Below are 144,179 nucleotides of genomic sequence, written 5' to 3'. Positions count from 1 at the left end.
CTTAGTCCTCATAAACACCCAAGGAAGGAAGTAATATTATTATTATCCCATTCTTCACATGGGGAAAAATCAAAGCCCAGACACACTGAGAAACTCATCTGATGTCAACATAGCCCATCTATGCTGACCCAGGATCTGAACAAAGGCAGACTTGTGCCAGCCCAGGACTAGCGCTTTCTGAGCTTGTACTGTACGCATTTACATGCATCATCTTATTGGGTACCCAAAACTCTATGGCTTGGGTATTATTATTATTATTCCCATTTTTCCTGTTGAGGAAACTGAGATTCAGAGATGCTAAGAAATTGGTTACACTGACATAGCTAGAGAGGGCGAAGCTGGTTTCAAAAAAATTTAACGTCAGAGCCACTCTCTTAAACACAAAGTAAATTCCCGAGGAATATTTACCTGTTGTCTTGTCTCTATGGCCCACCACAGAGAAATGATTATGATTCTAAGAAATTTTCTTGCTACATTTAATAAATTTATTTATTTTATTTTTTATTTATTGGCTGCATTGGGTCTTTGTTGCTGTGTGCAGGCTTCTCATTGCCATGGCTTCTCTTGCTGTGGAGCACAGGCTTGCCAGCTGCAGTAGTTGCAGCACGTGGGCTCAGTAGCTATGGTGCACGGGCTTAGTTGCTCTGCGGCATGTGGGATCCTCCCAGACCAGGGCTCAAACCCATGTCCCCTGCAATAGCAGGTGGATTCTTAACCACTGCACCACCAGGGAAGCCCCTGCATTTAACTTTAAAACACTGCACTCAACTGTTACCCATAACTCTTTCACAACATATTTGATGATCCTAGTATTGCTACAAATCATTTTTATTAGAAAAATAAGACAAGATGGGATCAGATAATTTCGAATGATCCAGCTGAATGATGAAACAGCATCATAGAACAAATTACCAACTCACCGTTTGTTTCACAAAGTTGAATGTTTGCTCAAATGTCAGCTTCTCGGTGAGTGCTGTCCTAACAATGTCTACTAGGGTACTCCTTCACCTCTCCCACATCCTCCGCGTTACTCTCACACCTCTTTCATCCTGCTCACTTCTTTTCATTTTCGGGCTTTATCACCTTCTAACTTACTACGCTTTACCTATTTATTATTAGGAGTTGTTTTCTGCACTACCTCCCTTGCTGGAATTTAAGTTTCACAGGGGCAGGGATGTTTCATCGTTTGGTTCACTGCTGTGTCCCCCAGCACTGAGCAGGCCTGCCACCGAGTAGATGCTCAGTAAATACGTTAAAAACGTTTTTCTTCAAGGACTTATTTGTTTTATGTGAAGTTAAGATGCTCAGCCCAAAACAAAGTTTGGAGGAAACAGAGGTAAAAATTATTTATCTTCCTTCTGATTAAAAAAAAATTGCTCATATATTCAAAGCATTCAAAATTCAAAACTTACACAAAGTTGGACAGTGAAAAATCAACTCCCCACCCTGTTTTCCCTACTATCTCATGGTTCCCCTCCCTAGAGACAACAAAGTTTATCAGTTTCCTTTGTGAATTGCTGGAGAAAGTTCATGAATATGCAAGCATGGATATATACAAATAGATAGATAAATACAATAGATAGATATTAGATCAACTGATCAACACATCTATATCTTTTTTACACAATATTACACGAATATTGGACCATATTCATATGTACACACTGCAGTACAATGAATTTATAAAAATTTTATTTTTTTAAATAATTCAACATTTACAAAAATTCAACCATATAGAATGATCAAGAAGGAATTGAATGTTTTCAATAATGTGTTATTCAGTAAGTTGACTGTGTGAACATTTAGGATGCACACGGGGACATGTCAAGAATCTTGTGTTTCCTTCTTCCTCACAACCATGAGGAAATGAAGCAACACATCACATTGCCATTCCAGCCATCCAGGCAGATGTGTCACAAAGGCACACAGGGCTGGGATGAATTCGCCCACAGGATTCTTAGATGGGTGTGACACGCGAGGGTCACACGTGAGGGAGGGATGCCGAGCATTTCTAAGACTGCAGATACTTCCAGACTGGTTTTGAATGCATGTTCATATACAATGTTGTATTAGTCAGAGCTCTCCAGCGAAAGAGAACCAACAGGATGTGTACGTGTACATGCCGAAACAGATTTAAGGAACTTATAAGGAATTGGCTCATGTGATTATGGAGACTGGCAAATCCAAAATCAGCCGTGTGCGTCAGCAGCCTCACGACCCGGAAGAGCGGACTGTGCAGATGAAGGCTAAAGTTTTTGCAAAAAGGAAAAAGTTCTGAAAATGGATGACAACAGCATCAATGTATACCACCGAACGGTACACCTAAAACATGGTTAAGGTGGTAAATGTTATCCGTATTTTACTGCAATTAAAAAATAAACAAATTAAATTAAATTGTTTAAAAAACAAGCTTTTATTACCTCACTTTTTGTGGGGGCCAGAAGTTTAGGAGCCGCTTACTTGGGTGATTCTGGCTCAGGGTCTCACAAGGTTGCCGTCAGGTGTTGGCGGGGGCTGCAGTCATCGAAGGCCACAGTTGTCTGAAGACTTAACTGGGGCTGGAGGATCTGCTTCCAAGATGGCTGCTCACGTGGCTGTTGGCTGGAGGCCTCAGTTCCACACGGGTTGTTGGCAGGAAGCCTTAATTTCTCACCACAGGAACCTCTCCATAGGGCTGCTTGAGCATCCTCATAACATGGCAGCTGGTGTCCCCCAGAACAAGCCACACCACGTGCACGAGAAGCACATGTCATTTATAACCTAGCCACAGATGACACACCCTCGCATCATGCAGCAACCTCCTTGTTATAAATGAGTCGTTGAGACCAGCTCATATTCAGGGAGATTAGCTTCCACCTTTTGAAGGGACTAGTGTTAAATAATTTGTAGATGTTTTAAAACCACTCTAGCATTCAAACTGATGTAGGAACAAATGATAATAAAAACTACTTAATTTCTCTAAGTGTTTGTTTGCTCAAATGACATTAAGACTCTGTTGGCTCAAATGTCGGTGACCAAAGGATGGAGTATGTGACTGGTCTGATCTGGGTTTCCTTGAACTTCATGGTATGTGTTCCTCCACAGAAAAGGAAGGATTCTGTTTCCAGGAGGAAGGGGAATGGGATGCTGGGTAGCCAAATGTGGCCAGATGTCCACAGCACACATCATTCTGGCACAGAAAGTATCAACATGAGCATACTCCAACAACAGTGTTGCCCTTCGACCTGAGTTAATATTAATTTAATTAGTATTAACAGTTGGAGGAGTCAGCATGTTTTTTCTTCTTAATATTCAATTTTTAAAAATTGTGGTCTGGGACTTCCCTGGATGTCCAGCGGTTAAGACTCTGAGCTTCCAATGCAGAGGACATTGGGCTCGCTCCCTGGTCAGGGAACTAAGATTCTGCATGCCTCGTGGCACAGCCAAAAAAAAAAAAAAAATTGTGGTAAAATACACAGAACATAAACTTTACCATTTTAACCATTTTTAAATGTCCAACTCAGTGGAATTAGGTACATTCACATTGTTGTGCAACCATCACCATCACTCATCCATAGAACTCTTTTCATCTCCCCAAAGTGAAATTCTATACCCTTTGAACATGAACTCCCTATCCCACCTCCCCGCCCCCCGCCCCAGTCCCTGGTAACCATCATTCTACGTTGTGTCCCTATGAATTTGTCTACTTTAAATACATTATATGATGGAATCGTAAGTATTTGCCCTTTTGTGTCTGGCTTATTTTACTTAGCACGATCCCTTCACAGTCCATCTATGTTGTAGCGTGTGTCAGAATTTCCTTCCTTTTTAAGACTGAATAATGTCCCATTGCATGTATAGACCACATTTTGTTTATCCATTTAACCATCGATGAATACTTGCCTCTGCCTTTTGGCTATTGGAAATAATGCCGTTATGAACACGGGTGTGGAGTCTCAGCATTTTATCAGTAGTTCACTCGGAGCAACTGAAGACTTTATTCTAGAATTTAGATCCTGGGCTCTAAGACTTGCAGGTGTATTGGGGGAAAGTGTGTTGAATGTGCAGGCAGAAGATGCAGGTTGAAGACTCCAACCTGCCACACATCAGCTGTATGCTCTTGGGTGAGTCACCTTACCTCTCTAAACCTCATTGGGTTTCCTGGAGACACAAAGGAAATAATAAAAATGGAATGGCTGTGCGGCCACTATGGAAAACTGTATGGAGATTCCTCAAAAAATTAAAAATAGAACTACCACTCGATCTAGCAATTTTATCCAAAGAAAATGCTAATTAGAAATGATAAATGCACCACTATGTTAATTGCAGCATTTTTTACAATAGCCAAGACACGGAAGCAACCTAAGTGCCTGCTGATAGATTAAGATGTTTTATATATACATACATATGTACATATATAATGAAATATTAGTCACAAAAAAGGAATGAAATCTTACTATTTGTGATCAACCTAAAGGATATTATGCGAAGTGAAATGTCAGATAGAAAAAGACAAATACTGTATGATTTTACTTATATGTGGCATCTAAAGAAACAAAACAAATGAGCAAATAACAAAACAGAAACAGAGTCATAGATGTAGAGAACAAACAGGTAGTTGCCAGAGAGGAGTGGGTTGGGGGGAGAAGAAAAATAGGTGAGGGAGATTAAGAGGCACAAACTTCCAGTTGCAAAATAAATGAGCCACGGGTATGAAATGTACAGTGTGGGGAATTAGCCAATAATAATGGGATATCTTTGAGTGGTGACACAACGTAACCAGACTTACCTTGGTGATCATTTTGAAATGTATAGAAATATTGAATCACTACGTTGTGTAACAGGGACTAACATAGTCCTGTAGATCAATTACACTTCAAAAACAAACACAGAAAAATAGATCAGGGGACCTCCCTGGTTGTCCAGTGGTTAGCGCGCTGCCCCTCCCATGCAGGGGCCACAGGTTTGATCCCTGGTCAGGGGAACTAAGATCCCAGATGCTGTGCGGTGCGGCCAAAAAAAAAAGAGAAGATCAGATTTGTCAGATTTGTAGTTACCAGAGGCGGGGGTGGAGGTGGAGGTGAGAGAAAGGGGAATTGACGAAGGCAAACAAAAAGTACAAGCTTTCAGACTTCCAGTTATAAGATAAATAAGGACTAGGGATGTACTGTACAACATGATAAATATAATTAACACTGCTGAGCATTATATATGAAAGTTGTTAAGAGGTTAGTAAATCCTGAGTTCTCATTACAAGGAAAAAGATTTTTTTTCTATTTCTTTGGTTTTGTATCTGTATGAGATGATGGATGTTTACTAAATGTATTGTGGTGATCATTTCATGCTGTATGTAAGTCAAATTATGCTCTCAAATGATGCTCTACACCTTAAATTTATATAGTGCTGTATGTCAGTTATATCTCAATAAACCTGGAAGTAGGGAAAAAAAGACAGAGGCAGGCACTAGATGCTTACTCACATGCCTGAAGCTCTCGCTGCTACCAGCTCCCCTGGGAGAACTTGAGATAGGCTTGCAGTTTTTGTAATGTGTGCCAATGCAGCCTTTTATACACAGCAACGCTGACTTAGGCAGCCTGAAATAAATGTATCTACGAAGATTAATTCAATTTTTAGGAACAACGAGTTTGTGCATTACTATAAATAGAGAAGTAAGTTGGTGCATGAGAAAACTGAGGAGCTATTTCACAGTTCGTCATAATAAGTATGACATCCCATTTAAAATACATAAACACCACCTGGAATATGAATAAAAATTGTCAATAACCATTGGAATAAAATTAAAGATTTTAAAAAATTAGCTTCACTTAGATGAAATGTTGGTTTGTGTTACTTTGATGCATTTTATTCACAGAAAGTTAGCTTTAAAAACAGAGGAAGGGGGACTTCCCTGGTGGCACAGTGGTTAAGGCTTCATGCTCCCAACGCAGGGGGCCTGGGTTTGATCCCTGGTCGGGGAACTGGATCCCACATGCATGCCACAACTAAGAGTTCTCATGCCACAACTAAGGAGCCCACCTGCCGCAACTAAGACCCATCACAACCTAATTAATTAATTAACTTTTTTAAATGAAGGAATTCCCAGGTGGTCCAATGGTTAGGACTCAGCGCTTCCACTGCAGGGGGCCCAGGTTTGATCCCTGGTCAGGAAACTAAGATCCTGCATGGCATGGCCAAAAAAAAAAACAAGAAGGGGGGAAAATGGTGAATGAATATAGTATTAACAAAGACACACCTATGATATTTATTTTTCCTTTATTGTGCATTCAATATTCCCTCCCCACTCTGACTTTTTCAGTCCCTCACCTTCTCCTCTGACTTTCTATGGTAGCCAGTCCCCAAGATGGCCCCCAGCCACCCTCCCCTTTAGGCATTCACGATTTTGTATCATTCCCTTGCACATTACATAAGGGTTGGTTTGTGGGACTGATGGAATATGGCCAAAGCGATAATGTGCAACCCTAAAGCTCTGTCACAGGAGGCACTGCAACTTCTGTCTTGGTTTCACAGATCGCTTGCTCTGGGGGAAATCCAGGCGGCATGCTGTGAGGATACTCAAGCAGCTCTGCGGAGAGGCCCGCATGGAGAGGCACTGAGGCCTCCTCCCACCCGTAGTCACACCAACTTTCTAGCCACATGAGCGAGCGCCTTGGAAGCAGATCTAGCTCATGTCAAACCTTCAGATGATGGAACCCTTGGCTCACTTCTAACGGCAAACTTCAGAGAGACCCTGAACCAGAACTGCCCTGCCAACTCACAGAAAGTGTGAGCAAATAAATGCTTATTGCTATTTAAAAAAATGGATTGGCTGGAAAGACAGATAAAGATGGAAGTAGAAATAACTGTGTAGTTGCTTCACTCTTTTTCCCAGCTCCTGGCATGAGGGAGGCCTGAAACATCGTAAGTGCTTTATAAATATCTGCCAAATACATGAAGCCTAGAACCCCTTGGTATATTTGACTCATTGCTTAAATCTCTTTCTTTGTGAAAGCATCACTAAATTGTGATGACTACTAGGTCCCATTTTCCTCCTTTTATTACTCTGTATGTAACAATTCCTTGGGACAATATTTCTCAGCACACAATATTGTTTTTACATAGATTCTAGTCACAAGAGCATCTTTCCACAGGACACCTGGGTCCAGAGGCTCAGAGCAGAAAGTCCATTTTAATGAAATAAAAATCCAATATGTTCCCAAACTGCTTGGTCTTTGATCATCCTTAATCCTCAGGATTCTTTCAGGCTGATCTAATGTCTTTCCCCAGAAGTTGACTGATTTTCAGTATCACTGACACTAATTCCTCTTTTGCCTGATATAGGAAAAGGACTCAATTCTCATTTTAAAGCTGTGCCCTGTTATAAATGCAGGTTCTCTCTGGAAGGATCCATAAAAACCTAACAGTAATTCCCTCTAGGCAGGGAGATTTGGGCTTTGTAGGGAGAGAGACATTTTTTAGTGTAAATGATTTTGTATTTTGAGGGGGAATTTTTTTATGTTGTGTATGAGTTACTAAAAATAAAAACACTATTCTTGAAGCAAAAATAAGCGCTAACCGTGGGTTCAGTCAACTCTGAGTCACTGGGAGGTGGGGGAGTGGGAAGGATTAACGTGCAGAGGAAACAGTTCTTTAATCAGGGGACAAAGCCAGCCCAGAGAAAATGATAAACCAGATGAAGCTGCTTTGGAGGCAATAGTGTGTAGGATCTGTCAACCACGTAGGAGTCAGATAAAATTGGGAGCAAATTCTGGTTTTACCACCTTTTAGCAATCTATTTAATGCCTTCAAATCTCAGTTTCCTCATCTGCAAAATGGGGATAATAACCCCCATCTGTTACTGCTTATGTTGCAGGCCCTACAATGGACGGTAGTTAGAGTTTTTCTCCAGGGACCTTTGGAAAACACAGCACCACAGGAAAGGCAGAAAATATCCATTTGTTGGGACTTCCCCGGTGGTCCAGTGGTTAAGAGTCCACCTTCCAATGCAGGGGATGCAGATTTGATCCCTGGTCAGGAAACTAAGATTCCATCTGCCACAGGGCAACTAAGCGCACCGCAAAGAAAGATGCTGCATGCCACAACTAAGACCCCATGTGGCCGAATAAATAATAAAAGAAAGAAAATGTCCATTTATTGAGTGTCAGCCGTGTGCCAATTATCATGCTGTGTGTACTTTAATCTTCATAGCTATCATACCATGTAGATGTTATACTAGTTCTCATCTTATAGAGAGGGTGGCGGCTCCAAGAAGGTCAATAAATTGCTGAAAATCACACAACTATGAATGCCAAAAGCAGGATTTGAATCCAGGTCTGACAACAAAGCTGGGTTCTCTGCTCTACTCAGCTGGGATCACAGTTCCAGCACAGACACTGCAGGAACTTTGTGAGGCAGGGAGCAATCCTGATTGGAACGTATCAGGAAGAGCAGCCTGTCAGGGACATCGCCCAGTGACCTGCCTTGGGTGGTTTCGGAGTCGACCCTTCCTCCCACAGTGAAACCAGCCTTCCTTTTATCTTTATCTTGCCCAGCACATGTAGGGAATTGTTTTAGGTGAAGAGACCACAGAGAGTCCTACAAATAGGTGACCCAGTGTTAGAATCACCTTTAAAATGGAACATGGAATTTGTGTGTGACTCAAGAGAAATGTTCTAATACTAGAGAACTTAGATTTAGGGAACTTGCTTTAAAATCTAAATTCCGGGGCAAATTTAAGCAATCAGAAAACTAGAATAACTACAACGTTTGTCGGTGTATAATTGATGATTGATGTTATGTGATAGGTTTTCACATTAATTCTCTTAGGCACTGAGCCAGGTGCTGGGGACACAAAGGTGAATTAGACACAGACCTGCTCTTGACAAGTTCACCAGCAGCAGCCATGTCAAAGGGTAGCTTGAGGGACTTACTTTCTCCGTGCCTGCCAGCCTCCCAGCCACCCCCTTCTCTGATGTGGGCAGTTTTCTCAGGTTTATATGAAGCTGGGCATGGCTTCAAATTCTTTTCCTACTCCATCTCTGCCCCTCGAAGCCCCTGCTCTGAGGGGTCCCTGCAGTGCAGCCTGAGTGCAGCAATAGAAGGACGGATTATGGAAGCATTTGGCCCAGTGAGCCCAGCCCTGAAAGATGGGTGGAGGGAGGCAGCTCTGTAATCTTGGGGTCCACAGGCGACCTGGCTTCCCAGTGCAGGTGAACTTTGCTCTCGGGCGAGCAGCCAGAGGCTCGGATTAACAAAGGGCCTCCTTGTATGGCCAGCTAAGGAATTTAGCTCCTCTCTACCAAGGATGCTGTAAGCTTGAGAGACGGCAGGAAGCTCGTTTTGTTTTATTCTCCTCTGTAGTCCTGGCTCCTGTCACAGTGACGGGGCCCTGTAGCAGGCATCAAATGTGTGCCGGCTGGAGGCAGGTTGGGGAGCCCCACGAGGCAGAGGTGTCACACAGACGGTGTCACACAAGACGTCCCGGGTTGCCATGCAGAGGCAGGATGCGAGGAGAAGAAGGCTGAAGGTGGAGAAGAGACGAGCCCAGGGTCATAACTGGGGTGGGGCGGACGGCTACAGCACCAGCAGCGGGGCTGGGAGCAGCCGATGGATTCGGAAGGGACTTGTTGGACAGAACGAGCAGAACTCCTGGGCTGGGGGAACCTCTGATCATGGGTGATGGGAACAGGAGCAGGAGGGAGGCGGGCAGTCCAGGTAAGGCACATGGGGTCAGCTAGAACAGGGTGCTCCTCAACCCTTCTGCATAAAGAGAAATGCACTGTCTTGACTGCCAACTCTTTAGAGACTAAACTAACCAGATCACTGTGGAGCCCTCATTTTGTTGGTACTTTAAGACTTGGTTCACAGGGACTTCTCTGGTGGAGCTGTGGTAAAGAATCCACCTGTCAATGCACAGGACGTGGGTTCGAGCCCTGACCTAGGAAGATACAACATACTGCAGAGCAACTAAGTCCATGCACCACAACTATTGAGCCGGCGCTCTAGAGAACATGAGCCACAACTATTGAGCCCATGTGCCACAACTACGGAAGCCCATGTGCATAGAGCCTGTGTTCCACAGCAAGAGAAGCCACCGCACTGAGAAGCCCATGCACCACAATGAAGAGTAGGTCCTGCTCGCCATGACCAGAGAAAGCCCGTGTGCAGCAATGAAGACCCAACACAGCCAATAAATAAATTAATTAATTAAAAAAAAAAGACTTGGTTCATAGGGACTTCCCTGGTGGCACAGTGGTAAAGAATCCACCTGTCAATGTAGGGGACATGGGTTCGATCCCTGGTCTGGGACGATCCCACATGCTGCAGAGCAACTAAGCTTGTGTGCCACAACTACTGAGCCTCTGCTCTAGCGCCCACGAGCCACAACTACTGAGCCTGCATGCCACAACTACTGAAGACCATGCACCTAGAGCCTGTACTGTGCTACAAGAGAGGCCACTGTACTGAGAAGTCCGTTCACTGCAACGAAAAGTAGCCCCCACTCGCCACAACTAGAGAAAAGCCTGTGCACAGCAATGAAAACCCAAGAGAGCAGAAAAAAAAAGACTTGTTCATAGACTCCACTTATGGGGCAGCCATAGATGATGGATTGATGGTTTCATTTAGATAGAATGTTCTGACTTTGATTTGACAGCAGCTTTTACTTTTATCATTCCAATACTGGGAAGGAGCTTTTTTTTTTTTTTTTTTTTTTTTTTTGGTGTGGACCATTTTTAAAGTCCTTATTGAATTTGTTACAATATTGCTTCTGTTTTATGTTCTCCTTTGAGGATCTTAGCTCCCTGACCAGGGATCAAACCTGCACACTCTGTATTGGAAGGCGAAGTCTTAACCACTAGACTGCCAGGGAAGTCCCAGGAAGGTGTATTTTGAGTTAAGTTCTGAAGAGAAGCAAGAAAGGGAGCTGGGGGATCTAGAAGGGAAGTGTGGTTCTGGCAGGAGGAACAGCCAGTGCACAGACTCCAGATGGGAGTGTACTTGGTGGATTTCAAGGAAGAAAGGAAATTAGAAGGGAGAGAGCAAGGAGGAGACAGGCAGGAAAGGAGGAGAAAGGCAGGAAAGGAGGACAGAGAGGTACATGCCTCATACAGGACCTTTTAGGCCACTCATTTCACTGTGAGGAGATTGCGAGCCATGGTAGTTTCTAAGCAGAGTTGTGACATGCTTTTAACAGGATGCTTCTAGTTGATCTGTTGCAAAAGCAGGAAGGGGGAGGGGGCAGGCAGAAGCAGGGAAACCATTAGGAGGCGGCAGCGATAATCCAGGTGAGAGGTGATGACGGCAGTAGTAGAGATGGTGAGAAGTTATCTTTTTTTTGGGGGGGGGGGGATTTTTTTTTTTAACTTTCTTATTATGGAAAATTTCAAACACAAATTAGAGTGTGGAGTGAATCCCTAAGGACCCATCAGGCAACCTTAATGATCCACACCTGGCCTGTTATTTTATCTCCATCTCTACCCAATAAACTGGATTATTTTAAAGAAGATCTTGGGTATATAATTTCAGTTGTAAATATTTAGGATATACCTCTAAGAGGTAAGAACTTTAAAAAAAAAAATTACTGCAACAAAAGAATCACAATTAAAACACTAGCAACCTATAAATATCCAGTTCGTATCTTACATATATAAATGTTTTCACAATGTATTTGTTCAAATCCAAAGTCCACACTTTGCATTGTACTAAAATATACATAATGTGAGAAATTTGCCATTTTGAGCATTTTTAAGTCTACGGTTCAGTGGCGTTTAGAACATCACATTGTTGGGCAACCGTCACCATCCACCTCCAGACCTTTTTCAGTTTCCCAAACTGAAACTCTGGACTCATTGAACAAGAACTCACCATTTTCTCCTCCTCCCCGGGGCCCCTGGCAACCACACTTCTACTTTCTGTCTCTATGAATTTGACTACTCTGGATACCTCATGTGTTCTAAGTCTCTTTGAATTGATAAGCTCCCACTTCTTCTCCTTCCCTTGTCATTCTTTGTTGATGGAATTGGCACGTTCTGGATTGCTGATTACCTCCCTATGGTATTAACTTGTTCCTTTGTCCTCTGTTTCCTTGTAAACTGGTAGTTTTGCTGTTGCTTATTTTATTTTATTTTAAAATTTGAAAAAATTTTTATTATTTTTTTAGGCTGCATTGGGTCTTCATTGCTGCGAGTGGGCTTTCTCTAGTTGCAGTGAGCAGGGGCTGTTCTTCGTTGGGGTGTGCGGGCTTCTCATTGCAGTGGCTTCTCTTGTTGCAGAGCATGGGCTCTAGGTGCATGGGCTTCAGTAGTTGCATCACGTGGGCTCAGTAGTTGCAGTATGCAGGCTCTAGAGCATGCAGGCTTCCGTAGTTGTGGCCTGGGGACTCTAGAGTGCAGGCTCAGTAGTTGTGGTGCACTGGCTTAGTTGCGGCATGTGGGATCTTTCCAGAATAGGGATTGAACCTGTGTCCCCTGCATTGGCAGGCTGATTTTTAACCACTGCACCACCAAGGAAGTCCCTTTTTTTGTTTATTTTAAAATATAATTTGAAGGTAGAGTAAACAGGATTTGCTGGCAAGTTGAATGTGGGGTACCAGAGAGAGGACTCAAGGATGACTCAGGTTTTTGGCTTTAACAACTGGAAGAATGAAGTTACCATTTTCTAAGATGGGGAACCAAGGGAGGTACAGGTTTGGGGAGACAATAATCTGTTGGACATTTTAGGTTTGAGATGTTTATTAGACAATCAAGTGGAGATGTTGGATAGCCAGTTGATATCCGAGCCTGGAGTTTATGGAAGTGGTCTGGGGTGGGAGTTAGAAATCTGGCCATCATGAGCAGATAGATGGCATTTAAAGATTTGAGACTGGTTGAGATCAACAAAGGAGCAAATGCAGATTTAGATAGATAGATGGATAGATGATAGAGCGTTTAAGGACTGAGTCTTGGGTTACTTCAATATTAAGGGCCAGAGAGATTGGGAGGAACTAGCAAAGGAGACTGAGAAGGGGCAGCCAGCAAGATAGGAGGAAATATAGGAACATGCTATACCTTGGAAGCCAACTGTTCCGAGGAGGAGAAAATTAAAAATGCTGTGGACAGGTCAAGTAAGATGAGGACTCAGAATTGACTATTATTGGGTGAAATCGCAGAGTTGTCCTTTCTTTTGATGCTCTTGAAAGAAATCATGTCTAATTAAGTTAAAACTCAACACATTTCCCAGGGAAGAGTCTTTTTCATGTAGAGGGCTGAGTGGGTTGCAGTATCACAATGATTAGAGAGGTTAGTGGTTAAGAGCAGAGGCCTGGGAGCCAGGAGAACTAGATTGGCATCAGGACTCTCATCTGTAAAATAGGAATAATAATAGTCCCTACCACGTGAGGCTCTTGTGCAAAAGACACAAGATGATGTGCAGAAAGGACTAAGCAGGATGCCGGGTTCATCTTAAGCGCCCAAGAAATTGCTGATATATGATAGGATGACTCAAGCACATGACTCTCAGCTACTTTTGCTAGGTATTTTTTTTTTTTATGGAAAAGCCATCATTTTAGTTAAACGTGTGGTGTAAATACAGAAAAAGAAAAGACAACCACAATTGGAATTTTGCTGAGAAAATAGTACTTTTAGCATAAGTTGAACAAGCATGTTTAAAAAAACAAATCTCTGAAACAATCACTCCAACTGAACAAAGGAAACAGACCTGGCTCACAGAGGGAGGAAGTTTTTCTTTGCCTTTAAAAGGTCCTGGCTTAGTTATATTAGTTATTGTTATGAAAGACTACAAACACCTGTAGGAGGAGGTTGTTATTAAGATTCACTTTGGCTTGGGGCAGTGTCTGTTTTTAAAAGGCTTTGGTTCAGCTTTTATTTGTCTTGTGTATTTAAGCAAATAAACACCCAGTGTTTTCCAAGAGCAGTTTGACTGGGTTGCTCCCAAGAAAAGCAGGAAATAAGCTTGCCCACAAACCCAGATAAAAACAAAGAGCCTGCACCATTGCCACACATCTGGTGACCACACAAGTTCCCTGAATCTCAGCTGGGATGGAAGCGCCTCAGGAGCAGGAAACTTGTGTTAGTTGCGCTGTAATCCTAGAACCGAGCCGGATATGGGTTGGATGCTTCACGTATGTTAATTAATTGGAAGAAGGGAAAACAAAGCACTGCACTGATTGGGAACAGTGACCCCACCCCCCCAACCACACACACACACACACACACACACACACACACACACACACACACACACACACACACACACACGATGCGGCCCAATGTGGTTTTGTTGTTAAAAAAATCACTCTCGGGGAGTGTGGAACTTTCATTCATTACTACTGGGAGAACAAATGGGGACCGTGCTTCTGGAAAAGCAATTCCGCGGTGTGTAAGGAGAGCCCTTAAAGCTGTAAACAGAAAGCTATTCATTGTAACTTTATTCATAACATTTTAAAATAAGCAACAAACAAAATGTCTAACAGAGAATCAGGGAGGCACAGTACAGTAGCTCTATTGGAAGAACTATTATATTGCTAGTTACTAAAGATAAAGTTTCCTCCTTTCTTCCTTTTCTTCAATATTGAATTTCTGCAACGTCCCAGGCACTGTTCTAGGCTTTTGGGATACAGCAAAGCACAAAAGAAAAAAAAAAAATGCAAAAGTGCCTTCTGCTGGGGTATCCATTTTAGGAGGAGGGAAGAGGGAGAATATAGGGCAAGTTAAAAGGCTGTCAACGCTATATAAACAAAAGAATAAGGTAAGGGGTGGGGATCGAGGTGAGGGTGGCATGAGCAGTCTTCCGTTTAAAATAGTCAGTGTAAGTTTCATCTATTAGCAAAGCCTGTGGTGTGGGTGCAAGCCAGGCAGTTATCTGGCAGACTATGTGATAGTATAGAAAGATGCTAGTATTAAGTGAAAAGCTGGCTGCAAAACTATGCATTGAGAGAAAAAAATCAAAACCCCAAAACAAAAAACCTGGAAAGAAGTAATAAACGCAGCAAAAGCAGTTTGAAGGGTAAGATTTTGGATGGTGCTTCCTTCTCCTTCTCCCCCTCCTCCCTCCCCTCTTCCTCTCCCTGTCCCTCTCCTTCTTCTTTCCACTTTGCACTTTCCTATTTATCTTTGGCGAGCGTATTTTAATGTTAAAAAGAAATCCACCTCTTGAAAGTGAAGAGGCGCGGGCCTTGCGGTCTCGCGCCGCGGCGGCCGGCAGGGGGCGCGCGATCCCCGCACACTCGGCGTCGCTCAGCCGCCAGTTCCCACAAAGCCCCGCGCGCCATGGGCTGCGCCAAGAGCAAGGAGGCGGGAGCGGCCGAGCGGAAGGCCAAGGGCAAGAGCGGCCCCGGCGGCCGCAGGGCAGGTACGGCCGAGGGCGGGGGCGCGGCCCCAGGGCCCTGCAGGCGGCTGGCGCCGACCCACCGTGGTTGGGGCCCCGCACCCCGGTGCCCACGGCCTGCCCTTTGGCCGTCGTCGAGGGCCCGACGGGCGCCAAACTGGAGAATCCAGAAACGGGCGAGGCCTGCCCCGTCCGGGGCCCCGGGGCTGCCTTCACCCAAAGACACGGAGGTGGCGGCTGGCCTAGTAGCTTTCAAGGGGGTCGGAGGCCGGTGCCGGGCAGCCCGGACCTGCGACGACGGTTCAGAGTCGACCCCACGGAGAATGACCGGCCCCTTCTTTTGCCCTCGGGCTATTGAAGGTGCGCCCTTGTTACAAGCACTGAGTTTCCAAAGAGCAGAGGGGAAAGGACCACGCCACTCACTACCCCTCTCGAGAATCCAGGACCCTCGGCTGAAGGTGACAAAGGAGCTAAGCGCCAAAGGGACTTTTAGGCCTGTTTAACTGGAGATTCTGACTGCGTAGGTCTTGGGTGTGGCCCAGGCCCCGCACACCCTCTGGCCATCCATCCAGAATCTTATCAGACACATCTTCCCCCTTTCCCCCACCCCTTTGAATCTTAGGCACATTTCTGACATCACCATCCCGCTTTATCCTTTTCTTAATCACTCTTTGAGATGCGAAAGGTGCTTATATTTTCTCCGCTTTGCGGATGATGGTCATAATGGCTAACAGTTACTAAGCACTGTTTCAAGCGCTTGGATAATCTTGTTTTATTTTACCAACAAATACTCTGAGATGAGTGTATCATACACATCACCCCCGCCCTTTTACAGATGGAAAAAACCGAGGCACAAAGAGGTTACAAAACTTGCCCGAAGTTCCACAACGAATAAGTGGTAGAAGTGGGCTATAGACTGAGGCAATTTGATTCCAAAGCCCAGATCATAACCACTATACTGCATCCCTTGCCTCTGATTTTTGCCAAGTGTGAAATGTGAGACCCAGAAAAGTAACTGGCCCAATTTTTTAAAAAATTTATTGATGTATATAGTTGGTTTACGATGTTGTGTTAATTGTAACCTGCCCAGTTGATGGAGTTGTTAAATGCTGTCCGATCTGTTTCTTTTAGAGGCTTACAGTTTAATTAGGGCAGCATATGGTGAAAGGCTAAGAGGAATGGTATAATAAAAAGAGCCAAGTGGGGAAGGCAGCTCCCTTGGAAGAGCTAGGATTTGGCAGGGGTGTTTGAAAGGGAAAGAGCATTCTTGCTCTGGGAGCGGCTGATGAGACCATCCTGGAGGTCATGAGGATACATAGCCTGCTGGAGCTGAGGGACTTGAGTTGGGGGAAGGTCGAGTGAGGGCAGTTGCTGCTCAAGGTCACGCAGTTAATTTGTAGCCATTCCTTGAGTTTCTTCTCATCTACACAGTGAAGGAGTTTGAGCCTGTGTGTCCCAAATTTGCCTTTCCTGTACCAGCTTCAGGATTTTTCCTGTATTCATGAACTACTATCTATTCACCACTTTTCTTTAACTACATCCATCTTTTGCAGTACTTTTTAATTGAAGTATACTATACCTACAGAAAATTGCAATTATCGTAATATAGCTTACTAAGTTTTTGCAAACTTAATGTCCCTATCCAGCCAGCCCCCAGCTACAGACACAACATTTTTGCTACCAAAGAACCCCCGCCCCCATACCTCTGACTCCGACTCCAAGGGCAACCACTGTTTTTTTTTTTTTAACTGGCTGCACTGTGAGGCTTGTGGAATCTTTGTTCCTCCACCAGGGATTGAACCCAGGCCCTTGGTATTGAAAGTGCGGAGTCCAACCACCGGACCACCAGGGAATTTCCTTTGCTGATTTCTAATAGCATAAAAGTTTCACCTTTACATTTACTTTTCAAAATAAATGTAGCATTTTTTAAGTATTAGTCTGTGAAAGCACTGCTTTGTCCTAGATATTTTTCTATACACATATATGCATGCTATTGAAATTTCTGTTCTTTCATATATCACCTATAAACATTCTAGAAGCTATCTTTCTTGAGTATCACCAGTGATCTGCACACCAAATTTAGTGAAATGTTAGATCACATGTTCTCAAAGTTCCCTCCCACTGTAAAATTACGTGGCTACCTTTCAAGAAACTGATTTCTTAAATGAGCAGTCAGAATCTAATGTGAGGTTTCTCACAATCTGGCCCAAGTTGTAATGATGAAGAATGTCTTGATTGAATAACTCTTCAACCAAGCATCTATTTCTTATCAGGCACTAGAACACCAGAGTGAGTAAGGCATGATCTCAGCCCTTGAACCTACAGTCTAGTGCAGAGGAATAACATAGAAAATGCTGTGTCATCATGTGTAATCATAAAGCTGGATGGGTACAAGATACTTAAGAAAAGTGATGGACAGAGGTCACTTGTGGGTGCTTAAATTTTAATCTGTATTTCTGCAATGACACATATTCCATTCTATTTTAATTAACATTTATTTTTCCTGCTGGACTTTTGACGATTGGAAATCTGTCTGGTTCACTATTGCATCTCCCACAGTCCTTGGCACCGTGCCTTAAAGATAGTTGGGAGTCAGTAAATGTATCCATATGGTCCATATGGCAAAGGGCAATTTTTTTTTTTTAAGTGAGGAATTTTCCATAAGCTGATGTTACTAATGCTGACCCTGACCAGCTTCTTCAGTGAGGCATGGAGGCAGGGTTTCTTAAAGTGTGGTCCTAAGACCACCTGCAAGAGAATTAATTATGTAAGAATTAATTACATAACAGTGTTTCTCAAAGTGTGGTCCTAAAGACCACCTACAGGAGAATTAATACACATAAGGGATGTGGAAATTAAAAGCTCCATTTCCTGGCCTCCAGCCTAGACCTATTAAGTCAGTCTCAGGGTATTGGGCCAGGAATCCTCACTTTTGGTGGCTTGCTTGATTTGGTTTGAACCAAGGTCTGAGAACACAGCAGTGAAGTGTTTGGGCCAGAGTCAAGCCATCTTTTCCTGGAGGAGGCTCCTGTCCTCAGCAGTGGGGCTGAGGTGTGGGTGGAGGCAGCCTCTGCAGATCATTGAGGCTGACAGAGTGAGTCAGATGCAGTAAGAGGAAATTGAAAGCTGCGAACCAAAGATCATCGTGGCTGATATGCTAGGAATCTGCAATTAGAAGTTAATGTTGGCTGATTTACTAGATAATTCAAGAGAAAACTTGCTTTTAGCCCACATTGGCCAGATAATTTAAATAAAATCTTTGTACATTATTTGGATCTTCACACTTGAATGTTCACTTTGTATTAATATATGCTGAGTATTTAAAGCTTTTAAATTATTTAGTCTTTTTTTAAAAGTGCATTTTGGATTTATAGTTGGATTAAGTTCTTGAAAGAAGGCATTTTTCTGTGTGCCCCCCAACCCTTAACCTTCATAGAACATCACTGAGTAGTTCATGAATGTTCCTTATATCTTGGTTTATAGTTCTATAGCTCATAAAAATTAGACTACATGTGTACAACTGTCACTATCACAAATCACTATTTGATGTTAAAAACAAACTCTCTGTAACCTATTCAGTTAAGTGATAGTGCAGTAGTTTTCAGCTTTCAACTTTTAAGTGTGTTGAAACTTTTATATAAGTGTGCTACCAACTGTTTTTTTTTTTTTAATTTTATTTATTTACCAACTGTTTTTATTGGAGTGTAATTGCTTTACAATGTTGTGTTAGTTTCTGCTGTACAATAAAATGATTCAGCTATATGTGTGTGTTATATACACACACACACACACATATATGTATCCCCTCCCTCTTGGACCTCCCTTCCACCACCATCCCCCCATCCCACCCATCTAGGTCATCACAGAGCACTGAGCTGAGCTCCCTGTGCTATACAGCAGGTTCCCACTAGCTATCTATTTTACACATGGTAGTGTAGTTTCCCAGTTCATTCCACCCTCTCCCCACCCCATGTCCACACATCAGTCCTCTACATCTGTATCTCTCTTCCTGCCCTGCAAATAGTTTCATCTGTACCATTTTTCTAGATTCCACATATATGCATTAATATATGATATTTGTTTTTCTCTTTATGATTTACTTTACTGTATGACAGACTCTAGGCATCCACATCTCTACAAATGACCTAATTTCATTCCTTTTCATGGCTGAGTAATATTCCATTATATATATGTACCACATCTTCTTTATCCATTCATCTGTCAGTGAACATTTAGGTTGTTTCCATGTCCTGGCTATTGTAAATAGTGCTGTGATGAACATCGGGGTACACGTGACTTTTTGAATTATGGTTTTCTCACAGTATATGCCCAGTAGTGGGACTGCTGGGTCATATGGTGGTTCTATTTTTAGCTTTTCAAGGAACCTCCATACTGTTCTCCATAGTGGCTGTATCAATTTACATTCCCACCAACAGTGCAAAAGGGTTCCCTTTCGTCCACACCCTCTCCAGCATTTATTGTTTGTAGATTTTTTGATGATGGCCATTCTGACTGGTGTGAGGTGATGCCTCATTGTAGTTTTGATTTACATTTCTGTAATAATTAGTGATGTTGAGCATCTTTTCATGTGTCTCTTGGCCATCTGTATGTCTTTTTTGGAGAAATGTCTATTTAGGTGTTCTGCCCATTTTTTGACTGGGTTGTTTGTTTTTTTGATATTGAGCTGCATGAGCTGTTTGTATATTTTGGAGATTAATCCTTTGTCCATTGCTTCATTTGCAAATATTTTCTCCCATTCTGAGGGTTGTCTTTTCATCTTGTTTATGGTTTCCTTTGCTATGCAAAAGCTTTTAATTAGGTCCCATTTGGTTATTTTTGTTTTTATTTTTATTACTCTGTAAAAGTTATTTTTTTGCTACAGTTGAGTGTGTGTGTGCCCATGTATGTAAGGGGTATATACACACATACAGACACACATACTTCAGATGTCAGTGTGCGTTAGATGAAAAACTGAACTGAGCAGATGGTGGGAAGTGGTATAGATGGAGAAATAACTTATTATGAGAAGAATTAAGAAGCCATAGTTGAGAGGTTTAAAACCCAAATATCTATAGGGGCAGCAAGTAATACAAATGAGTGAAGCAAGCAGGTTGTACAATAGGGAGTGGTGGGGACTGCAGCGAACTGAGGGGAGAATGCTCTAAAAGGGGCAGCCTCCACTCAGCTCCCCTTCCACTGGGTGTGAAGATGAGCCTAGTATTGCCAGACCTTGTGATTTCTCAGAAGAAACTAGAAATCCATATTTATTAATTATTTTTGTGACTTCCAGTTTGTAAATGTCAGCAATAATTCAATTAAATAAAACAAAACACTGAGGGCCAAACAAGACATCATTGTATGATTGCAGGTAATTATGGCCCATGAATGTGTAAAGTAATGTCAAGCTGGCACACGTTAAAAAAAAAAAAAAAAGTGCCCTGTGAATGTATGGGAGGAGTGACCAGGGCAAAAAATAGTTTTTCTTACATAGAACACAATGCAGAGAAATGACTGAGTGAACAATGTAATGACTGTTATCAAAGTATGATTTTTCAAAAAGTTAAAAACATGATTCTTATACACAAATAAAATGAACCTGTTAAAAAATTTATTAAACTCATCAATTAATGAAGGAATCAGTAGAGTAGCAGAGCTGATTTAAAGGAGAATTCAAGGAATAGCGACTTACATAATCAAAGAATTGCTGAATGGATTTTGCCAGTACTTACAAAACTGATTACCATCCTACAAGTCAATAAACTGGTCAATAAAACTGTAACCTTTGGTATTATTGGATAGAAATGTACAAGTTAACATGAGACTTCAGTGTCTGGACTCTAATAATATAGTAAGTAGTACAAGTACATTCTCTTAGACTATTAAATGAGTCTCTAGTGGGTTTTTTAAACAATGACTCAGTGTGACATCGAAAGGACATTGTCATCCCTTCATTTATTTCCAAGCTTTGGATACTTTTTCTTAAGATCGTGGATATTGCACTGTAGTTATGGCTACCTTAAAATTATTGCTCCCTTATTTAGTGGTATTTTAAGCTGCTTATTCTCAAGTTGTGCTGCCCTAGTTCGATTTTTGAAGTGTGTGCAGTACCCTGCAGAGGGTTTAAAGCCACTGTGAGCAAATTGAAATACCCCCACCCCCCGCCAATATCCAGTTAATAATTGTTTCATTGAGTGCTTTTTCACAAACATTTATTTTGAAGTGGGTACAGTGCTCTCGGTCATCACACTTAGGTTTACGGAAGTAATCTTACCTAATTGAGCAAGAGCTAGATTTGTTTTTTCTTTGATGTATGCAATGAGGTCAAGGAAAAGAGAGAGTAGAAGGAACTGAAACTCAGTAAGCAGCTCCCCACCCCCAAGTCAAGCTTACCAGAAATATAATACTGGGATAAACAATCCTTGGGTTGGGAGAGCAGAAAGCATGGTTCCTTTCCTTGTATCCACCTGCAGCAAGCAGGGCTCCATGGTATCTTCCTGGGTGTGATTTGAACCTCTAGACTGGTAATTCTCAGGACTTGGGCAGGCTGATCTGACTGGACAAGAGGGGCTTTACATTCAAAGCAGAATGTAAAGGAAGCTAAACTAGGATTTGGCCTTCAGTTAAGTATAGGAACTATGCAGAAAAGCTCTTGAGTATCACTAAGTCAGTCGAGGGTAGGGACTGGCGAGGAGGGAAGCATGAGCAGGTGTGTGTCTGGCAGCTTGTTTTAGGGAATAGCAGTTGGAGCAGGCTTGCTGAGGAGTGTTAATTGTATTTATTAAAACAACAACAAAACAAAGCCTGATCAGCTTCTCTGGCTCTGGGTGTGAGCAGAGTAGTGTGGGAGGGGGAGATGGTAGATTTTAAAGGGATTTATGTATAAGATCTTTTTGCATAGGCACTGATTTATAATCATTCACACTGGATGAGATCAATGCTGCAGCTCCTGGTGAATCTTCCTTTAAGAGCAAAGAAGTTTTGACATGTTTAGGCTTCTTTTAAAGGTCTCCTCTCTTGCATTTGGCACAGTTTTGTTTTGTTTTTTTCTGTTCCCTGACCTTGCCAGCCTCCCTCACTTATCTTATTCTTGAATATTTGGTCTCTTCTGCCTGGAATACCCTTCCTTCTTCTATTTGGTGGGCAGACTCTCCTTACCCATCAAGACCAAGTCCAAATGACAGTTTTGTGATTCCCCGTATAGAGTTAGTGTGGCCCTTCACATTTCTGTTTTAGGACATGTGGTGTATCATGTGATAGATTCTGCTAGACTGTGTTCCCAGGTCAAGGCTGTCTTGTTCAGAGTTGAACTTCCTGTTTGGGATAGTGCATGGCACATAGTAGGTGCTCAGGAAATGTTTCAATAAAGTGAGTCAAGTTTTTCTCTCCTGTCTGATTTTCTCTGCCACTTTTGATCAATCCAGGAACCACTTTTCCCCCTTGGAAACTGCTTTTATCTAGCTCTCGTGCCTCTGACTCTTTGGAATGTTACAAATGAGACAGTTCAGTCAGGTAAAATTGCCCTTGTCATGAGGGAGAAGGAATGGTTTTCCAACATTCCATATGGGATGTTGTCATTCCCAGTAATATAGTTTTTTGAAAGAGGGGATGACTCCTAAGGTAGTCTTGTAAATGAGGTTATATCTACTCACTCATCACCTACTAACCATCTTCTAGATGTTAGGCTCTATTGTAGGGGCTGGGGATATGAGTGAATGTGCACTTCTGGAGTGGTTTTCTGCAGTGAAATGTAATTTCGGAGATTTTCTTTGAAAAGTGGTGATGTATATGAACGCTCATTATGAGCTGGGCACTGTGTTGAGTGCTTTACATATACTGACTCATTCAGTCACTGCAGCAACCAAAGGAGGAAAACAGAGTGCAGAGAGGTAAAGAGCATACAACTAGTAAGTAGTGGAGCCCGGATCCTCCCCCAGGAGGCTGATGCTCTACTGCCTCACTTAATAGACGGATTAGCCATTTTTAACCTAATGAGAACCTGCATCCCTCCATTGCCTCATAAGATTTGAAAGTAAAACATTGTGTTCCCATAAAAACAAGCAGTTGAATTAAAATAAAACTTCTTGGAGGCTTGCCAGTACCTGGAAATGAAGGGGAAAAGGAGCATATTTACGACACTTTAACTTTATATTTAAGGAAAAGTAGACCAAAAATGAGTCACAGAAGTCCTGAATTCAGTTTAAAATATCAGCTTAGGTGGTGAATGCTGAATGCTGTGGGCTCACTGGCCCTGCCTACAAAGCAGAGCAGAACTCCTTTATCACTTCATGCCTACAGGATCAGTTGGGTCCCTGGAACCTAAACTTGAATCAGAAGAGCCAGATATACAACAACTTAGCTTCTGGAGAACAATCAAGATGGCAGAGTAGGAGGATGTGTGCTCACTCCCTTTTGCAAGAGCACCAGAATTACAACTAACTGCTGAACAATCATCAACAGAAAGACACTGGAGCTCACCAAAAAAAAACACCCCACATCCAGAGACAAAGGAGAAGCTGCAATGAGATGGTAGGAGGGGCACAATCGTGTTAAAATCACATCCCATAAGTGCTGGATGGGTGACTCACAAGCTGGAGAACAGTTATACTGCAGAAGTCCACCCACTAAAGTGAGGGTTCTGAGCCCCACATCAGGCTTCCTAACCTGAGGGTCCAACAATGGCAGGAGGAATCCCCAGAGAATCAGACTTTGAAAGCCAGCAGGATTTGATTGCAGGACCTCCACAGGACTGGGGGAAATGGAGAGTCCACTCTTGGAGGGCACACAAAAAAGTGTGCTCACCAGGACCCAGGGGGAAGGAGCAGTGACCCCATAGGACACTGAACCAGACCTACCTGCTGGTGTTGGAGAGTTGCCTGCAGAGGTGGGGGTCAGCTGTGGCTCACCGAGGAGACAGGGGCACTGGTGGCAGGGGTTCTGGGAAGTGGGCATTGGCGTGAGCCCTCCCAGAGTCCACCATTAGCCCCACCAAATAGCCTGTAAGCTCCAGTGCTGGGTAGCCTCAGGCCAAACAACCAACAAGGTGTGAACGCAGCCCCACCCATTGGCAGGCAAGCAGATTAAAGTTTGTTTGTTTTACAGACTGTGCCCAAATAACCATCTATCTATTTATTTGTTTGTTTGTTTGTTTATATTTTTTATTGGAATATAATTGCGTTACACTCTTGTACCAGTTTTTGAGGTACACCAAGTTCAATCATCTGAAAGCAGATTAAAGTTTTACTGAGCTCTGCCTACCCAGCCCAACCCACCATCAGTCCCTCCCATCAGGAAGCACCCATGAGCCTCCTAGATAGCTTCCTCCACAAGAGGGCAGACAGCAGAATCAAGCAGTATCAGCAGTATTTCATCTTGTGGAACTGAAAACCACAGTCACAGAAAGAGAAAATGAAAAGGCAAAAGACTTTGTACCAGATGAAGGGACAAGATAAAATGCCAGAAAAACAACTAAATGAAGAGGAGACAGGCACCCTTCCAGGAAAAGAATTCAGAATAATGATGGTGAAAATGATCCAGGACTTTGAAAAAAGACTGGATGCAAGGATCAAAAAGTTGCAAGAGGGCTTCCTAGGTGGTGCAGTGGTTGAGAATCTGCCTGCCAATGCAGGGGACATGGGTTTGATCCCTGCTCCAGGAAGATCCCACATGCTGCGGGAAAACTAAGCCCATGCGCCACAACTATTGAGCCTGCGCTTTAGAGCCTGTGAGCCACAACTATTGAGCCTATGTGCTGCGACTACTGAAGCCCACGCACCTAGAGCCCATGCTCCACAACAAGAGAAGCCACAGCAGTGAGGAGCCTGCTCACCACAACAAAGAGTAGCTCTCACTCACCGCAACTGAAAAAAAAAGCCCGTGCACAGCAACAAAGACCCAACACAGCCAATTAAATAAATAAATAAATAAATAAAATTTATTAAAAAAAAAAAGTTGCAAGGAAAGTTTACCAAAGACTGAGAAGAATTAAAGAACAGGCAAACAGAGATATGCAACACAATAACTGAAATGAAAAATACACTAGAAGGAACCAATAGCAGATTAACCAAGGCAGAAGGGCAAATAAGTGAGCTGGAAGACAAAATGGTGATAATCACTGATGCGGAAAAAAATAAAGAAAAAAGAATGAAAAGAACTGAAGACAGCCTAAGAGACCTCTGGGACAACGTTAAACGCACCAACACTCATATCATAGGGGTCCCAGAAGGAGAAGTGAGAGAAAGGACCCGAGAAAATATTGGAAGAGATTATAGTTGAAAACTTCCTTCACATGGGAAAGGAAATAGCTACCCAAGTCCAGGAAGCGCAGAGAGTCCCAGGCGGGATAAACCCAAGGAGAAACATGCCAAGACATATAGTAGTCAAATTGACAAAAATTAAAGACAGAGAAAAGTTATTAAAAGCAACAAGGGAAAAACGACAAATAACATACAAGGGAACTCCCATAAGGTTAACAGCTGATTTCTCAGCAGAAATTCTGCAAGCCAGAAGGGAGTGGCACAATATATTCAAAGTGATGAAAGGGAAGAACCTACAACCAAGAATACTCTGCCCAGCAAGGATCTCATTCAGATTCAACAGAGAAATCAAAAGCTTTACAGACAAACAACAGCTAAGAGAATTCAGCACCACCAAACCAGCCCTACAACAAATGCTAAAGGAACTTCTCTAAGCGGGAAACATAAGAGAAGAAAAAGACCTACAAAAACAAAACAATTAAGAAAATGGTAATAGGAACATACATATCAATAATTACTTTGAATGTAAATGGACTAAATGCACCAACCAAAAGGCACAGACTGGCTGAATGGATACAAAAACAAGACCCATATATATGCTGTCTACAAGAGACTCACTTCAGACCTAGGGACACATACAGGCTGAAAATGAGGGGATGGAAAAAGATATTTCATGCAAATGGAAATCAAAAGAAAGCTGGAGTAGTGATAGTCATATCAGATAAAATAGACTTTAAAATAAAAAATGTTACAAGAGACAAGAAAGGACATTACATAAAGATCAAGGGATCCATCCAAGAAGAAGAGATAACAATTATAAATATATATGCACCCAATATAGGAGCACCTCAATACGTAAGGCAAATGCTAACAACTATGAAAGAGGAAATCAACAGTAACACAATCATAGTGGTGGACTTTAACACCCCACTTACACCAATGGACAGATTATCCACACAGAAAATTAATAAGGAAACACAAGCTTTAAATGACACAATAAGTCAGCTTGATTTAATAGATATCTATAGGACACTACATACAAAAACAGCAGATTACATGTTCTTCTAAAGTGCACATGGAAGATTCTCCAGGATAGGTCACATTTGGGGTCATAAATCAAGCCTTGGTAAATTCAAGAAAATTGAAATCGTATCAAGCATCTTTTCTGACCACAATGCTATGAGATTAGAAATCAATTACAGGAAAAAAACTGTAAGAAACAAACACATGGAGGCTAAACAATACACTACTAAATAACCAAGAGATCACTGAAGAAATCAAAGAGGAAATCAAAAAATACCTACAGACAAATGGCAATGAAAACATGATCCAAAACCTGTGGGATGCAGCAAAGGCAGTTCTAAGAGGGAAGTTTATACCAATACAATCCTACCTCAAGAAACAAGAAAAATCCCAAATAAACAATCTAACCTTACACCTAAAGAAACTAGAGAAAGAAGAGCAAACAAAACCCAAAGTTAGTAGATGGAGAGAAATCATAAAGATCGGGGCAGAAATAAATGAAACAGAAACAAAGAAAACAATAGCAAAAATCAATAAAACTAAAAGCTGAAGAAAAAAAAAAACTAAAAGCTGGTTCTTTGAGAAGATAAATAAAATCAATAAACCTCTAGCAATACTCATCAAAAAAAGAGGGAGAGGACTGAAATCAATAAAATTAGAAATGAAACAGGAGAAGTTACAATGGACACTGCAGAAATAAACAGCACCTTAAGAGACTACTACAAGCAACTATATGCCAATAAAATGGACAACCTGGATGAAATGGACAGATTCTTAGAAAGGTATAACCTCCCAAGACTGAATCAGGAAGATATAGAAAATATGAACAGACCAATCACAAATAATGAAATTGAAACTGTGATTAAAAATCTCCCAACAAACAAAAGTCCAGGTCCAGATGGATTCACAGGTGAATTTTATCAGACATTTAGAGGAGCTAACACCCCTCCTTCTCAAGCTCTTCCAAGAAGTTGCAGAGGAAGGAACACTCCCAAACTCATTCTATGAGGCCACCATCACCCTGATACGAAAACCAGACAAAGATACCACAAGAAAAGAAAATTGCAGACCAATATCACTGATGAATTTCGATGCAAAAATCCTCAGCAAACTACTAGCCAACAGAATCCAACAACACATTAAAAGGCTCATACACCATGATCAGGTGGGGTTTATCCCTGGAATGCAAGGATTCTTCAATATACGCAAATCAATCAATGTGATACACCATATTAGCAAATTGAAGGATAAAAACCACATGATCATCTCAATAGATGCAGAAAAAGCTTTTGACAAAATTCAACACCCATTTATGATAACAACTCTCCAGAAGGTGGGCATAGAGGGAACCTACCTCAACATAGTAAAGGCCATATATGACAAACCCACAGCAAACGTCATTCTCAATGGTGAAAAACTGGGAGCATTCCCTCTAAGATCAGGAACAAAACAAGGATGTTCACTCTTGCCACTACTATTCAACATAGTTTTGGAAGTCCTTGCCACAGCAATCAGAGAAGAAAAAGAAATCAAAGGAATCCAAATTGGAAAAGAAGAAGTAAAACTGTTACTGTTTGCAGATGACAGGATACTATACATAGAAAATCCTAAAGATGCCACCATAAAACTACTCGAGCTAATCAATGAATTTGGTAAAGTTGCAGGATACAAAATTAACACACAGAAATCTCTTGCATTTCTATACACCAACAATGAAAGATCAGAAAGAGAAATTGAGGAACAATCCCATTCACCACTGAACCAAAAAGAATAAAATACCTAGGAATAAACCTAACCAAGGAGGTAAAAGACCTGTACTCAGAAAACTATAAGAAACTAATGAAAGAAATCAAAGACGACACAAACAGATGGAGGGACATACCATGTTCTTGGATTGGAAGAATCAACATTGTGAAAGTGACTATATTACCGAAAGCAATTTACAGATTCAATGCAATCCCGATCAAATTACCAATGGCATTGTTCACAGAACTAGAACAAGAAATTTTATGATTTGTATGGAAACACAAAAGACCTGAATAGCCAAAGCAATCTTGAGAAGGAAAGACAGAGTTGGTGGAATCAGGCTTCCTGACTTCAGGCTATACTGCAAGGCTGCAGTGATCAAGACAGTGTGGTACTGGCACAAAAACCCAAATATAGATCAATGGAACAGGATAGAAAGCCCAGAGATAAACTATGGTCAACGAATCTATGACAAAGGAGGCAAGGATATACAATGGAGAAAAGGCAGCCTCTTCAATAAGTGGTGCTGGGAAAACTGGACAGCTACATGTAAAAGAATGAAATTAGAACACTTCCTAACACCATACACAAAAGTAAACTCAAAATGGATAAAAGACCTAAATGTAAGGCCAGACACTATAAAACTCCTGGAGGAAAACATAGGAAGAACACTCTTCGATGTAAATCACAGCAAGATTTTTTTTGATCCACCCCCTAGAGTAATGGAAATAAAAACAAAAATAAATAAGTGGGACTTAATGAAACTTCAGAGCTTCTGCACAGCAAAGGAAACTATAAAGAAGATGAAAAGACAACCCTCAGAATGGAAGAAAATATTTGCAAATGAATCAACAGACAAAGGATTAATCTCCAAAATATATAAACAGTTCATCCAGCTCAATATCAAAAAAACAAAAACCCAATCAAAAAATGGGCAGAAGACCTAAATAGACATTTCTCCAGAGAAGACATAGGGATGGCCAAGAGGCACATGAAAAGCTGCTCAACATCACTAATTATTAGAGAAATGCAAATCAAAGCTACAATGGGGTATCACCTCACACCGGTTAGAATGGGCATCATCAGAAAATCGACAAACAGTAAATGCTGGAGAGGGTGTGGAGAAAAGGGAACGCTCTTGCACTGCTGGTGGGAATGTAAATTGATACAGCCACTATGGAGAACAGTATGGAGGTTCCTTGCAAAACTAAAAATAGAACTACCATATGACCCAGCAATCCCACTCTTGGGCATATACCCAGAAAACACCATAATTCAAAAAGACACATGCACTCCAGTGTTCACTGCAGCACTATTTACAATAGCCAGGATGTGGAAGCAACCTAAATGTCCATCAACAGATGAATGGATAAAAAAGATGTTGTACATATATACAGTGGAATATTACTCAGCTGTAAAAAGCAATGAAACTGGGACATTTGTAGAGACACGGATGGACCTAGAGACTCATACAGAGTGAAGTGTCAGAAAGAGAAAAACAAATATTGTATATTAACATACATGTGGACTATAGAAAAATGGTACAAATCAACCAGTTTGCAAGGCAGAAATAGAGACACAGATATAGAGAAGAAACATATGGACACCAAGTGGGGAAAACGGGGAGGGTTGGGGGGGAATGAACTGGGAGATTGGGATACCAAATAGTACTCTCTAAATACATGCAGTTTATTGTATGTTAACTGTATCTCAATACAAGTTCATAAAAAAAATAACAAACTTAGCTTTTAAGGTTGATCCCAATATAGGACCATCATTACAGAGAGCTCCTGTTATATTTGAGGGCCACTTATTTAGACTGTGGCTCCACAGGTCACCTGAGGGGGAGTGGAAGGAGAATCAGGGTCAAGAGAACAGAGTTCTAGCTCCTGTTTTACCATCAACTAGCTGTGTGATTTGAGACAAGTTCCATGGTATTTGTGGCCCTTGGTTTCCTGATTTGCAAAATAAAGTGAATAGATAAACCTTAAATCCTTTCCAGCTCTAAAATTCTGTGGATCTCTCTCCCAGAAAAATTGAAATGCAGGGAATTCCCTGGCAGTCCAGTGGTTAGAACTCTGCTCTTTCACTGCTGAGGGTCCGGATTCAATCCCTGGTCAACAAGCTTAAGATCCCACAAGCCTCGCAGCTCAGCTGAAAAGGGAAAAAAATAGAAAAAAAAAAAAGTAAATGCATAGGACACGTAATAATTCCATATAAAAATACCTAGCATTTTATAGGCTCCCACTATATACAGGGTTATTTCATATGTATTATCTAACACATATCTGTTTTCCTGTCTTGGCTCCTGGAACACATGCCTGAATAACTACTAAGATTTTAATTCATTCACTTCAGTTTATGTGGGCAAGTCAGCAGCTCCTGAGACAGGAAAGAACTTGCTTTAAAGTAATAAATATATTAAAATCCAAAATAATGTCTTAATTGCATTTAAAAAAGATTTGAATAGAGGGATTTGCATAAATTCAAGTACATTTCTGGAACCAGTTTTCCGAAAGGAATGATCCTAAAATTCATGTCCCTCTTCTATGTATAAGGTCTCCATTGCAGTCTTGTTTTCTCTCTCTCTCCCTTCTTCCCTTCCTCTATTCCTCCCTTCCTCTCTTCCTCCCTTTCTCTCTCTCTTTCTTTCTTTCAACAACTGCTCAAAAAGTGAGTATATCTTTTGGGATATCTTTTAAAATTTTGTTTTAAAAATTAATCTACAAGTAAAATTGACATTTTGTTTGTCAGTTTTATAAGTTTTAACACACGTATACATAGTCAGGATATATTACTGTTCTTTCCCCTCCAAAAAAACTCCTTCAGCTGTCCCTTTGTGGTCACAACCTAGCCCCGCCCCCAACTTCTGGCAACCACTGATCTGTTCTCCATCAATACAGTTTTGTCTTTTCAGGAATGTCATATACATGGAATCACACAACATGTAACCTTTCACATGTATAATGCCTTTGAGAATGATCCAGTGTGTTGTATTCTATTTTGCTGCATTTATTACATTGTATGAATGTACCATAATATAAGCTTTCGCTTATTGAAAGACATTTGGATTGTTTTCATTTTTTGGTGATTAAAAATAGAGGTGCTATAAACATTTGTGGCCAGGTTTTTAAAAAATTGAGATATAGGGTTTCCCTGGTGGCACAGTGGTTAAGAATCTGCCTGCCAATGCAGGAGACATGGCAGGTTCAATCCCTGGTTTGGGAAGATCCCACATGCTACAAAGCAGCTAAGCCCGTGTGCCACAAGTACTGAGCCTGTGCTCTAGAGCCCGCGAGCCACAACTACTGAAGCCTGCCTGCCTAGAGCCCATGCTCTACAACAAGAGAAGCCACCGCAATGAGAAGCCTGCACACTGCAACGAGGAGTAGCCTCTGCTCGCCACAACTTGAGAAAGCCCACATGCAGCAATGAAGACCCAATGCAGCTAATAAATTTGTTTTTAAAAATTGAGGTATAACTAACATACTATAAAACTCACCATTTAAAAGTGTACAGTTGTGTACAACCAACAATACTATACCACTTTAGAATCTTTTCACTACCCTAAATAGAACCCCCATCCCCATTAGCAGTAAATACCCTCTCCACCCCTGTACCCTCTCCACCTGTCTCTGCCAGGAGATTCTGGCAACCACTAATCTACTTTTCATCTGTATAGATTTGCCTATTCTAGGCATTTCATAAAAATGAAATCATATATTATATAGTCTTTTGTGACTAGCTTCTCTCACTAAGCACGGTTTCAAGCTTAATCCACATTATAGCATATTATCAGTACTTCATTTCTTTTTATTGCTTAATAATATGCCATTGTGTCTGAAATTCTGAGGTCCAATCAGAAAGGAAATATAGTCTGTTGCCTCTGTTTGAAGTGATCCTATGGAAAGATGTTAGAATCATTTTTTCTAAGGATCATATTATATTTATATTTATGCTTATATATGTGAATAAATTATAAAAATATAATTTTATGACTGAGTAAACAAAATGAAGAAAACAAGAACAAAAAATATGCCACTGTATGTATATATCACATTTTATTTATTCATCAGGTGATGGACATTTGGGTTGTTTCTACTTTCTGTTTCTACTTTTTGGCTGTTATCTATACTACTGCTATGAACATAAGTGTACAAGTTTGTGTGGCCACATTTTCTTTTCTCTTGGGTATATACTTAGAATTAGAACTGCTGGATCATATAATTACATGTTTAACTTTTTGAGGAACTGCCAAACTATTTTTTAAAGATCCATGCCATTTTACATTTCCACCAGCAATGTATAAGAGTTCTAATTTCTCCACATCTTTGTCAACACTTGTTACTGTCTATCTTTTTAATTTTAGCCAACCTAATTGGCATGAAGTGGTATCTCATTGTGGTTTTGATTTGCATTTCCCTAATGACAGGTGATGTTGAGCATCTTTTTCCTATGATTATTGACTACTTGTATATCTTCTTTGGGAAAATGTCTGTTCAAAATCTTTTTCCCACTTAATAATTGAGCTATTTGTCTTTTTATTGTTGAGTTGTAAGACTTTTTTATGTATTCTGCATACACATCTCAATCAGATATATGATTTGTAAATATTTTCTCCCATTCTGTAGGTTGTTTTTTTGTTTTTGTTTTTGTTTTTGTCTTTTTAGATAAATTTATTTATTTATTTATTGGCTGTGTTGGGTCTTCGTTGCTGCACACGGGCTTTCTCTAGTTGCGGTGAGCGGGGGCTACTCTTCTTTATAGTGCACTGACTCCTCATTGCTGTGGCTTCTTTTGTTGTGGAGCAAGGCTCTAGGCACGTGGGCTTCAATAGTTGTGGCACATGGGCTCAATAGTTGTGGCTCACGGGCTCTAGAGTGCAGGCTCAATAGTTGTGGTACACGGGCTTAGTTGCTCTGCATCATGTGGGATTTTCCTGGAGCAGGGATCAAACCTGTGTCCCCTGCATTGGCAGGCAGATTCTTAACCACTGCACCACCTAGGAAGCCCCTGTAGGTTGTTTTTTAACTTTACTTGATGGTACACTTTGAAGCATAAAACTTAAATTTTGATGAAGTCCACTTAATCTGTTGTTTTCTTTTGTTGCTTGTGCTTTTGGTGTCATAGCCAAGAAACCATCCAAGGTCATAAAGATTTACTCCTATGTTTTCTTCTAAGAATTGTATAGTTTTTATTATTCCATTTAGTTCCATGACCTATTTCGAGTTAATCTTTGTGTATGGTTTGAGGAAGGGGTCCAACTTCATTCTTTTGCATGTGGATATACAGTTGTCAGCCATTTGTTGAAAAGACTATTTTCCACCATTGAATTGTCTTGAAACCCTTGTCAAAAATCAACATACTGGGGGTTTATTTCTGGAGTCTGAATTCTATTGCATTGATCTATTCATATGCTGGTACAGCATTGTCTTGATTACTGTTGATTTGTGGTGAGTTTTGAAATTAGGAAGTGTGAGTCCTCCTACTTTGTTCCTCTGTTTCAAGGTTTTGGCAATTCTGGGTCCTTTGCATTTCCATGTGAAGTTTAGGGTCAGCTTGTCAATTTCTGCAAAAAAGACAGGTAAGATTTTGATAGGGATTGTATTGAATCTGTAGATTAATTTGGGGAATACTGCTATCTTAACAATATGAAGTCTTTCAGTCAATGAGCTTGAGATATCTTTCCATTTATTTGGTTCTTTCTTTCAATGGTATTTTCTAGTTTTCAGTGCATAGGCCTTGTACTGCTTTTGTTAAAGCTTTTCCTAAGTTTTTTTTTTTTTGATGCTATTGTTAATGGAAATGCTTGCCTAATTTCACTTTCACATTGCTCATTGCTAGCGTACAGAAATATAATTGATTTTTGTATTAATCTTGTATCTTATAACTTGCTGAACTTGCTCGTTCATTCTGAGATGTGTGTTTGTGTGTGTGTGTAATCCTGCGGCTTTTTCTACACACAATATTGTGTTATCTGTGAACACAGATAGTCTCACTACTTCCTTTCAAACTTGGATAACTTTAATTTTACTTACTGCCTAATTGTCCTGGTTAAAACCTCCAGTTCAGTGTTGAATAGAAGTGGCAAGAGCAGATGTCTTTAACTTGCTCCTGATCTTAGGGGGAAAGCATTCAGCCTTTCACCATTAAGTATGATGTTAGCTGTGGGTTTTTCTTAGATGGACTTTGTCAGGTTAGGAGAGTTCCTTTCTCTTCCTAGTTTGTTGAGTGTTTTTATCATAAAAGGGTGTTAGATTTTGTCAAACTTTATTCTGCATTTTTTGAGATGATCATGTAGTTTTTGTCCCTTATTCTGTTAACACGGGATATTGCATCAGTTGATTTTTCATATATTAAATCAACCTGTGCAACATTTATCCTGGGATAAATTCCATTTCATTGTGGTATATAATCCTTTGTGTATGTTGCTGGATTTGGTTTGCTAATATTTTGTGGAGGATTTTTTGATGTTTGTGTTTCTATTTATAGGAGATATTGGTCTGTGGTTTTCTTTTTTCTTTTTTGGCCGCACCACAGGGCTTGTGGGATCTTACTTCCCCCGCCAGGGATTGAACCTGGGCCCTCAGCAGTGAAATTGTGGAGTCATAACCACTGGACCACTGGGGAATTCCCTGGTCTGTGGTTTTCTTTTCATGTGATGTCCTTGTCTGGTTTTGGTATCAGGGCAATAATGGTCTCATAAAATGAGTTGGGAGCTGTTCCCTCTTCTGTTTTTTGAAGAGTTTGTGAAGAACTGGTATTAATTCTGCTGTAGATGTTTGGTAGGATTCACTAGTGAAGGCACCTGAGCCTTGGCTTTTCTTTGTGGGAAGTTTTTGACTACTAATTCAATCTCTTTATTTGTTATAGGTCTATTCAGATTTTCATTTCTTCAAAAGTCAGTTTGGGTAGTCACATCTTTCTAGGAATTTTTTAGTTTCATGCCGGGTATCTAATTTGTTGGCGTACAATTAATCATGTGGTTTTTCTTTTTAGACTGTTAATATGGCAGATTACATTGTTTTTTTTTTTTTATGTTGAACTAACCTTACATTCCAAGGATAAGCCCCACTAGCTCATGGTATATTATTGTTATTTTTATATAGTGCTGGATTCAACTTGCCATTATTTTGTTGAGGAATTTTTTGTCTTTGTTTATGAGGGAAATTGGTCTACAGTTTTCTGGTACTGGTTTTGTCTAGTTTGGATATAAGGGTAATACTGGTCTCAAAATGAGTTGGAAAATGGTTCCTCCTCTTATATTTTCTGGACAAGATTTGTAGATTGGTTTCTTTATTAACTTTTTTTTCTCCTGGTATTCTATACATGTGAAAATGTTGCTGAATCAGAGGGAATTCTAAATACCCCTGCTTTCTATAGTTTTCTCTTAAGCCCTTGAAAGAAAAACTGTTCAAGCACAATACAACCTTATTTCTTATTTCTAAACCTTTTAGGAGAAAACTGGAAAAATTGAGATAGTTTCTTTAAAAGTCCAGTGTTGGTCATATTGGCTAAACATTTTACTGTACTATGATTTTTCCTTTTTTTGGCTATTTTTAACACTCGGGTAACAGAATGTGAGAAATGCAAAATATTTTCTATATATATATGTATATATATTTGAAGCATGTTTAGTGAAGTCATGAGAATTAATGGTCTAGTGTAGGTGAGAGAACTTCTTTTAGTTAACTTTTAAGTGGTATTTAGTGGGGGGGGTGTGGTTGTGTGTGTGTGTGAGGGATCAGTTTAGTCATTTCACAGATTCCTTTTATATTTTAATGACTGTAATTCAGATTTTATAGTGGGTATGTTGTAACACCTACACTTTCTTCCGTGTATATGCTTTATGTCCAGAAAAGACATATTTGCAGAAATTTTGTACATATCTAGACTCTTATCTCATAGATGAAGAAACTGAAGTCTAGAGGGCATTGTTAAGTCAAGAATATATGCATTGTAGATGAGAAAAATCTGATTTCTTAAATCATTTTAAAACTATAGTATGCCGAGACCAGCTCGGCGACTCAAGGTGAGTGACGGGTGCCGCAAGCTTGAAGAAGACAGACACAGACTGAAGAGAAAAGTGGGACCGGGGGGCTCAAGACCTCTCGGATCAAGAGCCCCGCTGACTCATCCCAGGCTGCTTTTATTGAGTTCATGGGCTAACATTCTCAGGTTACACTCATGAACAATCAAAGGCCTCACATGACTGAGGCAATTATCTTTGTTTACTTCCTGGGTCTGAGTTGAGCAGGTGTGGATCTGAGCTGGGGGTGGAGAGCAAAACAGCCCTGGGGGCAGGAGACCTCTCTCAGATATTGGGGGTCTGTGCCCCACCCGTGTTGGCCCCTCTGCGACTGTGCCTGTCTTAGGTTGTTCCTCCTCTGAGGAATCTTACCCGTCTCTGGCTAACCAGTCATCCTCCAGGGCCAAACACGGTGATATAAGGAAGGCTCTATGCACCACCCCTGTTGGCCCCTCTGCGGCTGTGCCTGTCTTAGGTTGTTCCTCCTCTGAGGAATCTTACCCGTCTTTGGCTAACCAGCCATCCCTCAGGACCAAACAGGGTGATATTAGTCTCCATGCCCCGCATCCTCAGCTCCTCCACTGCTCAAGCAGGACATTCTGAATCCCATCGCTCGGCCCACATACTTCAACATTTTCAAGGTTTCAGAAAGGTTCCCGAATGTCTTCCCACAATAGTATACTAAGGAAAACTTTAAAATTTGATTCTTTCCTGTAATATTTTAAATGTTTATATTTCTGATTTTTAAAAAGTTCTGTAGTATTGCCTTTAAAATGATTTTCTTATTAACAGCACCAATATGAAATTTAACAGTAGAAGAAGGTTGGATATTTTTTTTTTCTACCATTTGATTCTTAAATAACCCTTCCAAGTTCCCTGTGGTAAATCCTAACCCTGACAGGATGATCTTTGGGCTGAGTGATCCTGTAAACCAAGACCAACCTTACTCCTACCCCTACAAAGAGTGTGCGGCAGTAACAACACACTTGATCTTCTGGCATAGTTTTTCCCATCATAAACCGGTCCTTTGGGAAACAGATATTTCCTTTCAAAATGTATGTTCTCTGGTTCGTATAGCCATTGAATCCTGGACAGGGTATATAATCATATTAGAATACAATTGTGGAGTGAGGCAAGTGGGAAATTCCTTCTAGGCTAGGACCCCCACCACAACCCAGGTTTAATTTTAACCTTCTAATGACTCCTTTGAAGGAGACACAAGAAGAGCTATAACCAGGATGTTGTAGCCTTTTTGTAGCAGCTTGCTTCTAACATAATTAGTACTTCATAGGGCAAAATTCTTTGTATGAACTGAAAACCCATTTCAAGGCTAAATACCATCCCAGTGTTTTATTTCAAATTGGTAAATAAATAGTGCTAAAAACTGAGATTCATTTACTATTTTCAGCGTCAGAGAGTCATCAGCATGTCCCAGTAAGGAGTGTCTAGTCTTGTGTTTCCACAAATACTTGTGTTTTATTTTTCTAGCATGTCTCATACCCTGCAGACTTTAAAAAACACCTATAATTATCTTGTCTTCTTCACTTTATAGATCATATCTGCTTCCCCATCCAAGCTTCCCCACTCTTAGGTTTTGTTTTGTGTTTTTATGGAATAACTTCTTGTATGATGGAGCCTTGTTACACCCAAGTGTAATAATATTCCGTGTTTCTTATGGTTTGAATAAAATACTATTAAAATTATTAATTTATTTTTTAAAAATCTGAGAGTGGTGGTTTGTTTGCAAAACTCTTTGCACTTGAACTGAATAAAAAGTTTTGTTAAGATCTGTGGGATCTGCAGAAATCCTTGGATGGAGTACTATAAAATTTTTATCATCACATTTGAAGTGATTATGGTACTAATTAATGGCAAAAATTCAAGTTCTAACAAGTGGCAGCTCCAGTCTGTGTTTCACCTTGCCCCTTTGCTTTCTTTGCCAGGCTCCTCTTTTGCCTTCCCCCTCCTCTCCCTGCTTTGAAGTTCTCAGGTTACTTCTCTCATCCTTTGATTGGTGTAAACCCCTTGACTTTGATCTGGTGCTTTCAAAAGTCTAATCAGTAAGCTCTCACCATGATCTGCTGGTTTTTTGTTAGTTGCCATGACCAGGAAATAGAAACACAGGGCTTTGCAGCTTCATGCAGTGTGTAGGGATCCAGGAAGGAGCCAGTGGTGATGCATCCCTTCCTTACAGCCAAGCTGCTTCTGCTTCTCCTCCTTCTCCTTATTCTTCTCCTCCTTCTCCTTATTCTTCTCCTCCTTCTCCTTCATTTTAAGTGTCCTGGAATTAGAACTCATAAAAGGATGACAACATTTTTTTTTTAAAGAGGCCTAGAGGACTGCCCTGTGCCAATTAGTTTTAGGGGCTTTGAAAGAAAACCCAACTTGTGTTCACTTCACTTTAGGTTTAAGAGAAGAACTTGTTGTTTTTCTGCAATCCTAGATAAAAATTTGGGGTCCTAATGAAACCCCACTTTTCACATATTCTTTCTTTCAAACTTTGCAAAATGTCAGGGTTGGTTGTTTGAAAAGTTTGGTCTCAGGTTTTTACTCTTAAACATTATTAAGGACCCCAACAGTGAAAAAGACAAATGTGTCTTACAAAAATAGCTGTAGCTCCAAAGAGGTAAAGGAACGTCTAAAGGTGTGCCTACCACATTTTGAGGGTCACTGTTTTTAGAGATGTTTATGTTGCATCAGAGAAATCATTGGGATTCTGCCTGAACAAAGGCAATCAGGAAGTGAGTCCCAGGGGCTGCTCTGAGCTTCTTAATGCCCCTAGGGTTGGCCGACTTACAATTCCTGAGTTTTTCAAACACAAACCAGCCTCAGTGCAGGGACGTGAGGGAAGGTGATGGGATGAACATGAATGAACCAGACTTTCCCCACAAACCCGAGCAGGAATGTACTATCATGGGCTCCATAGAAAAGTTTTTAAAAAGCTACTAACCCAGCAATCTAGCAATTCAGCCAGGTCAGTAGGAAAGTTGAAAGAATAATGTAACAGATACCCATGATAACTTCAGAAGATTCGCATTTCACTTCATATGTTTTCTTTTCCTGCCTCACACCCTCTTTTGTCTCTCCTTCCCAATCTCTCGCTTCCTCTACTCCCTCTACACTGTTGGGGCCTCAAGATCTATTTAAGGATCATGTGTAGCAATTTGTGGCCAGTTATTAGGTCTTACAAAAAAAAATTGTTTTTAAATTTGAGAAATACAGGAAAGGAAAAGCCATTTGTAACCCTATCGTGCCAGTACAACTCCTGTGACCATTTTGCAGATTCCTTTTCAGGATTCCTACATACAGAGTTTCACGTAATTGCAAAACTACAGTACACAGGATTCGGTATTCTGTTTCTTTTCAATTATCATTATGTCAAACCGTTTCCATATGGTTTTCAATCCTGAATAGTATGCAGCCATTAAAATTATTGAAGAACAAGAGAGCTGCTATAATTTAGCTATTCTCCTAGTGTGGGACATCTGCTATTTCTAATTTTTTACTAAACTGTACAGTATACAGTTTATACTGTGATTAAACTGTTGGGAATAATTAGATAAAAAGAGGGGATTGAGGACTGGGAATAGAGAGAGGTGAAGTAGGCTAGAGAGTAGGGATAGAACCTGTTTGTAAGGGAGAAGGCAGCTGAAACAAGGTATAACTTTGTGCCTGTCTCTGGAAAGGTGATACACAGTTCAGGAGGTAGGGAGTGGAGAGTGTCAGGCAGGTCAGTGACCTATTTTGTTCCATTGGATTTCACAGGAAGTTAACATGATTACTCCTAAAGTTATAGGACTTGTATCGAAAAGGGATTTGCAAGCTTTTCATTAACTAGGTGATGCTAGTTATATTAATAAAAACTGCTGAAAGCTTTTATGAGAAGACTAGGAGGTGGGGATCATTTTTGTGAATATAATGTTTTCATTAGTTTAGATTTTTTTTTAAGGTAAATTCCTGCAAGTGAGAATGCTGGATCAAAAGATATGGCCATTTTGGTGGGTTTTGATCCACACTGTTGAACTATTTTCCAGAAGGATAGTAATAGTTTATTTACATAGCGCCTTATATCCATGGACTCGCCTCAATGTCCATTTACCACCAATGGGAATTTCCATTTTTAATATGTAAGAAATGACACTTCATTGCTTTAATCTGCATTGCTGACTATGAAATTCAAGAAAGTGAATAGACCTTTTTGTTCTAGGTTTGCTCTTTCCTTTCTAATGAATTAAAGAATTCCTGTTCTTTATTCATTTTATCATTTGTGGTACTGCTGTTTTCACACCAATTTGCTTGAGGTTTGTTATTGTTGTTGTTTTGTTCTTTTTTTAAATGTAAATATTTTCCCTAAGCTACTCTTTTGCTTTAAAAACCATATTATTGGGACTTCTCTGGTGGTACTGTGGTTAAGACTCCACACTTCTAATGCAGGGGGTGCAGGTTCAGTCCCTGGGTGGGGAACTAAGATCCCACATCCCACATGGCATGTCCAAAAAAAAAAAAAAGAAGAACAAGCCTATTATTATTACCATTATTATTATTTTGCAGTATAATCTGTTGCTCTTTTCCTTTGCATTTACTTCTAAGCTTAGGAAGTTATTGCCTCAGAGATCTGGTAAAAGTTCCATTTAACATGCTTTGTTATACAGTAAGAGAGAAGGGAAAAAACTTTTTTCCAAATTATCAAGCCATCATTACTATACTGTTTTAAAAAAATACATTCTCTCTTTATTGCTTTGTGATATCTTTTATCATAAAGTAGTCTATATTTGTCTACTTCTGGACTACCCAATCTCTTTTGCTGAGGTACATAATTCTTGTAAATGTTTAAGTATGGAGCATATTTTATATTATTACTTTTCAGAGTTTTTGTAAGTGGATAGTAGGTTCTTAATGGATCTAAACATTAGGGATTGATCTTAGGCAGAAGAGTTGGGGCAAGATAGAAGAAACTTACAATTTTACCTGAGTTTTTCTGACCAACTGGTCCTGTGTAGTTCTTGCAACCTTTACTTAATATATTTCTTTTGATGCTGCTTCAAATTTTATTTCAAAATTGAGGGGGGAAATCTGAAAACAAATGATAAAATTATTAACTAAATTTTATTTGTCTTTTTTGTTAGAGGTGGAATTTAAGGGAAAATTCTGATGATTTTGATTAGTTAGGCAGTGTCTTATTTATTTATTTATTTATTATCTATCTAGCCATCTGTTTGTTTATTTTATTTTTATTTTTGGTGAATAGTCTCTCCCCAGTAGATTGCAGCTCTTTTTTTTTTTTCTTTTTTTTTTAATATTAACATAGGCACTTTATTTTGTTCACTTCTATCTCCCCAGGACCTAGAATACTTGCCTGTCCAGCACATAGTAGGGTGCTTAATAAGATTATGTTGTGATGGTTGTCGATTCTAAAACTTGAATAAATAAGATCTATACCAATATGTTTATGTAAATATTTTCCACCACAGAACAACGACGTTATTGGACTGACATAAAGGGAAATGGAACTTTCTCTGTGGTACCATCTTCCACCACGTGGCCCTGATCCCAGAGCTCCAGTAACGTCTTATCACATTTGTCTCAAAGTGTGGTGGTACCCCTCCACCAACGGTATACTGGAGCTGCTGTGTACCAGCTCACAGACACTGATTGTACACATCTCTTCCCAGCTCCATGCTCAGTGACTTCACGTTGGCAGCTTGAAATTGGCCATAGTAGAAGTATTTACATCCCCAAATTGGAAAACAAGACATATCAGGGCTTCTTTCCAAGTGCAGCTCTTTTTGATTACGGAAGATATTCCTTTCCTTGTAATGCTTGGTACTGTGCTTAGTACTCTGTTCTGTGTATTGGCAAATATCTGAGCTTAATGGGGGGGTGGAGCCCTTAGCATAGATGTTTTGTAAGGAATTGTCACCTTCTTTTAGAGTCAGTCATCCATGAAATCAAAGGAGTCAGTAAGGCATAATGGAATCAGGAAGCTTGTGTGGTAGCCCTGACTCCAATGCTGATTAATTACCTGTCTGGACTTCAGTTTCCTCATCAGTAGAATGAATCGGTTATCCTAGTGACCCCAAATGTCTTTCCCATGCTCATACCCTATGATTCTTTCTATGAGATGTTACCACTAAGAATCCCTTATTTCCGCATTGCCTTCTAAAATAAGCAAAATGAAAACCAGAGCTTAATTAAAAAAATTTGAAGTATCATTAGTTGGGCTGTAGTCATGTGTCATGCTGCCTTAGTTCAGTATTTCTTAATTAGGAGTGTACATAACCAGTGAACATTTAAAATATATACAAAAATATGTATATTTATGTGTGTGCACATACATACATACGTACACATACATACATATACATGCTTGGGCCCCATGCCTTGCGATTCTGATTCAGTAGGTCAGGAGTGAGACCTAAGGAACCCAGGTGATTCTGATGCAAAGAAGGGTTGAGAAACCTATCTTAGACTACAGGCTTATGGAGGGCAGATACTAAAGGTATAGTCTGGTCTGGAATATTCTGCCACAAAGTGCCGTTGCTCTTTTGGGATCCTATACTTAATTGGCTGGATTTTAGTTTTTCTTTAATAAGCATCCATTCTTCATATTTCAGAGATAAGAGCATTTCTAGATCCTTTTCCACCTTTCTATCTGTATTTCAGGTGTTAGTAATATTTGAATGTTTAGTACATTAAAAAACAGCCTCTTTGTTGTTGACCCTGTCTTGACAGTATATAATATGGGTTATTTTTTAAAATTTGCAATTAACTAGCATTTAAAAAACTTTTTATGAAAATAATACATATTCATGTTTTAAAACACACAGTGTAAAAGAGTATATGATGAAAAGTGAAAGTCCAGCTTAGTAGAGATAACTATTGTTAACTTTTCTTGGGATTAGCTGATTTTGTTAACATTTTGTTTAAATATCAGTCTAGGTGTGGTGACAGTATAGCAAACTGGTTAAAAGCATGGGCTCTATCTACCCTTACATTTATAGTCAATGGATTTTTGACAGAGGTGCCAAGATATTTCAATAGGGAAAGAATAATCTTTTCAACAAATGGTACTGGGAAACTGGATATCTACATGCAAAAAATGAAGTTGGACCCCTTCCTCACACCGTACACAAAAATTAACTCAAAATAGATCATAGTACTAAATGTAAGAGCTAAAACTATAAAACTCTTAGGGGAAAATTATAGGAGCAAAACCTTTGTGACTTTGGCTTAGACAATGATTTCTTAGATGTTACATCAAAAGTACAAGAAAAAAATGGATAATTGGACTTTATCAAAATTTAAAACATCTATGCTTCAGAGGTTACCATCAACTAAAGTTAAAAAAAAAACTACAGAATGGGAGAAAATATTCACAAATCATATATCTGATCAGTTAACAGATTTGTGAATATTTTACAAACAACACTAAAAAGACAAATAGCCCAATTATAAAATGGAAAAAGAATTTGAACAGACATTTCTCCAAAGAAGATATATATATATACACAAATAGTCAATAAGCACATGAAAATTTGCTCAACTTTATTAGCCACCAGAGAATTGCAAATCAAAACCACAATGATACACTACTTCACACCCACTAGGATGGCTAGAATCCATAAGACAGATAATAAGTGTTGGCCTGGATGTGGAGAAATCGGGACCCTTGTATATTGCTTGTGGTAATGTAAAATGGTGTTGCTGCTTTGGGAAACAGTTTGGTGATTCCTCAAAAGATTTAACATTACCCAACAATTCTACTCCCAGATATTTACTCAAAAGAATTTAACACAGACAAGAATTCAAACAAAAACCTGTACACAGATGTTCATACACCTGTACAGAGCTCTGTTCACAATAGCCGAAAAGTAGAAACAGCCAAATGTCCATCAACTCATGAATAGATAAGATAAAATGTTGTAAATCCATATAATGGAATATTATTTGGCAACAAAAAGAAATAAAGCACTGTTACAAGCTACAGAATAGATGAACCTTGAAAATATCATGCTAAGTGAAAGAAGTCAGTCACAGAGACTATATTGTGTGACTACGTAAAATAGATTAGTGGTTGCTTAGAGGTGGTGAAGGAGGAGGGCTTGCTGGGGGGAGATGGGGGTGATTTCAAATGGGTACAGTGTTTCTTTTTGGGGTGCTAAAAATGTTCTAAAATTGGTTGTGATGATGGCTACACAACTCTGAATATACTAAAAACCATTGAATTGTACACTTTCAATTGCTTAATGCTATGGTATATGAATTATATGTCAGTAAAGCTTTTTTTTTTTTAAGTATGGGTTCTAGAGAATTATAACCTAGATCTGAATTTTAGCTCCATCACTTACTGTAAGCTATGCAACCTTGAGGAAGTTGCTTAACCTCTGTGAGTCTGTTTCCTTATTTGCAAAATAGGAATGATGGTAGCAGCGCCTACCTAATGGTATCCTTGTAAGGATTAAGCGAGATGATGCATCTAGATGTTCACTCCCTGTCTAGTAAACATGCATATGAACTATGAAGATAATGAAGAGATTGGAGAATAATTAGGTCTCAGACAAGCAGAAATGAGAAAAAATAACTTGCAGAGCAAATAATAAGGGTAGGCTTGAGCTTGATTTGCCTTTGGGTCCTGAAGAAGACAGCTAGTTTGAGACATTTACAAGCTGGAGGCAGCGATCTCTCGGTGGGTTTGTCTGGCGATGCTGTGCAGGATGATGGTGCTGTCATGTGGGGATCACATACCATCAGCCGCATCATGTTTGTTATGGTGGCAGACTGGGCCCCAGCAAACTCCTGGAGAGGAGACAGAGATTCTGAAGAATATTTTTTTTTTTTTAATTTGCTGCATTTGTGTCCTAAAGATCCTGTGTCTCATCCAGGAATTAGCTGAAGGGAAAAAGGAGTAAGGCTTGGTTTGAGTTGTGTACACCCATGTCTCCGAGCAGGGCTGTGTGAGAAGCGGACACAATGTCTGATTTGGGGCCTCTCCGCGTGTAAACCACGGGTGGGAGTAGGAGTCCGGTGAACGTGACCCTCAGTGCCCAGAGCCTCCTACTAATTCTCCTCCTTCCAGGGACGGTTCAGACTCTTGCTCTCATTTGTCAGGCTCCCCTGAGACCTAAACTGGAGTATGCAGAATGAGTTGGGAATATCGAATGAGTTGCCCAAAGTCTCCAGTCAGATGACAGAACCAAATGCGTAGTCTGTGTTAGAGTCCTTCCTCAGATTCCTTATTTTGGCTGTGGGGGCTAAAATTGTAAGGCTTTTAGAGCAAACCTAATATTAGAAAATGCATCATCTTGTTTTTCTTTCTGATAATTACCATCCTTGCTTCTGTTACTTGCAGCTAAGGATCATCTCTTCAGTCAAACTTTGCCGAAAAGCTCAACCATCGGGATGAGCGGTGCCTCAGGGTCCACCAGCACGGCCCTCGCAGACCCCAGAGCCCAGCTGCGGGCGTATATCGACAGCCACCCTGTGGTCATCTTCAGCAAGTCCACGTGCAAACGCTGTACTGAGGTGAGGCTTTAACCTCAGGGGGTGGTGACAAATTTTTGAATAATAGAAATCGGACAGACTTTTGAGCTCAGGTATAAACAACTGGATTTCACCTTAGGAAGGGGGTTGTGTGTAGATGTAACTTGCTTCAGAGTGCTTGGAGAGTGTTGATTTGAGAACAAAATATTGCTTGACTCGTCTTTTTCTGAGCTTTTGCAAAATACTAGATGTCCTCAGGTAGTCAAATTCAGGGAAAATTAGGTGGGGGAGTTACCAGACCAGGTGATTGGCTGCCCTTTTAGGCCCGTCTATAGGGAATATTTCCTAAGGAGCTGTTACTTAAGGTGCTCCTAATTTGAGTAAATATCTCTTTATGCTCTGGTTTATTATGGGCAAAGAATGAACTGTGCTTCCTACTTGGTTCATGATCTTAGATTATTAAAGAGAAAAGGTCAGTGATCACAGCCAAGGGGAAGATTAGTTTAATCCACCTCGATTTAACCACAGGTTGAAGTTGAGGATTTAAAGACAAACTTGGTCAGGTGCTTAATAGGAAGGTTGAGGGCCTTTAAATGTCACTGAAGTTTAGCTTTAAATTATACTCAGAGTAGCTCTAGGACTAGACACAATGGACTCTTCAGTAAACATTACTGGCCATCTGTCCAGGTCATTTACGAAGTTCAATTTTCCCTCAGTTTGTCTGTCTCTTGATTTATTTTCCAGTTCTCAGAGAGGTTGAATTCAGAGGCCTTTTTATTCTGGAAGCCTTATGTAGAGACAAGCTTTTTTGCCTCTGTGTGTGTGTGTTCTCTTTTTCCAAATAAGAACAAAGGGAAGGCGGGCAAGCAGTGGAAACACTTAAAGTAGGCAGAACCTTTCGTCTTTGTTTTTCACCCGAACATAGACTGATGCATTGCCACCTGAGGCTTTATCCCTGTTAATGTCACCGTGAGGCCTTTTGTGTGGGGTATCATATTGGGAGTAGGGCTGCCAAGAGGCAGAAGGCACAGGTCCTATCACTGGGGGTTTATTCAAACTGAGAAGGCAGCACATAGGTTTAGAAAGAAAAATAATCTAAGATAACCCATGCTGAATTCTAAATGGCTACTGTAGGCAGTAAATGGTAGAGAATTTAAAAGAGGGCTAGGTATTAGAAATCTATTGTATGATTCCTGCCCTCTGGGGCTCGATTATCTAGCTCTGGTGATCTCTTGAGATTCCTCTCCCTTGTTTAATCTTTAAAATGAAGGGCTGAGACTAGTTGTTGATTGAGATACCTTTTAGTTCTGAAATTATGTGGTTGTCTAATCTTCTCTGTTACCAGATAAGGTTAAGAGCCTGAACTCTGAAGTCAGAGTTTGAATCTTGGCTCCCTGTCCTATTAGCCATGTGACCTTGGTTAAGTTATTTACCTCTTGTGCCTCAGTTTCCTCATCTGTAAAATATGGATAATAACAGTACCTATCTCAGAAGTTTGTTGTGAGGATTAAATTAGTAAATATTTGTAAAAGCCATAGAACATGCCTGGCACATAATAAATGCTATTTAAGTATTGGTTAAATAAGAAAACTACTTGCTCTTCCTGTTTTCCTATCAAGACTTAAGACCTGGGATGGTGATCTTCCTTCCCTCAATTCTGAGGCTTGGTTAAATGGCAATCAACAAATATCTGTCTCTATTGTAAGCACAATTGATCCTACTTAAAAGCGGTTTCTTATTCTAGTCTAGCTTCTTTCATAGCTCCATGCTCACGGTGGTAGAGCACAAGCAACATCTGGACTGAAAAGAGCTCAGTTCTCTTTCTGTAAATCTCAGTTTCCTCAACAGCAGAATGAGGATGGTCACCTTATCTACTATATCGATTAAATGCACAGCTTTATTATGAGACCTAGATGATTTCAAGTCTATGTGAAAGCACTTGGGAACCTACGGTGTACACTTTTATTAATACCAACCACCACCGAGTGCCTGCCACGTGCCAGGCACTGTTTGGTCACTCTATTTTAAAGCACTAGTAAAGAATTAGAAAATTCCAGTTTTAGCTCTGCCCTAGTTCTGCAATGAAGGGTGGGGCTAGTGGGGTCAGGATTGCTGCTAGTGATAGGCAGTCAGATTGCATGTTGCCCGCAATCACAGAGCTCTTTGACCTGTAATTACTCTCATTCCTACCATCTTATCCCTGAAATCTTCTAACTTCCTCGTTTCTCAGCTTTACACCCTGTGTCTGAAAAGGTAAAGCCTTGCCATTTGTTTATTTACTCATTTAGGCATTTTTTTTTACTTGATTAACTGCACTCTGGGAATGATAAACTTTTCCTGCACAAGTCCTGGCAGGAATTTGCACACATTACAATGTATAATTATTCTGGCAACTTTATTTAATGTCATTGTCTGAATAATTTCTGAGTATACTAGGCCTTCTGGACAAATATCCTCTGGTTTTACCTTGACAAATAACAGTTCCTTAGCTTTTCAGAATATATGATGTAAAAGCTGTTTTCAGATTCGTGCCAATTAATATGGAAATTAATTTTCCATGTCTTAGGCCATGAAGGATGGTTAGGTGCTTCTCCTAATAAAAGCAGTGATTTTCTTCTGAGGGGGTTACAACTTATATCCTTAGCTGTTAACGTTCATTTTTTTTTAAGACAACAGATAAGACTTGTATTGTTTGTTTTATGTAATGCTAGACAGAATTCAAGGAGATAAATCAGCTGGTTAACTCTTTTTTTTTTGTAAGAATTTTAGTTTACCATCCCATGTCCCATGTGTTGTTTTTTTTTTTTTTTAGCTTTTTATTTTATATTGGAGTATAGCTAATTAATAATGTTGTGATACTTTCAGGTGCACAGCAAAGCAACTCAGCCATACATATACATGTATCCATTCTCCCCCAGACTCCCCTCCCAGCCAGGCTGCCACATAACATCGAGCAGAGCTCCCTGTGCTATACAGTAGGTCCTCGTTGGTTATTCATTTAAAATACAGCAATGTGTTCACATTCTTTTTTTTTTTTTAATTACCTCGGAATAGGATTTCCCCAGGTTATTTCCTTCAGTTTTTATTTTTATCATCTTCTTTAACAGTTGTGATGTGAGTGAGTCAGAGTGGAGACACTTCGTTTTTATGTTTGTACTTGGCCTGATTAATTCATATTCCTCTCTAGGATGAGTAATGTAATTTGCATTAATTCAAAATGGGAAATGCCCACAAGGATATTAACTTCTACATAAAGTTAGTTTCCTGCATAACATATCCTACTGTGATCCTATTACGAAGTGTGGGTTTTAAAGGGCAAAGATATACTTCCCCCACCGCCTTTTCAGAAAATGTGATTTTTGTTTCAGTGGGAAGTCAGAAGCTGCAGCTGGAATTAGCAAGTGATGTCTCATTACAGCTTATCCACGGCTTGATATCCAGATCCACTGCCATTTCTCCATAGCATGTCTATTTTACACACAGAGTTTACCATCCTCTACTTTTATCAGTAAGAATACGCTAGACATGGGCACTTCTGATATTCAGTATAGATCTTTAATCTTATACTGAGGAATAATGCTTAAGCTTAATCAGAGTTAAAATAACCTACAAAATAGTTTCTTGAAGTGGGGTCATGTGTACTCTGGACTTTAAAGAGAGTATTTTGTATAATTTCACATATCATATTTTTATAATTTTTAAATCTGATAACTTTTAGGATTTTCTCTCTAAATCTAGAAAACTTGTTGTTTTGTTTGTTTATTTTGTTTTTGGGGAGGGTTGGTAGCAAACTGCAAATGGTTTAGTTCTAAAACTAAGCAGATAAGGAAGTCTTAAGAGTCCATGCTTTTATGTTATGAACTTTTTATTTTTAGTCTTAGAAAATGAGCATTGAAATATTAATTGACTTTTGTCCAGGCAGTCTTCCAGCTACAGCTTTCCTTGCACTTTCCTTCAAGTTCCTATTTACACACCCCATCATTCTTAAAAGCGATTCTTATCTTTTTAAATGTATGTTGCCAAGGGAGCTGGATTCAGACTAGGGCACAGGTGCTATCCAGAGTGTAGGTGTAAGAGAAAGGACACCGAGGTTGTGTGAATGAACTTGTTCTCTCATTTTTATCAGAATGTTTTATTTGGTCCTATAGAAATGATAGGTGTCTTTCAGTGTGCTTCTGTGTAATAAGATAGAAAGCCTACTGTTCTAGTAGTTACATTAGAATGGGACGGGAATGTGTTCTCTGGATTGATGATTTCTGTGAACTCCAGGCCAGAGTGCTAGCCTTTTTCATTTTATTGTATAAGATGGAGGAATGTGGTTCTGCACTTGCCTAAAATATTAATGACAGGCTGTTTGTAACTAGTATGTAAATGTCATTTTAAACTGTCTTTTATCAGTAATTTAAAAGGTATTAAGCAGTATAAATTTGGCAAACACAACTCTTATCCTTCAAGTAAAATTTTGGTTTTTGCATTATAATTTATATAATCTTGCTCATATGACTTTTGTAACTGATTTGGTTAAAAGTTGCTTGGCCAAAAAATAAATAATACTTTGACTATAGTAGGATGTGTTTGTTTCTCAGGGTTGCCACATAAGGTTTTGGAAACATTAAGTATTCCACTGCCTTTTTAAACATGGTTAGTATTAAATCCATTTTATACTGGGGTAGACTGAGTCACTAAACATGTAAAACATATTTTATGAAACCATATAGGTGAATCATTGAAAACAGAATAGAATCAACAGATTTCAAATACCCTCTTAAATATCTTACTGTCAACAGGGAAAATCTTATGGGTTACATAAAAATGAACTAGAAACTATTCAAAGGAGAAGGCTGATTAGGAGGAAAGTAATGATGGTGGGTAAGAGAATCTACTGTTGGGTATAACCTTTTTTTTTTTACATTCTCCCCCTTGTTTTTCAACTTTTTCCAGGTAAAGAAGTTATTTAAATCTATATCTGTTCCTTACTTTTTGCTCGAACTTGATCAAGCAGGTAAGAGTCTGTTTAACGTGTAAGTTATAATCTGCTGACTGTACATTTTATATAATTTGTTCTGTCTGGCTTTTATTTTTCTTCCTTGAGGTTCTTATTGTTTAGTGAGCTCTAACCAGTTGATTCCTCTTTTTGGCTGTTTAGACGGGGATTTCCCCTAGGACTAATCGTATTTACCTTTAGTCTTTAGTTTATAGCCTTGATATTACTCTGTTTCCTATTGTTGAAATCATTATTTTTATTAACCTTGAGTCTAGTTACAGGTATGGTATTTGCTAGTTTTATGGTAAGTTTATTACTTTTGCAAATTTGCCTGCTTTCTGGAAAGTCATACCAAATAATATTTTAATTAAATATAGCTTGAGATGTATTCAGAAATGGTGGCAAGAACATACAAAAACCAGTAAGGATACAGATCCATGAAAGGAGCCACTGGGAAATAGCCATATGTGGTTAGAAACCCCGGGGCAAGAGAGGTAGGTAAAGTGGAGCGCCTCTTCCTAGGACCTGGTTTATAATGTTGTTTCTTCCTGGTCAGAAAATCCCAAAAGACTCAGCAGTCAAACATTATTAAGAATCTGATCAAGTGCCCAGCATCATCATTTCTATGCTAGAAAGTGGGTCCCTCCAGATCAGGAAGTATAGGTAATCTGCATGCCTAGTAGCTTGGGGAAGCAGAGTCCTAGGCATTTATAGTCTCAGCCCAGTCTCCAAAGGAATAAAACAATAGAGAAGAGACTCACCTAGAGAGAGACATGGTAATTAGGACAGAAAGCTCATTTCTAGGCTCAGGAGAAAGGAGGTAGTGATGGGGCAGGAAACTATATTTGATGCTCCTAAAGACAGATTCCCTAACACAGACCAGATAATAGCTGCCACTTATTGAGTGCCTGTTATTTCACAAGGACTCTGCTGGGTTTATATGCAAAGTTGCTAATCCTTGCAAGAAGATATTATCTGTATTTTACAGATGAGGAAACTGAGGGCCAGAGAGGTCAAAAAACTTCCCTCAAGTCATATAAGTAGTATATCTGTAATTTGGACACAGGCCTAATTCCAAAGTCTATGTTCTTTCCATAATACCATGTGGTTTGTCTCTCCTAGCATAACCTTTCTATTACTCCATCAAGGAAGACTCTTGCCCCTAAACACTTCCATAGTATATGAAAGGAAATCCCAATAATTAAAATTTCATCTGAGCCAAAAAGTAGCCTTTTAAAATTAAAAGTTTTCCTGGAAAAGTTAAGTCACTTGCAACTTGGTGTGAATTAGGGGAAAAAAAAGGTAATTTAACATGATAAAGCAAATGAACATGTCCGTTAAGAATGGGAAAAGTAAGGGAGGTAACATTGGAAGAGGATGGGCAGGATGGATGTACCAAGTGCTTGAGGGGCATGAGTCAGAAGGCAAGGAGAATGGAAGGGTTGCCAACAAGTGGATAGGAGATCAATTAAGGCAAGCATCAACCTCTCTGAAATTTTTATTCTGACAATACTAATCAGATAGGAAGCTCTCTCCCTGTAGGCCATAGAGCTATACATCACTGCTGGGAGCTCCTGCTCACCCCTTGCTAAAGTCCTGCTGAAAAAGTATATGAACTTGGTGCACCCCCCAAAAATAATAAATAAATAAATAAAATAAAATAAAATAAAAAGTATATGAATTGGGATAGGTTGAAGCTGTCTGTGGTTGAAGAGTGGGAGCCTCTTACTAGATGAGGGAGTGGGTGGTCCTCTGTGTTCTCACTTGTTGCTTCGTCACACATAAGTGGCTGTCTTCCTTTTCACACTCACAGTCTGGGCAGCTTGCAGGGACAGATCAGGATTTATAAAGTAAGCCAGCTGTTCTCAAAATGTGGTCTGCAGACTTCTGGGGGTGCCTATGACCTTTGGGGACCCTCAAGGTCAAAACTTTTCTCATAATGATGTTGAGATGTTATTTACCATTTTCACTGATGGTGCAAAGCCATGGTGGGTAAAACTGCGGATGGCTTAGCATGAATCAAACTAAGGGTACCAAACTGTACTAGTTTATAGTATATTCTTCACCACTACACACACACAGTAAAAGAAAATGTCTATTTCACCTGACTATTCTCGATGAAGTCATAAACATTATTAACTTTATTGAATCTCAATCCTTTGAGTAATCTTTTTTGTTTGTTTGTTTTAATAAATTTATTTATTTATTTGGCTGTGTTGGGTCTTTTTCTGCCTGTGCGTGGGCTTTCTTTAGTTGCAGTGAGTGGGGGCTACTCTGTTGTGGTGCGCGGGCTTCTCGTTGCCGTGGCTTCTCTTGTTGTGGAGCACGGGCTCTAGGCGCGTGGGCTTCAGCAGTTGCAGCACATGGGCTCAATAGTTGTGGCTCACAGGCTCTAAAGCTCAGGCTCAATAGTTGTGGTGCATGAGCTTAGTTGCTCCACAGCATGTGGGATCTTCCTGGAGCAGGGCTCGAACCTGTGTCCCCTGCATTGGCAGGCGGATTCTCAACCACTGGGCCACTTAGGAAGTCCCTGTTTTAATTTCTAAATACAGTAAATATTGATAGCTGTAACCCATATAAATAAAAATTCTTTGGGGTCCTCAACAATTATTTAAGAATGTAAAGGGGTACTAACACCAAAAGTTTGACACTGTGTGTTCTAAGGCAAGGAGGAAGTGTGAGTGTTAATACAAGCACTTCGGATTCTGTGAGACTTACTTGTCCCCAGCATAGGAGGAACATGGTCCAACATGTGAGGGGCCTCAGAAGGAGCCACATGGGAGAGATATATGATCTTGTCCATGTCATCATCATCTTCTTTTCTTAAAAGATTTATTATTTCATTTTTTGTTTATTTTTGGCTGCATTGGGTCTTCGTTGCTGCGCGTGGGCTTTCTCTAGTTGTGGCAAGTGGGGGCTACGCTTCGTTGCGTTGCACAGGCTTCTCATTGCAGTAGCTTCTCTCATTGCCAAGCTCGGGCTCTAGGTACACAGGCTTTAATAGTTGTGGCTCGTGGGCTCCAGAGCGCAGGCTTAGTAGCTGTGGCGCGTGGGCTTAGTTGGTCCATGTGTGTGGGATCTTCGAAGACCAGGGATCGAACCTGTGTCCCCTGCATTGGCAGGCAGATTCTTAACCACTGTGCCACCAGGGAAGTCCCATGTTCTTGTCCATGTCTTCAAGATGCTTGTAATTATGGAGCTGGAATTGCTGATGTGGTCTAAGTGCCGATTTCAAGAATGAACAGCTTCTTATCTATTTCTGCTTGACTCCATGAAGAACCCTCCATAGGCATGCTTTTCACACCGGTCTTGGCTCCCTAACCTCTCCAGTGCCTGAATTAGAGTAGATTCTCAAAGAATCAGAGGGCCAATTGGCCAATTGGCAGTCAGGGGTGTTTGGTATAGAATCAGGTGGGTGCATTTATCCATCTAGCATGTTTAGTGAGTGCTTGCTCTGCTAGTCTCGGTACTAAGCACTGGGAATACAGTAGGTGTATACAGTAGGCATGTATACTGCCGGCTCTTATGGAGTTCACTTATTTCTATTTTCCCCAGAAAACCCCCTTTATCTTCCTTTAGAGTTGAAGGCCTGTGGCAGCCAGTGCAGTGTACCACCTACCTGGATTGGTAATGGGTGAGTTCTTGTGTTTGCAGTAGTATCAGCTCTCAAAATCAAGAAGGGAGGCTGTACTGCCAGGAACCTCCCCTGACACCCTGACATTTTCTTCTTTTGGGCTGTATTTTGGGCCTGTCTATATGAATTAAGGTTATTATTCGAGAACGACTGTCAAGGTGACCTCAGATCTATCGAGATTGGTATTGAAGAGAGGCGCAGTGTGAGCAGTGGTAATGGTCACAAATGCTATCCTCCCTGTGCCAGAGGCTTATGCATGCTCTCCTGTTTAATCAAAATACCATCAGTGAGGTAGGTAGTGATACACCTTCATATGATGAGGAAACAAAGCATAGAAAAATATGGATAGGATAGTTGGCTTGCTGGTGAACCCATTAGTAACTCCCGGTCCCTCCCCTCTACTTCCTCAGCTTCCCTCCTGAGAACCTTTCGTGACCCTCCCTGCCTGCCGTGTGTACGCTGCTCATGATACTCATCTATGATAGGTATTCCTAGATGTGTGGGTGGCTGTTGTAACCGGAGGTTGTGCAACCTGCCACCATGACAGCCATGCCTTGACTCTCTCTGTATGTGAGCTGTCACTCACAGGGCTTGTTGATATACGAAGGCTTGTATCTTTGTCTCGGGTGTCTGCCCGGTGACTTTGATCTGAGTAACAGACAACATCAAGGTAATCATCTTAATTTGGTGTGGCAGCTGCTGCCGGTCTTCAGCTCTCAATGTGGAAAGCAGAGACAAGGTTTGAGAGCACACGTGTGACAGTTTGCTAAAAGTTATTAGCCCAGGGGTATCATCCTTGCCCGCTGGATGCTTATAGAAGGCACGGCTTTAATGCCTTCAGCAAGAGGGAGAGGAACTAACATTTGAGATACATCGATGAACTAACTTTCCTTTTTTATGCCAGTGTTTCACATCTCTCTCACTCAATCCTCACAATGCCCTTGTGAGGTTGCTGGATTTAATTGTTTCGCAAGTGAGGAAGCAGATGCTCAGCATTTTAGTAGCTTGCTCAGTGATGCTGTGTCAAGCCCAGGCCTGTCTGGTTTCCCAGTTGCCTCTTCAGAGATTGCTTGCCTTAAACAAATAAAAGCCCCTTACAGGCAGAGGTGCCCAGGCTAGCTAGCTCAGATCTCACCACTTTGGTACTGATGCTTATTCGTTCAGCAGATGTGTTTGGGGCACGTATTTGTGTGCCAAGCACTGGCTGGAGAGCAAAAGGTCATTCTGCTCATTTGTATCCGTCTCCCTTCTAAAGGCTGTGGGGTCACAGAGTAGCTGTGATAGGGTGTTGATAGGTGTTCTCCTGCTGGGAAAAAAGTAGTAAGGAAGGAATTCTTCGCCGTAAACAAAAGCAAGTTAGAAAACATGGCTTGTTCACAGTGAATGTAGTAAGGAGGGCCTGACGGAGAGAAGGATGAGAGATGAAAGTGGAAAAGTAGAGAGACTTGATCCCATAGGAAGTGGGGATCCGTAGGAGGTTGTTCTGTTTGTTTTATGAATGAGGCTTCAGATATTCCTTAAGCACTTTGGTCTTGTCCACAGAAATGTTCATGTTAGAAATGTAGAGGCTACAGTATAATAAAATACAAAAACCACATATAGTTATATCCAGAGATAACCACTGTTAATATTTTTGTGTATCTTGTGTTCTGTTTTATTATCGAAATATTTTGCATGTTATTACAAGTTCTTAACATATTTTATTTAGCCATTCCACTATGCTTGGGCAAATAATCTGTTGCCAATTTTTTGCTATTATGGAATAACAGGTTAGAAGTATTTTTCTTTGGGCGTAAAGTTTTTGCTGCATTTAGAATTATTTCTTAGGATAATTAATGGAATGAACTTCTGGGTCAGAATATGAACATTTCTAAAGCTTTAGAGCCTTTTAAATGATGTGTACTAATGGATAATTCCTCAAGTTCAATGAGTTTTCCCTGTTCTTAGTGAGCCTTAAGAAATAATAATAGGTTTCTAAAAATTATTGCTTGCCAACTTGAGAGGAAAAAATACATCTTTATTTCAATTTGTATTTCTTTGATTAGTAATGCAGCAAAATTTTTCCATGTGTTGTATTATATTATCTACTCATAAATTGTATTTCATTATCTCAATTGTCTGTTCATGTTTCTCAGGAAACCCTTATATGGCAATTTCTGTGAGCCACTGCTATAAGCACTTCAGTTGTTAACTAATTTAATCATTTAGTTCTGCGAGATAGATATTACTGTTTTCTCCATTTCACAGAAAAGGAAATAAAGAAACAAAGATGTTAAAGAACTTGCTCGAGGTCATACAACCAGTAAGTGACAGAGCTGGAACTTGAAACTAGGGAACCTGGCCCCAAAGGCCAGGCTCTCAATCAATGTGAACTGTTCTCTGACCTAAGCTGTGCTTATGATCTTATTGGTCATGGTACTCCCCACTAACTTCTTCGCACATGCATACACACACACACATCAGGCCAGTTTTTACACCTTTGTTAGTGCTATTTATGGAAATGACCACTGCATTGATTGGACCCCTCATGTGTGCTTTGCTTTTGTATAAATGGATCAAGAGGATGGAGACCCACGGTTATATACAACTCAAGTCAGAATCCACACATGTATATTCCTGTTCAAGTAAATTTCTGTTTTAGGATGAATGCAAGGCAAGTAGGGAAGCTGATTATCCATTTAAGAAAATAACTTACACATTTTATAAAAGGATTTCTCTTAAATAGGAAGTAGAAAATTTATCTTTGTATTATGCAGACCTGGTTCCAATCCATGCCGGGTAGAATAGTGTTACTCTTCTGTTTGAGTCGTTAGGAGTAAATAGAATGTTTGTAATGCATCTAACACGGTGTTTAATTAGTTTCCTCTTCCCATTGTACTGAGATATGAAAAGGATAGATTAAGCTTTTTATAAGGCAAGATAAATCTCTTTTTAATTACCAGATATACATGCTAGTAAATTATTGATTCTTTTAATTCTTTTGGCAAATACTGGAGGGCCTGCTCTTATCCATAAAGGATATCAGCTGTGCCTTTCGTGGGTTCATTGTCTATTGCGGGCCATTAGTCACAGTATCACCACAAGTAGAGGACTCTTTGCTCCTCTGAGCCTTTGTTTCCTTATCTACAAAGTGAGGATCTAGTGAGGGTGTATGCAAAATGCCTAGCACGGTTCCTGACACATTGTCAGTGCTTGGTAGTAGCTGCTAACTCATGTAATTTTATGCAGCCATTAAAAATGATTCACATAGAATCTTTAATAGTTTGGGGAAATTTTCGGTACTATAATGTTTAATGGAAAAAAAAACAAAGAGTTTAAAATAGTTTTTATGGAATAGTCACATCTTGCTTTAAAAAGTGTAGGAAAAGACTGGAAAGAAATCCGCAAAATATGAATAATCCCTCAAATATTTGTGCATCCATCTTGCCAGGCAGTAGGTCCTGAGGAAACACAGGTGGATAAGATCTGGTCCTTCCTCAGGGGAAGGTTTTAACAGGGGTGACAGATGATCACAATCCAGTGTCGGTGGAGTGGAGGGAGAAGTCAGACAAGCTGCTTCGGTCTCTGCCGTGAAGAGGAAGGGTGATGGTATCAGGCGTTGAGAGAAGAGACAGGGTTTGGACCAGGGAAGATGACGAATTTGGCTTTGGACGTGTTGTGATTGTCCAGTGTGGATATACAGGCTAGTGGGTGTGTAGGTCTGGATGGGGGGGAGATACAGATTTGGAAAGGTTTAGTCTATAGGTGAGGTCTGAAGCTGTGGGAAAAGATAGAAGCGCTCAGGGAAAGTCTGCGGAGTGAGACAAGAGGTTCTTCTTGATTGCATCCAGATGGTGAAATTTTGAATAACTCCCTTCCTTTGCTTTATTTTTAAAAATTCCTATAATGTAGATGTAATTGTCTTCTATAGTGTAATGTAAGTATTTCAGTTAGGATTAGGTTTGGCAAATCTAAAATAACAGTGGCTTAAACTAGATGTAAGCTTATTTCTCTCTCACCTAAAAGAAGTTTAGATACAGGTAATGTGTCCAGGGCTTATATGGTACTCTACAGTGTTAGAACCAATGTTGAATTCTGCTATTTTTGTGTTCCACAGTCCTCAGCTTTTGTCTTCCATCTTATGTCCCAAGATGAGTGCCCAAACTCCAGCCATCAGTTGGAAGATGAGTTGAAGGACAACATGTCCTTTCCATTTAGGATCATTTTCTGAATGTTGCACATGACAGTTTGCTTACATCCTATTGGCTAGAATTTAGTCACTTACACATATTTTTGCTGAAAGAAGACGGGGAAATGAAATCTTCACTTTGGGAAGCTAAAAGTCAAGAATCCAGTTAGTGATACTGTAACATCTTGGTTTTGCCTGTGGAACAGCTGAGGTTGGTTTGTCTGAAGGAATTAGTACAACAATTTCCATATAAACCACAAATATTTCTCCTATTTCAATCAAGAATAGAGGCACCATACTAAGGTCATTACATGATGATAGTAAACTGGAAAATACTCTGTCTTCTTAGAAAGGCCAATAACAACATTGAACTAGAGGCCTGGTAAACTCACTTAATGGGTAACATTGAACCCTATCAAGGTGAGTAGGAGGTAGTCAGCTTCCTTTATTGCAACATAGCCTCAAAAGAGTTCCTGAGATTACGGAAAGATTAAATGAATATTGTAAATCTGTAGATAAATGAGTTCAGGAATATTTTGGTGGAGAACCACAATGTTCTCATCTGTCTTTAGAGTGGAAAAGTTAGTCTTAATACATCTGAGGTTATAAATGAGATTTATGGTCACTTATTGGTGACCATAGCCCTCCACCAATGACTTGTAGTCCTCAACTGTCTTGGGATTCTGGAATTTGGGCTCTTGGAAAAATTAGAGGGGGATGTTCCTCTCAATGACAACTACCTAATAGGGTTTAAGAATTTAGAGATTAATAATGGTAATAAACTATATGGCACTTATTTCATCTGTAAGATCTAAAAGCTATTTACAACTGTTAATTAATACTCACACACCCCCTTGGCTGGTGGTGAGGGTAGCTAATCTCCAGTCTTATGAGACATCTGAGACTTGACTGCAGTAAAGCCTGTACCTCCTGAGGTTCTCTTGGCCAGTGGTTTTCTAGATTAAAAACATTTTCTTTCCTCTAGAATTGAAATGGGACAGTGAGAGACCTAAAACAAATGGAGTGCAGGAGGGGAATGTTTCTGCCTGTTCTAGTGTTTGTATATTATGCATGTATGTGCATGTATTACAAAATGCATGTACTAATTTATTTTTTAAGTTCCTCGTGTCTTTCCAGTTCTTTTAGCAAGTTGTTTGAGAAAATTACTTTTTTCTTCTACCAGGGAAAGAACAAGCTCTGAGCAGTGAGAATGGATGACTATGAAAAATGGCATGTTTGACCATGGGCTGCTAATTAAAAGAAAGATGAATAGCTTACCCCTTTGAATTAAGTTTTAAACAGAGTCTAGTTTAACACATTTTTAACAATTACTGTGAATAACTAACTTGTCAAAGGGGAAAAGCCAAGCTCTTAACCACACTGAAGTCTTCCTAGATTTGCACCATGCCTAAGGACATAATGGTAATAAAAACAAATACTGCATACATACTACATTCGGAGCCCTTTACATCTACTTATTCATCTAATTTCTACAGCTGCCACATAAGGGGCAGGTCCTCTTTTTTATCATCATTTAGACGTAAGTAAACTGAGGCACAGAAAGGTAATGGAACTTGCCTAAGGGCATGCTGCTTGTCAGCAGATATCTCAGGTTATGTGATGTCAGAGGAGGCACCCGTAAGTATTGGGCCATAGTGCTTGTCAGTAGAAAGCTAGATGAGGCTGTGGGATCAGCTCAAATATTCACAAAAGAGGAGACCTGGGCACATTTGAAGGCAGAGGGCTTAAATATTAAATAGCCGTGGATACAAGATAAGTAGAGGATGTTTAAGGGATGTGGAGTCCCTAAGACTATTTGGAATTAGAATAGATCGTGGGGCTCTGATAAAGGTGAGCTTTAGCAGAGGTGGAACAATCCTTACCCTTCTGAGGTTGCAGTAAAGTCTAAGTGTAGAGAGCTGCTGTGCAGAGGAGATGTAGGAGGGAAAGTAGTTTATACCAGATGACCTTGAGCTTTTAGGTGGTGTGGGGGAGCTGGCTCTTACTAGCTCAAGAGAGTGATGGTTACACATTCAGGAATTTTGCAAGCAGGTTGGTAGCTTGAAATCAGTCAAAGTGGGGGTATTAATACCACAGAAATTGGCAAATGCTACAAATGAGGGCTTCCCCCCGATCCCACTACCACCCAAAGCTGGTTTACCAGGACACCTTAGACTCTCTTCGTGTCTCTACTTCATGAAGATTTGAAAGCCTGCTGTCCTGCCAGTTGAATTCAAACCTCGAGTGAGTGACTTTCTACTATGGGGAAGGCACTGTGCCAAGTACAGGGGGTGCAAAAACCAGCCCCTCAAGTGAAAATGACTGTGATGGAGAGAGAAGAGCATGAGGACTTAAGTCCTGGACTAGCTGTCTGACCTTTAGCCACTCACTTATCCTTGATTTACTCATCTGCAAGTGGAGATGATAATATGTATCCCAAAGTGTTATTAGGAGGATTAATGAGAACATGTAAAGCTCCTGGCACAGAGGTACTCACTAAGTGACAGTTCTGAGAGTGGCAGACAGATAGACAGCTTTAATGTATCTTTACATAAGAAATAAAGGAGTGACTAATGCTGTGTTTGATCAGAGAAGGCTTCACAGAGGTCATGGTCCCTCCAAGCAGGATTTCAGGGAGATGTCTCATGGATGAATTCTGACCTGGTTCTTGTCAGAAAATTAATTCTTTTTTTTTTTTCTGTCCCTAGAGCATGTTCCTTTTGCCTCCCCCCCCACCCACCCCCCGCATACCTCACTATACATTATTGAATAGTAAAACAAAAAATACATTTAGACATAGGCACACCTAGATTTATATCCCAACTCCAACACACCTGCTTTGTGACCTTTGGCAAAATTCTTAACTTCCTGGAATTTCTGTTTCTAATTGTATAATATGGGTGTGATACTTGGATGGTTTTGAAGATTAACTGAGCATGTAGGGGAAAGAGCCATACACTTAGCTGCCTTGGGAACCCAAACTGAATCCAGCGTATGTTTATAGTTTCATCTCCTCTTAGGTTTCTGCATCTCATGCAAAAACATACCATTTCTTTCCTACTACTATGTCTTTGTACATATTTCTCCCTCTGCCTAGAAAAATTCTGTTCAAGAGTAGAACGGCATCGTGGTAAGAGCCAAGGGCTGGCTATCAGCCTCAGCTCTGCCAGTTAGTAGCTAGGTGGCCGTGGGAAGATAATTTTCCTGTCTAAATCTCAGGTTTTTTTCAGCTATCTGTAAAATGGGGAAAATAATGGTATCTCATTCATTGGGTTATTGTGAGGGTTAAATTAGCCATGTAAAGACCCAAGTTTATGCCTGGCATATGGTAAGCACTGAAAAATTCTTAGGTGTTACGCCCACTCCCAATACTACTACCTTTATTATTCCTCCAGATATGGTTCAAATATCATCTGCTTTGGGAAGCCTTCCCCAGTTTCCCTACACCATTACTCACTTGCCATCTGTGAAATTAATGAACCACCACATGTTCTAGGCACACTCCTAGGCATATTACAGATATTATTTTATTCAGATTACCCAGTATGTTCTCAGCCACCCTCTGGGATTGATCAAATTCTTAAAGGTCAAATTCACCTTCGTAAGAGGACTGAGAATCTTTGACAGTTACCATGTAAAGACTTTTTTTCCTTTCCTCTTAGAGAAAGATGAAATCTACAAGTTAACTAGTAATATCCCTATTGTACAGGTTGAATCTTTCAACAAATATTTTTTGAGCAATTGCTGAGTGTTGGCACCATATTAAGTGCTGGGAACACTGTGGTGAACATAAGTAATCCTGGTCCCTGCCCACATGTGGCTATTTACATTTTAATTAATTAAACATAAATAAAATTTAAAACTCAGGTCAGCACTTGCACTAGGCACGTTTTCCAAGGATTAAACAAGGAGAAATCAAATGGAGATGCTGGGGATTGAACCCAGGACCTCATACATGCAAAGCATGTGCTCTACCACTGAGCTACATCCCCATGTGCTCTAGCTGAGTTGTATTTGCTCAATAACTACATGTGGTTAGAGGCTATTGGGTTGGACAATGCCCATATAGAATAATTGCATTGTCATAGAAAGTTCTATTGAACTAAGCTGTTCTAGAGGGGGAGGCTGACATTGATCAAATACCTATACATAAAAATATAACTGCAATTATAGTAAGTACCGATCAGAAAGAATACCTGGTAACACAGGAGCATTTCATAGGGGGATTTGGCTTTTGTGACTAAGACATTTGAACTAAGATTTATTGAGTGGGAGTTAGGAAAGCCTGTGGTTAGATTAATTAAAGGGCTGTAAAGAGGTTAATGGCTGGGGCATAGAGATGGAGGGAAGGTTTGGGTGAGATAAAGAGGTAGAAGGACCACAGAGGAGCTTGTAGAAAGAGGATGAGAAAACTGAGGGGCTTAGTAATTTGACTGTCTAATCAGAAATAAAACCTGGATTTAAGTCTCTGCTGTGTAATAGATGTATATTCAAAGGACTTTGCCTCTGTAATTTACAGATCTCTTCTTGCTCCTTTCCTCTTTGGAAATCACCAAATTTCTCTCTACTAGATTATTTCTTCAGCATAAAAACATGCCATAACAATTTCCTTGTTAGACAAAACAAAACCAAGAAACCTTCCTACATCCCTCTTCAGCTACTTTCCCCATTTTTTTCCTGTTTTTATAGCAAAACTCCTTCAAAGAGTTGGCTATACTTACTACTTCCATGTCCTTTTTTCCTGTTTCTTGTTGAACCTCCTTGGCTTAGGCTTTCTTTCCCCTCATCATTTTCAGAAAAGTCAGCAATGACTTCCATGACTCAGTCCTTATCTTGTAGGATTTCTCAGCAGTACCCAATAAAATTGATCTTCCTCCTTCTTGGAGCACGTCTTCCTTGGCTGGACCGTTCTCCTTTGCATTTTGCCAGGGTGCAGTCCTGGACTGCCTTCATTTCTCTAAATGCATTAACTTACTAGGTAATTTCATCTAGTCCCACGATGTGATAGCTGATTTTGTGGTACCCAGTTGTTTGGTCAGACACCAATCTAGATGTTGCCGTGAAGGTATTTTTTGATGTGATTAACATTGAAATCAATAGACTTTGAGTAAAGCAGATTACCCTCCATAATGTGAGTGAGCTTCCTGCAATCAGTTGAAGGCCTTAAGAGAAAAGATTGAAGTCTCCTGCAGAGGAAAGCAGTGTGCCTCCAGACTCAAGACTGCAATGTGAAGAGTGCTGGAATTTCCAGCCTGCTGGCCTGTTCTGTAGGTTTCAGACTTGCCAGTCCCCAAATCCTGTGAGCCAGTCTCTCAAAATAAATCTCTTTTGGACTTCCCTGGTGTTCCAGTGGTTAAGACTCCACGCATCCAGTGCAGGGGGCACAGGTTCGATCCCTGGTTGGGGAAGTTGTGCATGCCGCGCAGCATGGCCAAAAAAAACCAAACCAAACCAAAAGTCTCTCTCTCTCTCTCTCTGTTTCTCTGGAGAACCCCAACATTATCTACAATGCAATATCCATGGCATTAAATAGCTTTTATATTTGACTTCCAGTTTTTATTTCTAGCCCTGACTTCTCCCCTGAATTCCAGATTTGCATACACACTGCCTACTCAAAATCTCCATTTGGATAACAGTAGGTATCTCAAACCACACTATGGATTTGTCCCAAACCATTGCTTTCCATCTCTCCCACTCCCATCTTTTCTCCTCCTCCCTGAGTATCCCGTCTTTTTGTTAAGGAGTGCCTTCATCTACCCAGGTGCCAAGGCCAAAACCCTGGAGTCATCATTGATTCTTCTCTTTGTTTTACATCCCTCATTCCATCCATCTGTAAAACTAACTAGCTTTATCTTCAAATACATGTTCTCACCTCACTAATCCAAACCTTCATCATCTCAGCTTGGACCACCCCAGTAACTTTCTGACTGGTCTGTGTTCCTCCACTCTGAGTCCCTGCCTTAGTCTGTTCTCCACACAGCAGAGCAATCCTTTAAGGATACAACTAGATCATTTCCCCCTCCTCTCTTGTGACACTTTGGCTTCTTATCACATTAAGAATGAACTCCAAAGTCCTGACTATGGCCTTTGGGATCTGACCCCTGGCTACTCCTCTGACCTGACTATCTACCACTTTCTTCCTCACTCACTGAGCTGTAGACACACTGGTTCCCTTGCAGATCCAGGGACAAACAGGGCCGTCTCCCAGTTTAGGGCTTTAGTACGTCCTGTTTCCTCTGCTTAGAAAGATTTCCCCCTCTTAAGTCTTGCCCCTTCATTTCACTCTGGTCTCTGCTCAAGTGCCATATACTTAGATTTTTTTCCTTACCTCCCTACCCTACTTTATGCTCAGGGTACAAAGAATTCTTTCCAAAAAGCTTTTTCCCCCCCGTGAGGGGAGCAATGAGGTGGGGTGGTAACTACAGGCATTGGGCATGTGGGATCATGGGAAGCTTTTAAAATGGGAACATTACGGTGTATTTGTATGACGATGGGAATGATCAGGTGGAGAACAAGAAACTGATGATGCCAGAGAGAGAGGCTAATTTGAGGAGTGACATTATCAGCGACTGGGAAATTAAGATAAGGTGAAAATCCGCACACAAGTGGAAAGATTGGCCTTCATTAAAAAATGAGTGAAGGCAGGGAATATGGCAATTTGGTGGTTGAGATGGAGATAGGTGGGAGTTTGGGACTTCCCTGGTGGTCCAGTGATTAAGACTCCAACCTCCCAATGCAGGGAGCACGGATTCCATCCCTAGTAGAGGAATTGAGATCCTGCATGTGGCACAGCACTGCTGAAAAAAAAAAAAAAAAAAAAGGAAATAGGTGGGAGTTCTGTCTGGTTGATTCTATTTTCATAAAGTAGAAAGCAGGTCATGAGCCAATGGTAAGGTGTAGGCATTGTCAACTTAAAGAAAAACACACAAGGTAAGAGTTGTGAGTTTAAGTTTTATTCAAGGTCTTCTTGAGGACTGTAGCCCAGAGACAGCGCTCAGTTAGCTCTGAGGAGTTGCTCTGAAGAAGTAGAGGAGAGACCCGTTTATATTTGATTTTTTTGCAGGGGGTGGGGGGAGGCCAGGGAATACACACTGTCAAGCATACATCTTGGTAAAAGATTACTGCTGATCTCAAAGAACAGATATCTCAAGTTAAGTGCTTATCTAAGTATGAGAAGATGCAAGAATCTGGGGTAATTCAAATACTTCCTAAGATATGCATCTAACTATTTAAGGACCTATTTATCCAAAGCACAGAGTGCTTTTCATCCTGTTTCCATCCTGAATTCCTCTCAGGTTGGTGGGCAACAGAATTGGGTTCTGACTTAACCCTTGTAGAACTGGGTGGTGAGTGTTGGGGAGGGTAAAATTTCCCCATCTACCCCTCTTGAGTTCTTACCGCTGGACTAATAATAAAATAGACACAAGACAGATTAACAGGAGAAAGAGAAACAAATTTTAATTCACGCGCATGGAGATCCCATAGAAATGGTACCCAGGAAGTGGCCAAAGAAGGCAGCTTTTATACTTTTATAGACAAAGAAACAATACGTTTGTGAGGATTTGACAGGACAAAGAAACTTAGGTTTTAGGTGCCCAATTAGTGACAATATCAACAGAGTTTGGGCGTGGGGTAGTGTATTAAAGAAGTAACGAGTTTGTTTATATAGGCTTCCCGGCCCCAAATTCTCTATCTTTTGTGATACAGGTGTCCTACCCCTAGATGCAGGGAGTGCACCTTTTACGTGAGTGACTTATTTCCTACTTTCAGAGAGACAGAGAGTCAGAGTGTCCCTCTTGTGTTGCCTGTTTCTTAAGTAACTTTAGTTCAAAATAATCAATGTACCATTGAGGCACATTTGGGGGTGGCCTAACCTGGGCCCCGACATGAACAGTGCTTTTTGTTTTTCTTTGTTCACAGTGTGTTAGAGGTTTGGGAAAAGAGGAATAGGTATGAAACAGTCACTCTGGAAATTGGGAAAACAAATATACCAGTGATGTGAAGGATTGCTGGACATCTTTGGAGACAACTGTGATTTGTGGTCTTGACTTTATGTATTCATTTTTTTTTTTTTTTTTTTTTTGGCACACGGGCTTAGTTGCTCCGTGGCACGTGGGATCTTCCTGGAGCTGGGATTGAACCCGTGACTTCTGCATTGGCAGGCAGATTCTTAACCATTGCGCCACCTAGGAAGCCCGATATGTATTCATTTTTAATTTTTATTGGATTATAGATGATTTACAATGTTATAAATCAACTATGTTACTTTTTGCTCTACAGCAAAGTGAATCCACTCCTTTTTAGATTCTTTTCCCTTATAGGTCATTACAGAGTATTGAGTAGAGTTCCCTGTGCTATATGGTAGGCCCTTATTAGTTATCTATTTTATATATAGTGGTGTGTACACATCAATCCCAATCTTCCATTAATCCTTCCCCACTCCCCACTCCCTCGCCCCATAACCATAAGATTGTTTTCTACACCTGTGACTTTATTTCTGTTTTGTATTAATAGATAAGTTCATTTGTACCATTTGTTTAGATTCCACATATAAGCGATATCATACAATAGTTGTCCTCTGTCTCACTTACTTCACTCAGTATGACAATCTCTAGGTCCATCCATATTGCTGCAAATGGCATTATTTCATTCTTTTTTTATGGCTGAGTAATTTTCCATTGTATATATGTGTGTGGTCTTGACTTCAAAGTGAAATTACTTTTAATTTCTGTGTTTTCTCCAGCAATGTTTTCTGGTTAAGTAGAGTACAGAATATGTGGACATCTAGGTTTAACAAGTGTGGCCCTTGCCAAGTCAGTACAATTGAGGAGTTTGGACTTTATTTAGAGGTTCCTAGAGAGCTACTGGAGGTTTGCTCAGAGAAGATTTGGATGTCAGAAAGGTAGTGAGAAAGGCTTATTGAGGAATGGTAGTTTAGTGCCCCAGGACCCTTGATTGAATACCTGCGTAGACCTGTTAATAGTGTGCTTAGATGACAGCTCAGGAACAGAGGGTCTTTTCCAGCATTTTCTGCATACTTGCTATATATAACAGGTTCTGGAAGGGCATGATAAAGTCAGGCAAGATTTTGCCTTCTCAAAACTCTCTTGGATTTAGATGATTTGTAATTATTTTTAGGTGTTTGGGAACACAGACGAGGGAAGGAGCCATAAACACAGGGGAGAAATCAGGCAAGCCTTCCCAGAGGAGGTGACATTTCAGATGAGCTTTGAGGGAGTAGGCCCTTAGGGAGGGAAGATAATTTTAGGCAGGAGGAATAACATGAACCCAGTGAAGAGATGCAAGATGTACCAATAGAACAAATGCTGCATGATGAGAGATGGGGGGCGATGAGGCTCTTCTTCCATTAACCAGCAACTAAATAGAAGAAAGCCCTTCTCTCTATTTCCTGACAAGGGCAAGGCATCTGGGCCCAGAACTGTAGCAAGAATGGTTTGAAAGGAAAGTGTAGCTTTCTTTTAATGGTGATTTTTTTTTTTAACTTAAAAAATAATGACATGGCACTACTCTCAGGATTTGTGCTATAATCTAGTGAAGTTAAAATGCCTTATCTAGTCTTTTCTGGAATGCCATTAGGAAATGTGAACAATGGTAGACCTGTCTGTTACAGAAGGCTCTTAGAAGTCGACCATTATCACTTGCTTTTAGCACATTATTTTGAGTTAAATGATTTTAAAGACCCTCTGTATCCTAAGACATGCTTTTGAAATAAACTGTAGTTTCTGCAGATTTTTAAGAATGTGGAGTTACGACCCTGGTTCGTGCCTAGTTTTGTGTAGATTAAATGAAATAAGGCATGTAAAATGGTTAAAACGGAGCTTGGCACAGCAGCCAGGAGTAAATGTTAAGTTTTCTCCCTTAATCCCAGCTTTCTTTCCTTCACATTTTCATTCTTTGCTCCCTTAAGTCATCTTGTTTCCTGAACATCTATGTGCTAGACCCATCCTCCCTTCTAAGGACCCCATAATCAGGTGAGGCACTCACGTAAATAAACATCAGAGAGAGTGTCAGTTTAGTGTCTTGTAGGGGAGCAAAACTTGTCACCCCAGAATGTGTCTCTTTGGTTCGAGGATTATTTGGGGCTGATTTTTTTTAAAGAAATGAAACCTCAGAACTTTTTACCCTTTCCCCTTAACTGCCTAGAGGACCTATTCCAGGAAAAACAACTATCGCCATAGAAAACTAAAGTATAACAGGAACTTGGTGTGGTGGACTAGGCGAACTCAGTAAGGCCTATTTGATAGAAGTCCTCTCTGGGTCCAACTGTAGACACGTGACCCAGCAAACATTTGTTTGTCAAACATTTGCTCATTTTCATCTTCCTGTAAATTGCCTTCCTTCCCTTTGAAGTCCCAAGCCCTTACCCCCTTCTGCTTCTCTGGGAAGGTATACAAGCGTCAGTCGCAAAACTTGTCCTTGGACCTCATGGTCTCATATTGCTCCTTAATGTTGTTGCAGAAAAAAAACTGATCCCACGAGAAACCAAGCATAACACTCGGAGAGTTGGAGAACTCAGGTTTATTGAGCCTGTGGACCCAGATGAGCTAACGCTCCAAAATTCTGGGGCCACGTTTCAGGGGAGTCTTCTCCTTATATAGGTTAAAACATACAGCTATAATTGGTACAAACTGATTGGCTACAAATTACTATAGGTCAGGGGCAGTTACAGAGCGTGGGAGTTGCCAGGGGTTACACACATAGTAGGGGGTCCTAACAGGAACTTGTAGGAGCCAGACATTCCATTCCTATCAGGACTAAGGTCACAATTTGCATTCTCACATTGGTTGCGGGTTGAAGTTAATGGTCACTTAACAAGGCTATGTGCGGGCTTCCTAGGTGGCGCAGTGGTTAAGAATCCGCCTGATAATGCAGAGGTCATGGGTTCGATCCCAGCTCCAGGAAGATCCCACATGCCACGGAGCAACTAAGCCTATGTGCCAAAAATAAAAAAAAAAAAAGGCTAGGTGCAAAGGGTCTCAAACAAAGGCTTGGGGTGGGTGCCTGAGAGCAAGACAGTCTTCCCTTATCTGATCACTCTTAGCAATTCATTTTACTGTTTAACTGAGAGTGGCGAGCAGGCCTTTGCAAGATAGAGGAGAGGAAGTTTCAATTTCCTCATCAATGTATGTAATTAAATTTAGTTTTCTCCTGTTCATCTGTCTCATGCCAGTTTAATTCTTAGACCAGGGAGAAAAAATGTAGGAGAATGGAGAAAAGGTTTTTTTTTTTCCCTCCCCCACAATATGTTTTGTGTGTGTGTGTGTGTGTATGTACATTCAGAAATGGAGAGGCTGCACCAAGCCTCTGCCTTGCACCTGGGAAGGGACTCAAAGGAGCAAATTGTGTTTTCACGGAGGCTTTAGAAAGCAGCCACCCTTTCAACTGAGCGTGCTTCAGTCTGGCAGTATATAGACAAAGAAGTTGGAAAGACATTTATTTATTCAGCAAATATTCATAGCCACCTACTAGCGCAAGGTGCTGAGTAAGAATATGAGTAAGGGCGGTTAAGTATGAGAGCGTGTGGCTCACTTGGGCAGCTGGCTGCAGGTGCCTGACGTGGCTGGAGTTAGATATACTCAGTTTTCCTTAAAACAAACATGACAAACCAAAATCTGAGTGGGATAAGCAGGAAGTACTATGAAGCGAAGTTATGTGTTGGTGAGAATTTGTCACTTCTTTTCAGAATTAGTCAGGATGGACTAGAACTTTTTTCTTTAACCCTAAGCACTTCCTTTAGGGAATCGCCAGACTGACTAATCCATTACTTTAGGGCAATGGGTTCACTAGAATCATCCAGGGAGTTTTAGTAAACTTCAGATGCCCAGGACGCACCCCATACCAACTACATCAGAATGTCTGGGGGTGGGAGCCAGGCGTCAGTATTTTTAAAGATCTTCGCAGGACTACAATCGGTAGCAAAGTTCTGGAGTCACTGCCTGAGGGCACAGCCCGGTTTTGCTCGGTTAAGGCACACTCTTTTGGTTCCGGTTCCAAACATTCCTTAAATTGTTCTTGTTCCTTTCTCGGGTTGGGGGCGCTGTGAGCAGGAAGAGGATGTGCTGTCACCCAATTAGGAGGTCCCGCTTTGCTAAGCCCACCCGCGTAGCTGCCAGCGCCGCACGAGGAGTGGATTTTTGCTTTGTCATTCTGACTCTGGCGGTTTGCCCGCCCATTCAGAGGAAGGCGTGGCTTCTCGCAGCTACTGGAAACCCGCAGCCCTTTCCCCTCCGTCGGTTTCAGTCCCGCATTGCATCGGAGCGGCAGGCGGTGGCACGCCTGAAGGCGCCTGGTGCCCGAGCGCTCGCGTTTGTGTCAGCTTCGGGTTCACGGAAAACGGAGGCAGCCCCGAGCCCTGGGGCCGAGAGCACCCGCCTGCCCGGGGCCTTGTGGACGCAGGGGCAGGGGAGACGTTGGAAGGCGTGTCGGAGCGGGGCTGAGGCTCCTCTGAGGCGGGTGAGCTTCTCGGCGGCGTTCATTGTTTCTCCCGGGTCGGAACGCGTAGCGTGTCGGGAGGTGAGACCCGCCCCAGGTCTCTGGCTCCTCTTTGTAGAGATGGTTTGCAGAATATCGAAGAAAATGGTTTTTGTATCATATCTTAACGCACGAGTCTTCAAATGTAGGTGATGATATGATGACTAGATTGACAGAGCCTTGTCAGCGTGAAGCGGGTATAAGGATTTAAGGGTTCCTCTCGAGGAGTTTTCACACCATCGGCTCCTCAGAAATTGTGAGGGGCTGGCAAATCATGTGTGTCTCCGTGTGTTGCAGTGGGGACGCCGAGGCTCAGACTCCTGTGACCTCCCCCAGGCTGTGAAAGGAGACAACTAAGAGAAACCGGTGTTTATCTCACTGTAGGAGGCAGGACAGGGTAGGGGTTCAAGACTGCACGGCACTGCCTGGTTTGAATCCTGGCTCTGCTGTTGACTAACCAGCTGCTTGAATTTGGGTAGGAAAGCTTTTCTGTGTCTCAGTTTCCCTATCTGTGAAATGGACCTGATTGGATCTGCTTCAAAAGGGTAGTTGTGAAGATTGTGTTAACATACGCAAAGCGCTACGGAATCGTTAGCTGCTTTTATTATTGCTGTTATGAAACAACTATACTTTTGGGTGCTGGTGTGTTTTTGTCTCTTGAATGGACCTGATGTCAGTATAACTGGAGTCTGTTTTTAATTCTCACTGACTCATTCTCTACCTGAGTTCACCCGTTTGTAAAACTGGGCCAGTTGTACCCAGCATGTCATGTGAGGTGTTGCTGTATTTCAAGGTTCTCAAAAGCACCCGAAGTGGGCAGTGTTCTTAATTTTGCCTCATGGTTTCAAATTTCAGAGAAACTTTGGAAGTTGGGTTTCGGCATTCTGAATAGAGGCAGAGTTCAAAGGAAGATTAAGTGGGGAGGTGTTTTACAAAAGCTGAGGTAATTGTGTCTTAAGCTCCCTTTTGAGAGTTTTCTGAGTTCCGACATTCTGGGTAAGTAGGACGTGTATTTTAGCGAGACATGCCCGTCTTCCACTCTGGCCGGAACCCTGGCGTTTGTAGCTGGCCTCGAGGCCGTGTTTCCAGCCGGCGTGCAGGTGCGCCGGGCCGGGACCCGAGCGGGCCGCGGGCCTTAGTCAAGGTCGGGGCCGTGGCCGGGGCCGGGGCGGTCGCCCGGGGGGACTGCAGCTGGGGACGCGGAAGCCCCGCCCCCGCCGCGCACTTCCCGCCTTGGCCCCGGGGCGGAAAGACTGACCGGCTCCGCTCTGCTTTTGTGCCACAGAGGACGGGCGGGGCCTCGCGGGAGCGCTCTCCGAACTGACCTCCGAAACCGACGTACCCGTTGTGTTTGTGAAACGGAGAAAGATAGGCGGCCACGGTCCAACCCTGAAGGTAGGTGGGGGACCTTAACGTCTCTTTTAGCGCCTGAACTGGGTCGTGGTCTCAAAGCCTGGGTGATTGTGAGCGAACTTCCAGACGGAGCACATGCTTAGAAAACGACAAAGAAACGTGGGGGCCAGCTCACGTGTTCATCGACGTGGATGAGACACATTTCAGAACTGGGAAGCTTGGGACGGTAGACGGACCTATTTTCGTCTTTTAAAATAGGTTTCTTAAAAAGTGTCCTTTTCTTCCTCTTTCCCTCCCAGTAAATCCAAATAACTTAAGATTTTTTAATAGCAGTGTAAACTGCTGGAAGTGAGTTTAGAGAAGCACTGAGGAAAGTGGGTCAGGAAATGATTTATCTTTGTCCGTCCCTATCATCTTTCTCTTAAATTCTCAGGAGGGAAACCCAGAAACCCCAGGCTCTCAGGGGAGAGCAGCCAGCAAGCTCCTAGAGTGACTTTCATTTCTCTTCACATGTCTCTCTTCCAGCCCAGAGTTGACAACTGGGTAGAGGGAAAGGAGAGAAGAAATCTTTACTTTGCGTGGTGGCCAGCGTGGTGGCGAGCGTGGTGGCAGTCCTGCCTTAGGATCATCCACTGAGGGGTGGATGGGTTATGACCTGTCATACTGGCAAGATGCTGGGAAGCAGAGTGCACATTTAGGGGGATATGCAACATGGATGATGGTCTACGTCAGGTGTCCAAGCCTCAGAATCCCATCACCTTGATACATCTGGTTTAATTTTTGCTGATTTTTTGGTCATCCCTGTGTATTTGTATCTATGTAATTTTTAAGAAATGGAACTCATACATTGTCTTCCCAGAAGTAACCCTGAGGCCTCAGTTAAATGTAACAATGTATTTAGATGTGTGTGCCTTTAGGAAGGTTATAACAATTAATTTGCGTTTTTATTTACTACTTTTTCTTTTAAAAGAATCTTATTACTTTTTTAAGAATTGGTATAGGAAATGGAGATAGACTTCAAAGACATGATAAATTAATGGAAAATAATTAAAGGAGTAAAAAAGGCTTTTTGCTTGATGTAAAGTATTTTGTTACTCAGACCTTTAGTTTGCAAGTAAAATAAGACAAAGTCCTATTAATATTCTTTCCTGTCTGATCTTTTCTCTGCTTGTGTTATAAATTTGCACTTAAAAAGTTGTATAGGCATTTGATCTTTATATAAATTCTGCAGATGGTCCTGGTTTCAATATCAGTGGGAGTAAAAAGAGTCACTTTTTGCAAGCTTTGCACCCACCTTACTGATAAGATCTAATGTTCTCAATGCTATATGATCATAGTTACTTTCAGACATTTAGTGAGGTGCAATGCCATGAATGAAAAGCCTACCACCAAGTTATAACTAAAATTTTAAAAAATTATTTAGCACATCTCTTTTAGGTAAACTTCCACTCTGCTTTGTATCATTTGATTTATTTTTGGTTTTTAATGAGTACGAAGATATGGAAGAAGACACAATGAGGTAAGGACTACTGCTTTGAAATGTTCGTGAATTTTCAGACAATTGTTGCCCACATTTGGGACCAAATGATAGGTCCTGACATTCTTTAGGGAACATTGTGTTTGAGTAGAGAAAGGCATTTATTTAGTGAAGAACTGAGTGCTTATAGGATTAGTGTTACAGTCCTAAAATCCACACCTTAAAAAAGGTTAAGATTTCCTGCTTTAATTGCAACCTAAATAATGGAAAGGGAGAGCATTAAGACATCTGCTTTTGTGTTCTCTTAATATTATTGCTTCCTTTGTCTTCCTTTCCCCTCAATAAACAGCAGCAGCAGCAAAACCTACCATGCTTTCTCAGTGTGCAAGATCAGGGAGTACCGTCCTACTGGAAGGAACTGATAAGTTTAGATGACTACCTACAGGATGAAGGCTTTAAAGAAGTGCCTTTCAAAAAGACTAGACTATGGACCACCTGCACAGAGTCCCCTGGAGTGCTTGTTAAACACATATGCCTGGGCTTTACCTGAGGTCTTGTTCATTGAACCCTCTGGAAGGGGCTAGGTTCTGCCTTTTAATTTATTTTAAACAAGCTTCCTTAGGTAATTCTTAAGATAAATACCATGTTTGAGACTTGCTTTAATGTATAAGGTAGTTTGGTCGTGATTAGTTGCTAAATAATTATAATCGAGAAAAACCAAACAAAAGATTACTGTTTAATACCTAAAAGGTATTAGTTAGCAGATGGCGACTAGTAACTCAACAGGCAGGTAACACTTTCTGCCTGAATAGAACAGTGGGAAACTATGCTATCTGTGGTCAGGGCTTGTATGTCCATGTGTGAAATTGGAACTAGTGAGCTGCTGAATTCTAAGAACTGTGAAGAGTTTCTGTTGCACAAAGACATAAGGCTTTCATAAACATTTTAGTTCTTGAGAGCAAGTCTGCAAATTTTCCTTTAGGGACTCTTTCTTATATGTAAATCAGTGTTTCCAGGATTCCAGAGTTTTCACACCACTCCTTTGAAATGAATGCCTTTTGGTGGTATTGAGAGGAAAAGCAAAGCAAGTAAAAAAGTGCTTATTGGACTACAAAGTGCTAGATGTAAAGACTTCAGTAGTTTGAGATTGTAGTTTGGGGAGATAAGACTAAAACTTGCAACTTGGGACTTAATTTCTTCCAGGCATTAATAGGAGAGATGAGGGACACACAGCCGTGCATGATTAACACCCAAGTGAATTATGGAGCTGGTGTGGGAGGAGCTCAGAGGTGATGGTGTTGTGGGCAGGCTGGGGGGCCCACGTTTGGGACGGGGGTAGGCACTGAAACAGGCAGGTCTCCTTTCAAGCCTAACTTCTAAAGTTACCAGAAACCAGACTCCTAACTGAATAGATTTCAGGAATGAGTGGTAATTTAATAACTCTCTGACCATTCCCTTTCTTTCTTAATACTCTACCAAAACAGGCAGAAAGCTTGATTCTTTCCTCTGAGATAATCCCTTCTGGGGAGATTAGTAGTGTGTGTGCTTTTTGGCCTAGTTAAGGTTGAGGCCTAAGGAGAATTGAAGGACTGCTTTCACTCTGGTTTATTTAAGAAGGTAAGGGGTAAGGATTAACAAGGTTTAAAAGAGGCATAGATTGTTAGTACTGCAAATAAATTTATCGGGTGCTGATTATATAGTAAAATTTTTACTTGCTGTGAATCCATGTTAAGACCCAATGCCTTTTCCTCCCACTTTAACCAGGTGATGACACAAACCTCTTCTTTGCTGTCTGTCCTTGTACAGTGGTGTCACTATTCTGGTCCAGTCTTCAGATTTCCTGTCACCTTTCCTATCTTCATTTACCAGGGCCTGTTTCCCACACAGGTGTCTATTGCCTCTGTTAACTTTTTCCCAGGCTACTTCAGGTTCTCATTTCCTCCTGCCTAAAGAGTCTCCAATTGGCTGCCCACTTCTGATCTCCCTGCCCTTCCAGTCCATGTGCTGCAGAGTCATCTTCCTGATTGCTTCTTTGCTGCCCCCAGATTTGCATCCAGGATGATGTATACATTTCTTAACTGGGTTTTCTGTGTTCTCCAGCATCTGGCCCCAACCTGCTTTTCTGGTTATCTCCTGCTCTGCTCGCTTACCTATAACTGGAAGCTTGTGGGAATACAGTTGGAGCTGTGGTCCCTAAAATTTCCTTCCTTTGTTCTGTTCTTTACTTCATTCCTGACTTTTCTTCCTGCTCAGACCCACTTTTCCAGCTGCCTACCTGTGTCATGGTGCAGGGCTGGATTTGCCTATTTCCCTCCTCTGTGCTCCTGCAGCACTCCCACAAATCCCTGTCTCTGGGAAAGGAGGAGTCCTGCCAGTTATCAAAAGAGGAGAGTTAGACTTCATTCTTTTTGCTTATGATTCCACATCTGTCTTAGAGTTCATCAGATATTTAAATGAACATGCCTATCAATGATAGCAGCTACCATTTATTGAACATCTCTAAATGCTGTGACACCTAGTTGATTAAATACTCGCAACAGTCCTGTGAAGGAGGTGGTGTGATCCAGTTTTACAGATGAGCAAATAGAGGCCCTCAGAACTTGAGCGTGCCCAGATGACACAGCTGGTAAAGCAGCAGAGCCGGGATGGAGCGCAGGCCTGTCTGTAAAGTTCACTCTGGTGTTCTCACATTTGTGGCACTTGGCTTTGTTACCGCTATTGGGATGCATGCCTGATCTCCCTGTTGTGTGCTCATGATTCATGGCTGAGCCCATGCAAATCTTGGTATTCCTAGCATAGCTCTGGCAAATAGGCATTCGTGCATAACATACCTGCTGAGTGGAACTGCATTCCTCTGTGCTTACTAAATTGTACCCTCCTTTAGGATGAAAATGATTTGTTTTTGTATCTTCCATGTGTTATTTTTACACCTGTGTGCACTCAGTGAATACTTGTGGAATGAATGGTTGATGATAGGGCCAGGGGACTGACTTCAGTGAGGGATTTAGCTACAAGGTGTCTGATTTTTGTGAAGGTGGACTGTCTGTATTAGAGATTAAGCCCTAAGTATAATAGTTCAGGAGAGGTTCTAGGTAGCATATAAAACAGTTCAGATTTTAAAAAGCTGTATGATAGCAGCATTGTCCACCTTCAGCAGTTTATGTAGCTGTGTCCAGGTCAGTTGAGAAGAAAGTCACATTATGTCTCTTCAGCTACTATTTGGCTACTGTTTATTGAGCCCCAGTGTTACCAGTGTTGAGCTAGGCCCTGTCTTTGTTATCTTTAACTCAAGTCTGTAGGGCAATGTATATATTTTAAAGTACATTTGTCAACAGATGTTTATATATGATTTTTTACAAAGAGTCGTGGTCTCTCTGTATGACAGAGAAGACATCAGAAGACATTTACAAATGACAAATGAGGAAACACGTACTGTGAAGAAAGCACTAGTTTTGATGGTAACCCAGGCCTCCAGAGCAGAGTTTTTTCAAAGCTGCCTCCTTTAGAAGCCGTGTACCCAGTGCTTTCCTACCCCTAGTCTATCAGAATGATGCTCCTGGTCATTGCTGACTTCTGAGGTATCCCAAGAGAGTTTATAATGGCTCTTACAACAGGGAAGGTTCTATTCTCATCTCACACCCTTGTTTATGTTAGTTCTTGAGGCTTGGCAAGTCAGCCAGCACTTGGTTTTCTGAAGTGTCAGTTAAATATATGACTTACAACCACAGAACAAGGGTGGAGATTTTATATATGCTGAAGTATTTCAATGGGTGGGTCCAAGTTATTTTGTGGGACTTGACTGTCATTTTATCTTTTACTTCAACTAACAATAAAACCTTCTTATTTGACTAGAACAGTTATTCAAAGCCTCTTAGATACGGGGTTTTTTCTAAAGAATTTGCTGAAATCCAAGGAGCCATTTATGAGAAATATACCTACAGAATTTTGCATATAATCTGAGACTCTTCATAGCCTTGATTCAGAATGTATAGTAGAGTGGTTTACACTTTCATTAGTTGAAGCCTTAGTCGGTTTTTAAATTGTATGATGTGTCAGATTTCTTTTAACTGGTATTATTATAGTGAGGTATATTTCTGTATTCCTCTTTATGGATTTAGCCTTTAAAATATTTTTCTGTTCCTAAAACAACATCCAGGAGTGAAGCTACTGGTTTGTATACATTTTTTTTTTCTATTTAGTGTCTAATGATTATTAAGCTTTTGCTATTTGGGGGATAACTGAAGATTTAAGTACCTGCTCAGTGGTTGAAGATATTATCAGCTCTATCAGGTAATTCTCATTCATTCAATACTTACAGTAACTTTATGATGTAAGTAGTAGTATTCTCATCTTACAAATGAGACTGGAGGCCTACAGGCTAAACAACCTGTCTAAGGTAACTCTAATAGATAATAGGTCATGATTGGAACCCAGGTTTGCCTCCTTCCATTGTCCATGGTCTTTTTCAGGAACTCATTTAAAAAACACAGATATCTGCCTTGATCATTGGAAAGTTTACCTTTAATACTGAAAAGCCAAACAAAGCAAAAGTATACACACAGAAATATAACCTTAAAAGAAATTCAGATGAAAAAGAACATATACCTAACATCCCGCTACTCCAGCAAGTCAAGCGAGGCCTTCACCACATCTCTTCACAGCTCAGTGTTAAATCGATACCCTGACTGGATGAGGGGAGAAAAACTGCTGTGAAAGAAGGAACAGGAAAGTGTTAGGAGGTAGGTAGCTAATATCAGGATAAGTATCTCTTACAGTGTGGGACTCAAACCAGACTGGTTCCTGGCTTTGGCTCAGAAGTCTCTTAAGTATCTGTTTGTAATAGATTAATCGGGCAATAAAAACCCCAGTGGAAAAGATAGTGGGTCCTATGTGACTTTCAAAATTTGACCATAGAGAGACCCGTAACCTATAACATTCATGCATCCCATCATGTTTGTGTTGAACACTAGGGGTTATGGGAAGGAGCTTAAGAATGCTTGGAATGAATGAATCTCAACTAACAAAGGGACTGAACAATAACATTGGAGACAAAAACTGAAGAAAAGAAGAAAGGAAATGGAGGCAGTATGGAGCCTTTAGCTGCAACTCCTGAAAGAAAAAGAGGGAAGAGGGAAGCTAAATTATCTTAGAGGCCAAGTTGTGTCATGGGACCTGAACTAGTCTTAACGCATGAAAAAGGTAGACTTCAGTGATTTCTTTGAAGTACTCTCGCACTTTTGCCTTCTGTTAAAATCATAGAGAAGCTTACCAGTATAACTGAAATTATGTATTGCTCTGCATTCTTTTTAAGCTGCGTTTGTATAATTATTACCAGTAATTGGACCTTAAGTTGGAAAATCACTGTTTAGTAACTTAAGGATTCACAAGTGTAGAAATCCCATTCAGATGATCAGGGGACATCATTAGATTTGAGATTTTTACTTTGTAGCTGCATGTAAACCTTGTGCTCTAAAGGCAGATTTTAAAAGGCAGAACATAATGCAAGTGTGACTCTCTGATGACCTAAGTTATATGTTACCAAGGTTCTTAGGAGCAGGGATCTAGCAGAGAGTAAAATTCAGCACTGGAAATCACAACTTAATAATATGATACTTGTTTTGATGTGTGCTGTTGCTCCAAGCAAGTTGTGTGGGCTGTTATCTCCTGAGAAATCCCTGTAAATGGTATTAGTAATACTTTATAAGTAGGTTGGGAGAATTTTATTTTTCCTAAGGCATTTAAAAATTCTTTGATGAAAGGCTCTGTGTGGAGCAAGTTGGTGTCAGCCTGTTTTCCATCCTCTGAGCCAGGAGAAAATGGGCACCTTAGGGTGGGAAGATTGGCTTATCTTTTGGAGTTCTTTTATAAATTGCTTTTATTGAATTTGAAATGGATATCAGAAGCTCCCATTCTTTGTAAACTATATGGTAAACTATAAAAGCAAACTTTTGGATTTGGAACTTGGAACTGTTTTCATCAAAGATGTAAAACCGCTAAGTATTAGTTTGTAATTGGCCAGACTTGGGGGTAGAATATGGCCCTTCGATGATCCTCGACCCCAGCTTTGTTTCCCTCTACTTTTTCTTCATTTCAGAGAAGAGATAAGCAGTCAACTTTTATTTTCAATGTGTAAGATCTATTTCTTCCACTAACCTGTGAAATTAATCTTTTGTTGTTGTTGCCAAATAAGTTGGCAATAGGTAGGTGCTGGAACAAAGTTTTTCATCTTTGCTTACACACTGAAATGTGCATACTCAGATGCATTCATGTGAAAACAGCTTTGCTTGGAAGATCTGAAACCAAGTTCTTGCTTTAGGGTTAGCTAACAGTCTAATAGGGCAGTCTATATGCATAAATAACAATAATGCGTGCTGTTTTTGAAAAATTCATGTTTCTTTCTGAATTTTATCCCTACTTAAAAAAAATAACGTTGAACGAATAGTAATATGACTTTTGGAGTAACTCAGTACAAGGCTTTGCTGTTCATGTATTTGTAAGAAACTTTATGCTAATGTCAAAGAAAAATGAACCAGTGTAGTTGCATAGGGAGGAAGGAAGGAAGGTAGGGCCACACGTACTTCCTGGTGTCTTGAAATCGGAGCTTCAGATGCAATGTGGTGTTCTTTCTCCCTCCCCTTCCCTCTCTCCCTCCCATCTTGTGACTGGTGAGCTGAGCCCTTTCTCCAACTGTACATGATTTCCCAGTGAACTGGTGGGTGTATTTTCCAACATACATTAGTCACCCGACTTAAGCCTTCAGTTCATATCCTTATAACAGATTGTGTTTAAAATCTTAACAGGTTTCTCACCTTTTAGGGTTCAGACTTACTATCCACTTAGAGTCTGTGACCTTTACTTTTGGCAAGCTTCCAAACAGCTCTTTGGCGGAGACCCTGTCCACTTTATTCTTGCATTCTTTGGTGGTGGAGGACCAGAGATCACTTAGGTAACCCGGGGGGGCGGGGGTGGGGGGGTGTTGGGAGTGGGGTAGGGCAGCGCACCTTCTCGGATGCTCAAGCCAAGACCCTGACTTACCCGGTAACCCCGCCCCCCAGTTGGGGTAGGTTAGAGAGCGTTTGGCTTTTGAGGGCTGGCGAAAGTAAGTAACACATCTTACTTACATCTTTGTGAAACGAAGATAGTTCCAAGCAACCACCTTGTAAATGAACCGTCAGAGTTCAGCCTATCTGTATAGGAGATACTGCAGGCCACGATCCTTGGCTTTGTGAGCAGTTTGTAATGTAGCCAGTTTTATTCCCTCCCCCGCAAGAAGTGTTTTAATCATAGTAAGGACGAAAAAACGCTGCTGCAATATGTGACAAAAAATGTTTTAAAGCATGGCACGTTTTGTCCCCCCATAATTTTGTCATAAGGTGTCCAGGCGTTTCTTTGGAAGCTAGATGACACTGTCAGTAAACGCCGAAATAACAGCTGTCGCTTGAACCGACCGGTGTTACTTCCCGGTGGGGGTGAGGCCCAGTCTCGCCCGCGTTCTGTGCGGGCGGGGGGCTTGTTGGCGAACAGTGGGGTCTGGGCTCCGCGGGGCGGGGCCGCCGGGGGGCGGGACGAGTCGGGGGCGGGGCCGCCCGTCAGCCGCTAGTGCGCATGGGCAGGCGTCCTCTCCCCTGCTGGCTGACCCCTTCAATTTTCGCCGTTGTCCGAAACGCTGCGAAGGCTGTTACCTGAGCGCTAACGGTCGCAGGCATGGCCGATGAAAAAGGTTTCCTGAGGGGAGACGTAGAGAAGGGAGAGGAGCCGGTGGTGACCATCACCGGTAGTGCGTACTCTGGGAAGCAGGCGGGGGAGGAGGAGGAGGAGGAGAAGGAGGAGGAGTCCATGAAGGTGGAAGTGGAGGCGGGGGCAGATGCCTGCTCTGACGACCTCAGCTGTGGGGAGGCCGACATCGACCCTAGCCTGCTGGAGCTTGTGGACGAGGAGAAATGCCGGAGTATCCGCAGGCAGTACCGGCAGCTCATCTATAGTGTCCAGCAGAACCGTGACGACATAGTGAACACGGCGAGCGACTCCTTAACCGAGGCTCTCGAGGAAGCCAACGTCCTGTTTGATGCAGTGAGTCGGACAAGAGAAGCGGCTCTCGACGCTCAGTTTCTTGTTTTGGCTTCTGATTTGGGTAAAGAAAAAGCAAAGCAGCTAAACTCTAACATGAGCTTTTTTAATCAAGTGGCATTTTGTGACTTTCTGCTTGTATTTGTGGGTCTAAACTGGATGGAGGATGATGATCGTGATGCCTTGAGTGACTGTGATGATAACACAGCTCTTTCCTTCTGGGGGGCAGTACAAAAGGAAGCAACGTCGTGGATGCTTCGAGCTGATACGTTCCACTTTATTTTTGGTTCATTCACATCAGAGGCTTCCGCGAGAAAGCCCCGACTTGAGCACCGGAAGAAAGTTCACAAAATGGAAGAAAATGGGGATATGCCTACAAAGCTGAGGAAGCTGGACCTGAGTAGTAATCAAGAAGCGACCGAAAAAGAAGTTGAAAGAATCTTGGGATTGTTGCAAACGTACTTTCGAAAGTATCCTGATACTCCTGTGTCCTACTTTGAGTTTGTGATTGACCCGAACTCCTTCTCTCGTACTGTGGAGAATATATTTTATGTTTCTTTCATTATAAGGGATGGTTTTGCAAGAATAAGGCTTGACCAAGACAGGCTGCCAATATTGGAGCCAATTAATATTAACCAAGTGGGTGAGGGAAATGATCCCAGTTCCCATGGCAGGAAACAAGGAGTTATATCTTTGAGTTTACAGGACTGGAAAAATATTGTGGCAACTTTTGAAATTTCAGAGGCTATGATCCAAACTCGTACTAAAGATTTTTGTTTTTAGTGTAGGATACATTTTGTGGTTTTTCTAAAGCATATCAAAATGGAGAGTAAAATCCAAACAAGCACATATTGTATTTCTTGTAAAGTGAAAAAGTATTTTCAAGAACATGAGAAATTGTTTTGTTGTGCACTGTGTTTTTCTTGGTAGTTTATAAAGTTGTCACGATCTTTTATATTGCTAAAAAAAATTTCAGTGGCATGTTCCTGGAAAAATTTTTTTGACTGCTCCTTAAAACTTTAAGAATAAAAGTTCTGAATGCCATAAATTAGAAGGTATTTGATAATTTTCCAAAAAAATTAGTTGTGATTCTCTGTGATACTGCATTGCTTCCTTTGCTGCAGGGAACCACAGGAATCTCATATGGAGTTCTTAACCACGTTGCGGGGAAGAGTGGGTGGAAAAAAATGGTCAAGCAGGACTATTTGTAGGGCAGTGCATAAGTGATGTTAATACTGTAAAAAAAAAAAAAATTCGGATGTCATGCTTCATTACAAAGATGACTCAGTAAGGTTAATGAGTGGGTGTCCATATTCTAAATAACTTGTCCTGTGATTGGATTCAACAAAAGCAGAATATTTCTACTGTAGTAGGTGAGCCATCAACTCAGTGCTGAAAGGTGAGTGGGAATTGGTCAGAGAGAAGTAAGGTATTCTAGCAGAGAAATGTGGAAGCCAAATACATGGAATTGTGAGAAGTTATGGTTCCAGAGAGACCTCTAAGGTTTTTTTGAAAACTATTCCATTTGGATGTTATACTGGGCACAGATTGCCTTACCTCCTCTGTTAATGTTCTCAGAAGTAGAAGATACCTGTCAGGTTATTTCAGATATGGGAGCTTTTAACACCTGGTTGTCGTCATCATCTACTTGGCTTGTTTCTTCTCTGGCCCCTAGTTTTCCTTTGTACTTCCTGCTTGTACACAGAGTGTCCCTCAGAATCAGTGACATTTCATTACGTAACAGCCTTGGATATTTGTTCCCAGCTCCATTTTGATTTCTATATAGGACTCTAAATGCCTGGAAACTGTTCTTGTTTAAACTGAAATATATGATTAATTTATCCAAATTTTTATGTTTGTATACTGATATCCAATATCAGTATAAAAACTTAAAGCCTTGTTGTTGCTTGCAGTTGTTTTAAGAATATAAATTACAACCTTATTTGGACTCTACTGTTGAAAATTTGGGTCTTTAAGAAAATTTTTGAAGGTGCAGTGAGCATGCCTGTAAGCTGCTTTCCTTGATTCCTATAGAAACTAAATCTTTGGTAGTAGGGAGTCTGCCTTGAAACCTAATTTGGCGGGTGGATAAATATCTGCTTTGCATAGCAGTAATGATAAACTTTCCTACTAATAAGTCTAATTGTTGTATAGGGAGGGGAAATCCAAAGACATTGAGATTGAGAGGAGATTGAGAGATTCTTCAGCAATAGCGGAGGTTTTTAGCAAAAGTGGAAATTTCTTATGAAACTGGGCCAGTTATTTTCTAAAGTAGTCATTTCTTCCCCCTTTTTATATGAAGGAGTGTTAACCCTTCCCAGTGGCTACCACCTTTACGAGTTAGCAATTGTGGAAGCATTGTTTCGTCTCTCTGATCCTCCCACGCCTCTACCAAGTGGGCTCCTTAGGGTTTCCAGAGCTTTGCTCTTTGGGGAGAAAGATAATCTTAGTGATTGCAAAAAGGTCTTGCCCCAGGTCTACTCACCACCAGCTCCCGCTAAAGGCCAAGTGTCTTTACTAGGAGTATTTGAGACTTAGTGATGACTAAAAGGAATAATAGAGAATGCAGAGGTTTGGGAGGAAGGTAATCTTCTGGGTCTTCTCTGAAGTTATAGCTGTTAAAATATAAATAAGGTTGGCCACTTGTTTCGATTTTTAATTGGTTGTCATGATGCATAGATTGCCTCATCACTTGGAAATTAAAGCAATTGTTTACCTTGAAGAAAAAAGGAAAATTGACCAATAGATAATTCATTTATAGAGATTAGACATGAACCAAGCTGCAAGTCTGCTGGTTCCCCACTAATATAGTTCAAGTGGCTTAAATTTCACGGGTTCAATAAAATCAGCTGAACTTTAGGAGAATATTATGGAAACCTTTTAAATGAGGATTTTGTTGTTTTAACAGAACCACTTTCTGATCAAAGGACCTGGGATCAGATCCTAAGTTGCTAACATTCTAGTTAGAGACTTTGGGAAAATTATTAAATCTGCAAACCTTAGGTTTTTTCTTTGCTAAATGGGAATAATTCCCTATTCTCTTAAATTTACAGTAAGGATAAAATGAGAAAATGTATGTGACAGGTACTTTGAGTTACTGGGTATGGTATAGTGAGAAAGGCAAGAGATTTGTAATCATTTAGACCTGGGTTTAATTCTTGACTCATGGGCAGGTTTCTTAATCTCTAAGGGTTTCTTTATTGTCATTTCTGAAATGGGAATGACATGTGCTTGAAAGACTACTGTGAGGATTAAATGGGATGATATATACAGAACATCTAGTACTGTGTCGGACTCACTGTGAGCTCTCATGTTAGTGCCTCACTCGGCAGATCAGCATTAGAAAGTCCATGCTGCCACCTCCTTCCGTGGTGACATCTCTGTCATGGTTCATTCACTGTGTATCTAGACATGACTTTCTCATACTCTTGCCTTTGTTGTGGGGAAATCATTACCAAGTGATTAGAAGTGTTAATCTGTTAATTCAATTAAACACTGTGCCAGGCACTGCCCTAGGCACAGGATAGGGGAGCAGACTGAAAATTGCTCGCCTTTCATGGAATTTATATTTTAATGGATGTATTAGTTTCCTATTGCTGCTGTAACGAATTGCCATTTAGTGGCTTAAAACAACACAAATTTATTATCTGATGATTCTGTAGGTGGGAAGTCCGAAGTCAGTTTCTCTGGGCTAAAATCAGCATAGCTGGTTCCTGTTGAGGCTCTGAGGGGAGAATCTGTTTTGCCTTTTTGGAGGCCACCTGCATTCTTCAATTCACAGCCAATTCCTGTTTTCAAAGTTGCCAGTGTAGCCTCTCTGTCTTCACATTGATTAGTGTAATGAAATCTCCCTCTGCCTCCCTCTTATAAGAATACTTGTGAATAAGTTGGTCCCTGTGGGATAATCCTGGAAAATCTCCCCATCACCAGATTCTTAAATCACATTTCCAGAATCTCTTACAGGTAATGTATTTACAGGTTCTGGGGATTCAGACTTCCAGATACTGGGGGAACCATTGTTGAGCCTGTCACAAAGTGGGAGACCACAGTGATTCTGTCAGTGATGACTGCTGTGAAGAAAAACTGCTTGGAAAGTGGTTGAGCTACTATGTCGGGGTGGTATGTGAATGCCCCTGGGAGGAGGCATTGAAGTGGAGTCTGTTGTAATTTGGCAGCATACTTGATACAGAGTAAAACAAATGTTAAATATTACTGTGGCTCTAGATATTTTAGGCACATGAGAGCTGAAGGTCTAAGTAGTTAAATTGGTCACAGAGAATCAACTTCCCTGGTCCTTGGAGGAAGGTAGTGTAGCAGGCATCTCTACTTCCCTGACTGAGCAGGGAGACAAGTTCTTTGATTTGTACTCATCTCAGTGTTACTGTTTGATACTTTTCACCCAGCACCACCTGTCAGCATTAGTTAAAATTTTCCCTAGGCCAGGAGTTGGCACTTTTTTTTCTGCAGAAAGCCAGATAGTAAATATTTTAAGCTTTGTGGGCTACATGGCCTCTGTTGTAACTAATCAACTGTGCTCTGGTTGTAAAACAGCAGTCATAGGCAATATTGAAACAAATGGGTGTGGCTGTTTTATGATAAAATTTCATTTGTGGAAATTTGAATTTCATGTAATTTTCATGTATCATGAACTGTTACTCTTGATTCCCCCGCCCCCATCATTTAAAAATGTTAAGAAGAACCATTCCTAGGTCAAGGACTGTTTGGGAAAAAAAAAAAAAAAAACCACAGGCCTGCTGGGTTTGCCCCCTCAGGCTGTAGTTTGCCAGTCCTAGGCCCAGAACCCAGGCTCTTCTAGAAAGTCTGCAGCATTTAAAATATCATCTACTGTTATTTCTTTCCTGGCCCATAATCCTCCAAAGCACAGAGGCTTGAGGTACTCCGCATAGTGCTGCAGCATGTTGGCAACAGCAGTCAGATTTCAAAGGAAACAAGCAGTCAGCAGCTGGTATGGCTTATATAATCACTACAGACAAGGAACCCAGGCAGGAGAGTTTAAGCAACTTGTCCAGGATCACATAAATGGCTAAGTCAGGTTCAGATTTGGGCTAATCCAAGCTTGTAACTATTATGCAGCACCCCTGGTACTTTTTCACTGTTTTCCCACAGTTTTATTTTCATGAATGAGAAAGCTGAACTGAAGCCCAGCCTCTTGGTATACATAACAGTAGGAACTAGCACCGAGGTCTTTTATTCTGAGTATATTTTTGAACATCACATGCATGAGGAGTTGGTACTTGTGATGCAGGGTTGAAGGACGAGATCAGAGTTGATACGATTGTGTGACGATGCCAACGGGGACATCACAAGAGGATCCAGCCTGCTGGGCACTGTGAGAAAGAAATGGACAACATTGTTTAGGAACCTTAGGGGAACAATGGAAGAAATGGGCCTTATGTTGGGGTCTTAGGATGTTGGTAAAAGAGTCTAAAGGAATGCTTTAGAAAGGGTGACATGTTTGTGTACATTGAATAAAAATAATAGAACATAGTGCAGTCTATGTACTGGATCAAAATTTGATGGGAAAGAGGGTATTTCAGGTGAGAGGCAATGCAGGGAAGTGCAGGGGACAGCTGTAAAACACTCCAGAGCTTTTTGACTTAGCCCCTTGTGTAGGCAGGTTCCCTTTTGTAGGGAGGGGAGAATTAGTGACTGAAGGGATTTTTCCCGCCAGCCACTGTGCTAATATGCTTTATCTCATTTAAACTCAGCAGTTGGGAGGGGGAGGGCATATTCATTTTACAGAATGAAAACACAGACTCCCAAGGATTAGGTTATTAGCCCAAGTCACCTAACCTGGGTTACCAGGTCAGTTCCACACCAGAGCTCATGTATAATGGTTAAAGAAACAAAAACAAAACCCAGTACAAATCTGTGGCCAAAGGATAGGAGTCATGTTTGGGGGGAAAATAAACATGACTTATTCTAATTTTAAAGAAGTCTGAATTACTTTCCATACTGTGCCCTTTTGGGGAGTCTGGAGCAGTGTTTTACTTGGGGTGGGGTGGAGGAAATTTTTTGGCTTTGAGAGGCAGATGGAAGAATATACAATCAGTAAGCCTCACCAGCAGCTGCTGGTGGGGCCGGGTGCGGGGGCGGGTGGAAGCAGGTGTATGTTTACATTTCTGTTCATGGTTCTCAGCATGTGGTCTGGATGCCCCCTTCTCCCCATCTCACTCATTCAGGAAGTCCTTGAGATCAAAATTATCTTAATACTAAGATGCTCTTTGCCTTTTTCACTCTAATTCTCTTGCAAGTCTACCATGGAGTCTTCCAAAGTCTACGTGGCAAGCAGTGTGGTATAACAGACTGAACACAGAAAGGACATGAACTGTTTTTTATCAAGACAGCCATCAAAGAAAATTACAAAGATTAAAAATAATGCCACTTTTCTCACTTATTAAAATATTTTTAATCAGTTGTTTAACAGTAATGTTTCAGATACTTAAATTTTAAAGACATTTTAATAATTTAAAGTATTTTAATACTTAAGACATTAAAATGTTTTCTTAGTTTTAGTTTCTAATATACTAAGCCCCACATGAACCAAAGCTCTTTGTCATGGGGGGTGGGGGGGGTGGTCCTAAATAGTTTGAGGTTCTCAGGGGATCCTGAGACTAAAACTTTCAGAACCCCTCTTCTTTATCGGCTAATCTGGTCCGTAGCCACTATTTTTAGCAATCGTAATTGGACGGTGAGGGTCATTTTTCTCTTGTCTCTCCTTATGCCGTCTGTGTGCTTTTTCCTCATACTGTGGAGGAGAGAGAGCTGTCTTCTACTGTCTGTCTTACCTGTATCTCAGGTGGGCAACCACTTCCTTGGAGTTGACAGCAACTTCAGTTTTAAGCTGGGTTAAAATTTTAAAAACGTTTAGTTCTGGGGTCAGCCTCAGTTGCCTGTCTTACTGATTTTACTTTACAGAACTAAAGATGTTCAGGCTCACTCAGAGCTTTCTTTGTAAAACTGTGGGCCCAGCCAGGTTGATAAAATTTCAGTTCAGCTTGAACTATAAGAACCCAGGTCTGATACAAAATTTCAGTACAGAGCAGATTATAAACATTGATGGAGGGAGTATGTAGCTTTTCAGCAGGACAGTGCATTTTCCTTCTTTGTGTTAGTAGATGTGTTGGGGGAGGTGGTTATGAGAACGGGTGGTTTTTATTTAGGTGGCCAGTGATTGTGTTCTGGCAGTATCCTGTGTTAAGTACATGCAGATAAAATGAGGCTGAGATTAAAAATAGTTATCTTTACAGAAGAACATCTAGCTGCGTTTGTTAATTCTTTTAAAACAAGTCAGCCCTTATGCTCCAAGAGCAGCTAGAGAGAGTGTCGCTTGTGACCTGAAGCGTATATTGATCCTTTGATATGAAGGGCTGTCATCACCAAATTTTTTTCTCCCCACAGTGCCTTGCATTGGAGGAGGAGCCTCGGCCATAATGCCAGTTGATGAATACTGGCTCTGTTTACCAGCCTCTCACGTTAGACCTTTGGTACATATGGTCAGGGTGATGCAGTCTTGCCCCTGCTGTTGCTGGTTTCCAGGTGCTCTCCCTTCAATGCCTGAGCCATTGTGCGTACCTGCCGCACTGCCCAGGGGCAGTCATGGTGCCGTGCCTCCTCCACCTGTCCATACCACACCCCCTCCTACATCCCAGGCATCCAATTCTACTGACCCTACGCTCTGCCTTTTGCCCCCTGTATCTGATGGTAGGCAGGAGAAAAATGTGCAGTATGGGCTGGTAAGTTGGGGGGTTTTTTTAATTACCAAGGTTAAAACTTGATTAAAAAATTTTTTTGTGTATTCTTGTTAACAGCTTTTCCAATCATTCTTTCATGTTAGCTGATTTTTGTTTTCATAAAAAGTAATTTAAAATGTATCACCAAAACAGTGTTCCATGCTGTAATATGAAATGTAACTAATGTGTTTTAAAACTAGTGGAATCAGGGCTTCCTAGGTGGCACAGCGGTTAAGAATCCACCTGACAATGCAGAGGTCACGGGTTCGATCCTAGCTCCAGGAAGATCCCATATGCCGCGGAGCAAGTAAGCCCGTGTGCCAAAAAAAAAAAAAAAAAGGCGTTAAAAAAAAACAAAAAAAACAAAACTAGTGGAATCAGAGGATTTTTAAAAATTAACAGTCTAGCTATATTATAAATGCCTAGTACATGGAAACTAAATACTAAATATAGGCAGCTTCATGCAGAGGCAGATGAAAGAAATGAGCTTTAAGGGTCACTATTTATTTAACCTTTTTCCCCCCTTTATTTAAAATGTCTTATGAAAGCAGACTTTTACGTTTAACTTTTCATGCAGGTAAATGTCAATAATTTTGGTCTGAATTTCTAGATTTTATGCTTTATCTAAACAATGTAGAAAAAGTCTAAATATTTGGCTAACCTGTTTCATTTGCTGTTTACCAGGTGCCTATCTTAATCTATGACCTTAGCCTGCTCATTATTCTACCTTTGACTAGAAAGTAGAAATGATTGCCAAGTTGTATTGGGTCTGTTAAAAGCATACAGTACAGATGTTTTTAAAACCTAATTTAAAGCCTAGTTTAGAAATTCTAGGAAAAAGCTGATCAAGCTTCATTTAGGCCTAAGTTGATCTTGTTGGACCATCAGGACCTTAGTTTTGTGTACTATGTGACACTGCAGGGTAGCCATCCATGATGCAGAGAGGCGTTAGGACGGTCCTGACAGAAAGAAGGTTACTCTTCACTGCTTGAGGGAAGGTTGAACATTTCCAGTTGTGTGCTATGATGTAAATCAAACAGCATTTTTCCTTTTGAAGTTCCTTCTGCTTTTCTTTACAGGAGTCTTTCACAAAACTTTTAGACATTGCTGCTTTTATGTTAAATTATTTTCCCTTCCATTGTTTTTCTTTTTAGGCTTATCAGGAGGGCACACTTCAAAATCTACTGAAAATGAATGACTCTGAGGATCTCCCCGATTCCTATGACTATGACCTCATCATCATTGGAGGGGGCTCAGGAGGACTGGCAGCCGCTAAGGCAAGACTCGTGTGTGTTCTGGGGTATGGGTAGAACAGTCACATCCCTGACAACATTTTCCGGTTCTCTGTGGAATTTGTGTGAGCTACTCTTGTGACATTTTATATGTTAACTTGGGCAGGGAATGTTAAGGACATTTTTCCAGATTGAACTATATGTTCTCTGTATAAAAATACTGGGGCCAGTATTTTGGGACACACTTTCATTCATTTTTAGTTTGATTGGTTTTTTTTTTTTTTTTTTTGGATGTGTTGGGTCCTCGTTGCTGCGCCCAGGCTTTCTCTAGTTGTGGCAAGTGGGGGCTACTCTTTGTTGCAATGCCCAGGCTTCTCAGTGCGGTGCCTTCTCTTGTGGAGCACAGGCTCTAGGTGGGCGGGCTTCAGTAGTTGCAATACGTGGGCTCAATAGTTAGGGCACACGGGCTTAGTTGCTTTGCGGCATGTGGGATCTTCCCAGATCAGGGATCGAACCCATGTACGCTGTATTGGCAGGTGGAGTCTTAACCACTGCACCACCAGGGAAGTCCCGATTTTTTTTTTTTTAAAGAAAATAGGGAGTTTGTATGGAAATGGCTTGATTAAATAAATATATTTTTATTCTTTATAAATATGATAATTATTAGTTGTTTTCACTTTGATGATTTCCCTGTTCACAGACCCTCCTCCCCAATAGAAAGATGGAGAGCAGTTGGATTTCTTAAACTTAATTATTAAAAGTTTTTGCCTCCTGTGTATATGAAATGAGCTAAGAGTGTATCTGTTAACTCTGTGGCCTGGAGGTGATGGGGTAGAGGATGTGTAAATACAGGAGATCAGGAGCAAGGCTCCTGACCCTGAATTGAGATACGTTATTTTCCATGTGTGAGGGACGCTTGAGCCTGTCATTGTTCCCCACCAGTTACTTTTGAAAGAGGAGGTAGTTGTCCTCCTCTCAGGTGTAGCTTGTTGGTGAATCAGTAAACATAGATTCAAACGAAACTGCCCAAATTGGGAGTCGACCAGCGCTTTGCTGTAAATGATTCAGGAGTAATGCCAGGTTTTGTTTTATTCTAGTAGTGGCGGCTTTGAAGGACACATAGACTCAGTGCCTTCAAATAACCCTTTGGAAGTCTGGTTGCCAATACACAAAGCTTATTCTCTGAGAGGGATAAAGGATGCTCTGCAAAACGAGCTTTCTGATATCTGTCATCACTCCCCTAAAATAGGTTGGAAACCTTACAGACATCATCAGCGTCTCCATTGGCTCTTCACGTGAACAGTTCAGGAAATCTGACAGTTTCAGAAGAGAAACTTCTCCAGGGTTCTGTTTAGAAGCTGAATTAGATAAAACTTCAAAGTATTTACAAAAACATTGTCTTATTGGATACAGGTTGAATCAAGGCTTGTAGACTATCAGTATATCTGTTTTACCTGCTGTTTACCACCTGCTTTGAAATGGCCACATATTTTTCAGATTATTGCTTAATTTATTATTGTTTGGGATTATGTGAGGGATTCTAGGGTTTCCAACTGACTCTGACAGTTTTATAAGCGTAATCTGCATATTCTTTAAAGCTACCCTTGTGACTAAGTGTTGCTTAATTTTTACCTTGGAGTTACACGAATCACCTTGGTATATGAAGTTCTCAGGTATTAATAATTGGTTATGTTTTAGGCATTATAGCTTAGTAAAAATAGCATGGGTTTTTAATAGCCCACTTACAGTCCATCGTGTTAACCATTCTAATTCATTTTAATGATCTTATCTTCCAGGAGGCAGCCAGATACAACAAGAAGGTGATGGTTCTGGATTTTGTCACTCCAACCCCTCTTGGAACTAGATGGGGTAAGCTTTTCAAATAACTTAGAAGTGAATTTGTAGGAGCAGGTTTTTCCCTGGCATTGGTTTAAACGGCTTCTAAAATCCAATTTTAAAATTAAAAAATAAGGGAAAAAAAACAAACAAACCCAAAACATGTACTTCTTTCACTTGTGCTAAGTTAAAATGGACTCCAGTTAAATGTTGATAATTTAGGTTCCTTGGCACAGAGTCAAGATAATACAAAACCTTAACCACAGCTGTTATGATGATTTAAAGCTAAATATTTGAATAACCTAGTATACTTAGGGGCTTGATAACAAAGTTTAAACTCTTTGTGGATTTCTGTTTCGGATCTACCTCCTACAGGTACTGGAATCAGATACATCAGTGGATAGCCCTTGCTTGTTCTGAGACTTGGTGAATTCTATGTTCATTATTCATTTATTCAGCAAATATTTATTGAATACTTCTTGTGAATGAGGGCCATGGGGATATAGCAGTGAACGTGGTAGACATGAAGTTCCTGCCCCTGTGCAGTTGATATTCTATTGGAAGACAAAAGATAAGCAAAAACTTTATGATATTATGGTACCAAGAAAATTATATGGGGGAATAGAGAGGAGCTGGGTAAAGAAAAGAGTTTAACTTTGAGAAGCTTGTCAAGGGCAGTCTCTGAAGAGGTAGCATTTAGACGAGGCCAAAGGAGTAAAAACGAGCCAACCATGCCAAAAGCTGAAGAAGAACCTTTCAGGTAGCTTTTCTCTGTCTCTCTCATAGAAAAGCACATACAGAGGCTCTGGTGTTAGGGGTTGGTGAGAGTCCTTGGTGGTTGTGGCATGGGTGGTAGAAGCTGGAAGTAAGATTGGAGAGGAAGGCAAGTGTCAGATTGTACAGGTCCTTGTAGGCCAAGGTGAGGAACTGGACCTGACAGAGCGTAGTGGGGGAAGCCTTTGGGAAGGGGAGTGATGCCATAGGTAAGTTTTATCAAGATGAGTCGACTGCTCCAATTAGAAGGGGGCGAGAAGCGGAAAGTCTGGGTAAGACAGTGTCACAATTTCTAATTCATTCATCAGACATTTGTTAAGGTGTCACTTATGTGTCAGGCACTGCTCTTGTGCAGGGTGTCGTCCCTCTGGCCTGTGGAGCTCACACTCCGGGGTGACACTCTGCTAACATTCTTCTCCAAGCGCTGCGCTTTCCTGAGCTGTGGAGTCCGCTGCCATCTTGCACTCTCACTCATGCCGCTTTGGCTGCCTCTCCACCTGCCCGCGTTTTGTTCTGATGGAGACCGGTTATCACCATGTTCTTTAATTTCAACTTAGGGACACTGAATCTTTTGTGTGTGCGGTGTCCTGAATCCTTGGGTGAGAATCAGCGAAGGCTGTGGACCCACCCCTGTAAAGAAATGCTCATATACACCAAACTTTATATGTGGTTCCAGGCTCACTGCAGTCCAGCCATGCCCAGGTCAACAACCCCTTTAGCAGTTCTAGGCATAGATTTGGTGGCAAGTACAAGGTTGTGCAGAAAGTAAAATTTCAATTTCTGGCATTTTTATCAGTGGTCAGTTAATTTTGAATCTTTGAAGTATGTGGAAGTTGTGGAAATCTGCTCATTTTTGTTTTAGGATAATGCTACTGTGTTGGTCTGTAAGGATCTCTGAACTTAGAAATGTCATGAGACTTAAGAATAAGCTCATGTAAACAGTATTGGCTACATTAGGCAAATAAAGTATGATGCTTAATAGAATAGCATTGGGGCATGGGGTGGGCCACCCCAAAATATACACAATGGCATATTGATTATTTTGAATTAAAGTTAATTAAGAAATGTCCAATGCAAGAGGGGGACACTATGACCCTCCTTTCTGTCTCCCCAAAAGTAGGAAATAAACCATGTGAAAGGTGCACTCCCTAGTTCTGGAGGTAGAAAGACACCCTTATCACAAAAGATAGGGAATTCAGGGCTGAGAAACCTATTGTAAAGAAACCTGTTACTCTTTAGTTTACTATCCCAAGCCCAAACTCTGTTTAGACTATTAAATAATTGAGCACCTAAAACCCAAGTTTCTTTGTCCTGTCATTTCCTCACAAATGTATTGTTTTTTGTCTAAAAAGTATAAAAGCTGCCTGCTTTGGCTACTTCTTAGGTCCTAATTCCATGAAACCTTCATGTGCACAAATTAAAATTTATTTCTTTCTCTCCTGTTGATCTGTCTTATGTCAGATTTATTATTAGTCCAACCGCAAGAACTCAAGAGGGACAGAAGGGGAAATTTCCCCCTCCCTGATAATAGTAATAATTGTTGGCCTTTCTCTTTGGAGGATTGTAAAGCAGGCTATAAACTCATTTCTCAATGCTGTTGCAGGTCTCGGAGGAACATGTGTGAATGTGGGTTGCATACCTAAAAAACTGATGCACCAAGCAGCTTTGTTAGGACAAGCCCTACGAGACTCTCGAAATTATGGGTGGAACGTTGAGGAAACAGGTATGTGGTGGAAGCTACTCTTCCGTTTGTGCTTTGGAGGGGTCCGGCTGGGATCTTGCAGTGCACCATCCATTTTACAAGTCTAGCAAATAACCTGGAAGTCTTTTCTATTATTTTTATTATTTTTTAAAAAATTTTAATTTTTTGGCCGTGCCTCACTGCGCAGTGTGAGGGATCTTAGTTGCCCAACTAGGGATCGAATCCGCGCCCCCAGCAGTGGAAATGTGGAGTTAAGCCACTGGACTGCCTGGGAAGTCCCCCTATTGTTTGTTTTTTTAATGGATAAAATCACTGCAGTTGTCTTGTGTCATGTTAGCTATGTAGCTATTATGGTAAGAACAGATATTGCACTTGGAGTTATCTTTTTATAATAGAAAACCAGAATTCTTGCAAATAAATTCTCATAGTTATAAAGAGTTTCTTAAGGGGGAGTACAAATTACATTTGGTTTCCTTTGAAGCTATTATTTTTCTCTCACCAAAGAAGTCTGTTTCATGAGGTGATATTTGGGGGATTGTTTGTTGAAAAGGGAGTTTTGTTGGATTAAAAATATTTGTAGAGTACCATAGAAATCCTAGAAAAGTTGAAGAGGAATTTGTTGACTTTAGAAAGCAGATGACATTATCTATAGAAGAATAAAATGAGGTGTCTGGCACAGCTTCCTGGCTAATTAATTGCATTGGTCCCTATGTCCCTGAAGAGTGAGACTCCAGCCCTTATCTGATTTTTAGTTTTGAGGGACATTTGAGGGAAAATCTTCCAGCCAGTAGCTAAGGTAATTTATTTTGTGGCTTTTTCTGAGTTTTAATTAACAGTTTATTAAATATACATATATATATATAGTATAAATACATGCTTTGAAAAATTTTGCTCTTATTCAAATTAGTCATGCTTTGTTGGTGCATTTACTTAACTTTTCTTATGCTGGGGTCATATCTCTCTCCTCAGACCCTTAAAGGCTGCTTTCTGTCTGTGACCTTTGGAAGCCTGAGGCTGGTACTGAGAGTTTTATTATTTGGTTCTGAGATGCTGTGCTCCATGTCCTTTTCTTTTGCTGAACAAAAAGAGGCAGTTAAGCAGACCCTTGACCTGTGGAACATGAATTTAACACGTAATCTGCTTATGGTCCACCTCTGTTCTCACCTCTATCCCCCACCCCCCAAGATATTAACTCCCGTGTCTGAATGCTTCACTGAGTCTGTCATTAATCCACTCTTCCCCTTCCTGGGAGCCTACTATCAATGTGCTACCGAGTTAACAGAATCTCCCTTCAGTTAATGTATTAGACTTTTTTGTAGACTTTTTAGAAATCCTACTAGTGAAGTTATATAACATTGCTATCGAGTGCCCACTGTTTGCACTTGCATCTGTGCTGGGGAAATACAGAGATAAATAATACAGATCTGTAGGTACCCAGGTTCTGTTATCATTGATGTCCTGATATCATTAATGTATCAACTAAGTACCCTGGGAGTCCAGAGGTGGGCATGGGTAAATGATTTAAGAGGTGACTGGAGATGATTTTTTAGATGTTGTGTCCTTGACAGTCAGCAGAGGAGGGGAAGGTCAGTTCGTTTAGACAGTGAGAAGAGAAAGAACAAGGTACATACTTGCATAGTAAACATATTGTTGTCTCTAGAGAAGGAAGTGTGTGGGGAACATACAGGAGGACAGTTGCTGTGGGCTGTGAACACCCTGGGGGGTTTGGGCCAAGGTTGGAGGAAGAATGTGGACCAGCTTAGCGAGCTGCACAGTTGTGCTGAGGGCAGGTTGGAACAGATGCTTCATGATTCTTGGGATAGTAGCAGGAAGAAAACGGGGAGAAGAGGTACAGACCATAGCTGTAGCAGAAAGGAAGCCACCATCTTTTCCCCACTACCCACCTTGGCCTCCTGCCAGCCATATGGGTCCATCAAGGTCCTGCAGATCAGGAGTCTTGGTTAAAGTCAGATCATCTCATTCTCCCCTTTTTTCTCCATTCCATCTTACTCCAGTACATATGTGAACCTGCTGTCCCTGGAGGGGATCCCGTTGTTCCATTTGGCAGACAAGGAAACTAAAGCTCTGGGGGCTGAAGAAGTGCACCCATGTCTGGGCTGAGAAATTGGCAGCACGAGGGTTTAAACTAAGTCTTTCTGACTTCAAAGCAAATAGGGTTTATACAAGTGGTCTTCTTCAAGCCCTCATGACTTCAGTGGCAGCCCCTTTGTAGGACCAGAGTTTGAGGAGCCGTTGTAGGGGCAGGCACTTTCAGACCTTTGGACATGGCTCTGTGTGTACCTCTTCCCACCACGCTCCTGCCGCCCAAAAGGCCAAGTTCCATATGTCGTCCCTAGACCACACTCACATTTCTCTTCTGGGTCTTTGGCGGAAAACCTAAGAACCACTCATTTTCTTTTCTAACCACTCTCCTAAGATCTGTGATCCCTCCCACCCCCGTCATTCCGCACATACTCTTTACCAGTATTCTCAGTAAGACTTCTTTCCCTAGAGCACCTAATAAGGTTAGGATCCTTCCTTCACCTCATTAAAGTGTAGGTTGTTAGAGAAGACAGACCTGGGCGCTAATCCTGACTTTGCTGTTTACTGCCTGTGTGGTGAGGATGAAATACAGTAGTGTGGTCAGAATACCTGCCTTTCAGTGAGTGTTAGTTTCTATCCCTTCCTTCTGGACTTCTTTTAATTCTTCCATTCAGAGTGTCAGGGAATTGGAGTAGACTCTGCCAAGCACTTTTCTTGGTTCTGTGTTTAATGGGCTGTAGAAAAACATTTATGGATCTTATAAGAAGTAGTATATTTGAATCAGTTCAGTTCTGTCTTAAAGAGAAGGACATGTGGTAGCAACCTAAATGCCCATCAACAAATGAATGGATAAAGAAGGTGTGGCACATATATACAATGGAATATTACTCAGCTAAAAAAAGGAATGAAATGGAGCTATGTGTAATGAGGTGGATAGACCTGGAGTCTGTCATACAGAGTGAAGTAAGCCAGAAAGAGAAAAACAAATACCGTATGATAACTCCTATGTACGGAATCTTAAAAAAAAAAAAAAAAAAGGTACTGCTAAACCCAGTGATAAGACAAGAATAAGGATGCAGATGCAGAGAATGGACTGGAGGACACGAGGTTGGGGAGGTGGGGGGCGAAGGGGAAGCTGGGACGAAGTGAGAGAGTAGCATAGACATATATATACTGCCAACTTTAAAATAGATAGCTAGTGGGAAGTTGCTGTACAGCAAAGGGAGATCAACTCAATGATGGATGATGCCTTAGAGGGCTGGGACGGGGAGGGTGGGGGGGAGTCGCAGGAGGGAGGGAATATGGGGATATGTGTATAAATACCCCTGATTGACTTTGGTGTACCTCAAAAACTAGTACAAGAGTGTAAAGCAATTATATTCCAATAAAGAGCTTAAAAAATTAAAAAAAAAAAATTAAAATCCTGGAAAAAAAAAAAGAGAGAAGGACATGTAACAAGAATACTAACCCAAAAAAGTCTAGAATTTGTTGGAAAAAGTAAGGTTGTTCCAAGCAAATTTTGATTTATGCCGTAATGTAATTTCCATATACTGTCTTCTTCATCGTGAGTGCCACTGGCCCTTAAATCTGAGTAAGTGACAGTTCTGGGGAGCTATAACTCAAGAGTCAGAAAAATGTTATTCATTCGTGTAAGATCTAGTACTCAAGTTGGTATGTAGTACTAGTCGATGTTAGCTTTAAACTGTCAACTCTTATGAAAAATGGAGTAGGTGGAACAGAATAGCTTAGTTTGGGTAGAAATGTAGGAAAATACATATAGTGGGTCTTTAAAAATCTTTTAAGAGATAAGTTTAGGCCTGTGCCGAATGAGTTTTATTAACAGGGTCAATGAAGTATAATTCTAATAAATTCAGTAATCAGGTGAGTGGTGAAGTATAGTTTGGTGAATTGACAGATGTTCTTTCCAGCGAAAGAATATGTATATAGTTATCATGTAACAATAATAAGCACTGGCTATGCTTATTAATGTTGAATTTATTTCTAAATTACGTAATAAGGAACTAATAAGCATACAGAGGTGAGGCAGTAAAGAAGCCACAGCCAGTGTACTCCAGATCAACCAGCGGAAGCTCCTGGAGTTTCATGGGGATTTAAAACTTGAACCAAATCAAAGTTGTCTTATTTGTCTATCCCTACAGAAGTCATTTATTCAGCTAATGTAACAGTTTTAGCTCTTCTGTGTTTCTTCCCCTTTTCCATACTTTAAGGTAGAAATACATAACTCTGTATTTTTATACCTTCCACCTCTCGTACACCTTTGTCAGCAGCACTAATTGCAGAGTCTTTGATGAGAGCGATTTCAAGAGCTGTGCCCTTCACTCTTCCTAAGATGGGAGCCTGGTCGTTTGTTTATTGTCATCTTTGGCATTTCTCAGTAAGCCTCAGGCCTTCTGAAGCAAGCTGTGGCCTTGCTGTGGGAGTGGCCCGCTGTGCCTGTCGGGACCCACCACCAAGGACAGTCATTGCCTCCCTCCTTTCTGTTCTAAAATCTTGTGGCGAAGGGTACAGTAACAAATGTTACTTTCTCATTAGGTCTTTGAGAAGGAAAGAAACTTGGAGGTGTATTTTTCAAATGAGAAACCCCTAGAGGCTGTTGGTCTGTGTTCTCAGGAAGTGAGCATGAACGCTTATTTTGCAATTTTCAAATAGAAACACATGTCCTTGACCAAAGAACAGCGCTCCCATTTTCTTGGAAAACTGTCTTCTCTGACACTGCAAATAGCTCTGAGCATGGTGAGGGAGGAACAGCGCTTTGGACCTGGGCCAGGCAGCACAGCTGAATCTGCCTGGTGATGGGGTGAGGGGAGGGTGACATGTCCAGGACTCAACCTGTGATCTGCTCTTTTCCAAAAAGCTCGAAGCTGAGACTGTGCTGAGAAAAAAATTACGTGAGCTCAGTCATGTTAAATGGATGAATTGGTCCTTTCTGGAAGATTCATTGGCTTCATAATTTTTTCAGAGTTATCTATTTGAGTTCTCTTGTGCTCAAGAATTGTGTGCCTTTAAAAAATTAAGCATTTGTGAAGTTTTAGGATCTCGTTGTCATTACAGAGAAAGCAAGGTCACTGGTTTGCAGTTGGGGGCTTGCAGAATTTCTGGATGTATATATTCTCCCACCACACACCTGAGAGTTCACATACAGTGTGTCTGTGCTGCCGTGAGTTTATGTGTGGCCCTGGGCAGGTCACCCATCCTTTATTTCCCTGTGTATATACTGGAAGGAATTTGTGCCCCATCAGGGACTTTGCAACAAAGGATGCTAGTAGCTCTGTTAGTCTGACTACTACTATTGTCAAAACTAGGGGTGTGTAGTAGGATTGGGCGGATCAGGAGCATCAGAGAGTTGGCTTGAGACCCAGTTGCTGAGGTGGGCATCATAAGGGCACATCCAGGTGAAATACAAGTCCTGCCTAGCCGGCTAGAATCCACATTGCAGAGGCTCAGCATTGGATTACAGCGGGTAGACCAAGCAGCGGAGTAAGGAGGCCTAGGGGAAATGCTGGGCTGTGCCAGCAAATGGGCTGAGTGGGGGTGGGGAGCGTCCAGGTGTGTTTGGGAATTCAGGAAGGCAGTGGATTTGGGGCATTACCAGAAGGCAGGGCAGCCCTAGAGAACTGGGGTTCTGGGCATGTAACCACCCACTGTCCAACAGGGATCCAGTTACCACCAGCAGCATATGAAGTAGGAATTTGGATTTTATAAGACAGAAACTCAGTTCTCAGAATGGAATGCAAGACCGGGGCTGTGGAAGCAGCTAGAGTATCTTGATACTGAATCCTAAACTGGTGGGCTGCAGCTTTTAAGTTTCTTCTGCTTGAGCATAACCACACTAGAGATTGGTGCCTGCCTGCTGTACCAGAGGATGAAGGAACTTTGGTAGGGAAAGGGGTTCAAGGAGTTTGGAAATAAGGTGTGGCCTGACAGTTACAAAGGAAGGCTTTAACAACAAAATTGCGGTTGAATTAGGACTAATCATTTAATTTGGATTTCTGTCATTGAAATAATTTATTGGAACTATTATTTAGTCCAAACTCTATCTTCTTTTAGAATATGGTATCTCCTGTAGGATTAGCAGAGTAGTAGTGCTTCTACTACTGTAAAATTTCAGGAGTGAATCCTGCCTTTTGAGCTCATTGTTGTTTCTCCCCGGGGCCTTATTGGCACGTTGCGCTGGACAGCTCCTAGTTGTCGGGAACTATAGTGGAGGATAGTTTCATCACTGGCCTTTGGGCATCCCTAAGTCACAGTGACAATTAAAACCACCACCAGAAATGATGTCTGAGATTTGCTTAAAATATTTTAGTAAAAATAGAGACATATATGTAATGAGATTGGTAAAATGTTGGTAATTGTTGCAGCTAGGTGATTGGCAGGTGGGAATGAGTTACACTATCCTGTTCCATTCCTGGTGGGGAACCAGTGAGTCCTGCCTCCTCTTTTTATAGTGGTGGACGGACACCAGATAGGCTGGCTGAGGCGCCCTGCAACATCCCCCACGTCCCAGCACCTCGTCCTCCTGGCCTCATGACCACAGTGGCCTCCAAGGTCCCTCCCCACCCCACCCCCCAATTAAACTGATCTCTGAAGGTTTGCTCCAGTTCTGACATTTTGTGGTTCTATGAATTGAATCTCTATAATCTGTTCTCTGGGAGGCCACAAGCCAATTCTTGTGCTGTCATTCCCACTTCCAGAGGCTGGCTGCTGGTACTCATAGAATTAATTGCAGCATTTCCTGCCTGGGCCAAGCTGCTTAGCCCCGACTCTTAATTTATTTTTTATTTTATTTTTCTATTTATTGGCTGCCTTTTAGGGTCTTTGTTGCTGTACACGAGCTTTCTCTAGTTGTGGCAAGTGGGGGCTACTCTTCATTGTGGTGCGTGGGCTCCTCATTGCAGTGGCTTCTTCTGTTGCGGACCATGGGCTCTAGGCACAGGGACTTCAGTAATTGCGGCACATGGACTCAATAGTTGTGGCTTACAGGCTCTAGAGAGCAGGCTCAGTAGTTGTGGCACACGGGCTTAGTTGCCCTGTGGCACGTGGGATCTTCCTGGAGCAGGGATCGAACCCGTGTCCCCTGCATTGGCAGGCGGATTCTTTTTTTTTCTTTAAGAACTTTTATTGGCAGGTGGATTCGTAACCATTGCACCACCTAGGAAGTCCCAGCCTCCCGACTCTTAAGACTCACACACTCATTTCTGTGACAGAGGCTTTCATTGCATGCCCATTCTCTTCTCCTTACTTCCAAACCACAGCTTCCCCAGAACCTGCCTTCTTCTACCACCAGAGTATATTTTACCCTGTATCTTATTTTTTTCATTATTGTTGAAGTTATTAATGAATGAATGACAGGACTGTTTTTTATCCATTTAAATTTAATGTTATATTAGTGCCTTGGCTCAAATAATTACTTTTATGGTAGAATTTTAAGAGTCTTCCTCTCTTTGGTGAGTTGGGAGGCAATGAGGCAGACTCTTAAACTTCTCTGTCTAGATCAGGAATCAACACACTTTTTCTGTGAAGGGCCAGAGAGTAAATATTTTAGGCTTTGTGGGCCATGTGGCCTATGTCACAACTGCTCAACTCTGTAGTTGTAGCATGAAAGCAGCCCTAGACAATACGGAAGTAAATGATGGTGGCTGAATTTCTGTAAAGCTTTATTTACAGAAAAGGTGATTGGCTGAATTTGACTGGTGGAGCCTTAATTTTCCAGCCCCCTGGTCTGGACACTGTTACCAGTTGAGTAACTCCAAACCTGGCTACATCATAATGGCTTGGAGATTGTTACACATTCAGAATCCTTAGGCCTTCACCTAAGCACCTCATTACCCCAGCAGTCAGTGTTTACAATCCAAAATAAAATTCCTGTTCGTTTCTAGATGAAGAAGAAAAAAGTTTGGGTATGGTTATTTTAGTGTTAAGAATTGCCAGGGTTTTTTCACTATTTAACTGTATGGTAGTTTTCTAAAAGGGAAAAAAATATTTGATGTTGAAAAGGTTGTTTATGTGCTTGAAAAGAAGGAGTTGCCTTTTTGGATTAAATAGTTACTGGGAAATGATATTTACCAGGTGGCAGTTGAAGCTTAACGTTTTGTCTTACCTTCTCCTGCAGTTAAACATGATTGGGAGAGAATGACGGAAGCTGTCCAGAATCATATTGGCTCTCTGAACTGGGGCTACCGCGTGGCTCTGCGGGAGAAAAAGGTCACCTATGAGAACGCGTATGGGCAGTTTGTTGGGCCTCATAGGATTAAGGTAACCATGTGACAGCCTAAGTGGCTTTTCTTGCTGTGTTTTTAAGCTTTGGGGGGAGAAAAAAAGAAGGTGATTATCCTAATAAACGTTAATAGCCACCATAACCCAGACCATCCAGTTTGGTGATTCTGCAGTCACTTCTTAGGGACTTTCTCTTGTCGTGTAGTAAAGGGTAATCTGGATTTGGGGCCAGGTTAGCTGGATTTGAGTCTAGGCTATGTCACTTCCCTAGCATTGGGATCTTGAGCAATCCTTAACTACTCAGTGTCTTAATATCTCTTTCTTACTGCATTAGCAAATTCTTATGAGGTTCAAATTGGACAATGTGGTGAACAGCCTTTTTAATTACAGTGTTTGCAATTCTAAAAAATAACAACTTATTAAAAATTGATATGTTGGTTCCTCTGTAGGCAACAAATAACAAAGGCAAAGAGAAGATTTATTCAGCAGAGCGATTTCTCATTGCCACTGGTGAAAGGCCACGTTATTTGGGTATCCCTGGTGACAAAGAATACTGCATCAGCAGGTAAGGACAAATTGCAGGGAGAAAAAGGGGTTTATGCTTTTTCTTTTTTCCTCAAACCCATTTAATGCTTTTCCTGGAACTTAGTGCTTTGCCACATTTTTGCCCAGAGGGACCGGAAATTAGGAAAAAGAGAAAGGAAAAACTGTTTTAAACCAGAGAAAGTTAAAAAAATTCAGAACTATAAACGTTGGTCATCTTGTCACCCAGAATTAATATCACTACTAACATATGGATGCATGCTTATAATATTTATATTTGAAATTTACATATGTGTGAGTGTATATTGTAAATGTATTATGTAAAATCAGGTGGGTATGCACCAATATTTCATAAAATAATTGATCTATATGTTTGCTTTTGATCTTTCAAAACTACCCTTTACGTAGATACTACAAAAATTAGAGGATAGCAGGCCATTTAGGTTTCTCAAACCCTAGTTTTTCCTTACTCTTTGCCATTTGTATGGTTGCTGTGTCATTGTAGAAGGACCTTCTGAAATCAGTGAGTCAAGCAGGAAGGTTTTGCTGTGTGGTTTGTTTTCATCCATCAAGTGTAAAGTCATTAAGACATTGTTGATAAATGTCTGCTTGGATGCTTTATGCCCAGGAGTTTCTGATTTTCTGATTGTGTTATAAATTACTCGTTTCTGGGGACTTCCTTGGTGGTCCAGTGGCTGGGACTCTGCGTTCCCAGTGTAGGAGGCCCAGGTTCGATCCCTGGTCAGGAAACTAGATCCCACGTGCATGCTGCAACTAAAGATCCCGCATGCTGCAACTAAGACTCAGCTCAGCCTAAATAAATAAATAAATATTTAAAAGTAAATAAATAAACTACTCATTTTTAGGCTTTTTTTTGTTTTTTAATGAGTTTACCCTTTGATCCTCATCGGGGGCAGCTCAGATGACAACTCTTGTCATTGCTGTCTTGGATGGGCTCCCTTCTCATATTCTAAAAAACTCATCTCCCAGCAGTGCTTTTATGATCTCTTATGTCTTATATCTTCCTCAATCTGCTAGAAGATTTTGTCAGGTTTTACTTTATATGATTGGTTTTTATATTACAAAACCAATATGTTGAAAGTTTTCCTCCACCTCTTGCCCAACTCTTTTTTTTTTTCTTTTTAATATTTATTTATTTGGCTGTGCTGAGTCTCAGTTGCGGCATACGGGATCTTTGTTGCCACAAGCAGGATCTAGTCCCCTAACCAGGGATTGAACCCCTCCCCGTGCATTGGGAGCAGACCACCAGGGAAGTCCCTCTCTCCCCACTCTTGATGCTTGGTGTTGTAGATGAGGGGAAGTAACACAGGTTTTCCACCTTAGGGAGAGCTGAGTGGTGTGGGGTGGGGGTTGGGGTTGGGGTTTGCAAATGTGTGATTTTAAACACGTAAGCGGAGAATTATTCTGAATAGTACAAAATAAATTTGTTTGACCAGGAGTTGTATGTTTTGCTGTACTCAGCCATGGTAGCTCGGGCTGCTCCCAGAGCAGCTGAGTGGCAAGAAAGGCGAGTGTCTAAGACCTTATAAAAACTCCTCAAACATTATATATGTAGTTGATTGAGTGTTTTTAATCTTAAAAGTGTCCTGTTTCTAAGAAAGTAAAAATGTCTACTTTGATTTGGTCATTATTCACATATAAACATTTTTCTCTTCTTTCTTTTCTTCCTTTAAAAAAATTTTTTTTTCAGTGATGATCTTTTCTCTTTACCTTATTGCCCGGGTAAGACCCTGGTGGTCGGAGCATCCTATGTTGCTTTGGAATGTGCTGGATTTCTTGCTGGCATTGGTTTAGATGTCACTGTTATGGTACGGTCCATTCTCCTAAGAGGATTTGACCAGGACATGGCCAACAAAATTGGTGAACATATGGAAGAACATGGCATCAAGTTTATAAGACACTTTGTACCAATACAAGTAAGTTGGAGTTGACTATGTGTTTGTTGATTCAATGCTCATGTTAAAAGACAAGAGAGAGAGTTGGGCTGGGTGATGGAAGCCTTCTTTCAGCATTATAGACCATTGGGAATGCTGTAGTTCCTCAACTGTGTGATTTAGGAGTATAGACTTGTACCTTCCTACCACCTGAGTAGCTTTGCTCTTATTTGCAGATTAATAATTTCCTTCCCTTCTCAACCTTAATACCTTTATTAGTTCTCTTCTATTTAATGCTTTCCTTTATGCATTCTATTATTTTATTATCTTAGGTCTGTTACATTTGTTTCTTTCTACATGGCAGTGATTTAAATGAGAGTTTAAGACTAGGCTGATGTTTTTTTTTTTTCTTTTTCTTTCAAAAGACATTTCTACTTAGTGTACAGTATAGTCCACAGATGCACTATATTATTCTGGCTTCCCTGGAAATGATTATCTAATTGTGTTATGTGGACTGGCCTTTTTTGCTCATTTACTCTTCTTTTGAAAATGTTGAAAAATATGTCAAGTTATACTTGGGACTTGTTAGCATTACCACAAATGTTTTGATACATGAGAGTGACAAAATCGATCACTTTGCAGATCTCAGAGTAACAGTTTCCTGTAGGAAGGATGGGACTATTCTGTTAAAATTAAGGAATTTTAGCTGTCATTTTAAAAATTGCTAAATGGGTTAATAACTTAGGTATTTTGTGGGACCATGAAACTCTTGATGCTGATAAATAACAGTGTGAGTGTGGGGATCAGAATGACTCAGGTTCAAATGCTGTTTTGCCAGTTTCTTGCTGTGTGACTCTGGGAGAATTACTTAACTTCCCTGGGCCTCAGTTTCTTGTGTAAAATGATGATAATTGACAGCACCTACCTCAGAGTCCTCAGGAAGATTGCGTTAGCTTTAGGACTATGATTGGAAAACAACAGCTGTATGTATATGCTGTACTGATAGAAAAGTAACTTCTTCCTTAATAATATCTGAACATTTTGGGCATTGTGGGTCCTTTGAGAGTGTGGTAGACTGTCCCTAGAGAAACACGCCTGTGTCTGTGTACATAACATTTTGCTCAGGTTACCAGGATGTCGCTGATCCCCTTAGATAGGTGGAGAACGCTGGCTGTATTATAAAGTGACCCCGTGGAAGAAGCCTTCTGTGGAGGGAGGGAAGAGAGAGTGTGTTTTAGACAAGAATATAGCATATGCAAAAAGGCTATGAAATTTGAAGGAGAGATGAGGCCCTTATCATTTTCAAGCAGATAATCTAAGCCATGGACCAATTCAACTCTTCTCCAAAAGTTAGAATATTTTAATTTAAATGGGAAAGACATTTCCAGTACGTTCAAAGGGGCTTAACTACATAAGAAAGGAAGGACATTTTAGAAGGGCATCTTCTTTACTGTTTGTTGCTGTTGAAAATAGAATGACACGTCATAGGTTTCCCATACTGAGTGTATTGTATTTTAAAGGTAGAGTAGAAATTGCGGGTGATTTTATGAGTTTCTCCAGTAAGTATTTTACAAAAACCCATGGTTTGGCTGTTGCCATCTATGTGCAGTAGGTTAATATGCTCAGACTCATGTGCCAGAGCACTAGTACGGGCTTGCTCCTCATCCCTACATCTTCACCTGAGGGCAACCCCTAGTTATGACAAGCATGCATACCTCCTCACCCACTATGAGTTTTAGAGCTTTCTAGCTCTTATCTGTATTGTGATTGATCTAATATTCCCTTGTCTATTCTTTGTTGACAAAGCTGAACATATGTAGTCAGGAGAGAATCTATGAATGTGAGCAGCAAGGGGTTCATGGTTCTGGGTGAGTTACAAGATAGCCTAGGAGAAGCAGTAAGTCATTGGTCTAATTTTAGAGATTGTGGTGTGCTTTCTCTGGTTCTTTCCTTTCCTGCTTTTCTCTTTGAATTTTATTCCTTTTGAGAACTGTTTGAAGGAAAACCCCTCTAGCAAACTCTAAGCATTGAGAAAGAAGGGAATAAATAAAAGAACCATGTGTCATCCTAAAGACGCTACTGTGAGGGAGATGGGACATAAAAAGACCTTACAAGCCAGATTTTGTGTTTTAACTTTGTGTTAACCAGATGAAGGAGAGGACATAATGCACCTTGATATCGATACGTCTTTGTTGTGGAGTAAAACTTTTGTCACTTTCACAGGTTGAACAAATTGAAGCAGGGACACCAGGCCGACTCAGGGTGGTAGCTAAGTCCACTGATAGTGACGAAACCGTCGAAGGCGAGTATAACACGGTAAGGAATGGACCTCGGTCCTACTTTATTAGAAAACAAATAGTGTGATATATGTGGAATATAGAAAAATGGTACAGATCAACCGGTTCGCAAGGCAGAAATAGAGACACAGGTGTAGAGAACAAACATGGACATCAAATGGGGAAAGCAGGGAGGGCTGGGGGGGGTGAATTGGGGAATTGGGATACCAAATTGTACACTCTAAATATATGCAGTTTATTGTATGTTAACTGTATCTCAATAAAAGTTCTTAAAAAAAAAAGAAAAGAAAACAAATAGTGTGCTCTTTGGCTGTTTGCTGGGTTGCTGTTTCCAAAACTCTTGGTTCTATTCCTATTCTAAGACACCTGTATTACTTACGATATTATAATTTGTTTTGGTACGGGGATGGATTCGTATTTTCTCCACTATGACTTGAATACTGTTTAGCCAATGGCTATTAAAAAGTATCAGCATTTAAAAATGAGCTAGAATTTCTCTGTTTCATGTTCTTTTATTTCCCCAGCCCACCACTTTAAAAAAATAACTTAATTCAGTGATAGGCCATGCAGTCTTTGTCGCTATACTTGGCTAGATTTATTTAAGGAATTGTTAAGTCCCTTTTTCTTAAGAAGAAATGGGTAAGGCTTTTTAGTGTATCATATTTAGAAGATTTAATTTAAACAATTTTGATTTGTTTAAATTTCTTGCATTATTCTCTTCTTTCCAGGTCTGGAAAATGAATCAGATTGGCTTAATAACAGAAAAAAATATGATTAAATAATTCATGCGGAGCCTTTCTATTAAGTCACTACATATTAATAATTTTTCAGGTATTGCTGGCAATAGGAAGAGATGCTTGCACAAGGAAGATTGGCTTAGAAAACGTGGGGGTAAAGATAAATGAACAGTAAGAAAAAATCTTTACTATGTATTATTATTAAATACTTTTTCAGTTATTTATAAGATCTATTAATATTGGAGTTTTAGGTTTTTAATGTTAGTTTTTACCATAGTTGGAGCATTTCCTTTTTAAGCTTAGAAAACTCTTCTTTCAGCACCGATCATGGTATTTCCTGTTTGTCTTTTTTTTTTTTCTTTTTCATTTTTTCCTTTTCAAAATCTGAATGAGAGCTACACTGGCTTGCATTTTGATTTTTTTAATGTATATGTGTACAGAAAAAGATCCAACTCCCTCGTGAATTGCACGTATGTGCTTTGAAGGCTTCATCGAATATGCAGATTTTTGAACCATGTTCAAATCTACCAATTTTAGGATCACTAAAGTGGTCACTACATTTCTAGTGACAACTACAAATATGAAAACTCTGATGTTTTATAGGTTAAAATCCCTTGAACTATACCACTGCGCTGGATAATTGAGACTCTTGTTTGCTTATGGGAGTGGCATGGGTTATTTCCCAGTATCACCTTTCTTACATACAAGTAAAAACAAATGCTGTGAAGGGCTGGCTGCTTTGGAAATCGAAAATACAGGGTGCCCTCCCCACCCTCTTTCAGGAATAATATTTATTCAGGAGAAGAGATTTCTTAATCTTAGTGTGAGATTTTTTGCTGTATTATCTTTTTTTCCCCTTTGGGTTGAAGAGACAAGGGAGTTGAGGAGGTCTGATAAGATTTAGCAGACCAAGTGTTCCACCATCTTAATAACCTACTCGCCTATTTCCAGTTGGGGCCAGGGTTTAGATTCTGTATACTATTAGCAGCTAACATTTATTCTGTACTTACCGGGGTCCATGGACTGCTGTGCTAAATGTTTTATACACATTCTCATTCAGTCCTCACAACCGCTTGAAGTCTATGATGGTGTTCTTTTTCTTCTTACTATTATTCCCATTATTATTATTGCCATTTATAGGTGGAAAAATGAGACTTAGAGATGTTAGGTAGCCCTCCCAAGATCACAGAGGTAGTAACTGACAGACCTGGTTATTCCAGTTTAGAATCCTCATTCATTCTTAACCACTGTGTTCTACTTTTCCCATTCTTACAATTTTCTTATTCCTTTGATTTTCAAAATAGCTGGAACCTCTAAGCTTTTTCTGAATTTTGTTGTTCTTTTGGTTGTATATTAGAACTTTGCCCTCAGCTAGAGTCATAATTTTGGGCTTCTTTGGGAGAAAGGGGATTTTGTTCTACTTACTTAATGGTGTTAATAGATAATGATTTTGACTGAACGAATTTGCAGGACTGGAAAAATACCTGTCACGGATGAAGAGCAGACCAGCGTGCCTTACATCTATGCCATTGGCGATATATTGGAGGGGAAGCTGGAGCTCACCCCCGTGGCAATCCAGGCAGGAAGATTGCTGGCGCAGAGGCTGTACGGTGGCTCAGCTGTCAAGGTGAGTGTTGTGGCCGTCACCCACTGAAATGCTATTTCCGGTAGTACTCCCAGTGCTCTCTGTAGGGTGATTGTGAAGTTTTCCAGGTCTTAAATAATTTAGTTGTTTTGATGATGACATCCCAGCTGTGCTTTGGTAACTCTACTCCAACCATGGCATTATTAAGACCACTGTACCTTTGTGATTTATTATGAAATTTGTCACTCTTAGAATCACACTAAGAATAAAATGAGCTTGATTAATCATGTTTCAGCACTATGTTCCATATACTCCTAATAGTTGCATTTTACATCAGTTTCATTATTACCAATTTGAGTATAATTTTCCAAATCTTTTTATGGCAACTGTCTAGGCTACAGAAGGATTTGGGGATCTAGGTAATAATGTCAGTATGCAGAGCTATTTAAACCAATATTCAGGCTTTATTCCGCTGTCCTTTCTAAATAGATCTTCTGCTCTTGGAATGTTGAATGTGTTACACTAATGTTTTAAAGTGATTTTGAAAGTCAGTGTAGGAAATTGAAACTTAGTTGTGTTTTACAAGACTAGATGGCAAGAAAAGAATAAATATGCTCTAATTTTTTAAGACTTTTCTTAAAGAACAGTTTTAGGTTCACAGCAAAAGTGCGAGGAAGGTGTAGAGATTTCCCTTAAATCCCCTGCCAGTTACCAGTGTTCCCTCCCTGTTTTTTTAAAAGGATTCTAGAAGTATTGATTGTAAAGAATGTAGTCACTGCCCATTCTCCTTGCACATCAATCACCATGGGTTGATTTAGTTTGGTCACAGCAATGAAGATCTCCAAGAATAGCTACTGCTGGTAGAATTTGTGACAAGCATTTTGAGTGTACCTGGGGCTGATTTGGATTGTAGTGCAGTAAATAAAACCTTATGTTTTGAGGTTAACAGGATTGAGGTTAAAGAGGGTTTTGAAACCAAGGTTGTCTGGTCATCCAGGGAATAGTAGTTGGTTCATATTACTATTTGAAATAAACTTAACTACCTCTTTACCTGTTGGAGTTTTTAAGTATATGGTGAACCAAGAAAGGCTATTCGGAAATGTAACTCAAGGTGCATTTAAATTTATTTTTGACCTCATATCTTTGTGATTTCCTAAAATGGAGATTTTTTTTTTATACCAATAATAACCAGAGGGCAAATATACAAAAATATGGTACTAAATAGATGTAAAATTATTGTAGCACAAAATTCCTTAAAAAAAATCTAGTGAATCCACCTACTTTGGACACATCCTGTATGTATGAGGGTAGTACTGTATTCCAGCATCTGTCAGGTAGAGCAGATTCTTTCTTAAAGTGCCATAAGCTTTTATCAGCATCAGAATTTAATGTAAATTGTTCTTTTTTTCCCCCCAGTTTTTAGTCTAATATGACAAGTGCTTTACCAAACAGGAAAGTAAAACAAGTGCTAAGCTCCTGAGTTTGAAATCTCACCAGTCTGTCCTTCAAATATAGTAAACAAAGCTGAAATGCTAATAGATATCTAGGTTAATTGTATTTGGGGAAATTACAGTTTTGCTTTTTTTTTTTTTAAAGAACTGCATAATCCTTTAAATTTTATGCAGTGTACATTAATAGGACATTCACACATATCTGAGAACATCAGAGGATCCACATTTGCCTGCCTTCTTTTTAAAGGAGCAGCTCTCTGAAAAATTCAGCTTAACATAAACACCTGCCTAAATTAAATCTGTTATGGGATTTTAAGAGAACCCAAATTGGATCATGGGTGTTTGTGCCTTGCTCCAAAACTGGTAACATATATTCATTGCTACATGAGAGTGTTGGGAGAAAAGAGGACAGAGAGCAGCTAAGTTGGACGTGCCTGGCGCTGTGCTCCGTGCTGTGTACACATACCTCATTCCACCTTAGAGCAGCTGTGGAGAGTGATGACGTTACAGGAGATTAGGTAACTGTCCAAGGTCACAGTGCTCGGAGGCAGCCAAGGCATAAATACAGTTCACATCTGATTGTAGGTACTGCTGTCTTAACCATGAAAGTGTATCACCTAAGAGATGAGGAAGATTTGGGAGGTATGCTTCCTTTAATTTAAGTAAATCTTCTTAACATTAATGATTAAAGTCATTGTCAAAGCTGCTACAAATATTTGCCCCTAAATATTCTGTTATTTTAGGAACATAAATGAAGGAATGAAAAAAAATGTTTTTATCATTTCAAAAATGAACAAGATCAGGGGCTTCCTAGGTGGCGCAGTGGTTAAGAATCCGCCTGCCAGTGCAGGGGACATGGGTTCGATCCCTGCTCCAGGAATATCCCACGTGCCGAAGAGCAGCTAAGTCCGTACACCACAACTATTGAGCCCATGTGCTGCAACTACTGAAGCCCATGTGCCGAGAGCCCATGCTCCGCAACAAGAGAAGCCACGGCAGTGAGGAGCCCGCAAACCACAACGAAGAGTAGCCCCCACTCACTGCCAATAAAATAAACAAACAAACAAATTAATTAATTTAAAAAATGAACAGATCATAAAGCTGAGGTGATGGACACTCCAGTAATCTAAAAAGCCAGATAAGATGCACGAACCAGCTTTAAAACACAGTGTGATGGGCACTCCAGCTGTCATCTGCAAGGACTAGTAGTCGTCTCTTGGCTCTTTTTAAAATCGCTCCCAAACACTTGAAATACTTTTATTTTTTCAAATAGCAAATGTTAGCATCTTTATTATTACGTAAAGTGGTGCTTTGTAGGTTACCTCAGTCTTATAGTAAATGTAAAAATATTTTATGTGGAAACTATAGAGAAACCATGGTACACATATCTGCAACTTGAGAATGGGTTGTATTCTAAAAGTTTATGAAGTTTATTGTGAAAACTGCAAAGTATTTTATCCAAATAAAAGTATTAAAAACAAGGATTACATTTCTCAGGCTAGATCACAATACTCTATTGAAACCAATGGGAAACTGAGTTTTGGGACCAAGGAGAAAAAATGTCTTTTATGTGGATCCAGACTTCCATCTGATACACGATTTTCTGCCTGAAGAACTTCCTTTAACAGCTGTTTAGTGCATGTCTGCTCAGGGCAAATTCCTTGGCTTTTTTTTAAATTGTTTATTGCCTTCACTTTTTGAAAGATATTTTTGCTGAATATAGAATTTGAAATTTACAGTGTTTCTTTAAGTATTTTATTAATTTGCCCGTTGTCTTCTGGTTGCATAGATTCTAAAGAGAGTATTCCATCGTTTTTATCTTTGTTCCTCTTGAGATTTTTTTTATCACTGTTTTTTAGCATTTTGATTATTGAATGTTTTGGTGTGCCTTTCTTTATACTTGTTCTGCTGGTGGTGTGTAGAGATTTGGGGATTTATCTGTTCATAGTTTTCATCAAATTTGGAAATTTTCTAGCCATTCAATTAACTTTTCTGCTTTCCCCCTGTTCCCCCCCCCCCCACATTAATCAGTGTTGGTTCCCTCGATATCATCCCATGGGTCGAAGCTCTGTTCATATTTTTCCCCCTGTTTCTGTGCTTTTATTTTCTTAGCCTATTGCAGTGTCTTCAAGTCCACTGATCTTTTCTTTTGCACTGTCTTGGGATGTAAATCCCATTCTGTGTAGTTTGCATGTCAAGCACTTTCTCTCATCTCTATGAGTTTTATTTATTTAAAACATATTTTCCTTCTCTCTCCTCAGTAGGTTCCTATTTTTCTCTACCTTCTTGAATCTACAGAACACATAATACCTCTTTTAATGTTCTCTGCTAATCCCCTCATCTTTTTTTGCAGTGTTTCTTTCTGTTGATTGATTTTCCTCTTGGTATTAGTTCGTGTGTTCTTGCTCCTTGTTACTTTGGATGGATGTGGCCTTTGTGCATTTTACGCTGTTGGATGCTGGGTTTTGTTGAATTCCTCTGTATAGTGTTGGAGTTTGTTCTGGTGGCCCGTTAAGTTACACAGGATTAACTTTATCCTTGTGTAACTTGCTTTACAGCTTTTTTAGGGTATGTCGACAGCAGCCTTTCATTTAGGCCTAATTTAGTTCCACTACACCATTGACACCCTTCTAAGGACTCTGCCCCATTTCTCTTACTATGAACTCTTTCTCTACTCTGACCTGTGGCAACGGAAACTGTTTGCAGTCCTGTAAGAGCTCTGATCATTTGGGGGCTCACTGCTTTCCAGTGGTTTTTTCCTCACCCTTGAGTGCTTTCCCTTGGCATTGATTTACAGATCGATACTCAGCCCAAATCTCAGGATGCTCTCTCTGCAGATCTCAAGTCCACTTTGGTGTTCTGCCCTGTTTGTAGCTTCAGGCCATGTTGGCCTCCCTGAACTGGGATCTCTTGTTTCCGTAACTCAGAAAGACCACTGCACTCTGTTACTTCTCCTTGCACAAAGCCCTGGAAACTGCTCTAGGCAAGAAACTAGAGCCATCACTGGGCTCACCTCATTTGTATCCCTTCTCACAGGGACCACAGTGCTGCACTGCCTACCAGCCAGTGTCTAAAAAGTGTTTTATATTTGTCCGATTTTTTAGTTGTTTAAAGCAGGAAGTAAACCTGGTCCATCATGGCTGTAAATGGATATCTGCCTTTACTTTTGAATCAGAATTCCAAGGATTTGTGTTCTTTTTAGAGAAAAAAGACTATATATGCTATTTCTAGAGAGAGGCATGTGTTAAAGATTTCACCCTACTATCTTAGAGAGTGAGAATTGTATTTTTCATATTTTAAGTGCAGAATGGCTTACTTACCTCTGTGTCCATATGTGAGTGGGTTGGTTTTTACCAAATACCATTTGCAAACATTTGGCATTTACATAATTACAGTTTCCACAGTTCACATCAGCAGTATTCAAGGCTCTGAGAAATCTGATAGTTGAGAAACCTGTTATTTGCTTAATGCAGCATTTTACAAACTTGTTTGATTCAGAACCCTTTTGCCATCTATGCCTATTAAAATACACTTTGGAAATCCTGTCATAATCATGAACTTTTTTTGTTGCTGTGGTCTTCATTGCCATTTTAATGACTGCGTAAGATTGCATTGAGACTATGTAGTATAGAATCACTTATTTACATTTTAAAGCCACTCCAGTATTGCCACTGTTGATGAGAACTGCTGCATTGCTCAGTTAATGCATGTGGCTTTTTCTGTATATTAAATTATTATTATAGATTTTAAAAAGTGGGGTTATTGGGCCAAAAAGTATAAAATGTTTTTTATGCCTCTTGATTTGTATTACCTAATTGATTTTCCAATAAAGTCTGTTAACTTTTGCCACAAATAGTAGGAGACATTCAGCATCAGGTGCACTAGTATTGTTTTTGGCTGCTTTATTTAACGGAGAGAAAGTATGTCCTTGTAACATCAGTTGGTAGATGGATGGAGAAGCCACGCGAACCATGTATTCATGACTAGTCTTGACAGACTTTAAACCTCGGCTGAAATTTTATCATGTCAGTTAATGGTTCTCGGCGTAGTAGGTTTTTATCAGTCTGTTTTTCTCTCCTAAATGTGAACCTTCTTGAAGTATATACTCTTTTGAGTTATAATTCGTTCTATCATGACTCCTCTTCTCCGTTTTGAAACAGTGTGACTATGAAAATGTTCCAACAACTGTTTTCACTCCTTTGGAATATGGAGCTTGTGGTCTCTCTGAAGAGAAAGCTGTGGAGAAATTTGGGGAAGAAAATATTGAAGTAAGTTCTACTCTTCACTGCTCCTTTTCCCCAAAAAATTTAAAATAATTTCCAGCATACAGAGAAGCTGAAAAATAGTACAAAGAACTTCTGTATATCCATTATCCAGATTCCGGTATTATTAACATTTTGCCCATTTGTTTTATACTTTGCGTTTTCTCTGTCTCTGTGCATGTGTGTAATTATTTTTCCTGAACCATTTGAGAGTAAGTTGAATGCCCCTTTACCCCTAAATACTTTAATGTGTATTTCCTATGAACAAGGACATTTTCTTATTTAACCCCATGGTGGTTACTATTTTTTAGACAATGTAATATTGATCTAACATTAACGCTTTTATCTGACATCTTCCATTTATCAGTTACATCAGTTGACCCCGTAATACTTAATTCTACTTTTTACTACAACTTTTACTGGTTTCTTTTTAATATTAATATGTTTAAAAATACAAGGAAGAAAACTAAAAAGTACCTACATTTCTACTGTTTTATTAGCTTTTTTTTTCTACCATTACCATCTAATTTATACTAACTTTACCAGTCACCTTTTATCCTATATATAGTCAAGGAAAATGCAGATGAAATAAACTACTTTTATATACACAAATAATACTATGCAAAGGGTCTGCTGTTTCAAATCATTTGGAAAAGAAGTTTTTCAGTAAAACCTTCTCAAAGACCAGATTTGTGAATCAGTAAATTTTGTAATATAAAAGTCTATTTTAAATTTCTTAGTCTTTTCTTTAGTATATGCTTTAGTAGTAGTATGTAATATTGGTCTGTCGGTAACATTATTAACACTTTTCTAATTATAAATATAGTATATCCTCATAGGAAATTTGAAAAATTAGGAAAAATATAATAAAGGAAGTTTTAATTCATGAAAAGATAATTGCTATTAATATTTTTGCATATTCTAATCTATTTACGTTATATATTGTATGTATGTTTAATTTTGTGTAGATATTTATATCTTAGTTTTTTAAGTGTGATGAAGTTATATGCAGTTTTCAATTTTACTTTACAATTAATGTTAGGTCATAAGCATTTCCCTCTAAAAACACCATTTTTAAAAATGACTTGTGCAATATTTCCTTTTAGGGGTGCTATACAGTAATTTGTCAAGCCTTTCTTTTATTAAGTTATTTACAGTTTTTCACTGTTAGAATGGTGAACATCTTTGTTACTCATTGTCTCTTTCTCTGATTATTTTCTGAGGATAGATTGCTGTCAAAAAGTGTATAAATTTTAAGGTTCTCAATATACTGTATTTCTTCACAGATAATCTCTGGCATTTGTTTTAATAGAATTTGCAATTTTCCTTGTAAAAGCAGTGCCTTTGAACTGAAGAAATCTTGAAAAATGAAAGGGAAATAGGAAACAATTACTCGTAGACTTGTAACACAGCAGTTGTTAGCAATTGGGGGTAATTTCTTTAATCATTTTTTCCCTGGTGCATTTGTTGTTGATGCTATGATACTATACATTCAGTTTTGTAACCGACATTAAAAAAAAAAATTCACATCATATTACAATATAAAAGAATGTTATGTAATGTTTACATAATCAATATGTTTTTAAAAGGTCCTACCAACCATGTATGTTTTGTATAAGTACCGCGCGCTAACCGATTGCGCCACTGGAGCTCCAACCATGTATGTTTTGAATTGAGGCTAGCAGTTGGAGGAGAAAAAAATCCCTTTAGTCATTTAAGACTGAAGTTTATGAAATGTCAGTAAGGATGTCTGTGTGTCCTTCTATCTACCATCTTCCCTCCCTCCTTCCTTCTCTCCTTTAGTACTTTTGGTGAATAATTTCAAACGAAAGATGATTTTGCAAGTGTTAAGTAAGAGAACTAGATAATTGCTATAATTGTTCCTGGCACCTTACTTATTTCTTGCCCAAGGTTGTCATTCCTCTGAGGTAACAAGATAGTGTTGGTGTGTTTTGTTTTGTTTTGTTTTGTTTTTAATTGCAAGACAGCAAGTAACGACACAGCTGCTTTTACTCATTTGCTTGCCCTTTGTTGTTGTTACATAAGGTTTTATTCATTGGAGGTTGAAATGGAACTTAAGGAATGAGGTTATAGCTAAAGGACTTGTCAACTGTGAGTTTAAAGTTATTCACCCTCTCCCTAGGTTCCTATGATTTCCATGAATTTTATTGTTTAACGAAAGTCTAATTATTAAATATTAAAGAGCCTCCACCGTCTTCACACCACAACTAGTGTTTGACAGACGTAGTTCTTAAGATGATGGTATAAATTGTGCTTCTGTCTTCTTAGGTTTACCATAGTTACTTTTGGCCATTGGAGTGGACGATTCCATCGAGAGATAATAACAAATGTTATGCAAAAATAGTCTGCAATATCAAAGACAATGTAAGTGCTGTTCTTATTTACTCCTTTCTGCTAATTTCATTTTGTTTGTGCTGTGTAGCTGTTTTGATGACATGGTACGCACGTTGAATTCCTTTAGTATTTCCCTTGTGGGTCTGCTGGTATCCCACTGCTCGACTCCCCTCTGCAGTGGACATGTGGTGGGCAGGCAGTCAGAACTTCCAGGGGAAAGGAACCAGAGAGACAACTTGAGAACTGCTTGTGTATATTAAAGGGAACCAGGGAAGCCATCCACTCTCTAAAAACAATGACAAAATGAAAAAGAAACAGAGGTAAACCCATTTGTATCCTAAGCAGCTGGCACTAGTGAGAAAGCTGTAATGGGAAGAGCTCTTAATTGGGTTCTGATATAAGATTTCATTACTTGCTGCTTCATGTAACAACTAGTAATGAAGGCCTAAAAGCAAATCCCTTGACCACACTGGGTTTGTTTCCATACTTTACAGAGTATTTGAATAAATCATTGGTTTTCAGATTTTTCTGACTGCTGCCCCTGTTTTCTATATTGTAACCCAGGATGGGTGTGTGTCCCTACGTATACTCTGTACATGTCAGTGAGTTGAATCCTTTTGTAGGTGTGATGAGAGCTCAGGATTTACTCTCTTAGCAGCTTTCATATGTAACCTACAGCAGTGTTAATTCTATTTATCATGCTGTACATTACATCCCTAGTACTTTTTTTTATCTTATAACTGGAAGTTTGTACCTTTCAAATACCTTGATCTGATCCTCCCTTCCACCACCTCTGCCTCTGGTAACCACAAATCTGATCTCTTTCTGTGAGTTTGTTTGTTTTTGAAGTATAATTGACCTACAACACTGTTAGTTTCTGATGTAGAATACAGCGATTTGATATTTCTATACATTTCAAATGATCGTTACGATAACTCATTACCACCTGTCAGCACTCAAAGATATTACATGATTTTTAACTATATTCCCCACACTGTACATTTCATACCTGTGACATTTATTTTGTAACTGGAAGTTTGTGCCTCTTGATCTCCTTCACTTATGTGGATTGAATCTTATGAGAATTGGTGTTTTTAACTTAGCTGAGATAGTACTTTTCATTAGATACCAGGCTACTGTAGACAAAAGGAGAAAATGTCAAGTGTTCTCATTGGCAGTCTGATGTCTAGCAAGAGATACTTCATTTGCACAAGGCAATCAATAAAACCTCAAAAGTTTCCTTCATACCAAGCAAATCTGTTTTAACTGTATCCAGTTCTTTTGTCCTTTTTTCTTTTAACTGCTGTGTCATTTATTCAAATGGCATTTTTTATATAATATTAAAAATAATTTTCGTTACCAGTAAACTCATCTTAATTAAAACAACTGAGGCCGTAAGTAGGATGATATTGTTGTCAATTATTTTCATAAACCAAGATAGTATTAGAAGAGATGAATACTTGTCATCACTCTTTTGTCATGAGCCATCTTGTACAAAAGCTTGCTTCTAGAACCTGACCGTCCTTGAGGCTGGCTTTATTCATTTTGAGTCAGTCACTTTACAGTGTCTAACTGTGCTTGGTTTTAAATAGTGCTTGCTTGCTAGGCTTTTATTCTTTTTGTGTGCTATTCTTTTTTCGCACGAAATGTTTAAAATTACAGAAAGGGATAGAGAAAGTACCTACCATCCAGACTCAATGAATATTAACATTTTGATGTATTGCTTCAGCGCTTTTCTCTTGTAAGAGATAAACATCACAGAGGCAGTTGATAATAGGCTGTGTTTATTGAACACTTGAGATGTGCCAGGCACTACTTAATGGTCTACACGTACTAACTTATTTAATCCTGAATTAACCCTGTGAGGTACGTGCTGTTGTTATCCCCATTTTATAGACGAGGAAACCACAGCGTAGAAGCTAAGTGATTGTGCCAGGCTACTTGCTAGTTTATAGCCGAGCTGTAATTCAGTCCCAGGCAGCATAGGATCCATGCCATTAACCAACTAGCCTGTGCCTGTGTGGTCTTTCATGTTCCTTCCTGATCTTCCACCCCTCACTTCTTTCCTACCCCAGAGGCAACACTATCCTCAAGTTGGACCCTCTCACCCTGTTCATATTTCTATATGTTTGCCGCCTATTATGTACCATAAACATCATATATTGTGGTTTAAAGATGAGTGGTATGCTCAGCTAAATAGAAGCCTACACATTTTTGTTTTGTTTTTTTTTCTTGGAATCTCACTTTTTGAGATTTATCCATATTATTACATGTAAATCTAGTATATTTTAAGAGCTAGTGTGTTTTGTGCTTTATTTATCCATACACACAATCCCTGACTGTCAGGATGAATACTATAGTACAGAATGCCCTTCCTCATTGGTTCCAGGGAACACTGAACCTTAGATAAGCCTCTGCGCCTCACTGCCTGAGCTGCCTCATGTGTTATGAGGGCTCTGGATTGGATGGGCTGGTGCTGAGGTGGCTCTGAAAGTCTGCCCAGGAGAACACAACAGGTTTCCCTGCTCTTGGCAGAGGTAACCTGAGTTTGCGATTTAGATTTTATCCAAAATAATTCCCACACAGGTATTTCAGAGTTGCCAAATGTTTTTCTGTTGCTTTCAAAAATGTCTTCACATTGGAAGCATCTTAAATCTGTGCTGTCTACCCCCAAAACTTTAAATGATTTTTTAATTTGAATGACTGCTCTTAAATGTTTCACACGTAGTTTATTTGGAGCTTTGAGACAACCAGATAGAGGAGATGAGGGCATCACAGCCCTTTGAAAGCATTGTTGTTGCTTACAGCGTTGTGCACATTTTTGCTTTTCATGTTTTTTCTCTTCACCATCCATGGCTGGTTCCTGTCTCCTTCCTGCTTGGTGTGACCCCACACTCTGTATAGGCCCTTGTTGGAATATCTTCAGCCTAGACAGCTTCTAGCAGCAAGCATTAGTATAAACCTTTGGACATTTCTGAATGGGGTTTATGGGTTAGACTGGAAAATAGTCCAGGCTGTTGAGGGGGGAAAATCTGCATAATTGTATTACTTTTTTGTATCTTAGGAACGTGTTGTGGGCTTCCACGTACTGGGTCCAAATGCTGGAGAAGTTACCCAGGGCTTCGCAGCAGCACTCAAGTGTGGGCTGACCAAAGACCAGCTAGACAGCACCATCGGAATCCACCCCGTCTGTGCAGAGGTGGGTCACTACATTTAAAGGCTCTGTTTAAAGGTGATGACGTCACCTGGCTTACGGGGGTCGATGCAGGACTCTGAATAGTGTTCTTTCTGCTGTACTTGAGCTAACGTTTACCTCCTTACATCTTATTTAGTGATGGAGAATACCTCAAAAGAAGGCATCGCTAGAAATGATTTTTCCTTTCTCAAGTGTTTCTCGTTCCTGGTAACTGGATAGTACTGTTGTGCTATTCAGTGGTAAAAATGATTCTTGTGATTTATAGAGATGTGCCTCAAATCTTCTATTTATCATGTGTCATAAATTATTTTCATGGTGATCAGCTAACAGTGCCACTCATGCCAGGCAGAGCCTTTCAGTCCTAGTTATCACCAAGCCCCCTGGAGGCTAAGTGATGCCTGCCTTGTTTGCTTTTGGCATCAAAGGATGAGTATGAAAGGCTTATAAAAGATCAAACAAATGGCAGTGGAACTGGAAATTGACCAGTGTGGGCCTCTGGGTGTCAGTGTTTCTTCACGCCTGTAATTGCTCATCCAAGAGTCAAATATCGTGATACCACTAAGTAGGGCTTATAAGCTGAAAACGTGTCTGTGCTGGAGGACTTGCAGGTTGGAAGGACGGGTTATCTCATGAAGAGGCTTAGGTATGGAGCTGAGAATTGCAGCCTGGAAAAATGCTCTTGTCTCCCTTTGCTTTGCCTTTTCCCTGAGTAGGGATAGTCTCTTCCTCTACTAATATGCACCTGTTTAGTGACTAGGATATTCATCATAGAAAACCTTGTGTGTGGGTTTTGTTTTGTTTTTAAACTATTGTTTTTATGAAGTAAAATTATATTTCAAAAATTATAAATAAAAGTTGAAAAGAAAATAGATTTTAAAAGCTCTTAAGAGCATACAATATATCTTTTATTCAGTGTAATGACTAAGACTGTCTAGGAAAGGAGCCAGTTAACTTCATTTTTTTCTTCACTTAATATCCTACTTTCCTGGGGCTGATGTAACAAACTACCACAAACTGGGAGTTAAAAACAACAGACATGTATTCTCTCAGAGTTTTGGATGCTAGAGTCTGAAATCAGGGTGTCGGCATGGCTGTGCTCCCTGCAAAAGGCTCTAGAGAGGATTCCTTCTTTGCCACTTCAGCTTCTGGGGCTGCCAGCAAGTCTTGACGTTTCTCGGCTTGTAGACACATCACTCCGGTCTCTGCCTCCAGCTTCACGTGGCCTTATTTCCCCTGTGTCTGGGCCAAATTCCTTCCTATTGTAAGGATGCCAATCATTGGATTAGGGCCCAGGCTGATCTAGCATGATTTCATTTTAACTTGGTTACATCTGCAAAGACGCTGTTTCCAAATAAGGTCACGTGCACGGTACCAGAGCTTAGTTCTTGAATGTCTCTCTGGGGGACTTAATTCAACCCACGACAGTGAGTATATTTAAAATCTAAGGTACTTTTAAAACAACAATCATCTCCAACAGGGATAAAAACATAACTCTCCAACTTGGTTTTGCGAGTGTCCAATTTTTTAATCTTAATTCGGTTCTTAGTGGGCTGGTTAAAAGGCTGACGTGTGCTTGACTCCTGCCGCCTCACTTGGTCGTGTTGTGTTGTGACCCAGCGGCAGCGAGAGCACAGCAGCATCTGGCGGGATTACTGCCAGCTGGGCAGAGGTGTGGTGAAGAGGCAGGTGTCCTCCCAAAGCACAGCCCTGCAGGAAGATTGGCCACAGGCCTGTTCCCGCGGTACACCTGGCACCAGGGGAACCCTTTTTAAGTGTAGATATTTGCAGCTGTGCCTCTCCATCTGCTGGTTCTCTTATGACTTTGAAGCTCAGAGGTGAGTGTTCCACTCCTTTGATGGGGCTTTTTTCTTTTTTCTTTTTTCCCAAGCTGGCAGCTGATTAATGAGATTAAAAACTGGGTGCTATTTTCTCACTCTCTGAGCTTATTTGTTATGCAGCTATGTGCCTAGCAGTGTGCTAGGGGAGCAGCAGGGGTCTAGGATGTGAGTCAGACCAGGGAGGCAGGTGAGGGCAGTGCCAGTCACAGTCCAGTGTGACGAGTCCTAGGGTCAGGGCAGGTACAAAGTGGGGTTTGGGGCAGGATGGGGGTAGTGGTTCTTGCCTAAGAGGAGAAGAATGCATTGGTGTTAACCCGTCAGAGGGAACATCAAATAAGAGGGCTCTGTGGGAGAGGTCATGGGTCATTCAGGGACCTGAAAAGCACTACAGTGCTGCTGTAGCTTGAAGAGCTCAGAGAGAGGTTAAATAAATAAATTTTAAAAATTAGGCTGTAGAAGTAGGTGAGAAGGTCATGGCCTTGTAAACCAAGGCAGGATATTTTGACTTTATCCTGGGGCCATCGCAGTTCAGCTGAGAGAGGTTTAAAGCCAGGGTGGAGAGACATGATCAGATACATTATAGAGAGAAATCCTTCTGGCTACACCGTGGAGAGAGGGCCCGAAGATGCACGTCTGGAGGCATGAGGTAGGGGGGCCTGAACTGGTGTCGTGGCAGTGGGTGTCAGAAGACATGATATATTCGAGAGGGAATAGGAGAATAGAGTTGATAGCACATGTCTGCTATTTGGAAACGGGAAGAACTGAGAGTGGTTCACGTTTGTGGCTTGAAGCGGAAAGCAGTCGTAGAAAGAGCAGCTTCCCAGGGAGTCGCACTGCAGAAGCACTCAGGTTCCTGAGGGCTTACCTGACTGTGTTAGGACCCTGCCCTTCGCATGCTGACTTACTTAGTCCTTACAGGAACCCCACGTGGTGGTGGCAGGAGGGTCTCTGTTTGACAGACGAGGAAGCTGAGGACAAAGAGGTTGAGTAACCTGCCAGCTTGGATAACCTGCCAGCTTGAAAGTGGCAGAACCGAGATCCAAACTCAGGCAGTCTGGCTTCCAAGGCACATGCAGTGCAGATGATGCCCGGCACACTTTCCCACAGCATTTGACTTGGAGATGCTGTAACGCACAGAAGCCGTGCTGCGAGGAAAGTGTCTAGGGGAGTTCCTGGCACTTGGGGAGTTCCTGGCACTTGGCAGGTATTCAGTAACTGTGTGTGTTAGCTGGTTTCTTCAAAGTGTTTCATTACAGAAAATGTGGCTTGACTGAAAAGTTATCATTACAGTATTTTGGGGGAGGGGAGGTGGAGGAAGGGTGTTTATTTTGAGAAAGCTCCATTGGCGATTTCATTTACCTCTAGGTATGAACTTCTTGCTTAGAAACTAGATTTTGAAAAACCAAAGACTTGTGACAAAATCCTGACTATGGAAATTTCTTAAAGCTTCTTGATCGAGGGAAAGTGAAATTCGATCAGTGGGGGATTTGTAGGAACACTTGCTAAATGCTGGGTTCTGACTGGCATAGTAGTAATTGGATTTGTTACTGGATCCACTGGTTGTTTCGTTTGTTCGTTTGGCTTCAGCAAGCAGCTATATGCTGTAGAGGAGTGCCACCGAAATGCAGTCCACAGGGTGTTTGTTACTAGTCCTTAATGAGATAGGGATGGAAATGAAGAAGAAAGGTTTAGAAACCTAAAGGGTAATTTGACAGTATCTGATAATAGTAGAAAATCTGGGGTTTAATTTTTACATGCCTTTTATTTATTTATTTTTTATTAGAATATAATTGCATTACACTCTTGTACCAGTTTTTGAGGTACACCAAGGTCAATCATCTGTATTTATACACATATCCCCGTATTCCCTCCCTCCCTCAACTCCCCCCCACCCTCCCCATCCTCCCCATCCCAATCCTCTAAGGCATCATCCATCATCAAGTTGAACTCCCTTTGTTGTACAGCAACTTCCCACTGGCTCTCTGTTTTACAGTTGGTAGTGTAAATATGTCTATGCTACTCTCTCACTTCGTCCCAGCTTACCCTTCACCCCCCGCCCCCCCCCAAACCTTTAGTTCTCCAGTCCATTCTCTGCATCTGTGTCCTTATTCTTGTCTTGTCACTGAGTTCATCGGTACCATTTTTAGATTTCATATATATGAGTTGGCATACAATATTTGTCTTTCTCTTTCTGACTGACTTCACTCTGTATGACAGACTCTAGGTCTATCCACCTCATTACATATAGCTCCATCTCATCCCTTTTTATAGCTGAGTAGTAGTCCATTGTATATATATGCCACATCTTCTTTATCAGTTCACTTGTTAATGGGCACTTAGGTTGCTTCTATGTCCTGGCTATTGTAAATAGTGCTGCAGTAAACATTATGGTACATGTTTCTTTTGGGATTATGGTTTTCTCTGGGTATATGCCCAGTAGTGGGATTACTGGATCATATGGTAGTTCTAGTTTTAGTTTTTTAAGAAACCTCCAAACTGTTTTCCATAGCGGCTGTACCAACTTACATTCCCACCAACAGTGCAGGAGAGTTCCCTTTTCTCCACACCCTCTCCAGCATTTTTTGTTTCTAGATTTTTTGATGATGGCCATTCTGACTGGTGTGTGGTGATACCTCATTGTGGCTTTGACTTGCATTTCTCTGATGATGAGTGATGTTGAGCATCTTTTCATGTGTTTGTTGGCCATCTGTATGTCTTCTTTGGAGAAATGTCTATTTAGGTCTTCCGCCCATTTGTGGATTGGGTTATTTGCTTTTTTGGTATTAAGCTTCATGAGCTGCTTGTATATTTTGGAGGTTAATCCTTTGTCTGTTGTTTCGTTGGCAACTATTTTTTCCCATTCTGAGGGTTGCCTTCTAGTCTTGTTTATGGTTTCTTTTGCTGTGCAAAAGCTTTTAAGTTTCACGAGGTCCCATTTGTTTATTCTTGATTTTATTTCCATGATTCTAGGAGGTGGGTCCAAAAGGATGTTGCTTTGATGTATGTCATAGAGTGTTCTGCCTATGTTTTCCTCGAGGAGTTTTATAGTGTCTGGCCTTACATGTAGGTCTTTAATCCATTTTGAGTTAATTTCTGTGGATGGTGTTAGGAAGTGTTCTAATTTCATTCTTTTACATGTAGCTGTCCAATTTTCCCAGCACCACTTATTGAAGAGGCTGTCTTTTTTCCATTGTATATTCATGCCTCCTTTGTCAAAGATAAGCTGCCCATATGTGTTTGGACTTACCTCTGAGTTCTCTGTTCAGTTCCATTGATCTTCCTTTCTATTTTTGTGCCAGTACCATACTGTCTTGATCATTATGGCCTTGTAGTATAGTTTGAAGTCAGGAAGCCTGATTCCACCAACTCCATTTTTCCTTCTCAAGATTGCTTTGGCTTTTCGGGGTCTTTTGCGTTTCCATACAAATCGTAAGATTTCTTGCTCTAGTTCTGTGAAAAATGCCATTGGTAATTTGATTGGAATTGCATTGAGTATGTAAATTGCTTTGGGTAGTACAGTCATTTTCACTATGTTGATTCTTCCAATCCAGAAACATGATATGTCCCTCCATCTGTTTGTGTCATCTTTGATTTCTTTCATCAGTGTCTTAAAGTTTTCTACATACAGATCTTTTGCCTCCTTAGGCAGGTTTATTCCTAGGTATTTTATTCTTTTTGTTGCACTGGTAAAAGGGAGAGTTTCCTTAATTTCTCTTTCTGCTCTTCATTGTTAATGTATAGGAATGCAAGAGATTTCTTTGCATTACTTTTGTATCCTGCTACTTTACTAAACTCATCAATGAGTGCTAGCAGTTTTCTGGTAGAGTCTTTAGGGTTTTCTATATATAATATCATGTCATCTGCAAAGAGGGACAATTTTACTTCTTCTTTTCCAATTTGGATTCCTTTGATTTCTTTTTCTTCTCTGATTGCTGTGGCTAAAACTTCCAAAACTATGTTGAATACTAATGGTGAGAGTGGACACCCTTATCTTGTTCCTGTCCTTAGAAGGAATTCTTTGAGTTTTTCCCCATTTAGAACGATGTTGGCTTTTGGTTTCTCATATGTGGCTTTTATTATGTTGAGGTAATTTCCTTCTATGCCCCATTTTCTGGAGAGCTTTTATCATAAATGGATGTTGAACTTTGTCAAAAGCTTTTTCTGCATCTATTGAGATGATCATATAGCTTTTATCCTTCAATTTGTTGATGTGATGTATCACATTGATTGATTTGCATATATTGAAGAATCCTTGCATCTCAAGGATAAACCCCATTTGATCATGGTATATGATTTTTTTAATGTGCTGTTGGAGTCTGTTAGCTAGTATTTTGTTGAGGATTTTTGCATCTATATTCATCGGTGATATTGGTCTGTAATTTTCTTTTTTTTGTGACATCTTTGCCTGGTTTTGGTATCAGGGTGATGGTGGCCTTGTAGAATGAGTTTGGGAGTGTTCCTCCTTCTGCTATATTTTGGAAGAGTTTGAGAAGGATAGGTATTAGCTCTTCTCTAAATGTTTGATAGAATTCGCCTGTGAATCCATCTGGCCCTGGGCTTTTGTTTGTTGTGAGATTTTTAATCACAGTCTCAATTTCCGTACTTGTGATTGGTCTGTTCATAGTTTCTATTTCTTCCTGGTTCAGTCTTGGAAGATTGTATTTTTCTAAGAATGTATCCATTTCTTCCAGGTTATCCAATTTATTGGCATATAGTTGCTTGTAGTAGTCTCTCATGATCTTTTGTATTTCTGTGGTGTTCGTTGTTACTTCTCCTTTTTCATTTCTAATTCTGTTGATTTGCATCTTCTCCCTTATTTTCTTGATGAGTCTGGCTAATGGTTTATCAATTTTGTTAATCTTCTCAAAGAACCAGCTTTTAGTTTTATTAATTTTTGCTATTGCTTCCTTCCTTCCTTTCTTTTTCGTTTATTTCTGCTCTGATCTTTATGATTTCTTTCCTTCTGCTCGCTTTGGGGTTTCTTTGTTCTTCTTTCTCTAATTGTTTTAGGTGTAAGTTTAGGTTGTTTATTCGATATTTTTCTTGTTTCTTGAGGTAGGACTGTATTGCTATAAACTTCCCTCTTAGAACTGCTTTTGCTGCATCCCATAGATTTTGGGTTGTTGTATTTTCATTGTTGTTTGTTTCTAGATATTTTTTAATTTCCTCTTTGATTTCTTTAGTGATTTCTTGGTTGTTTAGGAGTGAATTGTTTAGCCTCCATGTGTTTGTATTTTTTGCAGTTTTTTTCCTGTAATTGATATCTAGTCTCATGGCATTGTGATCTGAGAAGATGCTTGATGTGATTTCAATTTTCTTGAATTTGCCGAGGTTTGATTTGTGACCCAAGATGTGATCTATCCTGGAAAATGTTCCGTGTGCACTTGAGAAGAAAGTGTATTCTGTCGTTTTTGGATGGAATGTCCTATAAATATCAATTAAGTTGAGATGGTCTGGATGTGTCATTTAAAGCTTGTGTGTCTTTATTTATTTTATGTTTGGATGATCTGTCCATTGATGTAAGTGGGCTGTTCAAGTCTCCCACTATTATTTTGTTACTGTCGATTTCTCCTTTTATGGCTGTTAGCATTTGCCTTATGTATTGAGATGTTCCTATGTTGGGTGCATAGATATTTATTATTGTGATATGTTCTTCTTGGATGGATCCCTTGATCATTATGTAGTGTCCTTCCTTGTCTCTTGTAATAATCTTTACTTTAAAGTCTAATTTGTCTGATGTAAGTATTGCTACTCCAGCTTTCTTGTGACTTCCATTTGCATGGAATATCTTTTTCCATCCCTTTACTTTCAGTCTATATGTATCCCTTGGTCTGAAGTGGCTTTCTTGTAGGCAGCATATAGAAGGGTCCTGTTTTTGTATCCATTCAGCCAGTCTGTGTCTTTTGGTTGGAGCGTTTAATCCATTTACATTTAAGGTGATTATTGACATGTGTGTTCCAATTACCATTTTCTGAATTGTTTTGGGTTTGTATTTGTAGGTGTTTTCCTTTTCTTGTGTTTCCTACTTAGAGAAGTTCCTTTAGCACTTGTTGTAAGGCTGGTTTGGTGGTGCTGAATTCTCTTAACTTTTGCTTGTCTGTAAAGCTTTTGATTTCTCCATGGAATCTGAATGAGATTCTTGCTGGGTAGAGTATTCTTGGCTGTAGGTTTCTCTCTTTCAGGACTTTTCAGTATATCCTGCCATTCCCTTCTGGCCTGCAGAGTTTCTGTAGAAAGGTCAGCTGTTGTCCTTATGGGTTTTCCGTTTATGTTATTTGTTGCTTTTCTCTTGCTGCTTTTAATATTTTTTCTTTGTGTTTAATTGTCATTAGTTTGATTAATGTGTGCCTTGGCGTTTTTCTCCTTGGGTTTATTCTGTATGGGACTCTCTGTGCTTCTTGGACTTGGTTAATTATTTCCTTCCCCATGTTGGGGAAGTTTTCCACTATAACCTCTTCAAATATATTCTCAGACTCTTTCTTTTTTTCTTTTTCTTCAGGGATGCCTATAATTCGAATGTTGGTACGCTTAATGTTATCACTGAGGTCTCTGAGACTGTCTTCTGTTCTTTTTATTCTTTTTTCTTTTTCCTGCTCTGTGGCATTTGTTTCCCCCATTCTATCTTCCAACTCACTTATTCGTTCTTCTGCCTCAGTCATTCTGCTGGTTATACCATCTAGAGTATTTTTATTTTGTTATCCATTGCTGTTTGTTTGTTCTCTAGTTCTGAGTTCTTATGAACTGTTTCTTGTACTTTCTCTATTTTGTTATCGAGATTTTGTATCATTTTTACTATCATTACTCTGAATTCTTTTTCAGGCAATTTTCCTATTTCCTCTTCATTTATTTGGTCTTGTGGGTTTTTTCCCTGCTCCTTAGCCTGCATGGTGTTTCTTCGTTTCCTCATGGTAGTCCAAACTTCTGGGGTTGCTTGTCCCGGCGATAGAGGGGTTTATAGAAGACTGTCTAAGCCCCAGACTAATGTCCGAGTGTTGGGTTAAACAAATACTAAGTCTACGAAACACATACGTGTGTAAGACACACAGTTACTGAATCCATTAGGACATAAGGCTCTGGAAAGACCTGACAGAAGAACCCCAGTATGCTATCAGATATTCAAAGAGAAACCCAACAGAAATTGAAAACCAAAACAGAAACAAAAGCGCAAACAAACAAACACGTTACACATACAAACACTAATCCAGGGAGGTATTGTAAGCTAGGATCAAATATAAAAAAGGGCTAGAGTACCACCAGACAGAATGGAGATTCTCAGAATGAAATTAGGCAATTGTACTAAGAACTAAGATAAAGACCAAAACCTCATATTAAATACCAAGGCAGTGTGTCATCTGGAGAATAGAACAAGGAGTCTGAGCAGATCGATAGTGTTGCTTATAAGTATGTTAAAATAAACTAAAAATGGATGGAAGACGGGCACAGAAGAGCGTAGTGTGACTGGAAATATGCAAATAAAAAGAAGGGAATAGAAATGTATAAAAGATAGAGATGAAAGGAAGGTAGGAGAGATATATAGTCCATACTACCAAAAACTTAGCTAGAAATAGAAGTATATAAAAAGGCTAAAAATAAAAATAGAATAAAAAATAGAATTAAAAATTATAAAACTTGTAGATCGCTTCGGACTAAGATCGTAATTAATAAAGAAAAGAAAAGAAAAAAAAACTAGAACTGATCCCAGAATGAACCAGTTCAATAGAATTGATACTAATATTTCTGTTTCCTTAGAGTCTCAGCTGTAACTGTCCTTCTACTCGTCTTGGTTTTTTTGTATTATTCTGTGACTAGCAGAGCTTCCTTTATTGTTCGTCTGTAAGCGTTGGTGTGTGGGGAGGGAGAGGGTACAGTAGTGGCTTTGCTGCCTGCTGGGTCTTTAAGCTAGCGCCCCCCGCCCGAGGGCCTGAGGGTCCTTGTTATCCCTGAGTGCCTTAGGTGGCCCACAGGGGTCCCTCCACTGCCCGTTGCAGGCGCCGAAAGAGAGAGAGAGGCTATGCCCGCAGCATCCAGCTGCCATCATGGCCGGGTAGCTCTCAGGGGCAGGCACTCCTTGCGGCGGACCTCTTCCCTCCTGTCCTCTTGGTCCTTACTGGCAACAATTTTTCTCACCCTGAACCAGCTCTCTGGTTCCCACGCTCCCGCTCCCGGACCCTCTGTTCAGCTGTGAATTGACATCTCAGTCTGGGAACGCTGAGCTGTGGTGCAGACCCTCCGTGTGTTTCTCACTCCCTCCTGTCTGCCACAGCTCAGCCACTTCACCCTCTTTGAGCCGTCGTAGGTGCCTCCCTACCAGTTATGTCGGGATCCTTGTGGTCCTTTCTGGTGTCCAAGGTCGTCTGCTGGTGTTCAGTTGGTTCTCTGTGGGATTTATTGTGTCTTTTGGTGCGTTCCCAATGCATCTGTGGAGAGGGATGCATTCCACGTCCCTCTACTTCACCGCCATATTTTTTCCCCTCCTTACATGCCTTTTAAAAGTTTGTATCCTAATTCATTTTTATCAGACTTCACAGATGTCAGTCCATTGGGTGGACTAGAAACAATAATAATTTGAAAACTGGTCCTGGGCACTGCTTTACAGTGTTCAGAACTAGCCCAGCTCCCGCACCAGCGGTGGGTGGTTTGCAGAGTGTGAAGCATTGAGTGGACTCTTCTGTACCATTTTGATAAAATAACCTGGGCAATTGCCCAGCCTTTGGCTCTCAGAAGTAATTACTCACAAAAGTTGATGAATTCCTCAGTGTAGGCTTTGCTTTTGGGAGCAAAATAGTTTCTAAAGGGTTTCCTTCTGGAATCGCCGTAGGAGGAGGAGAGACTGCTATTGTTTTGCCTGAAAGCCCCTCTGTGTCACTACGAGAGGGCGTCTTACATCCTGGGGTGTCAATGCTGCAAGAGCATTGCATTATTCAGTGTGAGGACGCTATGGTGATGATTTGTTCTGCACATTTGGGCAGTAATAATTGAGTAGGAAACTGATCACACATCATTTTGAGTAGCAGTTTCAACTAATCAAGTTTATTTGTAGAGAAAAAATAGTGGCTCAAGAAGAAGGAGCATCAGAGAAAAGACCCTGTGAAATATCTTACAATGAATTTTAGTGCCAAACATCAAAAGTTTTGTTTTATTAATAGTCAACATAATCACAGTCTACAATGAAGGGATTGTCTCGTGAGGCTGGGAGGTGTTGGCCAGATGAGAATGTGAGGTACACGCCTACCGCATTTGTCCTTCTGTGGTTGTTCTTTGTGCTGGGATCTAAAAGCTGCCTCTACTCTTTTTTTTAGAGGTGTATTTTTTTGAGAACCCTAAAGCAGCTCTGCGTGTGTAAGATCTGTGTGAGGACTGGCCCCGCCGGTGTTTCCGTGTAGACTGAGCAGCAGTGGCGTGGGCCTGCCCCATCTCTTTAACGTCAGCAGGTTTCCAGTGTAAGAAAAATAGATCAGAGCTCTTTGCTTCCCCCTTAGTTTGTTTCCATTTTTGATTGGTTCAGTTTTTTATCCACATGTTCTACAAGTTCTATTTCTAAGTTAATTCTTGAGAAATAAAACATAAGCTTGCAAATTCACAAGCCTGGGATTTGCTTTAATGTATTCCCTGCCTCATTATTTTTCTTCCTTTATAAAAATTGGAAAGAACACGTTTGATGGTATTTTAAATTGCCCTTGATACCATCATCCGAACACAGCTATTTTCATTATCGTGTATTATCTTTCTGTCCTCATCCACAGTCACACATTTTTTAAACAGAGGTGTTATTTTGCTTTTCAAAAAAGAATTGTACTAGTTTACAGTGATAGCAGCATTGAATTTGAGTACTAATGAAAATGTTGCAGAATTCAGTGTAACTTTTTCTATAGTAAGTATAAAAGGGATAACTTTCAAGGATTTTCACAAATCTTTGTTAACAAGGATGAGCCTTTCTTATAATTACTGCTTTTTTGGATGTGAATTGTTCACACATTTTTCTTATGGGTTCATACTTTAAATGTTTTACTAGCCATCATTACTTGGGTCTGACTTTTTTGAGGTGCTGCTGATATGTTGGTATATAGGAAGAAACAAAGCTTTGTTGCTGCTTTAAGGCTAAAGTAGACCGCAGGTTTTTCTCAGTATTGTTCCTTCTTTACACAAAAGTATTTTCGCCTTTTATTCACCAGTATTTTTAATGCTGACTCCTGTTGCTTTGACCTGTGTAAGTCAAAGTAGCCTCAGTTTCCTGTGCTCTTTCCTCCTCGTATTAAAAACCAGGAAAGCAGTTATTTCTCAGGAATTAGAGATGCAGCTGACCAAAAAGCTTGTCCAGGTGTGCCAACAGTGACAGTGACACAGGCACTCGATGGGTCTCTCTCAGATCAGCCATGGCCTCCCGTCTCAGACACTCACTCAGTGGCTCCCAGAAAGGTCAATCTGGGTTACAGAAGGACAGATGGACTCCCCAAAATCTTACCAGAGTTTCTTGGTGTGACCAGAAAGATTTGGATTGAAATCTTAATTGTGTTCAGTAGCCAAGTAATTTTCTAAGTTTAATTGATTTTACACAAAGTCCTTTTATGTTTTCATGCCTGGGCAGTATAGATGACCCGTTTGGGTAGTGATTTTGTTTGGGGTTTTTGGCTGTAAAAACAAAGGTTTATTCCTTGTGGTCAACATGGATCAGCTGCAGCTCAGCTGCCGTGCCGTCATCCCTCCAGGACCTGGCTGAGGGCTAGCCTCCCCCAGGGGCACAGCTGGCTAAATGGCAGAGGGATAGGAGGTGTAGGAAAGACACTTTGGTGCCCAAGGCTTCTGTTCAGAAGTGATGCTTCCCGCTTCCACACATGTCCTTGGCCAGAGCAAGCCCTTGCCCCCCACATCTGTCCAGTTGGGCGAGAATGTATACTGTGTGGTCCACACAGGGTCATCACAGGGAGCTGAAGTCACCATTTGTTTTGGAAACTAACCAAAAAATCTCACAGTTCAGTCAGTGTTAATTAACATGAAGAGGGATCAGATTTGACAGAAAAGAAGCAAAATGTCTAAGACTGACTAGTCGATGACATATCAGCAGTAATGGAGATAGAAGAATTAAGAATCAATTCCAGATGTGTGGCCTGGAACTAAGTAGTGGTGGCCATTCACCTGGAGGAGCTGGGTTAAGGGAGGACAAAGGGTTCAGTACTGGGCAACGTGAAGTTTGAAGAGGTGTTGATTAGGTCTTACTGGTTGGTTTATCGTGCAGTGGCCTTCTAGGCATTGGATTGTGCCTTGAATTCTCAGTGCATTGCTGTTCCTCAAGAAGTCCTAATCTGTAGTCTTTAGACAACCTGCATTAGAATCACTTGGGACTTTTGCTAAAAGTGAGATTCCTGGGCCTCCACCCTAGGTCTGCCAAATTAGAATCTGCGGTTTTCATGCATTTTGATCAGTGTGAACAGGCTTTAAGGTTTGAGAACCCTTGTTTTTTTTTATGGGTAATCCTGAATAGTAGCAACTCAAAGCCACCTAAAGATCTTAGGCTCTAAATCCTAAAGGACCAAATATTTTCAAGGATGTGAAACCAGGAGAACTTGTCCGTCACTGCAAATGAGAGTATCAGTTGGTCAGGCACTTTGGAAATCTAGCACTTACCCTCCCACCCAGCAATTATACCTCTAGCTCTGGATGCAGGGAGACGTGCTGAAGTGTCACAGTACCTTGTAAATAGCATATTGGCTAGAACTTGAGTGCCAGCAAAAAAAATCTGGCTGTGTAATTTGTAATATACTCACTATTTGAGTAATTGAAAACTGTAGTATATATACTATACTCTAATGTATTGTATGCTGTAGTAAATGAATACTGTTCAGTGAGAATGGAAGAATTAGAGCTATCTGTGTCCATAAGCATGAATAATAGAAATATAGTATTGAGCCAATAGTATTGAGCCAAAAAGCAGGTAGCATATACATACCCCATCTTGCCATTTGCATATAAAGTTGTTAAAAACCTACAGAAGAAAAAAAGCACCAGCTGGGGGGTGGAGAGGGAGAAAGTTACCAGGAAGGGGACCCACATGAGGCTCTAACTGTATCATGAAGCTCCCTGAGCTGGGTGGACCCCAGGGTGTTCGTGATAGTATACTGGACTCCTTTCTGTATATCCAGGATATTTCATGGTGCATTTCTTTTAGAGAATTGATAAACAACCAGGGTATTATTTTAATCATCCTCATGCTACTAAGTGCTTTATTAGATATAACCTACATTTTTTTCTCTTTCACCTTGGTTTTGAAATGCTTTCCTTGGTCATATTACTTCTGTTTTAAGTAGTCACCCGAGTTATTCTTAGTACACATGGTGTTATCTGAACTACTCCCAGTTAACTTTTGCCCCAGTGTCTGAAAGTCTCCTGCTGTCTCCTCCCTTGCAGGTATTCACGACACTGTCGGTGACCAAGCGCTCGGGGGGAGACATCCTCCAGTCCGGTTGCTGAGGTTAAGCCCCAGTGTGGATGCTGCTGCCAACCAAGACTGCAAACCACTGTTGTACTTCTTGCCCAAATCCAAGGTGGAGTTTTTTTGAAGAAGGCTCTCGGGCTGCGGCATCTGCACGTCCTGTGCTTACACCCCCAAGGCCCCCTTGGATCTCATGGGTAGGAGGTGGCGTGTGGAAGGCAGGCAGCATCACACTGGGGTCACCATGACGGACTCGAAACTGGCTTTCAGCAGCGCATCGGAGAGATGCGTCCATGAAGTCACCAGCCTCAAGCCCGCGCGGTGGGCGGTGATAGAAGCACTGAAGCAGTTTTCGCATGGCCTTTCCTGTGTGGGTTCCTTATTCTCATCGTCAAGCTTTCTAATGTTGGTTGTTTTTTTTTCCTCCTCGGTGTTTGTGATACTAGAGGTGACAGCAGACAGTTTTTATCCAAAAGCAAGTCATGGCTTCCGTGTACAAATAAAGCAGCTCGTTGCTGGGGCGGTGTGGTGTGGCTCCTAGGCTTGTCCCAGGAGAGAGAGCTGCCCTGGGGGCCTGCCCAGCAGCGTCTCCCCACAACAAGCAAAGCTACTGTTGGCTAGATTTGGCCCCATCCACTACACCACTGATGATTATTTTTAGTTTTGTTTAGAAAAGGAAATGGCTATTCGGCCAGCCTATTGGAAGGAATATTCCACGGCAGGGAACTTGGTTGTGGTATAGTGTGACTTCCACTGTTCTCTGTCATGGAGCCAGATGTGCACCTGAAATGGGGAAAAACAATAAATGTATTTAGTCTATTGTGTGCTCGTCTTAAGTGAGCTGAGATCTTTTGCCATAGAAAACATTTCATACTTGTGTAAAACTTTTTGGGGAGTAGCTTTTGCTTTAAGCTGAAATCACAAAATACCACAGCTTTATATTTCATGTTCATTTTGTATTTATCCCTTCCTGAGAACTATATTCATAGGAGAAATAAGTCTTTCCACACTGAACAATTTAACTCTTGTGGTAATTACTTTTTTTAAGGAAGCTGTTAATATCATAATTTATTATTTTTGAACACAGGTGGATGTGAAGGATTTTTCATTTAAAAACCAAATGGTTTTAACTTTTTCTGTTGACTGTACTTGGTGGAATTCGGGCAGAAGTGTTTCTTCTCCGTTAGCATTCCAACTCGTATTATCGCAGAGAGATATTAACCCTGCAGTTCCAGATTTCTGGCTAAATGTACTGACAACGGATTATATTCAGGCCACTTCCCCACTACAGAAGTTGGATTTTAAACGTGCCGTGGACGTCAGGTCTCCCACCAGCAGTTCTTGTAGCTCCTTTTCCGTTTCCTCCCCTCTGTGTGTGTTTCTCAGCCAGAACACTGAGTGGTTGATTCAAAGTACATTTCTCGGTCACCTCAGGGAACTCCGCGTCTGCCTGGTGTTTAGTCCGCAGAGTCCCTGACCCTGTCTGTCCCACAGCCCTGCCTCACCCCTCCATCCCATCTGGCTGTGTGGAGAGAATGGGAAAAGGAAAAGAGAAGAGGGGAATTGAGGCAGCTGACTGTGTTCAGTTTTATTTATTTATTTTTAAGTTGTTTTTCCTCCAAGTCTGCCAATCTCTGAAATTAGAACATAGGCAGTGCAGGGTGATCATGCCTCATCATGTTGTGATTCTGTCCTCATGGAATGGGATGTTCTGCCCCCACGAGAGGGATTCCACTTCATAGACTTGTCTCTGTAATTGCCCATTGTGTTGGAACTCATACTAAATTCCATGTATTTTTGTGATAAATCTTCTGAAAAAAAATGTGAAACATTAAAAGTATTAATATCCACCCTGTGTGCCTTCTTACTGAATGGTGGTCTTGGGATTGTTTGCCTGAGAGCCAGACTGCCTCCATTCACCTCCGGCAGACGGGAGCTTTCAGGGCAGCTGAGTCGAAGCCTCGGTTCCCGTCATTTTTCACATGCCATTGAGCAGTGTTGTCTGCACAAGTAACAAATACCTTGTCTGAGATGTATTAGTACTTGTAACTGGTCTTTTCGCTGCCAATTTATTTCCATACTATTCCCAGGATTTTATTCCCCAAACGTCCCTCTTCCCAAGTCCTCGGGGTCTTCCAAAGGCCCATAGATAGGCCCATAATCCCCTGTCAGACGCTGGGCCTGTCCCCTGCACCTCTAACCACTGCCTTCACTTGCTCACTCTGGCCACACCTGCTCTGTGCCCCAAAGACACTCTACGCCTAACCTTGCTCTGGATTGCCTCCAGCCAGAATTCTTTCTGTATATACTCCACAGGACTCTATTTTCTCCAGAGCACTTCAGATTACTCTGAATGAGTCCACTCCTAGATAACTATAGAGTTCTTAGCCTCTGTGTGCCACGTAGCTTCCAACACAAAGCCTACAAGTGCACCTACGGAGGCACATAAAAATTTGTGTAATTGGGTGGGCCACTTGAATCGGTACCTATCAAAGGTGACCACTTCAGGGTACGGTTAATCTCTCTCTCTTATGTCAGAAACCTTTGACTCAGAACGTTAATGAAAGTAGAAAGGGCATAAACCCAAAAATGGTCAGCCTCACTCGTTGAGGAAATGCTGTTAAACTCTGGGTGAAATACCATTTCTGACCCATGATATGGTAGAGTTTAGAGAGTCTGACAGTATCAAATGTTGGCAAAGATGTGTGTGAGTGGGACACATTTATTGCTGTGGGGAGAGTAAATTGGTACAACCTCTTTGGACAATGATTTGACCCAGTAAAGTCAAAAATCTGTGCGTACCTTGTGACCAGTTATTCCATGTTCAGTTATGTACCCAGCACAAATGTACATCTATGCACCAAAAGACACAACACTTAGTAGCACAAAACGAAACCTGGAAACAACCCAAGCATTCATTAGGACGCGAATGCACCCCATGACCTGTGGTCCATCCATACAACAGAGGACAAGTAGCAGCAAAATATATATTATAAACAGTGGGTCAATCTAAGAAACAGTATTGAGTGAAAAAGTGAAAGACGTATGTATAGTGTGATTCCATTATATACATAAACAGGCAAAACTAAGTAGTGTGTGTGTGTTTAGATGGATGATTGGAGTAGAACCATAAGTGATATAAAAATTCAAAATGAAGAATATGGAGTTTAATTGGACTTCCTAGGTGATGCAGTGGTTAAGAATCTGCCTGCCAATTCTGGGGACATGGGTTGCATCTCTGCTCCAGGAAAATCCCACATGCCAATGGAGCAACTAAGCCCGTGCACCACAACTATTGAGCCTGTGCTCTAGAGTCCGTGAGCCACAACTATTGAGCCCACATGCTGCAACTACTGAAGCCTGCTCACCTAGTGCCTGTGCTCCACAACAAGAGAAGCAACCGCAATAAGAAGTCTGCGCACTGCAATGAAGAGTAGGTAGCCTTTGCTCACCACAATAGAGAAAGCCCACACGCAGCAATGAAGACCCAATACAGCCAAAAAATAATAAAATAAATCTTTCAAAAAAAAAAAAAGAATATGGAGTTTAAGCCAGTGGTTACCTGTGAAGGGATAGAGCAGAGGCTGCAGTCAGGAAGGGACACCCAGGACCTAAAGGCATCTTTCCTAACCCAAGTGGAGGACTTGTGCATTTGTTGTATCATTATTTATAGTGTTACAAATGTTCCTTTGTATCTACTCAGTAGTTCTTTCAGATAGCTTTAAAAGGTGGGGAGGGGGCAGCTTGGGGGAGAGGGTACAGCAGAAAGCCTTTCCTGACCAGCCATGATTCCATCCTTGATGTGAGATCTGGGAACGGGCTAAACATATGCACTAAGTTTGGGGGTGATTGTGACACAGGGAATGATATTGAATACACGGGAGTTGGAGAGAGAGGTCACAGGACAATCAGGCCAGGTCCTCTTTCCTTAAACCCATTTTAAATCAGAGTACTCGACTTTTAACATTTCAAAAGATTTTATTTAGAAAAAGGAAACAGCTTTAAAAAATTTTTTTTTTAAGTTTGAAATTCACTCTAAGGAACCAAGGTTTTTCCTACAGAACCTTTCCTGCTGATGCTGTATTGCACTGATAGTGTACACTGCCCTCTGGGCACTCCTGAGTCTCCAGAGGATCTGAACAGGGCAGGACCTCCTGGGTCCCCTGGCTATCTCTGAACACGATCCTGTTACCGAGTCCAAGCTCGCTCTGCTCGCCGCACAACAGTCCAGTGAATCGAAGGTGAGGTGTTGAGGCAAGGAATATGACTTTATTCGGAAAGCCAGCAAACCGTGAAGGTGGCAGACTAATGTCTCCTAAAAAACCATCTTATTGGGCTTTGGATGCCAGTTTGTTTTATATATAATCAGAGAAGGAGGGGCTGGGAAGTAAAGTAAAAAGGGTTATCAGTCTTGCAAAACATCTCCTGGAATGACTAGCCTCAGGGAAGGGATGTGTTAATTTCACAGGTGGGTAGGGTTCCCTGAGGCAGGCCGTTGTGTATGATTAAAACAATGAAAAGCAAAGGTTAAAGTCAAAGAAACAGATCCAACCTGAAGTCCGATTTAGCTCTACAAGGTAACAGTCCCACCACTGAACAACCTTACTACAACTCTTCCATTTCTCAGGCACTATTTCATACACTGGAAAGGGAGGTCAGCTTCTCCAAGTGTGTCTACCGATGCAGAAGCTGAGGGCTAGACACCTGAAGCTGACTGATTAACATCAAGGTCAAGGTTAAACAGCTAAACAGATCTGAGACCAGAAGCCGTCTGACTTCCAACTATGTGCCTTTTCAAAACATGATGCTACTTTGTTCCTGCCACCATCTCCTTTGTAAATTTGCCCATGTGCTTAAAAACGCCCAGCCATGTAAGCATACTCTTGATTGCTGTGAAATTGAAGGGCATGGGGAGCATGTGTAGACTCTGAAAAAATCAATAGGTAGGTCCTTGGCCCTGTGGTTGGCACACAGTAGATATGCAGGAAATGTATACAGACTGACCTGAAGGGAGGCATCAGAGCCTTGGGTCGTGGCTTCCCTGCGTGTGTGATGGAGATGCCTTCTTGTCTGGTCATGAAAATGAGGTAGAGCCTCCCTTGTAATTGCAAAAGCAACACCCAGGAAGAGTGTTCACCAAAGGAGTGAAGAGACAAGAAACAAAATCATGGCATAAAAGCACAGTGGTTACAAAGTGAATGAGCACTGATGGTTAGCTTATGTGTCAGCTTGACTGGATCACAGGGATGCCAGACATGTGGTTAAACGTTATTTATGAATGAAATTGCATTGAATCAGTGGTTTGCCCTTCGCAATGTGAGTGGGCGTCACCTGATGCATTGAGGGCCTTAACAAAAGAAGGAAGAATTTGGCTCTTTCTACCTGATGGCTTGAGCTGGGACGTCGATGTTCTGTGCTTGATAGTCCTGGTTCTCAGACCTTTGGACTCAGACTGAACTACTCCACCACTTGCCTGGGTCTCTGTCTTACAAATGGCAGATAGTGGGACTTCCATTTTCCATATCTGCATGAACCAATTCCTTATAATCTATCTATATCTGTCTGTCTATCTATCATCTATCTATCTATCTATCTATCATCTATCTATCTATCATCTACCTATCATCTATCAATCACCTATCTGTCATCTATCATTTATCTATCTATCATCTACCTACCTACCTATCATCTATCTATCATCTGTCTATCTACCTATTATCTATGTATCTATCTATCATTATCTATCTATCATCTATCTATCTATCTATCTATCTATCTATCTATCTATCTATCTAATCTATCTACCTATCATCTATCTATCTACGTATCATCTATCTATCTACGTATCATCTATCTATCTCCTATTGTTCCACTTTCTCTAGAGAACTTTGACCAAAACAAACACAGACCTCACTCTGAAGGTGTGTGTGGAAAGGTAGGATGGGTGAGTGTACAGTTACTCCTTCATTTCCTCTACAAATACTGTGTACTGTTCTAGGCAGGAGAGTTCAGCAGTGAACAAAAAACATCAATAATCCTCCTCCTCAAGGGGTTTACATTATAGTTGAGAGAAACAGGTAAAAAGAACATAAGTCAAAAAAAAAAGAAAGTTCTATTGAATGTTAGATGGTGACAAGTGCCATGGAGAAGAATCTAAGCAGGGTAGGGGAGCGATGTGGGGGGGTGTGGGGAGTGAGATTTTAATTAAAGCAGTCAGAGAAGACCCCATTGAGATGGTGATACTCGGCAGAGGGGAAGGAGATCCTGAGGGAAGGAGCATTCCAGGCAGGGAGGCCAGCAAGTGCAAAGGCCCTGAGGCAGAGAATGACTGGGAATGACACGAAGTCCAGCACAGTGGGTGGAGTCCAGCATGCGGGGGGGGGGGGGGGGGGGGGAGGATAAAAGTCAAGGTCAGAGAGAGAACAGAGGGAGGAGCAGATCAGGTAGGGTCTTGTGGGTTGTAGTAAAAGGCAGCAGGTTTGGGAGCCACTGGAAGCGTCTGAGCAGAAGAGGGGTGTGACCCCACCTCCGGGTGAGCAGGAGCACTCGGGCAGCCTGAGGCTTTGGGCCGGGTGGAGGCTGCGGCAGTGATCAGGGGAGAGAAGATGATGTCTTAGTCCAAGGTGGCAGCAGTAGGTATGGTGAGTAAATCCCAGTCTGACATAATTTGAGAGTAGAACCAATAGGTCTTAGTGTTGCGTTGGTTGGTTGTGAGATGGGAGAGAGAGAGGTTAAAGGATGACTCCTACATACTGGGCTACAGTACTGGCAGGATTGAGGCTGGAGGTGCCATTTCACTGAGGTGGGAAAACTATGGACGAGGGGCGGGTTCGAGAGGAATATCAGAAGCTCGAGTTTTGGGTGCCGAGGTTGAGAGGCCTTGTAGACATGAGTAGAGGTGTTGGACAGGTAGCTGGACACATGAGTCTGGAGTTCCAGAAAGAAGTTCAGGATAGAGAGTTAAATGTCAGAGGCTCAGCCCAGAGAGGATGTTTAGAGTCCCAAGAAAGATGAGACCCTAAGGGCATGAGTGCAGATAAAAAGGAGAAAAACTCTGCTAGAAACCAGCAGCTGCCCCAAAGGAAGGGGCCCCAAAGGAAGGGACCCCATACCAGAACAGAGCTGGATGAGGGAGAAACTGCGGCTCAGATTGGGACTTGAACCGACACGCTGGGACTTGAATCTGGCCCGAACCCAGAGTGGGACTTGAACCCAGTGTCTTTTAATTGAGATCACACACCTAGTCTCAGGACTTCATGAAGTTCAGGTTCTTGATGTCTCCTTGCAGAAAGAATTCAGTGAGAGACAAAGTGATAGGGAAGCAGTGGATTTATTTAGAGAGAAACTCACTCCACAGAGTGTGGGCCATCTCAGAAGGCAAGAGGCCCCAGAATATGGGGTGGTTAGTTTTTATGGTGTGAGTAATTTCATAGGCTAATGAGTGGGAGGATTATTCCAACTATCTTGGGGAAGGGGCGAGGATTTCCACAAATTGGGCCATGCCCACTTCGATCTTTTATGGTCGGGACTGTCAAGGCGCCTGTGGATGTGTCATTTAGCTAACATAGTATGAGCGTATAATGAGGCTCAAGGTCTACTGGAAGTCGAATCTTCTGCCATCTTGGACCTGGGTGGTTCTAACCAGTTTTTGTCATGTCCTATGGCTCTGGCTCTGTCATTCTTTTAAATGTTGTGCTCTGCCCCCTTTCCTCCTGTTTCAAGGGGATGATCTCCTGGGGCTCCTTCCTGTGATGCCAGGTGGCAGGTTTTAGATCCACACGGGACGTTCCACACAGACAACCAGTCAAGATGTGGAAATAGAAAATAAGAGAAAGATGGAGAGATGAGTTGTAAGTTGCCTCAATCAGCAGGCCAGTGCTTTGGGGGCATCCTTCTGGGGCTCTGGGGAATGGAGAAAGTACATGACTGCGGGGCCAGGACTGGGGTGAGGAGAGTGAAGCAGGTACATTCAGGGTCGTGTCAGAGCAGGACTGCCCCGGCACAACTCTGAG

General features: G+C 40.8%; 2 protein-coding genes and 1 non-coding gene across 6 annotated transcripts; 2 read left to right on the top strand and 1 right to left on the bottom strand.

The window, feature by feature from the left end:
* Positions 1-62,537: 62,537 nt before the first annotated feature.
* TRNAA-UGC (transfer RNA alanine (anticodon UGC)) lies at positions 62,538-62,609 on the bottom strand. Its single transcript has one exon. It is a non-coding gene; the product is annotated as a tRNA-Ala (tRNA).
* Positions 62,610-70,856: 8,247 nt separating this feature from the next.
* TXNRD1 (thioredoxin reductase 1) lies at positions 70,857-138,012 on the top strand. 4 transcript variants are annotated; one of them, XM_057740568.1, is made up of 16 exons: positions 70,952-71,091; positions 72,395-72,504; positions 89,429-89,763; positions 90,915-91,037; positions 92,789-92,861; positions 95,206-95,325; positions 103,478-103,620; positions 104,031-104,146; positions 105,836-106,061; positions 108,243-108,335; positions 109,148-109,224; positions 110,524-110,680; positions 116,250-116,357; positions 118,641-118,736; positions 121,771-121,905; positions 136,143-138,012. In XM_057740568.1, the coding sequence occupies exons 3-16, from the start codon at positions 89,461-89,463 to the stop codon at positions 136,203-136,205; spliced, it is 1,833 nt and encodes a 610-aa protein (XP_057596551.1). In that variant the 5' UTR covers positions 70,952-71,091; positions 72,395-72,504; positions 89,429-89,460; the 3' UTR covers positions 136,206-138,012. The 4 variants fall into 4 exon arrangements, with proteins under 4 accessions (XP_057596553.1, XP_057596551.1, XP_057596552.1 ...); XM_057740569.1 differs by lacking the exon at positions 89,429-89,763; XM_057740570.1 differs by lacking the exons at positions 72,395-72,504; positions 89,429-89,763 and having other exon boundaries at positions 70,857-71,091.
* On the top strand, positions 79,757-83,075 carry EID3 (EP300 interacting inhibitor of differentiation 3). Its single transcript, XM_057740572.1, has one exon. It carries the CDS (start codon positions 81,644-81,646, stop codon positions 82,787-82,789), a length of 1,146 nt encoding a protein of 381 aa, XP_057596555.1. The 5' UTR covers positions 79,757-81,643; the 3' UTR covers positions 82,790-83,075.
* Positions 138,013-144,179: the final 6,167 nt, after the last annotated feature.

This window comes from Hippopotamus amphibius, chromosome 7, assembly GCF_030028045.1.
Source record: "Hippopotamus amphibius kiboko isolate mHipAmp2 chromosome 7, mHipAmp2.hap2, whole genome shotgun sequence".
Taxonomy (NCBI): Eukaryota; Metazoa; Chordata; class Mammalia; order Artiodactyla; family Hippopotamidae; genus Hippopotamus; species Hippopotamus amphibius.
This window is presented reverse-complemented; position numbering and strand designations above follow the sequence as displayed.

What these genes read in the sequence shown, in the direction of transcription:
- EID3 (XM_057740572.1), top strand. Translation starts at nt 81,644, where the DNA reads ATGGCCGATGAAAAAGGTTTCCTGAGGGGAGACGTAGAGAAGGGAGAG.
- TXNRD1 (XM_057740568.1), top strand. Translation starts at nt 89,461, where the DNA reads ATGCCAGTTGATGAATACTGGCTCTGTTTACCAGCCTCTCACGTTAGA. An exon ending in ACGGTGGCTCAGCTGTCAAG is followed by an intron (nt 110,681 to 116,249) that starts GTGAGTGTTGTG and finishes GTTTTGAAACAG; the next exon opens with TGTGACTATGAAAATGTTCC. An exon ending in TTGGGGAAGAAAATATTGAA is followed by an intron (nt 116,358 to 118,640) that starts GTAAGTTCTACT and finishes CTGTCTTCTTAG; the next exon opens with GTTTACCATAGTTACTTTTG.